This window comes from Zeugodacus cucurbitae, chromosome 3 (genome assembly GCF_028554725.1).
Source record: "Zeugodacus cucurbitae isolate PBARC_wt_2022May chromosome 3, idZeuCucr1.2, whole genome shotgun sequence".
Taxonomy (NCBI): domain Eukaryota; kingdom Metazoa; phylum Arthropoda; class Insecta; order Diptera; family Tephritidae; genus Zeugodacus; species Zeugodacus cucurbitae.
In genome coordinates, this window is record NC_071668.1 from 49,812,601 (window position 1) to 49,956,779 (window position 144,179).

General features: G+C 36.1%; 1 protein-coding gene across 1 annotated transcript; it reads right to left on the reverse strand.

Moving 5' to 3' along the window:
• Window positions 1-19,582: 19,582 nt before the first annotated feature.
• On the reverse strand, window positions 19,583-60,489 carry LOC105218479 (lachesin). The gene is made up of 8 exons (XM_054227408.1): window positions 60,300-60,489; window positions 59,056-59,174; window positions 44,785-44,970; window positions 40,583-40,778; window positions 38,242-38,373; window positions 29,146-29,265; window positions 28,692-28,865; window positions 19,583-20,159 (listed from the first exon to the last, which is right to left on the reverse strand). Exons 1-8 carry the CDS (start codon window positions 60,487-60,489, stop codon window positions 19,675-19,677), a joined length of 1,602 nt encoding a protein of 533 aa, XP_054083383.1. The 3' UTR covers window positions 19,583-19,674.
• Window positions 60,490-144,179: the final 83,690 nt, after the last annotated feature.

Genomic DNA, 144,179 nt, shown 5'->3' on the forward strand with positions numbered 1-144,179 from the left:
CGAAATCCGCAGTCACTGGCCCCAATTTGTGATCTTTGTGAAAAGATCTTGGCCCACATCCTCTGGCTGAATGGCTTCGTCAATAAGCAAAATATGAATTATTGGCCAGGCAGCGTACTCCATGACTCCATTGCATCCCGAAAAAATTAAGGTTTGTTGCGGTTTATGGGCCGGCGGCGTCATTGGGTCGAACATCTTCCGTTATGATCAAGACTGGTACCGCTCAATGATAACCGAATATTTTTGGCCCGAATTGGATGATATGGCCTTGGTAATTGGTGACTCCAACAGGGCGGCGCCACAAGACACACAGCGAATGTCACAATCGATTTATTGTGCAAGATGTGTGTAAAATTTGAACAAAATCGCCAAATTGTTCGAGAAATCATCCGTAAAAAGTTGAGTGTAGAGATAAACGCGTTGAAAGTTTTCAATTGTAATTGACGTGGTCTGATGGCCTCAACTTCCAAAGGGTGTATCTTTTAGAATGTTACTCGGATCGAGTTAAAATTTTTGGAGACAATTTTAAACATATACTATTTAATAAGTAAAATTGGAAGTTTTAAAATCCACCTTCCCTCTTAATGCAATTGCTTAATAAAGTAAAAAAATATGTAACTATAGTAAAGTAGAACTGAGAAAAAAGTATTTTGTACCCCTTATATACAATTAGGGCTTAAAAGTTTCAATAATGGAGTAGACCTTAGCCAAAACCATTTTATGCTTGGTTATACCCAGTTAGCAAGACAACATAAGCCAATTTGCATACATACATACATAGATATGCTTAAACGTAAGCGCTTCACACATACATATACATATATACATATTTACTTATACACAATCTAGCTCATAGACAGTAAAGCTGTTTTTGCCAGCTATATCCATCTACCCACGCACATACATACATACGCTTAACTACGCACATCCGGTTAGACCTCAATGGTCATGTATGTATGTGTGTGTGTGTGTACGTACGTAAATGTGCGTTCGCCATTGCTATAAGGTCTAGGTGTGGCTGGTTATACGCAGAACATCGTGCTGCTGCTGTTATTGTTGTCCATTGGCAAAATTTGCATGTGTAATTTGCGGCTGTTGTTTTGTTAATAATGCTCAAGTATAAAACAAAAAGCAGAAAAATATGAATAACGTCTGCTGCTGTGCGCACACCATGGATGTATGTATGTATGAATACACATGAATACAACACATTGCGTTGAATGCGTGCGGTACAGCGTTCGAATGCCAGCGAGCCACCAGGGCGTATACGCAATTTTGTTGCCAATTTGCTGTCGATTGTTTGCGGTTTTGTGTGCGTTTAATTGGCAATTACATGCATATTGCTGGCCGAAAATTCGAAATCAGATTTTCATACACCGTTTCGACTTGTCCTAAGTGGATTCGTACGAGCAAAGCTTTGGCAACTATTTACATATGTATATGGATTCACTTGCACGGTCTTAATGCATGCGAAAATCATCTTATTACTCGAATATAATTTATAGATAGAATAAAAATAGATTGCTGGAAAGCAGATAAGAAATTATAGCAAAAGTTGGCTGCGAAAGGGGATAAGGGATAATTGATTACTTAATATTAATTGGTAAATATTTGAAGATTTTTAATATGATATGTGGTAAAGAAAAAAATAAAATTATAGTTTAGAGAAACATAAGAAAAATGAAATGCGATTTTTTTTAAATGAATTGGAAAGTCTCTCTTTCTCACTCAGGGAGCATATTCATACATACATACATACAGCGGTACATCTTTGCTTATTCATTTTGTTCGAATTGCATAGAACATGCCTATTTTTTTCAGATTAATTAATCCTATTCTGAGCCTAGTAACCTTTAGTAATTTGTATTTCGAAGATTAGATGTTGTAAAAATAATGGAGTTGCGAGTTTCAATTGATGCTGAATTAATCGGAATGTGACTAATGTGATGGAGTCTTCAATATTATCAGAGATCTTGAGAGAATACTACAGAAGGTTAGAATAAAGTTACTACAATTTGGACAATTAGGTATACAGTGAAACCTCTCTTGGACGTACACTCACCCTCGAACGATTCTTGTCTGCTCTATAGAGGTGTCCGCCTAATAAGGTGTCCGTTAAGAGAGGTTTCTATGTATATGCTTTTTTGTGCTATACTAAAGAAATAAATAAGAAATGAAAAGAGGTGGGATAGAGAAAAAGGAAGCGTTTAAAAAACCTTGATTACGATCGCGATTAATAAAGCTCGTCATAATAATATTTTCACTTTCACGATAAGAACAAGCGAACATTTAATCCGAGTTCAGATAATGCAAAACTTGTTGCGATAGCTCGAAATTTGAAGGAGAGAGCGCAGGCGCCGAGTTTCAGATACTCGGATAACACATTTAGTGGTCTTGTTTCTTCATCCCGTTTCAACAGAAAACAAAGCAGAAAGCAGTGTTATAGCGTGGTGAACAGGCGTACGGAAATCCAATGGAAAGGGTTCAGCGGCTTGCTGCTTTGCATAATGGCAGCACTAAGAACCACCCCAACACTGGATCTTGAACTAATACTAAACCTGCCCCTCTAGATCTCTTTGCTGAAAACAGCGCAGCAAAATCGGCGTGTCGACTTAATTTAACTATATCGACAGGAGAATTTAACTACAAAAACTTCGGGAATCAGTGGGTAATGGCAGCTTGGTAGACATCGGCTACTTGACTCCATTTTTCAAATGGGAAAGAAGATTCAACGATGGCCACCATCCACCAGGTTACTCTAAAGTCAACATATGAGTAGCCAGTCAGGCCGCTATCAAGACAATATCCTCTTTCTGCAAATCGGTGAGACAGCGTACAAGTGAAGTGAAGATATTCACGTCTACTGGGTGCCAGGCCACAAGGGCATCGAGGGTAACGAGATTGTGGACAAGATTGCCAAAAGAGACGTAAAACTGTCATCTGAAAGCATGATCGGCGTAGGTAAACCCAAGCGTGCTGGAAGGACCTACCGGGATGCAAAACCGCAAAAGTTATGTTAAATCGGTAGATCAGAAGTACACAGAAATCATTTCACATCACATTTTGAAATACGTGTCAAGCGCAAGCATCATAAATGCACTCCATCTGGTATCGCAAAGAAGAAACTGGTCTATATGTGGCTTTCTGGCCTACCAGAACTAACCTATTTTTAAAATTTGTTTAATGGTTCAAATTGTCTTCCATTTCAGATAAATATGTAGCATATCAAGAATATTTTAGATAAATAACTAATACAAGTTAAATGAGTAGGAATTAGAGAAAATATAAAAATGAAGTGGAATATTAAAAACGAAATATAATAGCTTCAAACAAGTTGCATTGTCTGTATGTAATATCAAAAGAAAATTTGCAGATAATGAACAACACAAGTTTCTTCATTTCAATGGAGGAATCTTTAAAGGCTTCGGTGTGCTGTTAAATTATAATGAATCGTGGCTTTTGAAAACTATTTTTTTTTTAATAAATAATTGTGTTTTGTTAGATTTTGATATAAGTTGTAGTGCTGAATAAGTTTTCACTTGAAATATTTTTTTTCACTTGAAAGAAAAGTTATTTAATATTTATATATAAATATGGAATTTCATTAAAAACAGTTTTAAATATCGTTAGCTCTGTAATATTTATTTGTATCACCTCATTGTATTATCTTTATTATGTGCTTTATAAAAAATGTCAATAAATTCGAAACAAATTATATTCAAATAAATATCACACGCAGTTAAAGCGATTACAAACACTTTGAAAAGAAATTTCAAACGAATAAAAACTATTAAGGGAGACAATTGGAAATTGCAGCTGGGCATTTAAGCCGAAATAAAATGTTAGCGAGTACAGATTAATGCTGAAAAACGATTTAAAAATATTGCGACTAAAAATACGCGTTTGCACTGTTTTATATTTTGTTGTTTGTTTCTTTTAGAATACCAATTATATTTGTTTATAGCCTGTATACATATGTTTGTATGTTTGTCTTTGATTTTTTACTTAAATGCTATGCAAATGTTTGTGTATGAGTATGTACATATGTATCGGAAGACTTTATTTAATCTAATGATTTTAACATACATATGCATTTAATGATATTACTTTATATATGTATGCATTTATATGTGATGGCAACTTAATTTTTAACATTAAATATTAACTTATGCTAATATCGTACTTACTTATGTGTATGTGTATGTGTGTATATTTGCTCTTAAGTGCTAATACGTATAATTCTTTGTTTTTGTATTTCATATGCATTTCCGTGTTTTTGTCAAAGTCAGTTCACCTGCAATTGAAACAATCATTATTTATCATTAATATTAATTACTCCTTAGTTCATAATTTTAATAATATTTCGATTTTTTTTTGGCTTCACAGAGGCATATCAGAGAGCCAGCTAATTTAATTTAATTATATACGGGTATATAATGTCGGCATGCATAATGAATTAGTTATTGTTTATGTATATATCACTGCTAGCACTTTTTTGTATTCCTTCAGCTTTTTTTATGCATTTGTCCTTATCAGCCACCACACTGCGGTCTAGCACATGGCAAACACACACATACAATAACACAATGATTTATGCTTTTTTTCTGCAATTTTTTTTCTCTTTGTGCTCAGCGATCCATATAAATGTGTGTGTGCATGTGACATTGTGAGCTAATTAAAATCAGTTAATTAATTTAATTATATTTAATAATTTATATTATCCACCAATGAAGTGCATCAGCGTATGCTTGGCTAATATTTAATGCCGATGTAATAATACTTGGAATGTTTTTGAAATATTATTAAGCGAAATATGCTGGTTAATGTGGCGCAAGTTGTTCGCTCGGAAAAAGAAAATTTTTAATAAATAATTTTCAGAGATATTTGGATTACATTGTATGTGTATTCATTGAGGTGGTTCCCAAAAGATATTATGAAGCATTTTTTCTCATTGTCTTAGGAGCCACTTGATGGGATGCGAACACTAATCTTAGTTTTTATACTCTCGCAACAAATGTTGAGAGAGTATTATAGTTTTGTTCACATAACGGTTGTTTGTAACACCCAAAACTAAACGAGTTAGATATAGGGTTATATATACCAAAGTGATCAGGGTGAAGAGTGGAGTTCAAATCCGAATGTCTGTCTGTCCGTCCGTCCGTCCGTCTGTGCAAGCTGTAACTTGAGTAAAAATTAAGATATCTTGATGAAACTTGGCACACTTATTTCTTGGCACAATAGGAAGGTTGCTTTTAATTTTTTTGGGGAAGTGGGTGTGGCCCCGCCCCCCACTAAGTTTTTTGTACATATCTCGCAAACCAATAGAGCTATATAAACCAAACTTTCTGCAGTCGTTTCTTTTAGCCACTTCTTAATACAGTCCAAAAATGAAAGAAATCGGATGATAACCACGCCCACCTCCCATACAAAAGTTAGGTTGAAAATTACTAAAAGTGGGTTAACTCACTAACGAAAAACGTCAGAAACACTAAATTTCACATAAGAAATGGCAGGTGAAAGCTGCACTCAGATTTTTTCACAAAATGGAAAATGGGCGTGGCGTCGCCCACTTATGGGTCAAAAACCATATCTCAGGAACTACTAGACCGATTTCAATGAAACTTGGTTTGTTATAGTTTCCTTACATCCCAATGATATGTTGTGAAAATAAGCCAAATCGCTTTACAACCACGCCTACTATCTATATACCAGAACTTTGAAGACGATCTGAATCGTTTATTTTACAATATATAAAGTAAGTACTAGTGAAGATATCGGTGCAGAACTTTGCACAAATACTATGTTAATAGTGTGGCAGCCCCATTCTAAAAATCGCCGAAATCGGACCATAGGTTTTTAAGGCCCCATATATCGAACACGAGGACCTCGGTGCTTCTAACCTAATATTATGGTTTCCAACTTTCAATGGACTTTATACAATATAGAGAGCGGTTTAAAGTTTTCAATTGTCTCTTATTTAGCAAATATAAGAAATTGCCATAAGTGTATTGAAAAAACTAGTGGGATGTAATATATTTAATAAAATGATGAATATACGTGGACTAAAAAGGGTGTACTGAAGCTTTACCGTAGGCATAAACGTGACCCCTTTAGAATTATGTCGTTATTTGTGAAAAATATAAATCAATTTCGCTGTCATAAGTTAAATGTTTCGTTATTGCTGAAAAAATTTAATTCCCTTTACAACAAAAATCGTTCTAACGATATGTATATGTATATATAAATTTCGGAGGTGGTCAAATTTTCCATAGTAATTGCAATATCCTCTCAGCAGTTTCATATTTAAGGAGAATTGGCTCTACATATCTTAATGAATGCGGTCTGACAAATCTAAATGACTTTACCATAATAATTTATTCGGTTTTTGTCTTTTTCCTCAAAAATGTTCAATACTAACTATAACAAATTCTAAGCAGTAAAAATGCGCATAAAACTCAGGAAAAAAGAAATCAATTAAATTTTTTTTTTGCTTATTCGATAGTTTATACTTTCAAAAATATCCTGTGAAATCGGCGAGATCGTATCTTGAGTACTTTATGAATGACAGTGTTCTATAGAGCGACCGCTCGCAAGATATAAGCCGCTATAGCAAAACTTTAAACGCTTTTTTCTCGAAACGAGATCTTTTTGATTGGCTGAAAGTTGTCAATTTGGTATTAAAAAACAACACTTTTGCAACGCCACTTAGGTAATTTTTGATATTTTTCAAACATCGTAGAAATATACATGTATTTTAAACATAAACCTACCTTTGTTAAGGGATCGAATAATTCATGTACATTAAAATCGTAATCCTCTATTCTTTCACGGTCACTTAACAAATTTTCACGAATTTTTTCGATAAATTCAATCACCAAAGCTTGACCGCAGCGGCAGATCTGGCATAACAATAATGAAGACATTTCTTCTCTTCAAAGGTGTTTTTCCAATCAGTTACCCATAGTTTATGAAACGGAACAGAAAGTTCTTATTGTCAACAAGCAGAAGTAGCGTCTCATTAGTAACTTACTTGAGGCAACGACGCAAATCAAATAGCTGATTTGGTGTTACCAAGTAACGAAAAAAATATCAAACTTGTCAGACTGGTACTTCGCTACTCGGTAGAACGATAATTTGTTCATTTTACAAAAACAAAATGCTCATAAAAAACGAACGAATAACTACTAACGAATTAACAAAGCTGGTCTGAATATCCTTATTTAAGTTGCTTTGCTTCAGGAGACGCTAGCTCTTTGGATTACATTTAGTTTGAGATGTCAATAAAAAATAAGAAAATTATCCAAGGTAAGACACACTTAACCCTCTCATGCCCGAATTAAAATAGGCGGAGCTAGCAGCTTTTTTAGGACAGATATATATTAGTCTTAACTCAAATATGAAGTGATAAAAATTTCAAAGTCCTATGTTACCTGGGCCATTAGCTATGTGATGTTGCTTATAGGTACAAATTAAATTATTATAAATAAACTAAACACTTTTTTCACGAAATTTTTTTAGTAAATAACTCTCTTATCCTTACTTATTTATATAGTTCACTTTGTTTTAAAATAAAACTATTATTTTTATGTTTTTGAACCATTTTTGTATAACAACTTTTGTATAACTTTTTTCGCGAAACGATTTTTGCCAGTTTCTCTCTGCTAAGAACTCTTACTGAGTGAACACGTGCACAGCTCAAATCAGAAAAAGTAACTGTAAGCTTGCATAACACATAAGTCTACATAATTGAAAAAACCGCTGGTTAAAAAAATTTAAATAACGAGAATTAGGAGCCGATAAGTACAATGTTGCATATACGCAACATTGGGCATGAAAGGGTTAATATACTCTTGTTCAGTATTGTGCCGATTTCATATCCCATTTCTGTGGCTGAGATCTCTGTGATAATCTTTTTTACTTAATTTCCTTTATTCAGATCTTAAAAGTAGGACAATTTTGGTTTGTTCATTTCCTATACTACCGCAAAGTAACTGTATGGAATGCCCTGTGTTGGATGTGTTCCAAAACCTGGGTGTTACTTTTAACTTTTAAGAAAACTGCAAAATATGTTTCAAAAGGTATCGAAATGTCATCATTTTGAGAGAAGGGTGACACTTCTCTAAGAGTCGGAAGAACAAAATTCATTTTATGATTTTGATGAAAATTTGCCAAAAACTCAGTACATTATTAATACGGGTGATGAGTCATGCACATATTTTCTTATGTAATATACTATATATCACATTTAAAAAAAAATCAGTTACTTCAAATGGATTTTTACATAATCGAGCGTGGCATATGCGATGTAATAAAAATGTATTTCTATTTAAATTAATAACAAGCGATTGTTTCAAGTTAATACCAAAATCCTTCAAATGCTACAGTGATTAAAGTGTGCTGATGCCAAAATAAATGAATAAATACTATATACATATATATATATATATATATATAGATGAATGAGTGAATGAATGGAGCTTAATCAATTTTTGTGGATTTGCTGAAATTTTATTTTACGATGTACATTTAGTAATTTCGCGTACCACACACACATGAATCCACTTTGTATAAATACATTTTGTTAGCGCGCACAAACAAGCAGATTAAGTTTCCTATCTAGATATAAAAACCAACAACAGCAACACTAGCGCAACTGATGCGCACAAAAAGCCACTAAAGGATATCGAAGGACATGCGTATATGCGCGTGAACAAATGCGACGCTTCAAAGCTATACAGATGTATACGCTGACAAACGGATTGCAGATTACCGCAGACACACTAAAAACAGATGCAAGCATATCTGTATAAGCAAGTGAGTGTGTATGTGTGTGTGAGCGCTTAAATGATTGGACAAATACAACTGTAAGACAGCTGGCAGAGAGCGAGGGAGGGATTGCGTATGTGTTGTGATTTCAAGCATATTTGCATGTTTGTTGTGCGCTGAGAATGTTAGAGATAAGGACACAGCTGAACGACGAAAGATAGTGTGGCGAAAGCTATTGGAATAGTTTATTACGTAAAATTTTTCAAGCTCATTTTTCAATTACCCGAAAAATAGTAAACAAACAGAACACTGTGTACAAGTGGTAGTCGGGGGAAAAAGCACAAAGTGCGCAAAGTGAGCGGCAAGAAAGTGGCGACTCCAATGCGATTGCGAATGCATATATACTTGTATAGTATGTGTGTACGAGTGTGTCGAGGATTATGCATGAAATGCAATAATTTTTGGTTGACAAAAATAACAAACGAAAGGAATGACAAAGATGTAGAAAAAATAATATGAATGCATGAATGAAAAATAACAAATATTAAAACGATAAGCGTGAAATAAAGAAAATGAACAGTCCTATTTTAAATAACACCAAGATATATACTATATATGTATTAGCATTTCGCTAAAAAGTAGTCGTACTTTATACGTAAACAGAATTTCTCGAAGTTAGCCTTGGTTATCTTTTTCTTGTTGATAAAATTTTAATGTTTATTGAAGCTCCGAGGCTTGTTCCATGATGAAATGATTTTAACCTGATCTCTCAAGAATCCTCAGATTAAAAAACTAGGTATTCCTAATTGATATAAATAGTTGCTTCTTAAACTACACTTCACTCACATATTTTAGTAGGATATAAATTAGAATGAGGATCCTGAGACTGAATAACTCTCAAAATAAAACATACATTAGTATATTTTTGCATAATTTCCGAAGTCTATGAACGAAAAAGAAGTTTGTTATTTTGTGGCTCAATATTTTGTAGTAGTCCGACGTTAAATATTACCCCCTAATCCTAATCTACTTTATAAACAATAATATCGCAGTTACAATGCAAGCTTAAATCTATACTCGTATGTATGCATTCCACTGTAAACACAGATAACCAAACAGACATATAGACATGACAGACAAATGGAAGCATTCAAGCACGTCTGCTAAGATCCTCAATGCATTTTTATTCTATTCAAATATTTGTAAGTGCATGCGAAGAAGCGCTCTATTTGCGTTATATGTGATATGTATGTGAGCGTGTGTATAAGTGTAGATGCAGATATGGCGAGAATATCTGTTGACAGCCGTAAAATCGTGCAGCAACGTAATCGAGCACTGATGGCTGTAAGGGTATTTCGGAACGCATTTGTTTTGACCTTGTGTGTCCTTCAAGTTTGGCTGGAGGAGAGCAACTTCGTTTTCGGATTTGGATAATTTAAAAATTCAATGCTATGTCTTATGGCGCAAAATAACTTTTTTAGGTTAAAGCAAAAATTTAAGTCATCATAATCTAATTACAAGTATGTATAATGAGAAGGTACTTTCCATGATTAAAAAAATGCGTTTCATCAGCGTTTTATGTATTAAAATTGTAAAGCTTTGTATTCTCCTAAAATTTTCTCAAACAAATATTACGCATACGCACTGTCGTCGCAGTTACATAGTCAAATACGCGCACATTAGCATAAAAAGTAAATAAATAAATAAAATGTATTTTCATTTACCAATACTTACATACTTTCCGTCAATACGCAAGATGTATGTTTGTATGTTTATTTATCGTATATATGTACATATGTTTGTATTAGATATGCCGCATACCGCACCTCCGGTACGAAGTAGCACTCGCGACGATGAATTCCAAACTCCAACTTACCATGAGTAACAACCGAACACCACACACTTTGAGTACGTGTTGTTGTTGTTGCTGCCACACTTTAGTTGCTTCTCCGCTGTTATCATCGTCGCTTGCTGGTTGCCGCCGTCGATGTCCTACGCTTCAGCCATTCGCTCGCCATAGTCTCGTGGCTGTGAGCGTGGCGACGGACAACTCATTCGATATGAATTTGAACAAGGATAATGCGACGTAGAGGAGTGTAATCGTATTTGCCGCGTGTAACAGTCGCTGTGCGTTAAAGTTCATCCGGGGCGCTGCAGCGTTGGCGAATACCCATGGAGAACGCGGGGAGGGCACGACGCCGGTCGACGATTTTGGCGTTTTTTCGTAGACACCAGCATTGCGTGTTGGTAGTTGTGTGTGCACTGTAAGAAAGCGGAAACAACAAATTGTAAGAAGTAGAAGAAGTCATAGAAAAGTGAGTAAGAAAGTTGGAGAGCTAGCTGTTGGGATGCGTTTTTTGAATATATGTATGTGTTAGTTTGTATATTTATACATTCTTATAAATTTTGAAGTAAATATATGTCGCATTTGCCATTAGATGTTTTAGGTGCACACAGGGTTTCGTAAAATTATTCGAGGTTATTTTAATATATATTATGTTTAAAAAAAAGGTTTTTTAAACTATATTTTCTTTTCTAGTTTTCTATAAATTTATTTTTGTGTCTTTTTGCACTTGTGTTCATACATTATTGGACTTCAAGCATTTATAAATGATTAAACAATAGGAATTCGTAAATTGTCGAAGGTTAAGTATATCGAGTAATGCGATTTTAAGAGTGCTTAGTGAATAAAATGTTTTTAGATCTAGAAAAGAGGGAAGTACATATAGTGTCCTACACTGATGATGTGCTGTTTCGGTTAGAGGTACTAGTAGCACTAGTATTGTTCACAAGGAAACACAGGGTTCCGTATGTCACATAAAAATGGTAAAAACATGTTATTAATAGAAGAAAAAGAAAGGTATCTGGGATAAATAAAGCTGCTACAGCACTTTATACATGCAAAACAACATGGTGTTAGCCCAATTATGACGCAAGGTATATTGGTCTGGAGGCCAATAAAAGAAAAAAATGGCAGTAAGGCGTTTGGAAAGTATACTAAGAGCAGCAAGTATATGTATCAGTGGAGTTCTTAGAACAAGTCAGGAACCAAAAGTTATTATTTACTTAATGTCTATAGACTTATTTTGTAAACATATGGCAAAGTAAAGAAATGGCAAAGTAGGAACTAAAACTGAGGGAATCCTCACCACTAGTTACCTGTAATACTCTAGTATACTTAGTAAGTTCCCCTTCATAACTGATATTACGGATTTTCGTGATCCAGTAGAATTTAATTTTAATTCAGCTTCAGCTTTTATTGCCTTCCCCTCCAGAGAAGAGTGGAATAGGGTCCAAACTGAATAAAGTGGTGTATTTTTAACAAAACTAGATATCAGAATCGCCTTCCGACTACCAGATTGCTGTAGTGTACTTCAATCGGATGTTACTGCAATTGAAGAAGAGTTTCCAAGCGGCTTTAAAATCACTAAAATATCTTAGTGTTTCTTAGAGGTTGGTGAAGGAATGCTTTGAGCTGTAGAATTAGCTTCCTATTTTACTATGACAATTAGAATCATAATCACCTAATCTACAAATATGTCATAGAGTTGGCTTCGTCTCAGTGGAAGCTCAACAAGCAGACAAACGTGGCCTGAATGGACTATGGACTGTCAGTACCCTGATTGCGTTGGTAGGTCTCAAGTAGTTCTGAAATAAATTAGAGAGTTCTTTTATTCTTATATAATGCCATTCAATCCTTTATACTTGGTCATTTGGAGTGAGATATATCTCTACTTGGGGAAATATTAGGCAAAATCATTCGATTTGAAATCGACCGAGAGCTTAGACAATTCGAAAGAAACTATTTATTCGGTATACCTAGAGTGACCTTTACAACTTCTTCCGTCGGCAATTGGCAACACTACCAAAAATCTTCAATCTAGTGAATGAGAACTTATTGAAATGAGAGTTAGAGAGCGAAGTCGGATTTTGTTTTCGACAAGTTTGGTACTGGTACAATATTTTTTTCATTCTTTAGGAAAATGGTATCTTTATGTTGACGATGATATGAATACGACTTGTTTCGCTACTGGTCCACTTCTTTGTAGTGTCAAACATATTCATTCCTATTCTTAATATTATTATTTTAAGCATTAGGAGTGAATATTAGAAACTTGAACAAAGTATTAAGCAGAAAAGGTTGAAATGTACTTTTGAATATCTTGAAGCGGTGCAATATCGGTCTAATACAAAATAGTCATAACTCAGAGGTTTTCCTGACAAGTCAGTAAATATGATATGCAAAGCTTTCATTAAGATAAGAGAAAATAGTAATCAGATTAACCATTCATTCATATTGAGAAGCATCTCTCTCGTTAGCCATTACTTCAAATGAGCCGCTATATCTAAGCCCACCACTAATTGTTTGGATTATTTCCAATTGTCACTGTAAACCAGTGCCTGAATGTGTTTTGTAACCACCAGCAAGGGGAATGCGTGCAAAAAAGTTAAACATGATTTTATCACATTATGTTGCGAAAATGAAGTTTTTGTGCAAATTTCTGGAAAAATATTTTGTATTGCAAAGCTTTTTGTGTTTATTGCACTTGCTTATTATTAATGCTGTTTTATGTTGTTTTTCGCATTTACTAAATTCACTTAAAATTTTTGTTTTTTCGTATTGAATGTTTTTGTTTGGCATCCGCAAAGCGGAAAGTGTAGCCGTTTGAAGCAGTCAATTAAGGCGAAAGCGAGTTCCAGCGCTTACCCAGACCAAAGCGCGCTTGTACTGCTTTATTTCTTTATTTGTCGCATGCGTTTTTTTGCTGTGCGAACAACTGTTGTTATTGCAACATTGTTGCACTTTTTATGGAGCACTGTGCGCAGCAGCTGGGCGCCTCATTGCGTGAGTTTTTTCACCAACTGTGTGCCTTTTCGCTTTGACTTCGAGAAAAGCTACAATTCCTTTTTAGTCGCAGTTTTTCTGTGTTTTTCCGCTTGCGCTCTTTTGACAAATTCGCTTAACCAATATGGGTGCTACAATGTAATTAATTAAAACGATGAGCAACACTAAATCTCTGTTAAACCCGATTATTTCACTGGAACGCCAGTCAAGTCTGTGCGCACTTACACATGGAAGAAGTTATAATTAAGCAGTGTTTTTCAAGTGTAGCTGTAATTATAAAAGTGCTTATGTACACATACAGTTTTCTAATGATTTTTCTTTAATTACTTTTACGCGAAGTGATTTTGTGTAATCAATACCAAGAGATTCACCTTAGCATCTGGCTGCCTTTGTATGAGCGACTTGAGCAGAAACGTCTTGTTTCGGCGAGTTTTTCGGTAAATAAGCTTTTATAGCCTCAAAAGCTTGCATTTTAATGGAAATCAACAAAAAGGCGGTAATTGAAAGCTTAATTCAAATGCAAGATAGTTAGAATAAAACGAAATAATAACTCTGATTACCAATTTATATGAATGAAGTATGTATTAAGAAAAATTTTACATTAAGAGAACATTATTAAGAGTATTAAGATTAGTAGATAGAATAGATAAGAAAAATATATCAACCCAAACGACTACCCTCCTCCCGCCCGAAAAATTTCAACAGCAAAATTTGTTCTCGAAGATTTTAAAAGTAATGGTCTTAAGTTTCCTAGATGAGCAAAATGGGACATTAAACTTGATATCAGACAAAAAAAAAGAGCTACAAACTGAACCATTGAGAAGTTTTACTAGAAATATTATGCCTAGCATTTCCCTACGACTAGTGAATGTAGATTTATAAGTTTTAAATCACTAGCATGCGGAGGAAGATTCAATCTTGAATCCCAATGTAAGTGATTTAAAGCAAAAAGTAACAAGTAAGGAAGGGCTAAGTTCGGGTGTCACCGAATATTTTATACTCTCGAAATTTATTTATTTAAATATATTAATATAACAAACAATTTGACTCACATATTCGGTAAATATATGGTATACATTGAAAGTTTGAAAACCTTAATATTAAGTATATGAGAGATAGATGAAGTTATGACCCGATTTCACTCATTGTTGGCACTTAGACATATTATTAGAAGAAACATATTCCCACAAAATGTCTTCAAAATATCTGAGAAACTTAACTATAATATAATTTCAGTAAAAAATTTGTTAGAAGTACTGAGGTTCATATTCGATATATAGGGTCTTGAAAACTTATGGACCGATTTGGACGATTTTGAGAAGTGCGGTGCCACACTATAAATGCAGTATTTAAGCAAAGTTCTTTTCCGATAACTTTACTAGTACAAACATTTGGAAGCTAGGAAGATGTTATGAACCGAATTTCATTGAAATTGGTCGAGTAGTTTCGGAGATATGGCTTTTAACCCATAAGTGGGACCACGCCCATTTTAAATTTTGTATACCATTTTGTACCATCTTTATAATGAAATTTAAGGCTTCTGATGGTTTTCCTTACTGAATTAAAGCATTTTCGGTAGTTTTCAACATAACCTTTGTATGGGAGGTGGGCGTGGTTAAAATCCGATTTCCTCCAGTTTTGGTCTGTATAAGGCAGTACCTAAAAGAAACGACTCTAGAAAGTTTCCTTGATATAGCGTTAGTAGTTTACGAGATATGTACAAACAATTTAGTAGGGGGCGGGGCCACGACCACTTCCTCAAAATAATTACATCCACGTATGCCCCTTCATAGTGCTATCCTTCATATGAAATTTTACTTCAATAGCTTAATATATAATGTATGTATTAGTTATAGCTTTTTAATTGTTTTAGGTTATTACCATTTTGTGGGCGTGGCAGTGGTCCGATTACGCCCATCTCCGAAGTTAACCCTCTTATGGTTTCATCAAGATATCTCAATTTTTACATATCTCAGTCAGACATCCGGATTTGAACTTGTTAGATATAGGGTTATTTTTTATTTTGTGGACAAAACTATAATACTCTCGTAGCAACTTTGTTGCAAGAGTATAAAAAATGTTTTTGAACGGACTCTAGCTTACCAGAATGGGTATGGTAACTAGGATTCCATACCACAGAACCATAATAAAACAAGTAAGGAAAGGCTAAGTTCGGGTGCAACCGAACATTTTATACTCTCGCAATTTATTGAAGAAACTTACAAACATACAAAATTTACCCATAAATTCGGCATAAAGATTAATAGAATAACGAAAATCGTAATATATACTATATTAGGGCTGAGGTAATTCTTCCATTTTCACCAGCAGGGTACACTATATCCAATACTATACGCTCACTTAATTTTGCTAAGATATCTCACATATTAACCAATACATATTTGCGGAATAAAGCCCACTGTATTTTTAGGAGATGTTATGACCCGATTTTAATAATTTTTTTAACAGAAAACAATTTCCTCTGAATTAAATTATATTGTCTGAGAGATTTACCCAAATTTTCGGTTAAAATTTATCCTTAGGCGCTGAGTTCAACATGTTCGATATCTGGGGCCTTGAAAAGTTATAGTCCAATTTCGACATTTTTTTCACAAGTAAAGTCAGAGATGATATGTACTATTTGTGTAAAGTTTTATTCCACTATCTTCATTGGTTCCTTATACACATATGATAAAGCGAAGGAATCAGATGGAATTCAAATTTGAGTTATAAGGGAAGTAATCGTGGTTGTTAACCGAATTCGCCCATTTTTATCCGAGTTATCAGGGTGTAAAGAAAATATTATATACCGAATTTTAATGAAATCTGTCGAGTAGTTCCTCAGATATGGTTTTTGACCCATAAGTGGTCGATGCCACGCCCACTTTTCATTTTCTAAAAAAATCTGAGTGCAGCTTTCTTCTGTGAAATTTACTGTTTCTGTCGTTTTTCGTTAGTGAGTTAACCCACTTTCAGTAATTTTCAACCTAACATTTGTATGGGAGGTGGGCGTGGTTATTATCCGATTTCAACTATTTTAATGGTGTGTGGTGGAGTACGTAAGAGAACCGACTGCAGAAAGTTTGGTTTATATAGCTTTATTGGTTTGCGAGTTGTATATAAATAACCGATTTGTGGGCGGGGCCACGCCCACTTCCCCAAAAAAACTACACCCAAATATGCCCCTTCCTAGTGCGATCTCTTATTCCAAATTTTGCTTTTATAACTTTATTTATGGCTTAGTTATGACACTTTATGTGTTTTTGGTCTTCGCCATTTTGTGGGTGTGGCAATGGTCCGATTTCGCTCAAAGGCAACCCTTTCACTGCCCCAAGGACGATGTGTTCCAAGTTTCATTAAGATATCTTAATTTTTACTCAAGTTACAGCAACTTTGTTGCGAGAGTATAAAAAGATACATATAAAGGATACATACACATAGAGCTGATTATTAACTTCACAAATAAAGATAATTTATTGCTCGTGCTTGCCGAAGATAACACAAGCATGAGTTTTAACAAAATACGCGAAAGTTCTAACATTATTTACCTTGGTAAGGTTCGTTCTAGCTTATAAATGTTACTTTGTATAATTTAGTATTAGAGTTTTTATTTACTGGAACAATTGTTTTAGACCTAAGAATATACAATTCAACGTTCAATCAACGGATCGATAGCTAAGGAGGATGGAGCTTTATTTAGTAGAAAACGTTTAGAGTAAAAATTCTTAAATTATGGTTGAGATATTCTTTGGATAATTTAACTAGTAAAGGGTGATCCATTTCGAAGTTTCCTACTTTTTGAAAGAAGAACACGAAAAATTCAAATTTAGTGCGGAATTTTTATTATCATTTGAAAGAATATTCTTTGGCATTTATTTTTTAAAGAGTATCTCTTTCAAATGTGGCTACGTCACAGAAGGTTCATCCGTTGAGTCCAATTTTCAATGACTCGTTCAAGCATTGCGACTGGCGAATGACACGCGAGATGTTTTGCTTCAAGGCCAAAGTCAAACGGGATTGTCCGCTTAGACTTTAGACTTTACATATTCTAACAGGAAAAATACTAACGGTGTCTAATCACACGATCTTGTTGTCCAATCGACCAGCCAAAATCGTAAAATTATCTGTTCACAGACGTGTTCTCTCTATAAATCAATTGATATATGCGATGTGTGGGAAGTGACGCCGTCTTGTTGAAACCAAATGTAGCCGAAATCACGAACTTGAATTTCAGGCATCAAAAAGTCGGTTATCATGTCGGGATAACGATCGCCATTGATCGGCATCTTTTATGGACGGATGATTCCACCAACCCACAACAACACCAAATCGTTTTTGTTTTTTCTGGATGAAAAAAGCAGATTTTGAATCTCTTTAGGATGCTCTTCGTCCCAAATGCCGCAAATTTGCTTGCTTACATACCTATTGAGCCAGAAATGGGCACCATAGCTGTACAGAGTTTGGTCGAAAACGTTGTATCTTTTTGGAATTCTTTGACAGCGATACATGCATCGTTTGCAAATGCGCCAAATCGTTCCATACGTCAGTCCGAGTTGCTGTGAACGGCGCCTATTCGACTCTCCACGGTCTTCGTGACAGCTATTGCTGCTATATCTTCTTCTCTGCGTGCTGGATTTCGTAATAAAGTTGAACCATTTATAAACGTTGTTCAGTCGTAAGTATTTTCATGATGAAATGCCAAACCATACTGAACAAAAATGATACGACTCACACGTGATCTGCCAAATCAGGCTATTGAAAAAAGTACCTCTAATTGGATCTCCCGAGTTCAATTTAATTTAAGTTCATTTTAGTTAGAATTGATATTGTGTTCCGAACCCAATACATATTCAGTTATAACTAACTGTCGCACTTACAAAATTACTAGTTGCTCTATCAATATAATTTACCAACTATACTAATCAAACTTTCAAACTAATTTACACTGGTTTTGGCAAAGGACAAGCTACTGTTCTTTTTAGTATATTACCTATATATATAGTCATTTTTTTATTATCATGGATACCCGTAACCAAGAGAACAGGGAGTTCGAATACCGGTCCGGCCAAAATCCAAGGTTATAGAAACCTTTTTCCAACAGCAGTTGTTTTCGGCAGGAAATGTATAACCTGACAGGAAAATGATCATCCTAAAAAATCCTTAAGGCAATCCGGGACGAATCAGGATATTGGGTCCCTCGCCAGCACACCAGAAATATGAGGAGAACTTAAGCCATATTCTTGATAAGGATGGTAGTACCAAATTAAGTCTGAACTACGGACGAAAAGTATTGGTATCCAAGAAAGTCTTTTTAACAATAATTTTAACGTTTTTGGTGCCATTTAGTATTACGGATAGAATACTGGTTTCGTCCAACAGTTATTCACATAACTAACCGGTTTTTGAGTTTTGCACTCGAACACATTGGAAATTGAAACTGACTGCTGGAAAATTAACTTCATGTGGGCGTTGAAGTGCATAAGAGGTAAAGATGCTCCACTCTTGCTACTCTAATGCCACTTGGCTGCTGCTGCTGCAATACCATAGGGATGTTAGACAGCATCGTTGCAACATGTCTTGCGGTACATCACGACGAACAATGACTGTACTTGGTGAGGTTAGGTTTACAGGGTTGCATCGATGCTGTGTGCGCTGCGTCAAAATGCCGAATGGACCGTATGAATGCAGCGTGCATTCAGTTAGAAAGTCAGTCACCAAAGCAATGGCGCAACGGTGCAACGAAGCATTCAGCCACCAAATTACGTCAATGACGTTGTCGAGTGGTGCATGCAACATCATTCGGTTGCACACATGTACAATGCACTACACGAAGTAAGAAGATTTACAGACATCTTCGAGATTTCGAGTATGGCATGTTAAGCTTCACAACAGTGCGCTGAGTTCAAATACCCAAGTAGTTGTTAAATTGTGTAGTTTCATAAAAGCCACACACACACACACATGCACACCGTTACAAACCTGCACCGATTGGTGTGCATTTTAGCAGTTCAACGCTTGACTTGACGCTCACTTCGCAGTTGCTCTCTTGTTTACTGGGCCACTTACATTCGGCATGTGTCCAAGAGCCTGCATCCTCCACCCGCTAACGGTAAGTACATAACATATGTACATTTGAATGTAAGTATTGCTGCATTACAACAAATAACAAATTTTTTGAACTTACCTTCCGCTCCGTTTGTCAGGCCGCTATTCAAACTGTTCATGTTGCCGTTGCCGTTCCCATTACCATTGTTGTTGCTGTTGCTATTCGCATTACCGTTACCTAGGGCAACGCCTGTAGCATCGCCCAGCGCTCCATTGCTGCTGAGCGTGTTGGCACTGCCAAAGAAGGCACCGCCGGTGCCACTCAGACCGGCGTAGATGTCATTTTCCTGCATTTGATTTGTGACGTGATGGGTCTCCTTCGCGCGCACCACTTCGTTGAGTCCTTTGTTCTGGTGGTTCGTTGGCGGTTTGCGACGCGGCTTCGGTGTGGTGTACACGTAAGGTGTTGGCGTTGTTGTCGGTTTGGGCGGTAAACGCAGTTCTGCAACAAATAGCGTAAATTAAAATTATTTCTTATTTTCTTGCGTGGGCTATTTGGGTAATAATTTAGTATTTTTTCAGTTGTAATCACAGTGTTTTTAGTTGAAATATAGTATATGAATTTAAAATATAAAAAATCTTCGCTCCGCTGGTTGCGTAATAAGCGACCCACTTACATACATCTAAATACAGTGCTCTTTCGGCCTCAGGACACCAAAAACATCTCACTGTTTCAGAGCTATTTAGTGCCTAAGTTAGTTTTTATTCTATCTACATTACTACAATCAACTTGATCTTACCAATGACCGATATTTACTTTACGAAAAAAAAACTTGTTCTAATATAAAACCATCAAAGAGGTTGAAGTATTTTTGACGTTAACTAAAATCATATTTGAGAGAGAGAGAGACAGACAAGTCCTATCTTTCCCAATCTCTAGCTCGTATCCTCGTTTGCAGTTTTGTTAGTTAAACTTTAGCCCACATTGTCCTTATACATACATGGAATTCGCGGTACGCGTTTAAGTTAGGTAAGGTTACGTCAAGGGGTAGATCTCCACAACTGCAGAGAGTCTCACTTATACAGATTCGACAGTCCTTTGTGACACCTGGATACTCCTGACGGATCACTACATATGATTCGACAAATCGCTTGGACTTTATTATAAATTTCTTAAGTCGTCTAATGTCGATTACGGTCACTCCACTGTGTTCGCCGAAGATGTGCCGAGGTACTTCTAAGTTTGGCGAATGCTGGACTTTGAATGAGGATGTGCTTGGATGATTCCTTTTTGCCTTGTTTCAAATAGCTTTGGCAACTAGTCTCTGTCTTGATCCCTAACCTCACCGCGTGTGAAGTAATGAAGGGAATAAAGATCTCCTATTATGTGCTAAACTAACTCAACGCCGTCGTATATAATACGATATACGATATACGATATAAAAGACTTGTGCGAATATTTAATTTTGATAGATTGGTAAAAGTCTTAGAATTCATTATATTCAAAGTCCATTTATCTGATTTATGTAGCTGGACAAATTTTCCTTTCTTTGTTAAAGGGGAAGACACGTTTCCTTCTTTGATACTTCCCAGGCTTAGGATACCAAGAGCCCATATGAGTACATCAGCACAACCAGGAGCTCATTAAAGCAGGAAAACCGGAGAACTCACTATACTTCAATACGCATTTCATAAATATTTCGGAGAATGGTTCAAAACCCATTTGCAACTAGCGCTTTACCGCAAACTATAATTTCGCATTTCAAGCCAGTTCGCACAATTATTGGCAGACAGTTTTATTGCCCCGCAGCCGTAGGTACATATGAAGGTGCATAGGTAACTGTGAGATGTGAGCCTGACTTCTATGGTTCTTATTTCTTCCTTCCTTCCTTTCGTGCTTGCCTCAATGGTTGCGGTCGTTTTATTGCATTTCTGTGAGTCATGTGGTTTTTCGGCTTCAGTCATTTTGTGGAAATGTTATTTCCTGCGCGTTGGTGGCAGGTTAAAAAGCAATCGCACCGCAACTCTGCAAGGTCCCTTCCTCCGCAGGTGATTGCAGTTGCATTGCTTGAAGCGAAATCACCGCAAGCTGAGGAAATTTTCACCGTCACCAGCATTCTATTATTATTATATGGAATAAGAAGATTATTTTTACGTGCATACATATGCATTGGTGTCTGTGTGTGTACGTTCGCGATGGCGTTGAATTGACGGAGAACGATTTGAGCAACTGACAAATGTGAAAATTTCCGGTAGAGCTGTTAAGAAGTTGTTGGTGCAGACATCAACGTACTTTTTCAGGTACACACACACACATCCAGGTCTGACAACTTAAAGTTTGGTTTGATTTAAAAGTTAAGCGCTCCAAATTGAAATTGAATTATATTTTGGTGACGAATTATTAGGTGAGATTATTATCGGAAGAATTGTTCTTATTAAATATGGTTTAGTGGGATATTTATACGAGCATTAATAAGTGTATACACCCTGTACTTCTCCTTTACCAATAGTGGTGTTCTCTGACTGGTACTCTCTAATAGCTTCAAACCAAAAACAATTGGGTTCCGGAGTCAGGTCCTGTGTGTCATAGAAAAAAACATAACTGAAAGTTTTGTTTTTTGAAAAAAAAAAGTATTTAATCAATCCTCTACTTTTATGTTGTCGCCTTCCAATAGTCTCCATTGGATATTGCGCACTTATGCCAGCGCTTCTTCTAATTGTCGAAACACTTGTCAAACTTGGTTTTTGGGCTATTTATTTTTAGAAGTAGGCAGTAGTCACACGGAGTCATAATACAAAACAAAACAAAATAATTTTAAATTGAACAATAAATCTATATATGGGTGATTCTACGATAAGAGGTAACTTGTGCGGTAATCAGCTTAAAGTATTGTTTTTGTCCTTTATGTTGTTATTTTTTTAAATGAATCACATCATATTAATAAAGTGTATTAAATAACATTACAGCTTGCTGCATAATTAACGCAACTTTTTCTGATATTCCTTACAAAATCTAAAAAAGTCTCTCCCCTGGCCTGTCCCATTGCTACTTTTTATTTAACTTTCGGACAATACATATGTTTTTTGTATGAGATATAAAACTAAGTTCACTCGGAAGTAAAATAATTTAAAATAAGTATTGTTAAATAAAAAAAAAAAATTATTTTGTTTATTTCATATAATTATTTATATTAACTTTTGTCCCGATTTTTTTTATGTATCTGCCCTGCCAAATTTTGTTCCGTTGGTACGACATAAATTCAAAGACGGTTGCATTGAAAAAAGTGCTCATGGGTATATTTCAGCCTGAAGTTAATAATACTAATCTCGAAATCCGTTTGAGCGCTGTAGTTTTTAGTTATTGCGGCCCGATCGTGCGATGTACTGGATTCGAAAACTGATTTTGTCTCTCCCCTGTCAATTCATATAACGAATACTATTAATTTAATTTATTTGCCTTTATTGTCCTAAATTAATAATACTGTGACAATTCGCAATCCAACGCAGAATCGCTCTTACCAACAGATGCTAGTTTGGACTGAGTGGATATTTAAATGTTAAAGTCCTCTCTCGATGAACCAAAGCCAAACTACTCTACAAGTCCTTTATTATCCCGTTCTGCTTTATGATGCAGAAGCATGAACGATGTCAACATCCGATAAGACGGCACTAGGAGTTTTCGAGAAAAAGGTTTTGCGGAAGATTTATGGTCCTTTGAACATTGACATCGGCGAATACCGCAGATGATGGAACGATGAGCTATACGACAACACTGACATAGTTCAACGAATAAAAAGACAGAGGCTACGTTAGCTAGGTCATGTTGTTCGAATGACGAAAGCGCTTCAGCTTGGAAAGGGCAGAAGATATATATCACGTCTTTAAAAAGTCAGAAATGTTTTTGAAAGATCTTAAAATTTTAATATTTAATATTTGTTTCGTTTATTTTGGATAAAGAGTGAATTTATTGATTTGCTATTTTAATTTAAGGATTTCAAAAGATTTGTGACATCACATTTAAAAATTTAGGGCAATATCGTTTCCCGCTCTGCTGCGCTGCTAGGTGCTAGACGACTGGCTGCTCTGTACCACGCCGATCACGCAGCAGCATAATTAAGTATCTATTATTTCTTGACTAGTCATTCGTTATCTCTGTACTTTAATATTTAACTAAATGTTGATTTTATTAAAGATTATTCAATAAATATAAGAATAAATAGAACAACCTGTTTTTTTATTTTATGATAAATCCATAAAAAAAAAGTCCTTAAATTCGTGTGACGTAATTTATGGGGCCATCCTCTACATTAATATTTAGTTCATGGAACAAATGAAAACATAGATGAAAATACTTGAGCTAACAAAAATTACCGAACAAACTTTTTATTCACGGTCCAGAGATCAGCAATGGAATATTCTATATTCCTGATTAGTTTTGTCATAGAAAAGAGGTGATATGTATGATCACGACAGGGTTTCATATAACGGACCTCTTACCGCTGAATGAGATTCTAATTCTAGACTCTAGAGTCAAACACATATTTGTGAATAAATATTATATAGTATGCGAATTCTTACAGAATAAATTGAAAGGTCTCGACTTTCTCATAAGTTGTTGTTTAATGTTTAAGAGATACGTGTACCATTATAAACCTTATACTTCTTTATTGGTATAGACAGCGCTTACGCGATTATAGCTGAGTTAACAACAGCGTATCATTCGCATTAAGTGGCGCCAATTGGTGATACCAAGTGCAGCCAGGTCCTTCTCCATCTGGTCTTTCCAACGGATTGGAGGTCTTACCCTTCTTCTGCTACCACTAGCGGGTACTGCATCGAACACTTTCAAAGCTGAAGTGCTTTCGTCATATAGTCACTTTTATTCGCTGAACTAAGTCAATGTCGCCGTATAACTCGTACAGTTCACCATTCCCTCTTCTACGGTATTCAGCGTTGTCAATGAAGAATGGACCAAAAATATACCGCAAAACCTTTCTTCCGAAAACTCCTGGTGTCGTCTTATTGGACGTTGTCATCGCCCACGCTTCTGCGCCATACATCAGGGACTAATAAGCGACTTGTAGAGTTTGGTTTAAGAATGTCAAGTGAAGACTTTATTTTGTCGAAATTATATGTATACAACTTCAAAGTTATGAGTGTCAATAGTGACCTAAGAGCCAAGTCGCGAATGCGCTGACTGTTTGTTTGATGATGGGAGATATTTCGTCTTGTCCTCATTCACTACCAGACCCATACGCTTTGCTTCCCTATCCCGTCTGGAAAAAACAGAACTACCACCGCAATTGTTGATCCAATGATATCGATATCATCGGCGTACGCCAGGGATATTCAATTGGGAGTGACCAGGAACGATTCTGGGTAGCCAACAGACATCTGGAGACGAGCTAAAGTCAGAACGGACGAAAGAAGGTGGGTCCTTGTGACATTTACTACTGCGGCCATATGAAGGAGCGGTCATTGGTGTTGGATTTGTGGAGGCAGACCTCGGCGGATGAACGTCTAGCTACAATCCGCATTATGTGGGCCCTCCCTTTTTATGGGTTGGGCAAAGTAACCTTGGGTTCGAATATATACTTTCATACTTTCATATTTTCGTCCGACCATATCAAACAATATCAGGCAATCCATCGCCCTCCACGGCTTTGGGCTTTCTTCATAGTCAGGTCATCGCGTTCGCCATCACCTGGTCTTATGCTTTCACTGCTATTCAGCAGGTTGCAGAAATTCAGTACTGTTCATCAACCGCTAGATCACCTCTGAAGATCCTCCGGTCTTCAAACCTTCTGTAAATCGTCGCATCTTTTCGTAGAATTGTCAGACCAAAAACGTTTCTGACTCTTTCGTTTTTGGTCTGTACATGCGTCTCGCTTTCCTCTTCAACTCTAGGGCTATACCCCATCCGTCTCGTGTTGTGATCCTTCACACCTTCATGTGATCTAAAATAAATTGTACATAATTGTTGCCTCAGATTTAAGGAGGATAATGAATTCGTCTGGGAAAGAGTTGTCAGAGTTTATATATTTATAATATTTCGATTTGAGCTGTGCAAATATAAATCTACATGTGTTCTTCGCTGGGAGAAACCTTGTAGTAACTTGAAATGAATATCGCCTACTCAGATTAAATAGTTGTACGTTTGGTCGGTGAGTTCTATATATAATTATCTTTTCAGATAACTGCTGTAAGATACATTTTATTTACCGAATCTTAATTTTTAGGTATACTGACACCTCAAACAGTAACTACTCAGTTACGTTTTTCAGACGGTTCCGCCGTAAGAAATAACTTCTATGCTGTAATGCGACTGAAGAATTTCATCTTTAAAGTTCAGACAAATGCATTTTTGCACTGAAAATTGCGCGATTACAAATTACTACATAAAATTCATAGCCTTAAGCTTTGCCAGCAACTATTTAATGTACCGTTTGACATTGAAAATATCCGCTGCTGGAGAGCGCAGCAAGTGCTGCACGAAATGGCGCATTTTGTCTGTCATAAATAAATTCACGAATTGCAGCCAAAAGCTTTTATAATACTAACAATTCCACATTGCATTACCCACTTAAATCGTGGTGGTGAGAAAATAATTTTTCTTCAGAGCACGCACCCAATGGCACATGTACACAAGCGCATTCACACGCATCCAAGTCCACCTTCAAATATGCAACCGATGAGCTGCGCTTAGAAGCCAGAACAATGCCAACAGTCTAGGTTGGCCAAAGAGTAAAAAGCAAAGGAGCGAGCACACACATATATGCACACATAGTAGCTTTGAATTCAATTTACAGTTCTGTCACCCGCATGGCGAATAGTGAATGGAGAGAAATGGCAATAAAATCGAATGGACGCACATTCATTCGTTTAAATGAAATTTTATTACATCTAAAGAGACAACGGCGCTGTCGGTAAAACCGATTTTCGGTTAAAGAAGTCTTTTAAACCACTTTTTCGATGTGTGTGTGTGTGTGACTACATATGCTAGCTGGTTTGACGTTGTGTCGGTTCTTTGCAGGGGTTCTCAGCTTGCATATGTGTGCAATTGGCTTTGTGATTTTGTTTGTTTTTGTTTGGCGTGGTTTTTTGGTGTTTTTGTTTTCTATTTGCTGGCAATCGACAATCGACGAGTGAAATGAAAATCCCTTACGGCATTAGACACATTAAACTAATATACTATTTGAATACACATGCCATGTGTGTGCAGCAAATTTCATTGTTTTATGGCGGAAGATGAGGCTGAAGCTGAGGCCATGACGGCTGGCAGCGGATATGGCTGTAGATCTATTGTCGAACGGCTGTCGAAGAAGAAACTTTTCACCAAATTGTGCCATACTTCATTGTGGATGTATTACATCCGTGCGACGCACACACACATACATATCCTCCGATGCGAGCCAACAGTATCTAGAGCGATAGGTGAATCTCGATCCGATGCCGCTTGGAACAATAGCCAAAGCATCTGAATGGATTGGACCGCTGAGCTGTATGGCTTACATGCACACATATCAGTCGCTCTGAGTAGTTTATCTATGAGTTGTAGATGGGAGGCAACACAATGACACAAACCCCTTGGCTGGCTGCCGGTTTGTTTGATAGATATTGCCTCACCTACCCCACACTCATGCTACATACACTTAGCACCGCATCACTGTTCGCCATTCACTAAAATCCCCATTGATTTATCGCGCTCATATAATGGCAAAAGAAAGCATAATAGATAGGAGCACTCGTGGTTGTTGTAGTTGGTCGGTTGGCTTATTTGCCGCTCATATGATACCCTTCATTATGGTGCCACATACATGATTGCATATAAATGAATATACACTGTACCGACACATATGCATTTGGGTAGATTGGAAAAAAGTGCCGGCAAAGCAATTGCAATGTATAACGATCCAATCCATCCATCTAAGCTCTCAAACTCTCAACTTCCCACCTAAACTTGGATCAGACACTCGTGCATGTATCCCTGTAGGAAATATACAGTGCTATCTTGTAAGATTCCTCGCTTAAATTCCCTCTAAAGTAAACCAGTTTTTGTAAGCCTTGCAGTATCCTATAATTTTTTTGTAATTTACTGATGTTGCGGTCTTTTTGTAGTTCACTCGGGTTAAACAACTTTTGACAATAGTCTTTATAAGAGGAGTTTGTAATCAGAGGAGTATTCTAGACTAATTATTAACATGTTCTGCCAATATATAGTGGTTAAGATTGGCGGTATGGAAAACGACACTGCAATCAATCCAATAATGTCTTCACATCGGTCACGGATCTACAGCGACGGCATAGATTAATATAGGCTATGTCAGTAAGCATAACGTTCGGATGTTTTATTCTCTTTGTTCTTATTTCTTTTGTCATGATATGATGTGATGTGGTTATCTTGTAGAGGAGTTAGATCGATTCTTATTTCTTTTGTAATTAAGCGATGGAGTGGATCTGTGGTAGATGCTAGTTAGAGGTCTACTGGTTAGAATATATGGTGTTGTTGTTATTGTTGCGGCGTGAAATATTCCCAAAAATTTTGTTGAGGAATGCCGCTTTCTCTTTGTTGTCAAGTGAGAGTAGTAGAATTATTGTAGATATTGAAATTGGCAATTACGTGGTCTGTGAATCGAAGTAAATTCAAGAGTCTGCTGATATTCGGACATTATCGAAGTTGATATGAGCAGCGTTGATGATATCTACTCATAAATCTAAGACCCGGTACCTATCTGAACTACTAGTAGTTACTCCAACAGAGTTCTTATAAATCTTCGAGAAACACCTATTTTAAAAATATTTGAGTGATATCACTTATCAAGGAAATTATTTGTAGGAAACGCGCATATTTCAAAATGCTATTTAATAAAGCCAGAGATATAATGCACTTCCCAATAATACATACTAAATTAAAAAGAAAGAAACTGGTACGGAACGAGTGAAATTTTCCTCACAGGGATTGAATGGGTGATCCAAGCACTGTTTTATATTTTACACACTTAAAAAATACTGCACATACTACACTCATACATACCTTGTAGTCGTATTCGCGCTTCACTTTTGCCCAACGCATTGACGCTGGAACAAGTGTAGGCGCCAAAGTCGGCTTTTGTCAGATGACGTATTGTCAGGTTGAGATGCCACGTGTACAAGTTAATCATGGCCTCCGATATGTTGTACTTGTTGCTACTATGCAGCTTTAAGTTACCTATCCGAATAGTAGCATCATCAACATTGATAGTCGCGACGAAAAGATAAAACAAGTAAGGTAGAAAAAAGGGGAAAAGAATATAGAAGCAGAAAAAGACATTGAGTTGCATGAGAAATGACAGGCAATTACATCAATTACATTGACTTTAGTACTACAGTTGCTACGTTTTTATTGCAGAGCAGGCAGGACGCCATGAGGACGACGGACGAAACGGTATGAGACGAGCCGAGGCGAGACGTCACTGCCATTGCATTCTGTTTAAGTGCATATACATTACCTTCATTGCGATACCAGCCATTGAGCGGTTTCGGAAACACTTCTACAATGCATTCGAGTGTGACTTCACGTTCAACCGGGGCGCCCAACAGCTGATTGACAGCCTTAATTGACGGTGGAACTGTGAAAAGTTAAAGATTAGTTGATACAGTTAGTAAGCGATATAATCTGAAATATAATATTTACATTGCTATTTATTGTGTGCAATCAATGAAGTGGCTTCGTGTTTATAAATAATTGTAAATGTGTATTATTGTTTGCGAAACAATTTATTCGACGTGTATGGTGTGTTTCTAGGTTCGAGTTACCACATTGCCTGAGAGCAAATGAAGAAAGAAAAGCATAGCTGAAGCTCTTGATGTTTGACTAAGCTATCCCCAAATATTCCCGAACAGTATATAGAAAATAATGACTTAAATTTAAAATAAGTAAGCTCCCTAGAATAACGAAAACACTTTTCGACACCAAGCTATTCAAGAGATATTTAATTTTGAATATATCTGATATATTAAGCGCTATATACGGTAAAAGAAGCCCACCGGAAATTTGAAAATCCTTATATTAGGTTTGGTGAAGCTGGGGGGAAGTATTTATCCAATTTTATACATTTTTGGCAGATGTGCATTTTTAGCTTCTCAAAAACATTCGAAAGGTTTCGATAAAAAAATTCGATAGGCACTAAGACCCTCATATTCGATATCAGGGGCCTTGCTGAGCGATGCCATATATCCAATCTAGTATTGGTGCAAAGTTTTATTCCGATTCATTAGTTCTTGTTTCAGATGAATTATCGAATTGTGATATATAAGAAGTATTTGGGATTGTGAACCGATTTCGACCATTGTCTGCCTGTAGCATCATAAGTGTCAGGTTTATTCCAACTGGCCTCATGTACATCCCATTGATTATTCTGGCTGAGAGCTGTAGTGTGGTGGATTTCTCATTAGGCCATTCATAGAGAGATTTTAAGACTCTTGTACTTATTTTTTAACCATCCTTAACCTAACGCTTGTGCTTAAAAGATCGCGTTAAACATATGACCAATAGAGGTTTTGTGTCTACCAAAGGTTTATAAAGTTAGATGTTGCTGTAATTTTAAAAATAATGGAAAATATTTCTTCTCACGGAAATCTAGATGTGTGAACGATTTTTTGATCACAACTTTGTGTTTCAAAAATTTTCGTTTTTTCGAAAAAACACAGTTTTGAAAGCAATGGTTTTGTTATTCGATACGGACATCGCGTGCCTGAAGGTTCAACTCTATTACGGCGTGTTGGACCAAGGTGCATACCAATCATTAATAGATGATGTATAAGTTTCAGTATCTGGTGTCTCGTTATATTATATGTATTATCGTTATTTCCATCTTTCCAAATATTTACTTTACGTATATTTTATGAAATAAATAAAATGTAATCGTTATTACAACACTACGAAAAACGGTATCGAAGCTTTTGAGCATTACTTCCAATAAGACAATCAATAAATACTAAAATATTGACATTTTTATAACTCATACGTGACCTTAATTTAGGTATGTATAACCAAAAAGCATGTTTTTTATCGATAACACTCATGAAGTCAGCCATTTTGTTACCTCATTCGTCATTCGATTATCGAAGGGCAAACAGGAGACGTAAACATGCTTCAGACGGCACAATGATTAAATGTCTCTTGTCGTATTGTCAATACGGTCATTTTAGCATACCGTTACAAATGGTATACCGTGACCGCAGGGATGATTTGTACACACTCGACGAATATGTCATGACTTTAACACCATTTCAGCTGACACTGAACCGTACATACAGACATACATAAATATTCGTAAATATTTAGAGAGCGTTTTTTTATTTTTATCTACTCAGTATGAATAAATGGTGTTTTTGTTATTATTTGGAATCTAAAGAGCATTCCATTTCCTCCCATCACTGCCACTAAGTGTGGCTAACGATTTGACTGAAACGAGTATTTGCCCTTTTATTGTTGTTTACCCATTTTTATTGGGAATTTGCTATTTTAACATCTGTCTCCGGCAAGGACACGTCTGACTTATCCTATCTGTCGCTGCAGCTGCTCTTTAGCCAGTTTACGGCTGTTTGCTTCCCCCTACTCGTATAGGGTAATTCTATGCTATAAATAATGCGGATTAAAGCGCTTAGCCTCGCTGCCAGTCTTTTATAAAATCAACTACCGGGGTATATATATCCTTGTATGTATTGTAAATTTGTACGGATGTTTGTATGTTATACTTTTGGTACACCCGAATACAATGTGCTGCATTCGTTACAGTTTCACTTTTACTCTCGCAGTGTTGTAGTACATTTTTAATGTACCCCGATTAATTTAGTAGACTCAAACGGACTGACTGTATGAATGACCTCTTTTATGTTTACATCTTGCTGGGATTTTGTTTATTTAAGAGTTTACATGTGTAATATGGAATTGGAATCAGAAGATGAGGTCTTCGACTTCAAAAGTGGAATTATAATTTTTATAAATAATAACAGATCTATATATTTCGTTATTAGTTTTCATTAATGCTTTAGGTATTTATAGTTTTTACAACTTTTGATGTTCCATAATAATATTTTCCTTCATTAATGTGGTGTTTAATAATGCTAACATTATACTTACAAGGTTTTGTTGAAAAAGTCAGTAATTTAATTCGGCATAGTACTCGATTAACATATAATTGAGTAATTTACTAATTATCCAATTAGCATTACTGACAATTAGCATACTGTCAAAAAGTCAACTGGGTTAAGTGACAAGATCTTGTTATACTACTTCTTATGAAAGAGCGTAATAGCCTTTTCGCACACCCAAATATAGTTAGTACATTAGTTTTTGCTTTTCGCACAGCCAGCTACTCGATTAACGATCAGCTGCTATACGACTTTTTGTTACTATTCAGAAGAAGTTTGTAACGTTCAACAGCTGATGGCAATCAATAACCACAAACAATTTTTAAAATTGTGGACAACAACTCACATAGTTGCATTGCAATCCAACTCGACTTGTATTCGATTAAGAATTAATGGTAAATCGAGCTAAATCATCGCTTTCATCAAGCAAAGCCTCGTTAATTAATTAATTAACTTTTGTGAGAAAAGGTTTTAGTGTATGCTTATAAGTCAGCAGCTAAAGCAGACTCAATGGAAATACATATTTAGTGCACTATTTGAAAGGTAAGCAGGGCTGTGGTTGAATGGTGGTTAGAAAAATAGTGAAACTGTTAACAGTTTATACTTTTAGAATCTATTTTGAACAATTGTATTGTGCATATAATTTTTTATGAACGTCTTTAGCAACGTTAAGTTCTACAACTGACAACGTTTATATTCCAAAACAGTACTGCGAAGGAAATTTATGTCCTCACAAAGAATTTACTTAAATCAGTCTATTAGGAATATATGTCTGTATATACATATATTATTATATGCATCCACTTTGACAGACATATGCTTGTACGTATTTATGCATATTAATTTAAGAACAATGTGCTTGGTGACGTCCTTTACTGTCTCACTGGACAAGCTGCATATGTCTTTTACATTGAGTTGTCATATGTGTGTATATACTGTTGCATATTCTCTCGTACATATTCTCTTTTCATTTTGTTTGTGTGCAGCAAACAGCTTTGCTTTCTACATTGTCCGCTTAATTTTATTGCTAAAAATTTGTTGATGACCATTTCGTTGGGGTTTTGTCTGGTATTTTTCAACTGAACTGCAGCAAGGAAATAAAAATTTATATTTTAGCTGGCATTTCCGTGACTGTGCAACAAATGAATGCAGATTGAAGCTCTCCATTTTCTATGCAAATACTTAAGCGTGTTTATGCAACCAGGGTGACATGTGCAACATGTGAATGAAATCTGGCAATCAATCCTTGAGAAATTCAGCGTTGAAACAGAGAGTTTTAAAGGTTTGCCTGAAATATTCTCCCCCATAATGGAAAGCTTTAGAGCACTTCAAGATATAAATATGTTAAAAATAATAAATAAGTAATTTAATTCTCTTAAACGGTAGAATATTCCAATGATATGCAGGATATTGAAAAATGGTATGATTTAAATCCTTCTATGGGTCAATGGAATAGGTTTAAACTTCGAGGTTTAAAATATTTTGTTATTTAGAGTTACAGAAAGATATTCCACATTCTTCGTTGCTGTATAATACAGTCCGCAAATATTTTCAGGAATGTTGCACATATGACAGTTCTTCATCGGATATCGAGGCGGGTAGATCCGTCACGTAGACCCTTTTGTTGTCAGCAAAATTCTGTAAAGATGTTAACCCAAGCCCATCTGATGAGCAATTTCGTTTAGAATGCTCAACGGTTGTTTTACGCGGTTAATTGATATCGAACTGACTTTGGGGATTTGATTCAGCTCTCGAAAAAACAATTGAATTATGTATGACACAATTAAATAAAAACTATGTTTTGACAGCTGACTGATTTTATAATTTTGATAGCCGTTGTTATATTACTTTTAATGAGTTTTGCCTAAAGTTCGTCAAGAATGAATGGAAAACCTTACAAATTTTTTAAATATTTACATATTCATATACATATGTGCTTGTATATATATCTACAGTTATACTTACAAACCCACACATTTAATTAAAGTGAATGCATAATGTATAAATACCAAGTGAGTTACGTCCTACCATTGGACATAAGTCCAAATGCATGTCACAACAGTGGCGAATGCAACTGATGTTTCCGTCTGACAAAAGTGCAAACAACATTGTTAGCCAACAATATGGAGACAAAGGCAGGGACAATAATATGTGAAGTGCACAATGTGTGGCCGGCGTGTTAATTCAGACTTTACATGCTGCTCACAGTTTTGTGAGGGGGACATAGTATATACAGACATATTTTCAACTAAATATATATAGTATATAGCTGGTGAAATATAGGCTCTATGCTTATTTACTGAGTTGAGCTTACCACATTAACGCAGCCATGCCTTAAGTATATGTAAATATGTAAATAAGTAAATAAGAGGGGATGCACATTGATATGTAGGTATATGGAGTTAATGGCATATTTGTTATATAATTACTTTTATTGACATTAAGAATTCTATATAATATTAACTAGTTCTTAAAACTGTGTTAGTCGCCTGAAACAAGCATCTTTTTATCTTGAAGATCTTACAATACGCTACAGAGTTATATACCTTAATTCGAAAATGTAGTTCCCAGTCCATTTGATGCTATACGACAGATTTAAAGACCCTCTTTTTCATAATTGTTATACCCCTTACAGTTTATTGGGCTTCACAGTCATGTAAATTTATCAGATTACCTAGTTCCTCCTATTACTTTTCATAGCGTTCATAAAGTTAAAATATTGAGTCATGGTAGTCAATAATCTATCTGAAAATGCATTATGTGATTATCTAGTTTGAGTAATAATTGATACATAGGGATGAATAAACTTGAAGTTATGTGATTAGCGAGACATGCATCGGGATGGATAAAGCTGGTCGTTCTCATTATAGTCCGGAACCAAAATAGACCAGAACGTCCATCCTTTAATAATTTAAAAAGTGTTTTCCATTATTACCACAGCAACAAAATACAGGTGGTTTTTACCACAGCTCATTTATTTTATGAAAATGGACAGTTAATAGTTATAACACATATGAACGTCGATCTGCGTAAACCTGTAGCACCCTTGGCCAACCATGGATAATTGAATGTGTTCTCTTTCCAGTTCTTAAGGGTGGAACTAAAAATAACGTGGGATATGATTTAGTAACCTCAAAACTCAAAATGTCAAATTTTGACAATGTGTCCTCAAAGGGTGACAGACATGCCAAAATGGGTTAATGGGATGCTCTAGTTTGAGGAAAAACTTAAGTCAATATTGTGAAATCGAGTTGCTTAGATAATATGAAATTAAAATATAAATACACGAAATTGACCACCTTGTATAATAATTATACCGTTGAATTAGACTTGTTAGCTCTAGAAGAGATCTTCAATCAAATTCAAAGCTAGGGCTAGAATAATCTACAAAGTTTTGAACTTGTTGAATTGCCGAGTTCACACCAAATTTGTAGCAGACCATTCCCTTTTGTTTAGGCATCACATAAGCGAACACACCATTTGGCTTTCCAGAGTATCAAAACAACTACCCAACAATCAAATTTAAACTTTCGTGAAAGTAAAACGAAAATTTTTCACGAAGTTTACACTGAACACATGCATATGAATATGTATATAATATATATACGTATATATATGTTATAAATATTTATTTACATACAGACGTACAAAGAAACCCCTTCAATTTTGCATACTAAACTATTTTAAAACACATTTCTAGATTTATTTGTCGGTCGAGGTCATTACCCGTTGGCTGCTGTGCAGAAAAGAAAAGCAGAAATGTGCTTTGTCCCAACCGCTTTTATCCTGGCTATTCGGGAAGAGGGTGGGCAAAAAGTAGGAAAAAAACTTTGAGGCCAACATATAACTGGTTGATGTGGTCGGTTTGTACATATCTACGAGTATTTATGTAGGTATTTGCGGATTCATGCAAAACATACACACAGACTGGACTGTACTCATCTGCCTGTATGTGGGGGTGCAACCATAGACAAAACCGCAAAGTTGTTTTGTTAATTTTATGAATGCCCGAGTTAAAGCTGACTTTAAGCATCGTAACAATTTCAAACAAATTGTATTCTTGCGCGTTGTTGTTATTATGATCAAATGATTACTTGACAGTTGTACGGCGTGTATGTGTATTATATATTAAAAGTTGATTCGTGCTAATTTGTATGTACTTATTTATTTTAATGAATATTGTTTGAAGTAAATTTTTTTCATGGTTCTTCTACAAGAGTTAGGATTCTATCAACATAACCAGAGAACATTGGTTGATTGTTTTTGCAAATAAAGCTATTAAAGTAAAATTAGATATAAGGTTTCAGTATGGAGTGGTATCTTTGTGTGTAATTTTTTTATAGGAGGGCGTGGTTTTGCCCCTTAATAGATTTTTCGCATATATTTCGTAAGATACTACAACTATATCAATCAGACTTACTAGAGACATTTTGTTCCAGCACTTTATTATATGGTGTTAAAATGAGCGAAATCGAAATCGAAATCTGCCATTTAAAGGAAGCCTAAAAGTGCTTTAAATTACTAACGAAATTGCTAATTTTTATAGAAAAGATGGTACGTTAAGGCTGTACTCATATTGGTATAAGCATTTAAAAATTGGCTTGGCGTCGTCTACCTTTGGGTCAAAAACCATGTCTCAGGAACTGTTTGATCGATTTTAGTCAAGTTTAGATTTTAGCATTTTATTGATATATTTCCATATATTGCAACTTTGAACTCTCACTGATTCGTTTACTGAACAATATATAAATCAAGAATCAATCAATATATCGGAACAAAACTTCATACAAACATTGCATTAGTGGCGTGGCAGTGGTCGTCTAAAAACTATTAAAACCGGATTATAACTTTTCACGCCATTTTTTTTACCGAAAATATAGACAGATCTGTCAGATATTCTAAAAAGATCTCCTCCGAGTTTTCCTTATTATAATGTGTCTCTCTGTTACAAATGGGTAAAATTGGGTAATTACTTCCCCTCTGTCCCATATACCTAAAATATAAGAATTTACAAAATTAAAGAGATTTTTATACCTAATGCCGAATTATATGTGAGGAAAATAAAGTGAACGTGTAATATTGGATTGGATATGATGCAGTTGGGTGGCAAAAATATTCCAGGATTAACTATATCTTTATACATAAAATTCTTCTGTATGTGTGCATGTCACTGTCGATTTGATTGAAATTTGTTTGTGTTTCTTCAGCTGGATTCGAGAATGGTTTGTAGTCATCATTCTGTCCAATTTAAATAGTGCATTTAATTAAATTAAAATTTATATATTCTAAGGTGTTTTATATTTGCCAAAAATAGATGTTGCCATTGTTATTGTAGACAAACCGCCTAAAAGTATATACAATTGTTTTGGAAACATTTTTTTGCGAAATGTTTTATAACTGGATGTTGCTTCAGTCGGTGTACCAATCTTTAATCCATTTATATATTAATTCCAGTTTGTCCCAACAAAAGAAATACTTTGGTTAGTATCCTAATAGCTTGAAATATCATGCATGGCAACGTCTGTCGGGTTTCTTATTCCAGTGGACTTTATGTCGAAGACAAGTTCAAATTGTGTGTTGTCTTAACATGAATTCGTGGAAACTGATTACTCAAGCTAGACCTTTTCCTATCCTCAATACTTTGAGTTTTGCAAATTGCGAGAGTATAAAATCATTCCTTGTATTACAAAATTCTTTGTGCAATAACATTAAAAATAAATAAAATAAAATTAATTAATTGAATTAGAAAGTTTTCTTAATTTTTTATTCAGGTAAGTGGCGTTAATATCTTTCTACTTTGTCTGCTGTCAAAGTTCTAATTCTACCAAAACTAGAAGTTTATTGGAGGTTTAGTCTGCTGATCTAATTAGAATGATTTTGCATCACTAATGCAGATAAAAGACGGTAACAGCTATCTTCGATTCCGTTATGCGCATTCCTAAGGAATGAAATAGTATGATATTATATATTTTCGATGCGGTTGCCAGCGGTCTTTGTATTGAATGCTATACTTCAATTTAATTAACCCAACTAATATATAAACATGTTTTTGTCAGAGTAAAGCTTGCCGCCTTGAACTCTTCCCAATGCAATTAACGAAAACTGCTTAAATATATGGGTCATGGCTTTACTGCCAATATCATTTCGCCCCTAAGCCATTTTTAATGATTTTTTTTCTAGTTTTCGATTCTCTTTCATACGTTTATTTTGTTTATTATTTATTTTCTTTGGCTTCCGATTGTCGAAAAAAGCTGTAACGTGGCCTTCAAGTGCCGGATTTAATTGAAAACGAAACTCAATTTCAACTACAAATAAATACGAAGACAAATGGGCATGTGTACTTAAACTAGGATAAATGCATTTCACTTACAATATAACTGTACAAATGTAATTGCAATTGTTTTGTTTGTGTTATTGCTGTTGTTGTTATTGGTTATTTTGGTACTTACAATTGATATGCACGTCGAAGCGCTTACTCACGGACGGCGGTACACCATTAGAGGCAATACACAAATAGCCGCCCATATCAGTGCGATGCACATTCGTCAGCACGAGCCGCTCCCCCTCTACTGTTTTGACCACTGCAATGAGAAAAAACGAGAGTTTAGTAATGCAAGAATGTGTAACCAACTCATATATTAGTTTATAATAGATGCTAGAAACTAAATTAGAGCATGTGCATTGGAGACATTTGGAAATGTGGTTCAAGTGCGGTGCTCTTTACAAAATGGCAACCGTGGAATGGAAAAGGGTAAAGAAACTGAAAAAAATTGCTCATTAAAGGGAGGACAAAATATATGTGGTGACCTAATTAATTAACTTTCCGATTGTGTCTATCACATTACGCTAACCTGACAATCTGTGGTTCTATATATATTATGGATGTACAGGGTGATACATCCAGTGGTTACTTGTTGGAAATTTGAAACAGTAGCTCTTGGTGTATGATTGGTTTATTTAATAGAACGAGCATACTTTTGCTTTTAGAATATACTTTCATTCTTGTAGTAAGTTCTATTAAGTACCCTGGAAATCTTCCTGGCACACTCAAAGCCCTTATACTGTGAGAGTTCTTAAATATTATCAGGAAATCACTTGTGAGCACTTCCCATGTACTAAGTGAAGTTAGATATCTAGAATTTTGAGACTGCCAAAGGTGTTAGATTAGATTAAGATATTGAGGTTAAGCGTCACGACAAGAAGGCTTTATCTCTTTGTGAATACATTATATGACCACTGTTTACGCTATCGCAGGGCAATCAAGGAGTAGATGCTCTGGTGTCTCCGCTTCTAGGTTACATATTGTAAATATATCTCCTTAATCTACAGTGGGTAGTATATAGTGAACTATTTGTCTTAGTTTGTTTCTTAGCAGCGCGATAAATGTTTCAAGTTATCTATAAGGGCATTTCGACCAACTGAAATAAATGGTTCCGGCGGCGGCCTTTTTGCCAGTTGTTCCGCAATTTCGTCAAGGTTTGCTTTGAGGTAGTGGAGAAATTAAATATTTTATAACGGTATTTCACTCTCTTGAAGCTTTTGTATATACATTGTTCTTGATAAATAGGTTCATCTTAATTTCTTTTCGGTCAAGACTTTTTAAACCCACTGATTCAAGATATGGTGTTGTGTAGTTTTTCAGCAAGGAATGGTTGTCATTGTCAATAACTTTTACCAACAAACACTACATGGACCACCCTTTATGCCTAATTTAACTTTTCTTTCCGGCTCACGTACGAGTGGGGGCAATATAATGTGACTTTTGTATACTGTACGATATATATACAAAAAGCTTAAAACAACAACTATAGAAATAGGGAAACATATGAATTTGTTTGTGTTTAAGCGACACTCCTCAATCCTTTTCCATTCCCTTGAACTTCATATATTCCATCGAGAAAAAAATAATACATACATATACACATGTAAACATAAGAGGACAAGTAAAGAAAAAATTGTACTCATAGCAGACATAAGTGTGGGGACAGTGGCTTTGCTAAACAGTCATTATGTGGCATGCCAAACACTTGCGTTTGTCTACAAAAGACACACACACATAGCAATTCTTAACACGAACACATTTCACATTCAACATACAAAAAACAATAACAACATATCACCCGGGACATGTGCACACAATGAACGTCCTCAACACCTAATCGCTGGCCCTAGCACAGTTATGTGTGTGTGTGTTTGAGTTTCTCCAACCTTTTCAAAGCGGGCTAAGCACTCTCAGGCAAAGTTGAAGTGTTTGAGTGGATTGTTGCCCCACCTTTGTCCCGCATAAGTTGCACTCTCGCGCTCAATTAGGGCGGCAGCGGGTAAATGAGTATCGTTTTACTTACCATTTAATCGCAGCGTGCAAAGGAAAGGGGCGAATATGAAAGCAATTTGTGTGTGGATGATGGGGTAAAATACTTAAAGATCTTATGGGGCTTTAAGGGAATTTGTCTGTTGTTGTTGTATTATGTTTGGTATTCGTGGTTATAATGAGGTAAAATATCTAAGTCTTCCGATATTGTAATTTGAATTTTAAAAGAAAAAATTGACTATTCAACTTCGGATCTGTAGATGTGACTTGACATTTACTATTTTGTGACAAAAATATTACACAGGTCACTTTTTCGTCAATTTTTCTTGAAAACCACGTGTCTAAAAATCATCCATTATATAAATGGGTATTTGTCTGCATCTATATCTATTATAATTCATAAAAAATCAATCTACTCGACGAAAATGATTTAAAGTTTTTACTATTATTTCAACGGTTGTACACCCGCAAAGAATTACCTTGTTTCTCTCTTGTCTCCGTTCGCAGGACTATATCTTTGGCGCCCTCACGTCGCCATTGCACTGTCGGTTCTGGGACGCCTGTGGCACTACAGATGAGCACAATTGTGCCACCTTCATTGCTGATGCCCTCCTCGAGGTTTTGTTCCGGGTGATTTAGAATATCCGGCGGCACTACAACATCCAAATAGCCAGACTTCAGGTGTTGGTGATGGTTGCAAGTGCAAGGTTTTGTGCAAAGTATGAACGAATGTGGAATAAAGTAAAATAAATACAGATAAACATATAAGTATACTAAGCATTACAGGGTTGGTGCAGTTGAAGAAATAAATTAAAATATCTATTAATAATTTCATATAAGTATATGAGATTTATACTTTATAAATTTTATTGAACAGGTAATATTATTTCTATTATTCTATGATGAATATAGTATATTATGCAGTTCTGAACGTTTTATAATCGATAGAAGGCTTTTTTATGCCTTCATCTTGAACAAAATAATTATGGAGCTCAACCAATTCATACATAATTAGAAATTTTGTTTAATTTTAGATTGTTAGTGTACTGTCATTATGCCGGTCGGCCTTGGCTGTTTGCGTTGAAATAATGATGGTTTATAACTCTATTTGGAGAAAAGAAAAGTCAGTTTTCATTGAGGTAATCTAACTTTCTGTTCTGGAAACGAGTTATCTCGACAATAGCAGAATATAGAGAAAGTGATGTTAGACGAGTGGACTTCACTGTATCCTACTTTAGCGACATGCGGAGTCTCTTGGTATGCAGGACATACATATATTAAAACTGGTCTAGTCGGAATAAGTTATCAGTTTCCAAAGTTAACTTGAACTCTTTATCTGCAATGGACGGTGACTTCATGAAGCACTACATTTGTGAGGGTAGAATGAGGTTGTAATGACTGTACTTTAAGTTACGTTACGTAAGTATTTTTGTGTGATGTAAAATCTGGATATATATAATATATCGGAATAAGATTGGACGATCGAGAAAACCTCGGGCGGAATATATCGGAAAATACGAACTAGGTATTCTGTTACTCAGAAAACTTGGCATAACAAAAAACATCCGCTAATAGTACATAGTAAAGTCGTTTTGCTGCCCAATCTTCCAAAATATAATGGCTTAGCAATAATGCAGACAATAATAATATGTTTGTAATAATATATCTAAATTATATGTCTAAACGAAAACTCGGCTCAGCGATCTTTTTTATACTCTCGCAACGTGACCACTGTCACGTCTACAAAATGGGGATAACCGAAAAAATATAAGGATAGGGCAAATCGGTTCACAACAATGCCTACTTTCCATATACCCGAATTTTGAAGTCGATCTGAATCGTTTACTTTACAATATATAGAGTAAGCACTAGTGAAGATATCGGAACAGAACTTTGCATAAATACAGCATTTACAGAGTGGCTTCACCCTTCTAAAAATCGCCGAAATTGGACCATAAGTTTTCAAAGCCCCATATATCGAACATGTGGTCCTCAGAACTTCGAATTATTTTTTTACCGAAAATATAAGTAAATCTCTCAGATATTTTGAAGAAATTCAGAGAGAATATGTGTCCGTGTCAAAAATTTGTGAAACCGGGTCATAACTTCCGCTAGCTCCCATATACCTAATATAAGAGTTTTCAAACTTTCAATGGACTTTATACCATATATGTAGGAACAATTCAGTTTTTTATTAATGTTTTCTTATTATATTACATTTTACACTTTTAATTGTAGATTAAATTAGTTTTAATAATTTTAATTTAAGTTTTTAGTTACAGTAGGTTGTAAAATAATCTTTAGTTTTTTAACGAGGTCTATCTTACGCTATGGTTATACTGAGACTGAATTCGTTTTCTTTTTCAGTTCTTCTTTTGTCGTCCGTGTTAGTGTCCGTATCGGCGTCTCGTCAAGTTCGGTCAGTCTGTAATAGTTAGTATCAGTATTTCTGTCCGCTTCTATGTTCCCTGCCTACATATATATGGCGAATATGTGAGTCAAATTGTTTGTTATATTAATAAAATTAAATGAATAAATTGCAAGAGTATAAAATGTTTGGTGACACCTGAACTTAGCCCTTCCTTTCTTCTTTTGAATAAATTTTTTGCATTACAATTTGTAAACCAGTAGCAAGCCGTCTTAGACAATAATAGAGACGAATAAAGAAATATAAGCAACTGTCAATCACTTTTAAAAACGATTTTCGACTGAAATCTTCTTTTGTCATTTGAATTCGTTAGATTGTTGCAATAATTTGTTTAACTTCAATTTCATTGAATCAAATCTAATTTAAAGCAACCGCATAGCTGACATACTCAAACCTATTTCGATTGAAACCAATGCAGTCTCAAATCGTTTAAGTTATGAGATTAATTGCATAAAAACTTTTAAACATCATAATTTTCTTGCATTTCAGCTAATAAATGAGCACCCAAACTCCCTTATCTGATTAGTGTGCTCTTTGAAAGCAAATTTACGATTACAAATTACTAATACGTCGATAATTTATTTCCACATGAAAATTTCAATTATTATTTTATTACGCCACAAACCCATGGCAAAGGCAAATTTATGTATTTGCGGCAGTAAAAAATTCATTTCTAATACATAGTAAACAAACATTTGCCCCCATATCAATAGATAATTGAATTCTCCGTGCTCTCACAAGCAAATATTCATGTGAACTGCACGGAAGTGTGCACACAAATGCACACTCATACTTATTGATTGGAATAATCCAAAGCATTGATGAGTGGCCGAGCAGTTGGAATGAGAAAAATATTCATGAAGCAGCCATAATGTGGGGCTAAGAGAAGCGTTATTATTAAAGCATGCTTTTAGGCGAGTGTTTGTGGGGATGTTTGTAGAGGCCAAATACGTAGCTGATACATACATATGTATGTGGTGCGTAGAAGAACCATATAAATGTGCAAATGTTTGCAAATGTGTTGCTCTGCTGTCATTTCACCCTTTATCTACAGTTTAGCGTATGCTTTGAGCTATTAGATAACTCATGTATGGTTTCAACGCCTGCCATTCAGCTGCTGTGGGTATGTATGTAGGTGTATATCTGTATTAACAGGCTATGTTTGTATGTGGATACTATACTATTTTATGTGTGCTTCCATGTGCTGTACATATTTACTTATATGTAATGTACTCATATATGCGCATATTGTGTAAGTGTCTATTATATGCTCATCTATAAGTCCAAATGACCGCAAAATATTATCACTAACTGCATTATTATTTCAGTCAGCATGGCTTAGGCATGGCTTCCGAGACCGATTACAGAAGAATAAACGTACAAATATGCGATAGGGTTGACCGGATGCAACATTTGCAATTGCATAGTCATGCTCTTATGCTAAATATATTTATATATTCGTATGTGTGTGCATTGGGATCTTTAAGGATTATTATAAACATATCATATTAATGTATTTTTATGGATTAGTTGAGTATTTGTCGATAGCGACACATGCCACGCTTGCATTTTTTGCTCCGCACAAATATTGTTGCTCATACGCCATAGTGTCCCTGACAGCCCATAAGGCTTAAGGTGTATAACAGCATTCGGACACCTAGCAATCGTTTAAGTGGACATGAGCTACTTAGTGGCGTATATTGGAGCTTTACGTATAACAAATGGAAGAATCTTCAAGGCATCTTCGGTGAAAAGAATGCTGTGAAGCTGCACATGTTGGTTGGAGTGTGAATTTCGTTGGAGTTTATGCTTTTGTTTACCAGCTAAGCTTAAATAACATTGGCTGGTGTAACAAAATGTTAAAGTTCAGTGGATAAGGCAAAGGTAGCTTGCACTTTAAATTACAGGTCACAGTACGAATTATGCGCACTACACACTCACATGAGCATATAGAATATAAAGCTATATAAAAACGTGTGTGGGATTGCCAGCAGCGGGCAGATGAGCATATGTTCCACTATATACACTCACGTATGTGTGACTTAACGGCTTAAGTTACTCAACTCCGCACCCGAAGCGACACACTGTCTCAGCCTCTGACTTAGTTGCCACGGTTGGTTCTGCAGCGTCCGGCAGTGTTCTGCCACCCACTAAGTACTTCATTCCGCACAAAGTAATACCTTTATTATCTACTTGGTTCACTACCGGTCAGTTGCGCTTAGTTAAGGTGTAGGTTTAGTTGAGTTTACTTACCAGACTCTTCATGGGATCTGTGTTCACCTGGCACATGTAGCTGCCCGAATCGTTGAGTTGTACGTGGGATATGTGAAGTTTCCAGGTGTTGTGACCATTGTGTGTCACTGATAATCTGGGATTAAGTGACACCATATGGGTGTGAATACCGAGTATTGCTTTCGAGTCGGATTTAATCCATGCAACCTGAAAAGTATACATAAGTTTATAGAAAATACAAACATATAAGCAAACAAATAAATATATATCAATGCTGTTAAGTATGTACACGCGCTCAAAATACGCTTAACTTATACAAAATGGACGCAAAGCACACAGAAATGGGTATACAAGTGTGTGTATTGCGGAAAAGGTTGTCCTTATACACACACACACACAAACACACATACAGAGATGTTCCTGTGTGGTCATAAGTGCGTTTAGAAGTAGTGGAATGTATAAATGAAAACAAAAGACCACATAAGAGTGACCACAAAGATACAACAATCGGTAAATGTATATGCTTGTAGGAATGTGTGTGTGTTTGGTTTGAGTATTAGGGTGGTATAAAATTCATCTGAGAAAATGTAAGCTAGCTCTAATGTTTACACACGTATCACTGCCGTCGCTAACTTAAAGATTAACACATACAGAATTTAAAGATTTTAATTAGTTTTTTTGATTAAATATAAATTTTATTATTTAAATCTTTCTCTCTCAGCGTTAGAAAAACGGCTCTAGTATCAACGTATGCTAAGCCGATTTAAATGAGTTTTTAGTGGATTGTTCACTGCATTACTGTCATAAAAGAGATGCAAAGCTGCAAAATGCAAACATTTTTTAACTATATAAATTGATAGATGAATGATAGGAATAGCCACATAATGCGTATCATAACCTTTTCGCACAGCCAAATTAATTTAATACATTAAGATTATATTAGGTTGGACTTTTTGTTTTTTTAATTTCGCGGCTATGTATAAAGCGCTACAGAGCTCGTATCTGGCACTACTATACATCTTTAAAACGTCTTGACATAACCAACAAAACGACGCAAAGCATGGTTAGTTCGAATATTGCTTTCAACAGTTATAGACGTGTAAACATGGAGTTCACTAACTCAAATCCGCTAGAGAAAAATTCGTGAGATTAATGGTGTTTTGGGGGATGGTACTCTATCACTTCGAACTGCGTAGGAATGGTTTCGACGATTCAGAGCGGGTGAAAACGACACCATGGATAAGCCAGCCGGCGGAAGACCTGTGACGACGAATACCGATCAAATCACATGGGAAACATCGAGTTAGACCGGGTGGCGCATGATTTGAACCAAAAACACCTTCTGGACCGAATCAACGCCAGCGATATGCTGCTGCAACGGAACGAACTCGACCCATTTTTGAAGCGGATGGTGACTGGCGGCGAAAAATGGATCACATACGACAATATCAAGCGAAAACGATCGTGGTAGAAGGCCGGAGAACCGTACCAAACAGTGGCCAAGCCGGAATTGACGGCCGAAGAGATTTTGCTGTGTGTTTCGTGGGATTGGAAGGGAATCATCCACTATGAGCTGCTACCATATGGCCAGACGCTTAATTATACCATCTACTGCGAACAGCTGAACCGCTTGAAGCAGGCAATCGACCAGAAGTGTCCAGAATTGGCCAACAGGAAGCGTGTTTTGTTCCACGAGGACAACGACAGACCACACACTCCGTTGATGACTCGTCAGAAGCTACGGGAGCTCGGATGGGAGGTTTTATCGAATCCACCATATAGCTCGGGCATGAACTCAAAAGAGGCTTGTGAAAAGTGGCTGTCCGAGTTCTTCGCAAATAAGGAAGGGGGCTTCTACGAGGGGGTATTATGAAGTTGCCTATGTCTAGATGGAAATAGATTATCGAAAGAAACGGCGCATATTTGAACTAAATCCGATCGCTGTAACACTTTTTATAAAGCATTGAATAATGAGTAAAAAAGCAAAAATATAAAAATATATAAAAGCTATATCATGAAAACTGAGCTGATAGAGACAAACTGATTACAGATTTGATTCATCGCGCCCAAATTAACTAGAATCAGTTGATAAATTCAAAGAAGCAAATTTTTAATTTTGTCGGGCTGTGTAATCTTCACATTTATAAATACTGTTTAGTGGACTTGCTACGTGTTTAAAAAATATTATCTTACGTTGATGAGATGCAAGAGGTGTATAAGATAGGCAACAAATTCAAGAGGCTCAAGCAGATTTGCAGTTGATTAGCTGATTTAGAGCAACCTGCTTAGAAATCTTATTTCAATTAAATAAGCAATTGATTACAATATGTATTTGAAGCTAAAAGTTTTAGATATGCTCCAAACTGCCATCAGCTTTTATTTCTGAATTATTTTAAATTGTTTAGGTTTATAAACTATTAAATATTGGCGAAATTTCAACACATGAGGAGTGTCTTTTCAAAACGGGATATTTTTACCGCATAAAAATATAGCTTGCTTTATTTCAAAACAAATGAGGATATTTACAAATTAATTATTTCTAGTGCATGTTAGAATTTTCAAAACGGGATACGGTCATTTTTTTAATAGCTAGGTTTTTAATAATGCCAAAAAACCGAGAGAACGAAAATCGTAAGAGAATAAATTTGATATTTTTGTTATAATTGGAGTACCTACGTTTCGATATCGTTTTTTATTTTTCACTTATGCAGACGATAATTCTCTGTGTATGAGTTTTAAGATACCTTGCTCACATACATTTTTAATCAAAGCCATTCCATTGACTTTGCCATAGAAAAGCTTTGTATAACCGAAAGACGAAGATTGAATAAGAAATGTGAAACACAACGGGTTCTACATGTTCGATATACGGGGTCTTGAAAAGTTATAGTCCGATTTCGACCATTTTTCCATAGGAAATGCCACACCTCAAATACAGTATTTGTGTAGAGTTTTATCCCTCTATATTCATTAGTTCCTAATGTATATAATATAAAGTGAACGAATCAAATGGAATACAAAAGTGACTTATATGGGAAGTATGCGTGGTTGTGAATCGATTTCGGCTATTTTTCATCCATGTTATCAGGGTGTCAAGAAAATATTATATACCGAATTTCATTGAGTAGTTCTTGAGATATGGTTTTGATCCGTATGTGGGCGACGCCACAGTGAGACAGCCCAATAGTAACCTGGTAAAAAATGGTTTTTGACGTGTAGTCCAATTTGGATGAAATTTTCACAGTATATTAACAGATATATGAGTAACAATTCCCTGAAATTTCAGCCTCATAACTTCATTACTTTTTGGTCTAGAGCAAGTCAAAGACTTATACCAAATGACAGCTTGAAATCTCAGCTTTAATTTAATGTAGAGGACATATAGCAAAAGTTTGCAAAAGCACAATAGAATAGTAATAAATTACATTTGTTTTTTTTTTAGTTATTCAGAATTATGCTTTAAAGATCATTTATGTTTTAATAAAAATATTCTTGTTTACATAAATTTTATTTACGTTATTAATTTGATAGATAATTTTGTTGAAGGGCATTGACTTTGGGTTAGATAGTTGCATAATTTTAATTTAAATTGATAGTGCAAGATATTGTTATTATCTAAGTTGTGTTATGATCACTATCTAATGTATTTAGTTTAATTGTTATATTGTAGTGCCGCTTGTCGCCTGGCAGGAAAATAGAAAATAGCCTCTTGCATTATAATTATTTTTGTTGTCCAAAGCTCATATTTCTACGAATGAAGATGTAATGCACTATTTGCAAATATCATCGGATCCTTATATTAATTCATTTAGAATGAGAAACAAATTGAAAAAATTAGAATACCATGATGATGTTAAAAAATTATTGATTGAATGAAAAAAAATATTGTTTTTTTTATTGCATTTCATTGGGAGGTGGTCGTATTAGTGGCCGTGTTATTGTAATTTTTGCATGAAACATTTTAAATGATATAAATTTCAGTAATATAGAATTTGAAGGTTGTATTTAATATATTTTAGAAAATATGGCACTTTTTATGTTGAGGTAGTATGGGTGATGGGGTTAAAAGTGGGCCAAAGTTCAATTTTTATTTCAAATAATGTTTGTAACTATATAACATTCATGTATACCAAAATTGAAAGTTATACCTAAAGTATTACGGACAATACGGCATTTTACAAAATAATACAATTTTAATTTTTTTTTTTTAAACTGGAATTGTCTCAAAAATAACCTGTGCAAAATTTCAGAGCTCTACAATGACTCCTTGTATTTGATGCCGGCGTTGTCTCACTGTGCGCCACTCCCATTTTCCATTTATTTTAAAGTATGAGTGCAGCTTCCTTCTGCCATTTCTTCTGAATATGTTTATTGCCAAAAAAACGTCATAATTACAACGTAGTACAAAACAAAAGGAGATATTTACACATAAGTACACAACGAAAGGGGATATTATTAAAACTTCGTGTCAAAAGGGGATTTCTGTTTTTTTTTTAAATCGTGTAGCTCTAAATGGCAAGGTTCTATTTTAACAAATTATGTAGTTAGAACAATGTAATAACATAGTTCCTCAACATAAAAACTATTTTCAGTAGGTCTATAAATATTTTCATTAGAACGTTTTATGAAAAAAATGTTAAGATGTAGATATCTCCCTTTGAAATGTCAATCCTCACATGTGTTACGAAGAACGTTTTGTTATAAATTGGTTTGACTTTAACTTTATGCATAGTATCTGAGTTAAATGATCATTACTGTCATCAATTTTATCATAATAAATATATATCTTTATACTAAATGTAATTTCTATACCTACTAGAATACCCATCTCATAAATTTAAATCTCTCTTGGACGTTATTTCGTACAGTTATTTAGTATCCTGCAAGGTAACAAAGGTTTCATGATAGGAAATCATGAGGAACGTTCCTATATACAAATCATAAGAAACGTAATGGTAAAACTCATTTGTGAATTATTTTAAAATAAGACTGTTATTTTACACAAGGAATCGAAAGTCATAGCCAGTTGTGACTATTTATATGCAGGCTGCTTCTTAGAAGTATAGAATTTCCTAGAGTGAAAGTTGTCAAGCAAAGGAGTCAGTGTTACAGTCGGGTGATACTGACAAATGATTTGCGGTATTTTGGCTCCGTCAGTATCCATCGTTTGATTTCTGTATATTGCCAGAAGTGATACAGTAAGTGGAACCATGTATTTATTGGAACGGACTTTTGGTGATTGAATCATATTAAGAAATAAGATTGTCAATTGACCTCTCAGGTCATGTGATTTATTAGTTTGGGGGAAATACTGATCAATCTGTGAGATATATTATTAAACTTCATAGATAACTTTTTCGTGCTCTCCCTATATACCTTATACCTCATTTAATGATTTTCACACTGTCATTTCACTTTATGCGTGCGATATTTTAATGAAATATATTTGAAGTTTTTGGCTGTTCCTAAACATAGCTCGTGTTTAACGTTATAGTAACTTTTATGGAAATGGATTATGGGGACCACCCCATTCTCGATTTAAAAAAATCTATTTTTTTATTTTTAATTTAATTCGAACCTATAACTATTCAAGAATGGTCCTTTAAAATTTCAAGTGAAAGTTTTAAAAACTCTTGAAGATATAGCCGATTTATGGTGGGAGCGTCAGGTGACGGCGAGAGCGCCTCAAAACTTTAAACGCATTTTTCTCGAAACAGTGTTTTTACGACTGGCTCATGAGGTTGCTCAAAACCCATTAATCCAAATTTTAATACGTTATTCTATACATGTACAGCTATGGTATGAACCACGATAAATCAAATCGGTAAAGATCTTCTTTACTTTTCAACTTGATTTGTGGCTGAAAAAAAGGCGATTTTCAAAAAAAAAATTTTAATTTGATAATTTATGTGCTAAATTAATAATCATAGTTCATACCAGAGCCAAACATGTAGTCCTTCTAATCCCGTTGGAATTTTTGGTTTCAGATGTTCCAGTGAGCAGAAATCACATGCGCTGCCGAAAAGAAGGGCGTTTGTTTGATCACAAAATGCAAAAATATGCAAAGTTACAAACCTAAAAAATAATTAATGTTCATGCAGAGAAGTGCCGAATCGAACAAACCAGAGAGGAGGAGAGTAATTTCTTCTAATATTGTCTGTATAAAATTATTTTGAGCTGCTTAAATGGACAGCGACTTAGGAAATTTTTGTAGAAGTTCAAAATTATAAATTTTAGAAAGAAAAACTATGTTTCATTTAAAATATTATTCGATAAGTCATTTTATTCGGCTTAAAAATTATTTGTAAAATTTGTATCAATCAAATGCCGTTATATTTCCGTTCTATATATCGAAATTTAGAATTACGTAGTTAGTGTAATATCTAATGCAATTGATTACTACTACAAAGTTACTAAATATTATCTCTCTAAATATTATTAATAGGGGTTTAGAATTATTTAACACACTTACACATTATATCAGAACCTGCAAGAGAAACGCCCACTTTGAAGCTCACTTAAGTTCAAGCGAAGATATTATGGCTTATTACATTAGAGAGGCTCATAAACATAGAAATATGCCACATAACTGCACTTGTGTAGTTTGCAATTACTCTAAGTATGTACATATATGTATCATTAAGGTATTTAATATAAGCATACATATTGGTATGTGGTTAAAGGGTTCACAAGTAAAACCAAGTAAGTACACTTTATATAGTAGGTGTTTGACTATTACTACAGAGTACTTGAATTTGAATATCGGCTTAGTTAGCTCTCTCGAGATCCAGTAAACTGTCATAACCTTCTTAAGAATTTTATAATAATTTATGATATTTGGTACATATATTCTTTGGTCCCCTTGAGGAGGTTGGTATTGAAAATGGGCGAAATCGATTCACTTCCATGCCCACAAAATGGCGAAAACCTATAAAGTGTCATAACTAAGCCATTAAGAAAGTTCTAAAATTTGGTACAAAGGATTACTAGGAAGGGGCATATTTGGATGTAATTTTTGTGGGGAAGTGGGCGTGGCCCCGCCCGCAGATAGGTTTTTTTGTATACATTTCACAAACTAATAAGGCTATATGAACCAAACTTTCGTCGTCGTTTCTCTTAGATACACCATCTCCCATACAAAGGTTAGGTTGAACATTACTAAAAGTGAGTTAACTTACTAACGAAAAACTTTTGAATCACTAAATTTTACTTATATACTATATGTATATAATGATTTTTGGTATATTATATACATATATATGTTATATTATTATATTGGACTTTATGTCGAATATATGGATCAAATCTTTTTCTATCATAAAATTTTTTTCTAATAAGCCGCTCTTTTCCATTAATATTAGTAAGTCCGTTGTATCGTATTACCCGTTTTAAATATGAATATATACATACATAGCTATTTATCTCCGCAGCCATATATTCATTTATTTGCGCACACAAAACATATTTATGCTGACATATAAATTAGAAGAAGCATCGCCTGGAGTCGAATAAATAACTCCATTAAATCAACAGCTTAAAAGAGCATAAGGTTACATTGCCACCGAAAATTGTTCGGGTATAACTTGCATGTATATATACGACCTAACGACCTAAACAAGCTTATCCAAAATTGCTGCTTGGTGAGATTTCTTCGTGTGTGTCAACTAATTTGCATAACTCAACGCTGATTTCAGTTTAGAGATTCTTGACTTGAATATTGAATACGTTGGAAATTCGGAGATTTTGAATATCTCACAAGATGGTTCGTAATTGTTTGAAGTCTCACTTCACGAATTTATAAGGTGTAATAAGCTTACTTCCAGAACACTACTCTGAGTCACTGTTTCTACTCCTTGCTTCAGTAATTGTGGTTATGTGAATTAGTAGATGTATTCATTAGCAGATGCTTACACAACTACATATGTACGAGCAAATGTAAATATACACAAAATATAATTGCACATGTGTGTCTGTATGCACATTAAGAGGTATTATTTTACATAAACACACACATAAACAACGGTATAAGCTACGGTGAATATCCTTTTCACTCGATGTTCTGGTGCATTAAATGATTAAATTTATAGTTTTATTTACAATAGTATTACGCAGCTGTCAGAAAGTGTTTTATAGGTCACTTTGCAACTATATATTGCACAAATCTTCTTACGGCATAAACAACTGCAGCAATAAAAAATAAATTTGTAATTCAAGTTGATTTGTGTAAATGTTTTGTCCGTTTGTGTGCGAATCTTAAGTTGCAAGGACAATTAAGAAAACGGATATAAGCATTCAATTTAAGGCATTTATAAGTACAAAAGTCAACCACAACTGAGTAATATTTCATGTTTGAAAATAAAATAATTTGCTAAATGCTGTTGACGAAGTCCCATTACATCATACGTTCGTATAATTGCTTTCACCACAAAATCCGTATTTTAAAAATTATAGCTTTTAATTAAAGAAAGGCAGTTTTTGTATGTGTGCTTTTAATTGATTATATTTAACTTAATAGTTTCAGTTTGCATAAATCAAAACGTGTGAGTAGTTATTTGCATTTGTGTGTTTCTTTATTTATTATTTATCTGACTATTTGCAATGAGGAAATTTATTGGAATTTATTAAGAAATAGTTCTCGGATTTCAATATTAAATACCTAAAATATTCTTCTTCTTCTTGACTGGCGTAGACACCGCTTACGCGGTTATAGCCGAGTCCAAAACAGCGCGCCACGTATCCCTCCTTCTGGCAGTTTGGTGCCAATTGGTTATACCAAGCGAAGCCAAGTCCCTCTCCACCTGGCCCTTCCATCGGAGTGGAGGTCTCCCTCTTCCTCGGCTTCCTCCGGCGGGTGCTGCATCGAATACTTTCAGAGCTGGAGCACTTTCATCCATTCGAACAACATGACCTAGCCAGCGTAGCCGCTGTTTTTTTATTCGCTGGACTATGTCTATGTCGTCGAATAACACATACAGCTCATCGTTCCATCGTCTGCGGTATTCGCCGTTGCCATTGTTTAAGGGACCATAAATCTTCCGCAAAACCTTTCTCTCGAAAACTCCTAGTGCCATCTCATCGGATGTTGACATTGTCCACGCTTCTGCACCGTAAAGTAGGACGGGAATGATGAGGGACTTGTAGAGTTTGGTTTTTGTTCGTCGAGGGAGGACTTTACTTTTCAATTGCCTACTTAGTCCATAGTAGCACCTGTTGGCAAGAGTGATTCTGCGTTGGATTTCCAGGCTGACATTGTTATTGCTGTTAATGCTGGTTCCCAGATAGACGAAATTATCTACAACTTCAAAGTTGTGACTGTCAACAGTGACGTGGGTGCCAAGACGCGAATGCGCTGACTGTTTGTTTGATGACAGGAGATATTTCGTCTTGTCCTCGTTCACCACCAGACCCATACGCTTCGCTTCCTTATCCAGTCTGGAAAAAGCAGAACTAACGGCGCGGGTGTTGTTTCCAATGATATCGATATCATCGGCGTACGCCAGTAGCTGTACACTCTTGTAGAAGATTGTACCTTCTCTATTTAGTTCTGCAGCTCTTATAATTTTTTCCAGCATCAAGTAAAAGAAGTCGCACGATAGTGCGTCACCTTGTCTGAAACCTCGTCTGGTATCGAACGGCTCGGAGAGGTCCTTCCCCATCCTGACGGAGCTTTTGGTGTTGCTCAACGTCAGCTTACACAGTCGTATTAGTTTTGCGGTGATACCAAATTCAGACATCGCGGCATAACGGCAACTCCTTTTCGTGCTGTCGAAAGCAGTTTTAAAATCGACAAAAAGGTGATGTGTGTCGATCATATTTTCACGGGTCTTTTCCAAGATTTGGCGCATGGTGAATATCTGGTCGGTTGTTGATTTTCCAGGTCTACAGCCACACTGATAAGGTCCAATCAGTTTGTTGACGGTGGGCTTTAGTCTTTCACACAATGCGCTCGATTGTGTGTTTCTTTATTTATTATTTATCTGACTATTTGCAATGAGGAAATTTATTGGAATTTATTAAGAAATAGTTCTCGGATTTCAATATTAAATGCCTAAAATATTGTTTATGTGAAATTGATGAATATACAAATCTACATATATACTAGCAGACCCGGCCACACGTTGTTGTGGCTAAGGTATACATTAAATTAAGTTGGTCCAATCTTGGCTTCGGCGACGATATTGATTACTCGAGGTCGATTTATGTTACGCAGCTTGATGACTACTCACACTACTTTTAGTTGCAAAGTGGGTGGTGATAGTACAGGCAATTTTAAATAGTTTGGGATAATTGACTACATCATCCTGGTTTGTAGCTGTATCAACTCTCATGGACCGAAATTCTAAATTGTCGCATTAAGATCATCATTATCTTTGTTTTTTTTTTACCACCAATATAGGTCATTCAATCAGTCATTTATGGTTATCATATTGAGGTTTCATGTCAGCAAAACTTCTCTTTCAAGTCAATGAAGTGACAGAAATCTGTTGGAAATGCTATTAATCCATCGAGGTGTCAACTGCGACCCTACCATTTCCAACTGCTTCTACAATCGCAATTTGATATTGTTGCAAAAACACTCATATGTTAGTTGTTAATTGGCGATTCTTTATGTGTCGCCACAAATTAAATGACTTTAGGCATGCGATTAGCCCGTCAGTAACAGTTGATTCAGGAATAATTGGAAGAGTCTGGCGTAAATCACCTGTTAACAGGCTCCACCAAAAACGTTTATCGACAATCAAGATCTTTTAAAGTCCTGTGCAGTACCTCCAGCGACTTCTTGAATATTTGGGAAATCTTCGTTATAGCGCTATTTTTGGCGATTTTGCCGACTGGTGTTTCGTTCATTTGCAATTTAGGAGTAATTTCAAGGCCGAATGTGCCGTTTGTTTGCCTACTAACAGGTGCCTATCCCCGTTAACCTTGGAAACCTTGGAACCTTGGTGAAAATGAGTGTAATTGGTTCTGGAATTACATCAGCCCTCATATACTATATATGATAATTTTCTATTCGACTTTATGCCGAATATATAGGTCATATTGTGTGTTATCTTTATAAAATTACATCAATAAATTGCGAGAGTGTAAAATGTTCGGTTGGACGTGAACTTAGCCTTTCCTTATTTGTTACAAATTGTTTTGGGCTATCGACACAACCTTATACAATTGAACAATTACAAAACTATTTTAAGAAAAAAACAATGACAACCTTCAAAATTTTATTTTTTTGTTTTCTCTTTTTATATTTTTCTTGTCAACTCGAATAAAATTCTCTTATTGATATCTTCCTCGCAATTTTTCCATATTTACTCACTTTCTAATCTTTTTCTGGCCTTCCACGAATATTTCAAGACTAAAATTAGCCAGATCTGTTTGAACTTCAACAACCAATAACTTCCCGATTTTAGAAAATTTTTAATTTTCTTCGCGGAAAGTTAAAAAAAAATAGGGGTGGACCACCCTTAACATTTAGGAGGATGAAAAATATATGTTGTCCGATTCTCCACCCTAGCCGATATGCACGCTAAGATTCACGAAAATCGGTCGAGCGGTTTCAGAGGAGTTCAATAACGTACACCGTGACACGAGAATTTTATATATTAGATATAATAGAAAGTCGTGTTAGTTCAACTATTTATAACTAAAGAATGGCTGAACCGATTTGGCATAAATTTGGTTTGCAGGTAGCTTAGGGCCGGAGCGTGAATAAATTGTGGAATAAAAAACGCAATTGACATTCCATATAAAACACAAATTTATTGTTCAAAACATTTGAGTAGGCTTTCTTTTCATAAAAATGAAAACAAAACTCAAAAACGAAAAAGTTATCAGTCACAACATCAATTTGATGAAAAATAAACAAATGACAAAAATAAACACTTATGACGGCCTCTTTAACATATAAACGGCCTCTTTAACATATATTTCCACAGTACATATATACATTTTAAGTTAAAATTATTATATGAACATGAGTTACAGCGTTCTGAATCGCCCCGCCTCGAAAAATTGCGAATTTTGAGCTTTTTTAGTTTTTTCATATAAAATAATAAAAACGTTGGTAATTTTTGATTGATAACAACGTACATCCCTCGGCTGGGTATTGGATCAAATTTAATTTTTATGGGAGATTGAGTCATAAGTAAGAAACGATATTTTTTTCCAAAATTGTGCCATTTTTTAGAAATTCAAATTTTTGAATTATTTTTCGAAATTCGTAGTCTTATATTTCGAATTTCGAGGCAAACTTCGAGAAACGGAGAGCATACTTTTTTAACTTAAGAAAATTTATATTTGGTCCAATACCCAGAAAACATTTTGTCATATAATGTAATAGAGCGTTCCATGCGTTTACATGTGCTGAGCGTACCCTACAAATTTCCTTAGGTCAAGCCGTTTTTGAGATACGATGGATGTTTAAAAAACAGTCATACTAACATCGATTTTGAATTTGTAGATACAGGGCCAGATTCACCATAGGGGCATTGCAACCTCTCGAAGATGCCGAACATACATTTTTATAAATATACTTCATGTGCAAGATGGAGGATCAACTTGCTCGACTTCAAGAGATCAATGCAGCAATGAAACGCATGCCAAATGATGACTACAAAGTCGTGATCAGAGCGGATAACCTACCGTCTGAAACACACGAACGCACATTTAATGCTCCAACAATAGATGAAGTTGCCATCTTGATTGTTGGTGAAAACTTTGAAACACGGGGTATTGTGCTTACACGTCGCGATACTGGACTATTGCAACAAATATCTGAAACCCATTGTTCATATGACACATTGCAATACATGCTGATTTTTTGGCAAGTAGAATATGGATATTATTTTAATATTAAAATGAAGAATCCATTGAATGGTGAGTATAATTATGCTAAAAGTGTGGGTTAAAATACATCATTAAAATACTTGAATATTCAAGATTATCAAAACAAAAAGAGTAAATTTTTTTCAACAAAACAATTGTAGGGAACAAGTATCAATATTAACAATTTAATTAATTTTAACAACTTTTTGTATATGAACTAAGGTCTATGGATATTAAGTAGTTTTTTGCTATTGTAGCGTTTTTAATGCGCAAGTGGATTCTATAAAGATAGCAGCGTATCTATTGCTTCGAAGCGTAGCATATCTGCTAGCATAGCGGTGATATCAGCAATGAGTTCACTGACTACGCGCTCGAGACTGGTAAAAAAATGTTTACCCTCACTTTCAGTCGGTGCCAATTAGATCTTTACAATTAGACAAGTTCACAGTAAAAGAAAAGTAGGACACTACTTATCCTCTTGTGTAAGCGCTGGTCAGTTGCAAGATCCTTCTGATCCACGGAAATTTGTACGAAGCCTAGGGAGCTCTTCGCCCTCCGTAATACTTTCGTAGTTGTAGGAAGCCTGGAAGAAGAGAAGGGTGAATTATCTGAACACTTCCTTATGGAATGCTTCGCGTATACGAGATTGAGACTTGAAATAGAAAAATGTATGCAGATTCATAGTATGTTCACGTAGTCTAAATATCTAATTAGGGTTTCTTCTGACTTCCCAAAGGTCTGTTTTATTGTCTAAGCGAAAACATCTGGAATGCTTTGTTCACATGAATTGTACAATATGGCCGATTATTTGCTATTGAAAGTAGGTGATGCATCATTATAGTTTTAAATTTTTTGATACGGTGATGTATATATAGCTAACTGTTAGCCTTAAGTTGCGGAGCTATCAGCTGATGATTGGGCATGAGTAGAAATAAACACACTTATTTCTTAGCGTTTCTAATTCAATTTTCTTCCAATAAAAACTCTTAAAATATTCTTTAGACGCGTATTACATTCTTCCTTTTAATTTCATCAATACACTACAAATTCAAGCACAATTATATCCGAGTTTATGTAGCAACGGTACGTGCGCATCCAACTTCTATTACGTCTATGGCGCTCTAAAGACTGCGCTAAGGTCAGTTACTTTCGTTGCTTCACTTACTTATATCTTCGTGCATGCATAAATATTACCACCCTCCGAACGGTTGAGGACGTGCTCTGCACTTGAGAGTGCAAAATAATTTATTGCAACGCTGGCCCCTGAGCAGACCAACGGACATACATACATACATGCAACACTTAAGCTCAAAGAATGTGTATGGATGTGTGCTGGCGCTGAGCAGCAGCCGGCCCACACTTCTGATGCAAACATACATAAATATGTATATAGTATAGCCTCTTATCTGCTAGTGCCTTATACCGTTATACTTATAAAGATGTGTGTGTATAGCGAATGCAGCTACTTACCCGATACTGGCCCAAGTTGTTGACCACGCACGTGAATGAGACATCGCGCCCTTGCGGCACTGAAAAGTTGGTCAATTGCGCCAAGAACTCCGGCTCCGGCTCATCTGGTTGATTATGGCCTGCAAATGGAAGTGATGACAGCCCGTTTGGTTAGTTGCTTGGTTGAATGGATTGCGAACGTGAGAATTATATGGAATATTGTGTGTTAAATGCATTCAAATGTGCATGTATGTGTGCGAATGTTAGTACGAGTAAGTGCATGCGTTTCGTAGCGTCAAGTGAAAATGGTGGGTTAAGTGCGCAAAGCACATGTGTGGCACAAATAAATTTGCTGACAACACAGGATGATAAACTACAACAACAATGGCTGCATAATTCTCATATCTAATGCACTTTGCAAGCGCTCAATTACGCTGCATTCAAGCGTTGGAGCTCTACAGTGGAAATATTTCGTATTAAATGTTCTTGCTCAACTACGGAGAACACTTTTATCTTTATATTTTTAGAGCGTTTCGGTAAGAAGATGAAGCATCCTTTTTGTACATCTCAAGGAAATTGTGAGAAGGTAATTGCTCCACAGACAGGTGAAGTATCGATGAACTAGTAGAAATTGTTGCCTTCACTTACTTTTGTGAAAACTATGAAGGTTTGTAAACTAAAGAACATATACAAGAGTCTCATTACCTTTCTTCTTAATCCTAAAAGCCTAATAACTCCGATTCATTCCAAATTTCGATATGTATTATAATTAATGGTTACAAACAACATTTATTCTACGAGTTTTTTTAAAAAATATTCTTTAGACTTTATAGGGTGTTTTATTGGTTGGTCCTTTAAGGAACCACTAGGTCCTCATTTATAGCATGCATTTAGCGCTTCCAAAATAAGGCACTAAGAAGTATAGTTAATGCTCCTTGGTATGTTAGATCTGCTGACCTTCACCGTGATTTTGCTGTGGATTCAGTAGTAAACGAAATAACCAAACTTGCAAAGTCACGAAATGAGGCTAAGACAGCATGTAAATGAAGAGCATCCAGACTCATCGAAACTGCTGAACCAGAAAACCAACTGAGACGTAAGAGATTGAGTCTGAGACGTTCCGACTTAGCAAGGCTACTGTAGCAGCAAATTAATTTCTCTAACATTTGGTTTTTAATTATTTTTTAATTTATTAGAATTGAATTGTTGTTAGTATTTAATCATTGTTGTATTATTAGTACTTATATGTAAATTATTGTTATCACATTCTGGATCTTCTTCAATAGAATCAAATAGAACCAAATTACTTCGAATCGGCGGAATGATGACATTTGGATCAGCGATGCTGTCGTCGCCAGAGAAATCAGTTTCACAGTCACTATTCGACCAATCAAAATCATTAACGAACTCTTCGGGATCTTCCAGATTAATTAAACGATGACCCCTCTGTGGCATTCTGGATTATTTTTACAAATCACTTTAGTATAATTATACATCTTCAAGTAACTAAATCTTAAATCTAGCTTTCAAAATACCTATCAGGATAGGCAGGAAATCTGTTGGAAATTTATTAAAACGGCTGTAATTTAGTGGTAAGAGGTTCTTCCACATTCTCCATATATCTGATCACAGTAAGAGATGCTTAGTATTTCTAAATATTTCAGAGTATGATAATTTGACAATATATCTTAAAAAATGAATATGCGCGATTGGATATCTCTTATAAGCAATTAATTGTATTTCTATAATGCTAGGATTATATATATCTTGTGGTAATGCAGTTATGTGTCAAATAAGCTCAACCAGAGAGGTGGAAATTATTATATTTCATTACTATCTTTATATTATTATATTATATTTGAAGAAGGTTTGAGCTGATGGTGTTTACGATATCACATATTTCTTCTATTTTATCTACCAAACTATAGTTTAATTAAGATCATACGTTCAAATCTGCTGAGATAACGTTCATTTTGGCCCATTCAAGGTGCGCGTCACTATCTATATGATGGATATATGTACATTTGATTGATTATTCAAAATTAAATAACTTAATGTTATAAAATATGAATAGAAAAAAGAAGCCTATACGCGTTTGCTTCAAGTTGGTACATTAGGTACATTGTTGTATTTTCCTTTAAAAACAAATAGTAGTTTTGCGGGCAATATTCGAAAAAAGTAGTAGTAAATAGATGGCGTTAGTCACTTGTATCTTGCGTTATGATGAAAAAGCTCGGTGACTGTCACACGAGTTTACGCAAAATATCTTGGAATTGCAAGAAAACCGAGAAATTTCTTAAATGGATGGTTACTGTTGATGAATAGTGGTTCAGTAACGAAAACGGTTGTAGTCGAAACGCGGTGAGCCGACTCAAACGATGGCCAAGTAAGAATTGACCGCCGGGAATGGCTATGTCGGCTGTGAAGGCTGTGTCTTTGGATGATTTGGCAAAGAATAATTTACTATGACCAAATTTAATTGGAACGTGTATTGCCAACAATGAGGCGAACTGAAGGAAAGATTGCCCAGAAGCAGTCAGCTTTTGGCAAAAGGAGAAAAATTGTATTCCATTAGGACAGCGCCAGATCACACATATTGATATTGACTCCATAGAATCTTCGGGAAGCTATTTTGCATCCGAGCAATAAGGATATAGCTCCAAGTAAGTACTACCTGTTCCTGTCCATAGCGAAGGACGTTGTTTGTGAAAAATGCGCCTCAAAAAAGAAAAAAAATTTCAACTGGCTGTCGAGCAAAGCGACATAAAGAAATCAATTCATCCTTCAATTTAATGAAAAAATAAAGGATTTATTTTTCCTAGACCTTTTTATTATTATTACGAGGAATGATATGCAATTTTTGTTAGCTTTGTTTTAAAAGAAGAACATAAGAATTCATATTTTGAACTTTAAAGGAATAAAAAAATACAAAGAACTAGTTGTAATCCACTAATTATAACCTAAATGTAATGTAAACACTTAAATAGAATATTGAAAAAGAAAATGTGCCTCAAATATTTGCCTACAATTTTCAAATGAAAATTTCAAAGCGCGTAAATATGTATTTGAGTGTATGTGAGTACGTATGTAATTGCTTGCGTTTTCCATTTTGCGCGCGTAAGCATATAAAAGGCCACACATGGCTGCGATAGTGTTAACATTTCGTAATGAATGAATGCATGCATTTAGGTATATGAGTATGTGTGTGTGTGTGTGCGTGAGTGTACTTTTTGACTCCTACCTTGTGCAAACACGAGCGTACCACTGCCGCTTCCGTTCCGGTAGCCGATTGTGATGAGTAGTAGAAAAACATTACTCCACAAAGTGCCTACGCAGCAACATTTAAACTGACCCATAATGGTGAGACGGTGGCGCGGCCAATGCGCTTATGGCCAGCGAGTAGTAGTAGTGCAATGAGCGTTAGCTTGAGAGGCGAAGAGGCGCGCGAAAGTGGGAAAAGTTGCGCGTTTTATGCTAACTGTAATTGCGCACATATGTATGCGTACGCATGCGTGTGTGCGTGTGAGTATATATGGATATACGTTGAAGCTGGCTGACACAGCACACAGAGGGTGTAGGCAACTAATGCCACTTCGCTGCCTCACTATACAGCTGATTTTACTTTTTTTTTGAACTTTTTTCTTTCTTTATTTGCTGAGCCTTGCAGCTGTGGTGGTTAGAGTTGCACGAGCCGCCTGAATTCAGCGAGTTGCAGGTGTCCAAGCGTAAGCTCTTTTTATTTTGTTGTACGCATTTGTTGTTGTTATTGTGCTGTATGCCGTTGTTGTTGTTGCATGCGCTTATCGTAGCTTTATTTGCATTTTCTATTGCTACTTATATAGCATTACACTCTTTTGTAAGCCAGTCTTTGTTGTTGCAGCTTTCGATTTTGTTTCGTTTACTTATGGTTGTTTGTTGCTGTTGTTGTTGTACTTCCTTTACTTTCTTGTTTCTTTGGCAACTTGGCGTTTTTGTTGTTTGTTTGCTGGCGTTTTTATAGCCGATGGCGTTTTTGTTGTAGCTTTTGTTGTGCTTGTTGTTGTTGTAGTAGAGGGACTACTGCCTGCTATGCAATTGCACATTAACTGCAGCAATCCAAACTTCTGCCATAAAAACCGAAATAAGTTCTGCAAAGACATTCAGAGAGAGAGAGAAAGAGAGGGAAAGAGACAGAGAGTGAGAGAGTGTGGCAAACAAAACACTTACTTTTATATCGTTTTTACAGTTATTTTCACATTTTCTACATTTACTCTCTTCATTTTAAATCTGCTACTAATACTCTACTGTAATTTCTTTTGCGGTTGTTGTTTGAAATAAAAAGTTTTAATTCTGCTTTTTTATAAATTGTTATTAAAAAAATATTTCTCTTTTTCAAATTAACTTGTATTTGTGCTAAGCACCCACTTCCTCTATTATTGCGGCTAAAATGTTTCAATTGAGTTGCAGCTGCGTCACCGCTCCACGTGGTTGTTGCATGCAACAGGAAGAGCACAAGGCTTTTACTTTGAAACTTCTTCCTTTACTGTCACCCCCTCTAACTTTTTTCTTTGCCCACAATATTTTCGCTTTTGATACTCATATAATTTTCTAATACATTTTTTTACGCGCATAATTTCCTTTTGCATGCCATTGCAGCAGCCACGCAACAGGAAGCAAATTTATTTTTTTTATATTTCTTTTTAAAACTTTTTCATACTCGGTGTTTTATCTGCATACTTTGTGTGCGAGGGTTAGCAAAGACGTAAATGCGGAAGCTGAAAATGTATACTGATTTGTTTGTTGGCATGTATCGCGCAGCGCTGCACTCAATTTAGTTTGTATATATACATATATAGTTAATTATATCATGCATACTAATTTATATATACAAATTATATTGCTCCTAGTACACTGTCGAGAGAGAGTCGCCACCAGTTTAAAAACTCACTTCAATGGATGCAAATTATTTTATATATGTATATATAATAAAGTCTCAATAACTAGTGGACTCAAACGGCTCGACCGATCTGACATAAATTTGGTTTGGTAGGGTAACTTGGATCGGGGCAGGATATATATATATTTTATTCCATTCCATTAAATGTTTACGTTTCTTATACGCTGTTCCTTTAACTGTCTTATTCAGTTGCATATATCGAAATGTTGATCTCGATTGAAGAAAACTAAGCTACAGTCCAAAGAAATTCCAGTTAATGATCGAGTATGGCCTTTGACATTCTGGCAAATAGATAATAAGAATGTTGATATGCCATTTTTTGCAGGATCGTATTTAAAACAAAAAAAAAAAAAAGAAAAAAATCGGCGAAGTCATCCTAGGCGTTTCCTAATAAATCACCTCCTTTGGTTCCAATCGTACTTTTTTATACTCTCGCAACAAAAGTTGCTAAAGAGAGTATTATAGTTTTGTTCACATAACGGTCGTTTGTTATAAAGCTAAACGAGTTAGATATAGGGTTATATACATACATATACTCGTATAAATGATAAGGATGACGAGACGAGGCAAAATTCGAATGTCTGTCTATCCGCCCCTTCGTCCGTCCGTCTGTCCGTGCAACGGATAACTTCAGTAAAAGTTAAGATATCTTGACGAAACTTGGTACATATATTCCTTGGCAGCCTGATTATTGAAAATGGGCGAAATGGGAACATTGCCACGCTCACAAAATGTCGAAAACCAAAAACTTATAAAGTGTCATATCCAAGCCATAAATAAAGTTATAAGAATAAAATTTGATATAAAGGATCGCCCTAGTAAGGGGTATATGTGGATGTAATTTTTTTCCCCAAATGGGTATTTTGTATATATCTCGCAAACAAATAAAGCTATATAAACAAAAATTTCTGGAGTCGGTTGCCTTACGTACCTCAAGACACACCATGAAAATATTTGAAATCGGATAATAACCACACCCACCTCCCATACAAAGGATCGGTTGAAAATTACTAAAAGTGCGTTAACTCTCTAACGAAAAACATCAGAAGCACTAAATTTTACAAAAGAAATAGCAGAAAGAAACTGCACTCAGATTTTTTACAAAATGGAAAATGGGCGTGGCGTTGCCCACTTATGGGTCAAAAAATCATACCTCAGGAAATACTCGAGCGATTTCAATGAAATTCAGTATATAATATTTTCTTGACAGCCTGATGAGATGATGAAATCAGTTCACAACCACGAAAACTTCCCATATAACTCTATTTTTAATTCCATCTCATTCCTTCATTTTATAATATAAAATAAAACTTTACACAAATACTGTATATGATCTGTGGCATCACTTGTGAAAAAAATTGTCGAAATCGGACTATAAATTTTCAATGCCCCGGATATCGAATATGAAGAACTCAGTGCCTTAGGGTAATTTTTCACCGAAAATATAGGTAAATCTCTCAGATATCTAAATTTAATTCAAAGGAAATCTTTTACTTCTAAAGGTGTCTCTGTACCAGAAATGGTTTATATCGGGTCATAACTTCCTCTAACTCTCATATACCTCATTATAGGGTTAGAACTTAGCCTTTCCTTAATTGTTGTTTTTATTTTTGTTTATTTCCTAGAAGGAAATCGGGAACTCTCTTGATGGAAGATTATGTAATTAATGAACATTATTTATACATTGATCCAACATTACTTGCCCTTTAATTGAAGCTAAAGCATAATGACATAATACCTACTTCTGCCAGTTTCATATTAATCTCCGGAAATAAATACAAATGTTTGATTTATTCAAACAATTTTAAATATTCTATTCTCTATAATTATTATTGCTAAATAGTTATCAACTCACAGTTCTGAACTAGACTCATTAATAAAAAAATAAAAATTCAAACCATTATTAGAAGATAATCGGACATACTTTCATGCTACAAATTAATTCTGATTGTTTGTCCGCGGAATAGGCGCCTAAACTACTGAACCGATTTTAATGAAATTTTGCACACGCCTTCAGTTTGGTCCAACTTAAAAGATAGGATAGTTTATATATCAAATTTTAGTCGCAATGGATGGACATCCGTCTGTCCAGTTGGTCATTCGGTCAAGCGAAAATTTGAATTGAAATCTTGATATCTTAATAAAATTTCGTACACGTTAGAATTAGCAATATGAGATTGTATTGTAGATAGGCAAATCCGGGCAAATGCAAAAAAAATAAAAAAAAAAGTTAAAAAAAATAAGACTTTTGCAAAAGATATTCATAGCACGGAAGGACATTAGGATTTACAAATTATTAGGTAAGTAGACGTGGTCACAGCTCAACATGCGTCTGTGCGGGTCAAGCAATAATTTGATCTGGATGCCCTAATATAACTTAGCTCACACTTTAACCTTGATACAATGAGAAGGTTGGCATTCCTGATGGCCAAAATCGAACTTCTGCAAAAACTAAAAAATAGTAGTTAAACAAAACGGGAAATAACAAAGCAACAATTTAAACTATAAAATTCTGAACACGTGATCTAGGTACGGAAGGGCATATGTGGTTAATTGTTTGGTAAATTGGCGAGAGAAAAGCAAAGGGAACGTTTTGGTATATTTATCGCAAACCACTTAATCGGAAAACTTGAAAAGTAGTGAAAGTTGTAGAGTCTTATCAAGATAGTAGAGAAATACTTCACCACAAAATAGACAATGGACGTAACACTTCCCACTACCTAATGTACCAAAATACATAGATAATAAAGAATCACTAAAAAACTTGATTTTTTTAAATCATCCTAATAAAAAAATTAACTCAATGAAATCAATAAAATCAAAAATTTGCTTATTTGTTGCCTCAAATGAGGAAAAAAGTTCACTGCCGGGTCAACTAGTAATATAATAAATCTAATTACGTAGCTATAGAGCTGAATGTAAGTAAGCTCATAATAAGACCACTGATCGTCGTAAAACCTTTTCTGTGGATCTAAAGCACAGTGACATCAGAAGAATACACTGTATAACGAAATCGATTGGAGGTTTATAAGATCGGATGGGAAGTATATTACCCGCTTTAGGAACTCTATGTTATTATAAAATGTAAAATTGTTAAACAAATTATTTAAAAACATATGAACTGAACTGAAAATGTCTTTTTTAATTCAGAAAGTCTTACTTTAGAGAGATTTTATCTAAACGATCGCAATAAAATTTCAATGGTTATGTTCGTTGAACAAAGTTCGGTTCTTCGCAAACCGCTTATTTGCCTCCTTTTGCTTTTGTGAGTTCTTCCCAAAGACTTTTCATACCCTTCAGAGAAGTTAAAAGAAACTTTAAGTTTCAAGACTTTAGGTTTTTCATTCATGTGAATTTATAAGAAATTATATATTCCTCTCTACCGACCAATGCAGATGTATGTATATTTTCACACCCATATAAATCGGCTTGCGAAGTCAGAATATCCCATGAGTGCAGAAAAAACAAAGAAAACTTTCCATTCAGCATACGATAGCACCGATAGCAGTCAGAAGACCGAATAAATAGACAAACGTACACCCAGTCAATCGGTCGAGCGATTCGGTTGAATTGTTGGTTCGCAAGCAATCTGCTCTGTATCTGCGCAAAAAGCGGTAGTCGCGAGATATGCGCATGCAACCGAATATCACACAAAGAAAATGCACATAGCAAAATGTAGACGAGCGAGTGAACGCCAATGAACGAGGAGGCAAGCGGTGCACAATGCTGCGACTGAACGACTGCATACACAAGATAAAAGCACACACACACATGCGCGTCACAAGCAATGCTCCGCAAAGGCAAAAGCTGACGACGGCGAGAGGAAACCGTGTGAGGCGAAAAAAAAAAATAACGTAGAACGGTGGGCAGAACACCGTACGCCGTGTGGAAGGACGGCGGCAATACAAGAGCTGTAGAAATAAACGACAACAGTTCAAGTGTTGCGGATATGATTCGATTTCGCTGCAGTGGCAAAGGGAAAATGCAACAGCAGCAACAAACACAATTTACGCTGTTAGCAAATGCGAGTGTGTGGGTGGGCGACGGGTGCTCGGCTTGTTTGGCAGGCGGAAAAGCCTTATCGCAGCTACGCTCTGGCAAATATTGCCATACAACTCTATACAAGTGTGTGTAAGGTGTATATATGTATGTGCGCTTTCATATTGAACGAACGCACTCGTTGCTGTTGTCGAATGAATATTCACTATTTTCGGTTGGTGCAAAAATTTTTTGATTGACATGCTTTTGATTTTCATAAGTGGTTTGAACACATAGCTTTCGTATAAATGTTTGTGAGAGTGTATGAGTGCAAGCATGCATGCCCACAGCATAAATATATCTAAATAGATACGAATGTGTTTGCATGGCTTTGTACATATACATATGTAAGTATGTATATACATTCTAGCATATGCTGCCATTGACTAGCTGGTTAGGTTGTCCGAAAATATTCGATAACAAACGCAAAAACAAGAAACAGGAAAGCTAGAATTTAGTGAGTGTTTGTGTGTTTGGAAATAGAGTTGTCAATTCAATTACAAAGTCGAGACACACACATCGCTCTTCATTGCGTTAGCTGTTTGGTTCGAAATTGAAATATTTTCAATGACTAGAAATTGGCGCGCATCGAATAGTTTGCCCTTGCTATGATTTTGTAAAAAATGAGACAGATCGTTGGGTAGATTTGCACCAGGAAGTAGTAAATTGTTTTCGTTTGGTCGAAAAAACCGCTTTTTATGATAAATTGTTATTCAAGAAAAATTGGAAATTTTATGTTGAAGAAATATTTAAAATTTACTCAATATTTTTTGGTTAAGATATATTAACGTAATAATTATGTTTTTTATATAATTATAGTTAGTACGCAAGTAATGCAGATTATTCTTGAGAATGCTCAGTATTAAGTGTTATATTTGCAATTTTTGAACTTCTTAAAATTTTAAAAATATCCGGTTATTTCAATTTTAAAAATTAAACAATACTTTTACATTGGGTTTTACTATGCACACTGTGGCGTATACGCAATTATTTTATTTGATTGTTAAGCAAAAAAACTGTTTCACAATGAATTCAAATTAAGTTATAAAATTAAATAGTAAAGAAAACGATTTCGCTGTCACTACGTATAAGTAACAGTTCGCATGCTTTTCATTAAAATGGTGTACAATGAGAGCTCCCACAACTGGACACTGACGGTTCCACGATTTTTGTCCGCTGGACGAATTAAAATTTTACTAAAATTTAAACATATAGTTCTCCTTAAAAAATTTAAAGTTCTTGATAGTTCTAGAAATTCCATATATATTTTGCTTTCATACGACTCGGGATTTTTTTGGAGGATGGGATCATGTGTAGAAGTTCACGCAAGTGAGGAAAGTTGTTGATTGTCATTCACGTGGGAGTGGCCAGAAACGATTCTTCTCCAAATGGTTTAAGCAGCTCACGACTTCCGGTTTTAGACCAAGTATCCTCTGGGTAGCCAACAGACATCCGTTTGAAGGCGAAGCCCACTTATGCGGTTGTGCGTAGGGCTTGGGACCCACCACATAAAAACGAAGTACCAATGAAAAATCTACGAAAGCCTCGGATGAGACACGCTCCTTTTGATGACGACCCCTGCAAACGTTTTAAGGATAATGATATAAGGGCATGCACCTGGAATGTCCGGACCCTTAATTGGGAAGGTGCCTCTGCCCAGCTGGTTGATGTCCTCATACGACTCAAGGCTGACATCACCGCCATCCAAGAAGTGCGATGGACGGGACAAGGACGGAAGAAGGTGGGTCCTTGTGACATCTAACGGGTGATTTTTTTGAGGTTAGGATTTTCATGCATTAGTATTTGACAGATCACGTGGGATTTCAGACATGGTGTCAAAGAGAAAGATGCTCAGTATGCTTTGACATTTCATCATGAATAGACTTACTAGCGAGCAACGCTTGCAAATCATTGAATTTTATTACCAAAATCAGTGTTCGGTTCGAAATGTGTTTCGCGCTTTACGTCCGATTTATGGTCTACATAATCGACCAAGTGAGCAAACAATTAATGCGATTGTGACCAAGTTTCGCACTCAGTTTACTTTATTGGACATTAAACCAACCACACGAATGCGTACAGTGCGTACAGAAGAGAATATTGCGTCTGTTTCTGAGAGTGTGGCTGAAGACCGTGAAATGTCGATTCGTCGCCGTTCGCAGCAATTGGGTTTGTGTTATTCGACCACATGGAAGATTTTACGCAAAGATCTTGGTGTAAAACCGTATAAAATACAGCTCGTGCAAGAACTGAAGCCGAACGATCTGCCACAACGTCGAATTTTCAGTGAATGGGCCCTAGAAAAGTTGGCAGAAAATCCGCTTTTTTATCGACAAATTTTGTTCAGCGATGAGGCTCATTTCTGGTTGAATGGCTACGTAAATAAGCAAAATTGCCGCATTTGGGGTGAAGAGCAACCAGAAGCCGTTCAAGAACTGCCCATGCATCCCGAAAAATGCACTGTTTGGTGTGGTTTGTACGCTGGTGGAATCATTGGACCGTATTTTTTCAAAGATGCTGTTGGACGCAACGTTACGGTGAATGGCGATCGCTATCGTTCGATGCTAACAAACTTTTTGTTGCCAAAAATGGAAGAACTGAACTTGGTTGACATGTGGTTTCAACAAGATGGCGCTACATGCCACACAGCTCGCGATTCTATGGCCATTTTGAGGGAAAACTTCGGAGAACAATTCATCTCAAGAAATGGACCCGTAAGTTGGCCACCAAGATCATGCGATTTAACGCCTTTAGACTATTTTTTGTGGGGCTACGTCAAGTCTAAAGTCTACAGAAATAAGCCAGCAACTATTCCAGCTTTGGAAGACAACATTTCCGAAGAAATTCGGGCTATTCCGGCCGAAATGCTCGAAAAAGTTGCCCAAAATTGGACTTTCCGAATGGACCACCTAAGACGCAGCCGCGGTCAACATTTAAATGAAATTATCTTCAAAAAGTAAATGTCATGAACCAATCTAACGTTTCAAATAAAGAACCGATGAGATTTTGCAAATTTTATGCGTTTTTTTTTTTTTTTAAGTTATCAAGCTCTTAAAAAATCACCCTTTACTACAGCGGCCATATAAAGGAGCGCAAATTTGGTGTTGGATTTGTGGTGGGAGAGAGACTCCGTCGCAGAGTCCTGGCATTCACCCCGGTGGATGAACGTCTTGCCACAATCCGCATCAAAGCGAGGTTCTTCAACATATCGCTGATTTGCGCCCACGCCCCAACGGAAGAGAAGGACGATGTGACCAAAGATGCTTTCGATGAGCGCCTAGAACGCACCTATGAGCGCTGCCCCCGCCACGATGTAAAAGTCGTGCTTGGCGATTTTAACGCCAGGGTTGGTAAAGAAGGTGTCTTTGGCACAACAGTCGGAAAATTCAGCCTCCATGACGAAACATCGCCAAACGGCCTGAGGCTGATCGACTTCGCTGGATTGGACCTTATCAGTGTGGCTTTAGACCTAAAAAATCGACAACTGACCAGATATTCACCATGCGCCAAATTTTGGAGAAGACCCGTGAAAAGAGGATCGACACACACCACCTTTTTGTCGATTTTAAAGCTGCTTTCGACAGCACGAAAAGGAGTTGCCTTTACGCCGCGATGTCTGAATTTGGTATCCCCGCAAAACTAATACGGCTGTGTAAATTGACGTTGAGCAACACCAAAACCTCCGTCATGATTGGGAAGGACCTTTCCGAGCCGTTCGATACCAAACGAGGTTTCAGACAAGGTGACTCATTGTCGTGCGACTTCTTTAACCTGATGCTGGAAAAAATTATAAGAGCTGCAGAGCTAAACCGAGAAGGTACAATCTTCTACAAGAGTGTACAGCTCCTGGCGTACGCCGATGATATTGATATCATCGGAAGCAACAACCGCGCCGTTTGTTTTGCTTTTTCCCGCATGGATAAGGAGGCGAAGCGAATGGGTTTGGAGGTGAATGAGGGCAAGACGAAATATCTCCTGTCATCAAACAAACAGTCGGCGCATTCGCGTCTTGGCTCCCACGTCACTGTTGACAGTCATAACTTCGAGGTCGTAGATAATTTCGTATACCTGGGAACCAGCATCAACAACACGAACAATGTCAGCCTCGAAATCCAGCGCAGAATAACTCTTGCCAACAGGTGCTACTTTGGACTGAGTAGGCAATTGAACAGTAAAGTCCTCTCTCGACGAACCAAAATCAAGCTCTACAAGTCGCTTATCATTCCCGTCCTGCTTTACGGTGCAGAAGCTTGGACGATGTCAACATCAGATGAGACGACACTAGGAGTTTTCGAGAGGAAAATTTTGCGTAAGATTTATGGTCCTCAGAACATTGGCAACGGCGAATACCGCAGACGATGGAACGATGAGCTGTACGAGTTATACGACGACATTGACATAGTTCAGCGAATAAAAAGACAGCGGCTACGCTGGCTAGGTCATGTTGTCCGAATGGACGAAAACACTCCAGCCCTGAAAGTGTTCGATGCAGTACCCGCCGGAGGAAGCCGAGGAAGGGGAAGGCCTCCACTCCGTTGGAGGGACCAGGTGGAGAGCGACCTGGTTACACTTGGGATCTTCAACTGGCGCCGAACTGCGAAGGAGAGAGAGAGGTGGCGCACTATCGTTGATTCGGCTATAACCGGCTAAACGGTTGCAACGCCAATCACATGCATACATACATACGACTCGGGACAAGGCAAATGGGAGACTTTTCTTTGGCGCTAAGAGCAGCCCACATCATTGGAGATCCACCGCCATGTTTGCGCTTATAGTAAGTATAACAATGGTGCCGTAGATCCCTCCAATTATTATGATCCATCAAAATTTAATGTTTTCTCATCACAAAATATCAAATTTTGAAACTCTACTTCTAAGAATTTATATTTTTCGTAAAAGGATGCATGCGTTTTTATAGCGGTCTTGTAAGCGCGATTTAGACACTTTGGATTTATATTTAACATTTAAGTCTTCTTACAAAACTTGTTGTAGACGTTCTCTTGGCACTTATAGACCAAATTCCGCAATTCCGCTTTAATTTGGAGCAACTCATCATGTCCTGAGTTGCCAGCTTGCGAATATGCCATTTGCTACGTTCATTTATCGAAGATTTTGGTCCAGTACGCTTATGTTTTTTGTATTCCTCGGGGTTTCTAAAAAGTTTCGTATGGTTTTTCGATGCACATTGCTTCAGCAGTATTTACATAAATTTTTAAACCGTCTTTGTTCATAATCTCAACCTTGATATGTTCCTCAGACAAAATTCGGTTCCAAGGGACATTTTTAGCTCAAATTAGTTAGTTAGTTGTTGTTTTAATAATTATATAATTATTTTTCAATTATTGATTACATCCTCGTTATGTGCTTTTATAATTCCAGTAGTCGAGATGTTGACACCGCGACAGCCATAAAACAAATAAATCGTTTTGCACATATACCTATTTGCTATGAAGCGACCCGATCTGCATAGTGGACTAATACTAACTATAATATGAGCATGGTGTTGTCGTCGATTTTTTGTGCGGCAAACAGAAATAAAGCATTAATAAATATAACTGCATACTCAGAATTAAGCTATTGTGTTTTTCTTTTGAGAATTACAAAAAAACTTTGCACAAATATTAATTTTTCTGAGGTATATTATCCTATGAAGTCGTACTAAAATATACAGCGTCCAAAATGTCAAATGGTTTCTTGATTGAAATGTCTTCTTCTTTTGTCAAAATATCTGTGGTAATATTACATATGTAGTGATATATTCTGTATTATAAGCAAAGGGCTGACAAACGGATGTTCTATTAGCAGGTAGGAAGATCAACTTTATGTTAGTTTGCCTAAAATCTTGAGAGTGGGTTTTTATAATAATGAAACTTTTCTCTTCTGAGATACCAATCTAACAAAAATTCTTTTCAAATTTAAGTAACGTGATTTAATACTTAGATATGTCATATACATTAAAAATTTTAGAAATCTAGTTGACTACTATGGCGTATACGTAATTATTTAAATTGACTTGAAAGTTGAGCTTGCCGTTCCAAATACACTTTGGATGACTGATATAGACCTAGTTTGGTTTATTCTTTTACAGCTCTAATTTCTAATAAAATATATAATAGTTTTATTTTGACACGGCGTATACGTAACACTTGATATCTTCGTGGAAGTTACATACAATTTCGTCACTTCATATTATGTTGCGTTAAATGCAAACGTCCACTAAAAGGCAAGTTTATTACTATAAAACATACATATGTATATTATGCTAACCGATTTAGTAATCATAATTTATCTATGCGTAATTAAATGAATTCATTTCGTTAAGAGATTACAGCACTCTAAACATTATAGTTCAGAAGTTACCTAGAGGCCAAAATCCCGAACAAATATGATTTAAAACTCACCAAATTATATTCTACGCAAATATCGGTTTCAACAAAATCCGATATGCAAAATTGAAAAAAAAAAATTACTCTAAGATCTCATAATCGTGCAAACAGCACTACTCTAACCAACTCAGTCGAAATCCACATATGAACGCATTCACATAAAATAATTCTAATATAATTTTGTAATCTCTTTATTCCCTTAATGCTTTCCCATAATGCCGCTTCACATTGGTAACCTCTCTATCCGCAATCAAACCGGAAACAGTTCGAACTTTCAGCTGTGAACAATGGCTATGTGTTTGACTTTTACAATTTCAATAGCCCACCAGCGCTGCAACAACAACACATTACACATATATATATATATACATATATATATGTATATGCACATATATGCCCAATCACTGCACTCTCATCCGTCTATGTGGCATATTGAGTAGTTCAATTTGCTGGTTGAAAAGCAAAAATCTATAAGCTGAAGTTGTCAATGCTCTAGACATTGGAAGCCAATTGAGGTGCGATTATGAGTGCGATGTACGTTCCACCATTTCCGGTGGAGATAAAACGCAGCAGGTGCGAACACATACAAATACTCACACATTCGCTGCTCGGTAGATGAAGTTTGAAGTTTTGAAGCAGCCACGCTGCTGCACTGTGCTCATGAGTTCGTGTGTTATTAGTGTTTGCATGAGTGTGTGCGTGCTTGCATGTGTTTTGCATATTCTCCTGGTGACATCGAACTTGCACTTGTGTGCCAATGCCTCCATTGCATGCCACATAAGCGAACATATGTACGAAGCCATATACATTCCACATGCGAGGAGCTGCTCACATACGAAGATGTGTCTCAGACATGAGGACAGTATTATCAGCAATCGCATTGTTGCCGTTTAACAGCGCTTTGCTTTGCTGCATTCGCTTTGAACAGATGGCAATAAATTGATTTGTCGTTTGACAAGTTTGCACGTCGCAAACCGCAAGCGACTGATTGTCGGAGAAAGGCAAAGGCAAGCCATTTTAGAATAAATGTGTGTGTTTGTTGTACCTTCAGTTGTTGTTGTTTTGTTGGATGGTGTGCACTTCAATTATGTGCCGTTAATATTAGTGGTGAAATATCAGATTTTTTATACAAATTATTTAAAATTAATACTGGCTGTTTATTGACTAACAGCCGGTTTCACGAAACAAATTTAAGTGAAAAATAATTAATTTCAGTTCCACCATTTGACTTAATTTTTATTTAAATGGTCACGCTTTGCCATTTAAATATTATTTAAATACTGTCATATGTAACCATGGTTACGCTTTTCTATCAGCTGAATTCCCATTTGTTTACCATTTTGACAAAGAAATACAATTTATTTGTTTACATAAATCAGCTGTTATTCTTACTAACATCCCTGCCTTTTAATTTTTTTGATGCCAAATGTCAATAATGGTGAAACGCAAGAAATTTAAGTGCAAAGTTAAATAAAAATTAAAATTAAAATTAAATGGAACTTAATTTTCAATTAAAAACTTTCGTGAAACCGGCTGTAAAAGTGAAAGTAATTGTATCTAAATGGGAAATTGTTATTTTTTTACTTCTTGCCGTCTTTAATATCGTACCGATTAACTCACTGCAGGCGGAATGGGTCACTGTGATCTGATTGATTATCTTTTAGATCTAGTAATCACTGTAACCAAATTATCAGCATGGCATCAGTTTAATACAATCATAATTTCTCTATATTTTCCAAGCAATGTGTTTAACTATTCTAAGAAATGCTCACAGTTAAAATATCATAAATTAAAATAATTTAATTAGCAATATTTGTTGTCATGGCGTATACGTAATATTTTAAATAATTGTCCAGTAGGGTGGCGGATTCATAATATTTTTTTTGTTGCAATGACAGAATACATATCTGGGTACGGTGCTGATACGAATTGGTCAGATACGCAGTTCCGATGTCAATTCCCAATTGGAGCTTTCTATATCTAAATAAATCTTATAAAAAAGGAAATAATATGAGCGCACTTATGTAGTGAAGATTTAGTCATTAATTGCTTTAAGGACTCGGGTTCACATTCTCGTCTAAATAAAAAAAATCTAAAGATGGACCTTCAGTTGACTATGGACGCAGCGAATGGCTGGAGGAGAGTCTACATATTTTAAGGATTTTTCAGGATCAGGTACCTTCTAAACCTCCCCAACTGAACAAACTAATATTATATAAAGAGAATTCGCAACGTCATAGTATTGATTGACATGGCGTATACGTAACCCAACCCATACTGAGAAGATTCTATAATTTCACCAACAATTATAATACAGTAGTGAAAAAGTTAAGAGCTAATATAAGATCTGGTTTATAGAAGAATCTTATACTGCCCATCTATGCGTACAATTATTAAAACAAAAAAACATGCGCTTCAGTTCCATTATTTTCTGATCAAAACAGTAGAAATCATACAGACACTTTATTAAACAAACAAACAGCGCAAAAAATATATACAGTCAGTTATTCAAAAGGCCATTGTGAACACCCTCATTATACCATAAGTATATTACTTACGAACTTATGTATTCATTCAGTGACAGTAATCGCATGGATTACATTACATTAATTGCTAATATTTACACAATTTTATTCACACCAATCATAAAGGCAAACAATCCAACAATTGACACACACATATATACACTCAAAGTTACACAAACTTGTTAGCCATCGATTAATAATGTATAGTATATATGTATATGTACAATTGTACAAACAAATGCTTACAAACAAAATACCACAACAACATTAACCGAGAGCCACTCGGCGCGCTATAAGCAAAAGATTAATGCGATACTTTGGCTATTTATTTCAGCTAATAAAGTAAACAGGCAATGAATGCCGCAAAGAAGGATGTAAGAAGGCAGCTGCGCAGAGCGCTGAGATAGGCGGAGTTCTACAGGCAGCAATCGAGACAGCTGCAAAAGCTGAAAGCTTAATGGTATCGCAGAGGTAAATAAAAGAAGAAATTATAGACAAACAATGTTAATAGACAGGAGCGGGATAAGACCAAACTTGCTTAATTCGAAATGAGGGGAGAGAAAACATTTATCAATGGAAATAATACTAAATACCAGCACTCTATTTTGTAGTGAACTTCATATATGGCGTAAGATACATTTCACGAAACTCTTTTCGGGTTTGTTCTACATGGCTTTTCATATTTTAGCGACTATCTAAATGATATCGAAAGAACTGTCTATAAAAATTGATTTGTGTTTATATGAACTATTACTTTATATTTAGCGTCAATGTCAGGCCCAACAAGTTTTAAATTGATGTAGTAAGATTGGACACTTTTTATTTCGGAAACACATAAAGCTGAGGAACCCCCAATACTTGGAAATACAAATATCGTATATAAATAATTGTTTATTTAGGTATTAAATCGGTAAGGATTTACATATGATTGGCCATACACATACATACATAGTCTAAGCCTTTTGTACTCGCGCTAAAACCTCCTGCGATCTATAATTTGATCCAACACATTTGGAAATGTTAGGTTAAGAGTCTGATCCTAGCGATAAGAGACACGACCGATATTACTCGGGCAGCGAGGAGAGCCGGTCCATTATCATGTAAAAAAATCTGAAAACGATAAAGAAATATAATTTTTTTTTTAATTTTTAAGGATCCTCCACATACATTTCTGATCCAAACTCTCACGCGATGTTTGGCCACAACAGTCGATGATAGATATACCTCAAATAACGTATGAATCTTCTGGAAGTTAGGATTAGAATGGTATAGGAATTGAGTGTTGTGTCAGAAAACAGTTAAAAAATTATCATTTTGAGACATCTGCAGTAGAACTCAGAGGAACTTGCGTTCATATCACACATTGGATACAAGCGGAAATAACTTGTCAGAAATTAATTTAAGTTTCCAAATTCCAACTTTGAATTTTCAATTTAATTCAAATTCATTTGTAGGTACAAATTTATTCCATTGCCCGCACGCTGAACAAATACTTCGTGACCACTAGGTGCATTCGTTTGTGGAGCACAATTTCACTAAATTTATATTATATCTCTGTGGAAACCGTAACGGCCATCATATATAAGTATATATGAGCGTAATGGCTGCCGTACAAATCGGTATTTATTATGCTTATGAATGTAAACTGTAAATTTTATGTGAAAACTTTCCGCATGTTTTTATAACTTTTCACCAGCAAGAGAGGAAAAAATAGAAAATAACAACAACAAACATATATAAAAGCGAAAACTTTTCATGCACCAAGCACTTATAACCACTCATCCATATAGTACCACATTTACACTGTTCAACACAATTACATGCGCACAAACAAATTACCAAATCATTTAAACAAAGGAACTTTGCGGCAAAAAACGAGAATAAAACTACAAAAAAATGCTGGGAAATATGTAAAAAATCCGCCAGCAGGCGAGAATTCGGCAGAATTTTTCTAAAAAAAAAAATATTTTACATACTTTACAAAGCAACACTCACACATACAAGCACACATGTTTGGAGCGCGCAACAAGGGTGTTATGTAGTTTGACGTACAATTTATTGCAGGCCACAATGTTGTGCAACCATGGAAAGCTGTTATTGGCACGGCGCGCGGACTTCGTCTTTGCGCGCATGCGAGCGCTCGCTACCTTAGGACGGCGGCATCGTTAAGAGACAAAACAAACAAACGAGTGTCAACAAATCGATGGCTATTAATGAGTGCTAACAAATTTGTCTGAATAAAAAATATGTTGTAAAAAAATTAAATTAATGCAGCGAACTCAATTTATTGGCACTGCTTTAAATTTAAATTTTTTTGGTATTGTAAGCGTAAGCATTATTCCGTTTCAAGCTGAAAAAACTCGAGCTCATATGTGCTCCGGTGGCTATGGTGATAAGGAAATACGTACTCGATGATTCATTAACTGTTTGTGTATATGAAGTGCTTTTACAACATCCAAATCCACTGAGTGCAATTTAGCAGAGATAATGCCCATTGCCTCTCACAGGGAACTACATTACTACTTTTTATAGTGAGACTCAATACGATAAATTCAATATTATCAGAGTTACACAAATCCAAAAGCAAACCCCATTCCAAATTGTCGGTGCTGACCTATTGTGTCTTACAAATGATTTCTGCCATATTAAGGATCGCCATCGACGGATTTCTTGGTTTCTTGAAAGGCAAGTGAAATTTTAGATATCAAAAGGTGGATATTATACTAATTGACTTGTTGTTCTACTTGTTGCTGCTGTAGCATTAGGAGAATACCTTTTTGTATTTTTTTTTTGTCTATTTTTAAATATGATGCTGAGTTGATAGAGTCCGGCCCGAAAAATATCCTAATCTATTCCCATTACCTTGAACTGATATTCGTGTCGATGTGTTGAAAACCATCACTGTTAATATATGTGTTTAAAAAATTTAACTGTATATCTCTCTAGAAAATACATTATCTGTATTTTTCTTTGTTTGCTTCCAAGATATCAGAGCTTGATAATGTATATATTTATATTTATATGTATGTGGATGATTACTTTAATCTTTAATAGGTGTTTAATTCATACCGAACTTCTTACTTGACTAACTTCCCATACTTTTCCGGGTAATCACATTAGGATAATAACATAGGTAATTACAATAGCAAATATTCAACTTCACTTTTACACATACATACATACGCATATTTAAAATAATAGTGCTGAATAATTAGATATCACTTAGTGATTTAAAATAATGAAATGAATGGTTTCCGCAAAATAATTGCATGCAAAGCCAGAGCGGAAATGAGTTGTGGAGCAATTAAGTGAATAAGGATAAGTGCAGCAGGAAGTAGGTAGTGAGAACGACAACACTACCCCACTTCGGGCAACCACTAACAAATGCACACAGACAAATTTCGAAAACACGGAGATTATACTCGTAGAACTCACAACCATCGCATCATGAACTTTGTAACAGTTCAAGTCGAATTTGGCGTTGGCATGCACCTTTGTTGAACTAAAAATTAAATAGACACAAATAATTGTGGCAACAACAAGCACAAACAACAACCGAGGTAATACACGGAGTCTATGGCAACAGCAATGGTGTGAAATCAAGTAAATAAATATATATAAAAGTCAACATACAATGTGTGCAGTCAACCAACAATGTAGCCGCAATTGACCTTTGGGGATTTTCGCCACACGATAGTGCAACAGTACTCGCTACCGCGTTCGACAATGGGCACATATACACATACAAGTTATACTATATCTGTGCATTGAGATTGTTCACATTAGTGTGTTCGGTCCAGTGAAGTATTATCCTTAAGTTAACTATAACGCATATTGTCTCGGGGTCCAAAAATGATCAAAAGATCAGTAAACATTCGAAAAAGTATTTTTTTGTGGTTTTTAGATCCCTATCATTCTGTTGGTCCCAGAGATCTTCCATTTGCTTACGTTGGTTTCAACAATTCAAAGTAAATATGAACTTAATGTACGCTCAGATCGGCTCTAGCGAAAATGAAATTTTATGCGTAGAATTGAAGAGGAGCATCACCAAGCCATATCTTGCAACGCTAGATTAGTCTGGAATTGGTAAGTTCCAATATCTACCTCCTCATGTATTAATTTTTACTGACTTATGTTCAATTGTCCAAAGTTAGACTTGATAAGCCTTACTTACTCTACAAGATATAAGGAAATTTCCTCTTAGTATTCAGTAAAATACTTTAGATCCACTTCAAGTATATTTCTGTTCATGTGATCTTGAAACACTAAGCATTGTAGTATGATTAGTATAGTAGACTCATAAAAAAAGTATCATGATATTTGGAGAGATAACTTACGAGTTTATAACGTGAGTAAAAACAAGTCTTCCGGTATGAAAATTACAAAATGAGTGATTTCGTGGAACGAATTTGAATTTATTTAAGTTTTTGTTTTCTAGTGGCAGTAAATATTCCTCAAATAATTTTTGGAAATGCTGTCGAGTTGCCAATCTCTGGTTGTATAAATAGCAGGGTACGTTCCGGTGATGAAGACCTGACTATGATATATGCGGACCTTTTTTTTATCTTTGGTATCGGATTATAGGTAGGCGCACGACATCCAACGCTAAGAGCGATGCTCATGAGATCCTTTTAGAACAAGAACTTAAAAAAATCAACAATTTGATAATTGCCTCAATACCGATCTCCTATTTATCCAGTCAAATCAAAGAAAATAGAACTACTCTAATAAAACCTTAAGTCAGGAATTAAGGAAAATCGGAACCGATTCAAAATTTTACAAAAATTCAATTGTGAGTATTATGAATGGAGACAATCTCTTGAGTGGATCGATAACGAAAAAGGAAAATATAAGACGCCGTTCTTTTGGTCTCTACAGTATCTAACAAACAAAGGGAACTGGAGGCATAATGCAATCAATTATTCTATATAAATAAATGTATGACTGAGTTGCCAATAAGCTAAATCTTCATAATCTTAAAAAAGTGACAAGTACAAAAATGTTTTGGACCCATGAGAGACTCCTTTTTTGCTTTCAAATCTCTCATTTAGTCATTTAAAACACGTTACCTCATGTGGTATCGACCCGGTCTAATATTGATAAATATTTGCTCGACATTTCCACACATCAGTGCAAGTAAACAATTTTGCGGGCTCAAGTAAAGAAAATGCTGAAGGCAAAGGCGAAGACGAATATGCAATAATAATGACTTTCGGTCAAGTTTATTTATGTAATTCCTCACGAACTGACAGTACCCGTTTACTGCTTTTCATTTCATGCAGTAACTCTTCCGCTCCTCGGTGCTACACTAAAAATACCTCAGACATTTTGCACGATTTATTTACCAACATGTACCCTCGAAGGATATCTGTGCTCTGCTCAGTGGAAGACCGCACTGAGTAAAGAAGTGAAATAGCTATCACAAGCAGTGGATTTCCTGGCCTTTCACAAGGATATCGGTAAGAAAAAAACTAAGAATCAACAGTCCGTTGTACAGTGTTGCCTTGGCTTTCACTCAATGCAATTTCGCTGGAAATTCTATGGATTGCCTTGCTTCTGCCGCTGCTATAGCCATGTTTTCTAGCGCTGCGTCCCCCAAATGGAGTGTTGTGCCAAGAGAACTTGCATTAAATTGTGGCTATTGCCGAGTTAGTTTGATATTTCTTTCCATTGTTGCTTTTGTTATAATTTTCTGTTGCATTTTATTTGTATTTTTATACTGAAAACATTTTTGTGTAGATTTTATTTTCGATTTTCGTTACATTAGTTGATTTCTACTAGCCTTTGGCCTTCAAGTTGTACCTTCATTGTATTGCATGTCAGTATGTGTTTGTAAATCCTTACTAAGGAGTAGAGTAGGGTAGTGTATATATATAATATAAATACTCACATGTTTAAATTGTTATGTTTTTGTTGTAAGGAAATAAAAGTGAAAGTAGATTAGTGTTATTGCAGTCGGGTTCATTCTGAATTTTCTTCTTTGTTGGTATTGGCTTAGGCTATATAGAATTTCAAATTCACTTAATTACGATAATAAGTAGATTTAGTAAGCTGAGGCAATTGCTATGTTTCGAAAGAACCGGAGAAAAAGAAAAGTACGGTCAGATGACTGGCTACATTCCAAAAATCGTATATTGAAAATTTTAGTAAACATTTGGTTTCAACAAGACAGTCAATCAATGGATTTATTGAAAGAACCTCTCGGTGAGCAGATAATTTCACGTTTTCGGCCGGTCGATCGGTCGTGGGATATCACACCGTTAGGCCTTTTCCTAAAGGGATATGTAAAGTCTAAAGTGTATGCGGACAATCTTGGTTCGATTCAGGCTTTGAAGCAAAACATGACGGGTACCATTCGCCAGTTACCAGTCGAAATGTTTTTTTGTAAATGGATCACCTTTTAAGGTGATTTTTAAGTATTTTTGAAATAAATATTATAGAAATTGTTAGTGTCTATTAATTATTATCTCGACTTTTAAGATTATGTGAATAGTTCATGATGAAATCATGAAATAAATTGGAAGTTTTTATGTAGTATTTAAAAAAAATCAAAATAAAAATAATAAAAAATAAAGAATTATTCTGAACTCCGATTCTGATTCTTTAGATCGATCTTCTTTCTTATTTAAATGTGCTCGCCACAACAATGGCGACTTCGTAAATTGGTCGGAGCGGGTTTGTATTTAGAAGTCAAGTTTTAAGGTTAAGGTACTATCGCAAAACTATCGGAGAATTTTTAACTAAAACAATAATAAATTTTCTTGCAACGGCAACATTAATAAATAGGTCTTTTGACACTTTACCCAACACCCAACATTAAAATCTTTCTAGAAAGAACTGAGTACGATGAATAAGTCTGATCGGCCTTCCTCGACAGGTATGTAGTTTTAAACAATACACTGCATGTCTAGCAAGAATGTATCAGGCCTTAGCGGCGAAACCATTTAGCATTATTCATTTGTCTGATAACAATAAGACGCATTCCACAAATAAGAGGAGGATAAGTTCAATTCCATATCTAGCAAAGGTAAGCCGAAAACTCAAACTGAAAAAGTTTCACTTAAAAAGGCCACAGGTAGCAAAATAAAAAAAACAATTCAGACCAGATGATGAAGGCAAACGAATAAACTTGAGATGGAAAAAACTAATTGTCTTACAAATGATTTAACCGCAAATCAGCCAGCTTTTATCTTGCAAAGCAAACAACATGGACGCAATTATACCTTTTCACGGCTGAACACAAGTGCCTATCTTGCACCGTGAGCGATTTTAATATTCGCAAAACTTTTAAGCTGCATGCAATGGAAAGAAAAAGTTAAAATAAAAACAAATAATTTTAAGTTACCGCAGCCACACAGACTTTGATTCCATTTGCGGCAACGCAGGCTGCGGCAAAGGTGTAACCCGCCGTAAAGGAGGCAAATCGGAATATACGACTGTGCTACCAAACAACTAAAGCCACTAAAACTTTAAATGCAGTTTAAATGAATCATTTGTACGGCCGCTTGAAAGGTTTAAACTCTACTGCACCCTCTTCATGTGTCTCTCCTGTGAGCAGCTTGCTGTCCGAAGTTTTTGTTCACGCCGAGTTGGCGCGTCAGGCATTGTGTCCAGGCGGTCGTTGGAAAGCGGTGCAATTGGTGGCCGATGGCGCGTGGGGAAAATGTCTGACAATGCGCTTAAAATGCCATTTCCTTGTGTCTTTCTTGGGTTTTTTGCGAATGAGAGCGCTCTTGTGGCTTGAACCACAACGGGCAGTCTAACGGCCACAGCGAATGGATTGACTACTCTCTCTCCTCTTGCTGGAGCTGGTTTCGTACACATTTCTTATTATTCACATTAGTGTTGGTGACGCGTGCCATTGAGATCGCCAGCGCTTGGTCTTAGATTCCACACTGGCAACGTCCTTTGAAAGATGCGCGCGGTTCTGTCGCCACGTACTGTGCGCGGTGTAGGGAGTGCCATGACTAAAAGTGCGAATTCCAAGCGACTGACTACTGGAGCGCATTCGAATTGTCTTACATTTCTTACATTAAATGAAAACAATTGCACAAGATGGCGTTTACTTATTGCGCAACAACACAATGCCTGTGCGATGAGGTTGGTTATGGCGGTACAGCTTCTCGGTGCCAACAAAGATAATGGCCAAGTACCAATGTGAACTGAAAAGAAGCGCAGCAGCAACAATGACTTCACAGCGTAATTAAATTTTATGCATTTTAATAATAAAAACAATTCCAACAAATTTGCAACGCCCAGCGTTGGCGCACGGCATGCTCCACCACAATGGGGGTAATAATCGTGGGGCAACAAGTGCACAATCGCAACATGCTACAATAGCAGCAAATTTTGCAAATATGCAACATGAAATGTGTAGCAATTCGGTGTTTTCTAAAGTGTTATGTTCTGTGGGCTGGCGTACTTTCCATTGGCGGAGTTGCAGCTGTTGTTGGTGGGGACTTCAGTGATTCAATTTGTTGGAAAAGCGAAACAAAAAGTTTGAATCGTATACATTTTAGGCCACTGCATTTAAAAGACTTGCCGCTGTCTGCTATTGGCACAACCGTGGGTTCAAATCTCGGTCGAGCTAAGTTTATGTATTGTAGAAAAGATAATTCAAAGTTCCCAATGCATTCATTCGAAAGATGTCGAGACTAGTATAAAATTATCAAGAACATAGGTCGCTATGGAGGAATACACACTAAGTGTACACGAGAAAAGTATGTCTAAAAATAATCGGATTTCTACGTTCTTAGAAAGTTTAAAACATAATTTATTTTATTTTTCAGCATAATTTTAAGTTTTAGCATTAACAGCAATAATAATGTCAGCCTTGAAATCTTGTCAACAGGTGCTACAATAGACCGAGTAGGCAATTGAAAAGTAAAGTCCTCTCTCGACGAACAAAAACCAAACTCTACAAGTCCCCAGTCATCCCATTCTGCTTCATGGACGATGTCAACATCCGTTGAGACAGCACTCGGAGTTTTCGAGAGAAAGGTTTTGAGGAAGATTTATGGTCTTTTGGACATTGGCAACGGCGAATACTCCAGACGGTGGAACGTTGAGCTGTACGAGTTATACGATGACATTGACATAATTCAGCGAATAAAAATACAGCGGCTACGATGGCTAGGTCATGTTCCGCATGAATGAAAACCCTCCAGCTTTGAAAGTGGAAGCTTTGATGAGGAAGACCAGGTGGAGAGACCAGGTAGAGAAGGTCTTGGCGCCAAACTGTCAAAAGGAAGAACAAATTGCGCACTGTTGTAACTCGTCTATAACCGCGTAAGTGGTGGCTACGCCAGTTAAGAAAAATGTTATATTTTGTTTCCAGTTCCGAAAAATAGTTTCCAAGTAGGAACTTTTCACTTTCGAGTACGTAGAAGTACTAGTGAAGTACTGTAAAGCTTATGTCACTGCGTAAAACCACATAAAATATTTTGGGTCCAAGTAACTGGAGCAGGCCCTGATATATGGACGGATTTTAAATTTGCATAACAGCTGATATAGTGGGATGGAGTTATACAGTGTTTGTCAGAGATGCTGATGGCACTCACTAAAAAACCATTGTCGCTACTTTAAATTGATACACATTTCTTTGCACTCTTATGAAATTTTATTAAATTTATTTAGAAAATATCTCGCAAATTTTTATGATAGCCATTACAACTCTGACTTCGATTTTAATTACGATATTCGTAAAATACACTTTTAATTTTTATCGTAACTAGAATGAAACACTGTGGTTCGCGGCATTGGGTGCGTTATGGCATTGGCATGCAACTAAATGGTGCACAATGCCGGAAAGTGTAAAATTCCAATGCCATGAGCATGAAAATTGCTAAAAGCAAGAATTTTCACAATGAGCACAAGTATGACCATATGTATGTGTGTACTTTCGATGTGTGCGCAGTTTACATTTTCACGGTTGCACATATTTTTCTTAATTTGTAATTTTTTCATTATTATGTGGTGTGTGTGTATGTGTTCTTACACACATACATACATATATTAATATACTGCTATCAAATCTACAGCACAAAGTTGAAATTAGTAGATATTCAAATGGGGAAACTGATATTAGAGAAATAAAATTGCGAATGACCCTCACTAACCAGGCTTTATCGCACATTCGCATTAATTTGGGTTACAGAGAGCATAAATGTGTGAAATGCAGATAGCAAGTGGAATGCTAATGAAAAAATAGTGGATAGGGTGGATGTTTAGAGCGGGAATTTGTTGCATTTATAAGCGAAATAAAGTGAGAAATATTTTAGTTTGAGCTAAAACCGGTTGTTATATGTATATCTAGCCTAACTATGTTTGGATCTTTAAGGGGTAAATTTTCATCCGAACAATAGCTTCGGAGATGCAGCCTTTGGAAGATGTGCGTTCCAAGTCAGGAACGCGTTTTTCTCGGAACCGTGTTTTCAAAGTCGGTTGTAAAATTTTCTGGAAAACTACTCAACCGATCTTGATGATATTTTGCACAGGTGTTCGAGATACAGTTTACTCGTGCTTGAACGAAGGATTTTTTTTCAATTACAACTCTTTTAAAAACACAAAATGTCAAGCAAATTTGGCCAAAATTTTTATTTTTTTGAAAAAATATCTGCCAAAATTTCAATTTTTACTTTTTATACTCTCGCAACCTGTTGCACAGAGTATCATAGTTTTGTTCACATAACGGTTGTTTGTGTCACCAAGAAATAAAAGAGTAAAGGAGTTGAAATCCGGATGTCTGTCCGTCCGTCCGTGCAAGCTGTAACTTGAGTAAAAATTGAGATATCTTAATGAAACTTGGAACACATGTTCCTTGGGACCGTGAGAGGGCTACTTTCGAAAATGGGCAAAAGGTCCACTGCCACGCCCACAAAATGGCGAAATCCAAAAACACATAAAGTGTCATAACTAAGCCATAAATAAAGTTATAATAGTAAAATTTGGAATAAAGGATCGCACCAGGAAGGGCCATATTTGGATGTAATTTTTTTGAGGAAGTGGGCGTGATCCCGCCCCCAAATCGGTTATTTATATATATCTCGCAAACCAATGAAGCTATATAAACCAAACTTTCTGCAGTCGTTTTTTTTAGCCACTTGTTAATACAGTCCAAAAATGAAAGAAATCGGATAATAACCACGCCCACCTCCCATACAAAGGTTAGGTTGAAAATTACTAAAAGTGGGTTAACTCACTAAGGAAGAACGTCAGAAACACTAAATTTCACATAAGAAATGGCAGATGGAAGCTGCACTCAGATTTTTTTACAAAATGGAAAATGGGCGTGGCGTCGCCCACTTATGGGTCAAAAACCATATCTCAGGAACTACTCGACCGATTTCAATGAAACTTGGTTTGTAATAGTTTCCTTACCTCCCAATAATATGTTGTGAAAATTGGCCAAATCGCTTCACAACCACGCCTACTTCCTATATACCAGAACTGAGAAGATGATCTGAATCGTTTACTTTACAATATATAAAGTAAACACTAGTGAAGATATCGGTGCAAAACTTTGCACAAATACTGTATTTATAGTGTGGCAGCCATATATCGAACATGAGGACCTCGGTGCTTCTAACCTAATATTAGGGTTTCCAACTTTCAATGGACTTTATACAATATAAATGACGAATATGTAGGTCAAATTGTGTATTATATAATATTAATTATGTTAAATAAATAAATTGCGAGAGTATAAAATGTTCGGTTACACCCGAACTTAGCCCTTCCTTACTTGTTTGTCTTTCCTTCGTTCAATCACGAGTTTATGGTCTTACCTAAAACACTTATTTTTGTTTTTTTCATTTTGGATGATCCTGTCAGGAGTTATGTCGACAAGGCGGACGCCCTATTTTCCGAGGGGTCACCGCAAATGACGTCGCAAAGGAGGAGTTTAACTTTTTTCTTGAAAATTTCAGAAGTTCTTCTTTAAATTATGTGGTGAGAATCTTTGGTAAAATAGATATGTTTGTTATTTCACGGCAATTGGGACTCAGAAAAAAGAGGGATCTCTCTCCAGTTTTCCAGTCGGAGCTGACCAGGCAGAAGAGCTGAGTCGATAAGGGCATTTCCGACTATATGCCATTTAACCTTTCCTTGCCTTTTAGAATGTATAATTGGATATTGGTAATTTTAACAGAAATTAAGACGTTTCCTAATAATTACACGGGTCAATACAAAATTTGACCATAACTTTAAAGCAGTAAATTTCCATTGTTTAGGTCTTAATTAGACGAAAAAAAAAATATATGCCATGAAAAAGTTTGCTTTTTTATTTAGGACACCGTTTTAACGATATTTTTTAAAATATGTGGTTTTAATTTTTAATTGAAAATGAAATCACTTAAAGTAACATTTTAATTAGTTTTACTATCAAAATAACTTACAAAAAAGTAAAAAGTAACTTAAAAGTGCACACTTTTACTTTTTCTTTTATGTTCATTGGTACTATCTCTTAATTAACCCCAAATATAGTATTATTACTATAACTTTTCCAAAAGCAAACTTTATACGAAAAAAAGGTAATTTCTTATCGTTTTTGTTCATAATTAGTCAGAAAATCATAAAATAAACTTTAGGACAAAGAAAAAAAAATTTTATAGAGTCGTGTTATATATTCCGTTAATAATTTTTTTGCCTAGACAACTTTTTGGAACGTTTTATTCCGTTTATGTTTCATAAAATATCGTAATGTAACTACCTATAATTTTTGAATATATAAGTAATATTCAAAAAAAGCGAAGACAAACTAGTTTTTAGGATGCTAAAGGTAAAGTCAGATAGATCAAATGTGCTGGAATGAGAATTAAAACCATGATATATTCGGCGGAATGGTTCGTTTAACTTAAAATTTGTTCTAGAAGATTTTAAAAGTATTAGTCTAATCAGCCTAGATGAACGAAATGGGGCATTAAATGAGACGACATCCTTGAATCATAATAGATAACTGCGTCATTTCATTGACTAAAATTGTGATCATGTAAAGTTCTCACACGGTTTATATAATTGTTCACGAGAATTAAGAGTAAATAAAATATATATAATGTCCGAAATTAAAATGAGAGGAATGCAAACATATCTTAAATTAAATAATGTACAGTAAAACCGGTCTAAGCTGGATACGTGCGTTTCGGCACTTTTTGTCCAAGATTCGTAGTGTCCTTGTTATAAAGAAATTTAAATTAAATGTTATGTCTCAAGCGGAAAGATTCTAACCACCCATTGCTTGCTTTAAAGTTCTCTATTTGTAACTCAGTAGTCAATAGTTTAGTATTTTCTCGAATTATTGGGTTGCTGATAGAAATATTCTTAGACTTGCAACCATTTCACTCCCTCATTTATATTTTCAAAAGCAGTTGTACGTGTTTTGCGTTCCGTATCAGCGTTGATATACTCTCGCAACATGTTGCACAGAGTATTATAGTTTTGTTCACATAACGGTTTTTTGTATCACCCAGAAATAAAAGAGTTAGATATGGGGTTAGGTATATATAAATGATCAGGATGACGAGTGAAGTTGAAATCCGGATGTCTGTCCGTCCGTCTGTGTTTTCGTCTGTCCGTGTAAGCGATAACTTGAGAAAAAATTAAGATATCTTAATGAAACTTGAAATACATATTCCTTGGCACCCTAAGGAGGTTGCTTTCAAAAATGAGCAAAATGCTACGCCCACAAAATGGCGAAAAACACATAAAGTGTCATAACTGAGCTATAAATAAAGTTATGAAAGTAATCGGAAAATCGGAGTAAAAATCGGATAATAACCACACCCACCTCCCAAAAAGGTTAGGTTGAAAATTACTAAAAGTGCGTTAACGCACTAACGAAAAACTTCAGAAACAAGCTGCACTCAGATTTTTTTACAAAATGGACAATGGGCATTGCGTCGCCCATTTATGGGTCAAAAACCATATCTCCGAAACTACTCGACCAATTTCAGTGAAATTCGGTTCATAATATCTTCCTAGCTTCCCAATGATATGTTGTGAAAATAATCCAAATCGGTTCACAATCACGCCTACTATCCACATACCAGAATATATAAAGAAAGCACTAGTGAAGATATCGGAACAGAACTTAGCAAAAATATTGCATTTATAGAGTGGCATCTTCTAAAAATCGTCGAAATCGGTCCATAAGTTTTGAAGACTCTATATATCGAATATGAGGACTTCATTAATTCTAATAAGTTTTTACCGAAAATATAGGTAAGCCCCTCAGATATTTTGAATTCAGAGGGGATATGTTTCTTCTAATAATAAGTCTCCGTGCCAAAAATGAGTGAAATCGGGACATAACTTCCTTAACTCCCATATACATACCCAGTATTTGGGTTTCCAACTTTCAATGGACTCTATACCATATATATGCCGAATATGTGGGTCAAATTGTTTGTTATATTAAAAAAATTAAATAAATAAATTGCGTAGTATAAAATGTTCGGTGACTCCCGAACTTAGCCCTTCCTTACTTGTTATTTTTAATATTAGCGATTTTTGATTTGGAAACTCCAAATTTTTTTGCCAACTTCCTCATTGATTGGCTTTTATTGGCCGCTTCATTCAATATCTCACTTTTCAGAGACGTTTATATTTCTTCATTTAACATTAATTCTCATAAATTCTTTAATTGCTGTGTAAAATTCTATATATTGGACTGAATAAACATTGTATTAATTCTTACCGAATTGAGTGCGTTTTCTCTTTAAAGAAGGTGACATAAGGTTACAGTGAACAATAAGGTGAGAATATTGTACATGGCAGTGAATATATGGATATTTTGTACTATAGTATGCTATATATTTATCATATTTTGATAAAATATATAAAGGATTTAATTATTAAATAAATGTCTTCGTATCAGTGAAATTTAATAGCCACTATCTTCGTTCATGTCATTAAAAAAGTTGCTCAAACCAGTTGACAGCAAGTCAATGCGAATTTAAATGAATAATCAAAATAGGGGATGTCATAAAAGGCTAAAAATTTCATTAATAAAAAATGTACACCACTGTCAGTATGACAATATGAGTCATATTTTTTCTGGCCTTACCCACATTCACATGTATAATAACTGTTGAAATAAAAAACGAAAAAATAACTGTAATATAAATACAGCAAGCTTAAAGAGTGTTACTAGTCTGGCAATCGTTGAATAAATAAATTCCACCAAATGCCGTGACCAATAATTTATTTAAAATTAAAAAAATAAGCGAAAATTTTTTCCGAAACGAAATATTTCATAAAAATTAACTACATATGGCTTATCGTGTTATATTTATGTATACATATATATATTTATTGCGAGTACCTTTTCGGCTTTTTCTGCATATGCAAGGCTACACAAATGATACCAAACATGCGAGTCTGTGCAAATATGTGCAGTGCAAATGCAGATTTTCATGTAGTTTAAAATATTAATATTACATATGGACTATCTCGCAGGATGTTGGTGGCGCCCTGGTGTGGTCATACATCATTGCCAGCAGGAAAAAAGTTGAAACGGATGTTCGATTAAAGTGACACTGACAGCGGCAGTAGCGGTGGCAGTGATAGTGGTGATAGTAGTGGTAACATTGTCGTTGGCATGCGACCTCAACCACTACTAAATAACCAAACGATGTGGTGTGCGCATATAGGTGTGTGTTTGTGTTTGTGCATTGGCTCCAATTTATGCGTTTGACCACAAAACCGAAGGCAACCAAAATAATGCAGAAAAACAATAAATTTAAACTACTGTTTTATATAAATACATATATGAGAGCGCGTATGTAAGCTTACATACATAAACATTTATTTGTGGAGATATTTAAATATGCATCACATGTTTTCGCATTAATAAATTGTTAGTTTGTCTATATGTCAAAATAAAATAAATAAATTGTATGTTATCAGTGGCAATATGAAATTTATAGCAGCAGCGAAACTTATAAAAAAATATTGAATTTTATCAAATTTCAGGCGCCTAACTTACAACAGTCATCAAATATGCATCTATATGGAAATTTAATACTTCACCAATCAGCTGACAAGCTCTTTTCCACTAACTCGTTTTGTAATTTTCGCTTTTCCGAATAATTTACAAGCTCTAACCTTAAATGTAGGACAATTTGCTTTTTTGTTTAAAAACTGTGGCCTATTTTTAGGCGTCATATGAGATTCTAACGATGTCGCACACCATTTTAAATATTAAACTGTGTCATTCAAATCAGTTTTTCAGATTGTATTCTAATTTTGATCAAGTACAGCCCGTGATCAGTTTACTTTTGTTGAAATATACCCCAAGTTTCCTCACCAGATTTTAAGAAAATGGGCAAAATTTAATAAGTTTAGATTGTTTCTAGAAGGTAATTAACTAAAAAGGTTCGGTCTCACTGATTTAAACCTCTTCTAATCTTCACCTCAGTACCTTCAGTTTATCTCCGTTTTCTCTGTGCAATTTAAACAAAATTTATTAATTGTGTAAAACATTTTATGAAATTATATATTCGCCATTTTAATCCACTATATTTTGCCATCTTTCGGATAAGATATTCATTCCACGCTCATACTATATTTGGTCCAAGTGGTTTTTGGCGTCCTGAATTGGGGAGAAGGTTCTCCCATCCAAAGAAATCGGAACAAGTAATAGTCCTAAGCTCCCAAATCTGGAGAGTATAGTGGATGTGTTCAAGCTGCAAAAGCGTTTGACGAGTCATTAAACTTGTAAGAGGTCTCGTATTATCCTGGTGGAAACTACACTTTTTCTACTGATCAATTCAGGCCTCTTCTGTTTGAGTGCATCACTCAATATGTCTAGTTGTTTACAATACACTTCAGAATTAATAGTGGTATTGTCAAAATCGTGGTAAAGGTCAAAATATACTCAATAACATTGAAATTTTACACAAAAAAGTCAACACAACTTTTTTTGGTGGCTATCAGCTTTATCAGAGAAAGTGGAAAGCTGGTTTATTTTTTTTAGACAAATCTCTTGCGCTTTATATTATGTTCCCACAGACACGAATCCGCGAGGTTTAGGCTATTCAGTAGTTTAACTCACTAAACCGCTGAATTTAACAAGATTTCGCCATACAAACATGGCACATCATAATCACTTCACTTCACTTAAATCCCCCTGTGCGGCTCTGCTTGCTCTGCAAAGCTGCTTTTCACTGCAAACTGTAAAAAAATGTCACAGTTTCGGTCAACAGTTGCGAAGAGTGTTTATTTACAGCTAGTAGGTGCTGTTGGCTGCTGGCTTTCAGAAGAAGAAGAGTATCAACCGAATTATATTTTTAAAATTTATCAATATAATATTGAATAAATTACTTGGGAAGATATTTTAAACTAAAGCCAATGAATGACAATAAACAATTATTTAATTTTTATAATATCGGATAATTTTGGTTTTCATTTAACAGCAGAAACCTTCCTAGCTAACACAGAAACATTCCTACATATATGAGACAAAAACAGCTGATTTATAAATCTCCAACGGTAGTGAGAACAGGGTAGTTTTGTGAAGCGTTTAAATGTAATCTAATCATTTCAAATTTTCTTTCGGAATGTGATATTACATTATTGTAGACAACCCATTTTTCGGCACCAATAACAAGGCCCTAAAAAATGAATCATTCTTTGACGCTTTATAAGAAAATCATTGTCGTTAATGCGACGAAGCTAATTTCGTTCTGTAAGAACACGAGAAGAACCCATATGTCAAGCATAGAAATGAAACCTAGACGGTTTATGTGCTTGTGAGTGATCGCGTTAGACAAATTGGATCTTTCAGCAATCTCTCGATTATTTTATCCACATCGGCTTAGGGATGCAAACGATGTATCGATGTTTTTGAAAATCGAGGTTTTGGTCAAAAAGCATCGATGTTTGACATCGATGATTCGAATCTTAAAACATCGATGCATTGATTACCTTCAACGATGTTTTATGTCGATGTTTTGTATTCAAATTTTGTTTTATTTTGAACTGTTTCATAAAATATGCAAACAATAGCGCTAAGTCAATGGAATCTTCGGATGAGGGTGATGCAGAACACCCGTTTGATACTTGGAGCTTAACTTTCGGTCCATCAACATATGAAATGTAAATTGTCAAATTTAACTACAATTACAACAACGGAATGTTGAAGAGCAAATGTATCTAGGACGTAGGATCGGCTGTTGCTTCTTTCAATCAGAATCCAATAGATATATGGTTGATTTGAAAAGTGTGTTACTGTTTCCGTTGTTGCCACTTCAGTTCTAAAGCCGGAGCAACTGTCACGCAGAAGAAAAATCGAAATACCACTTCTCAGTGAAAAAACTTTCCGAGTTGTTATTTTATAGAAAAAAAAGTTTTAATAGACAACTAAGTATAAATAAAATGTAACAACTTAAGACGTATTTATCATCATTTATTTATGCATTTGAAACTAGATTTTTATACTAACTATTTAAATACGTTAAAAAAGTTCAAAAATACATCGATGTTTTAATGGACGATATTTTTGATATAGATGTCGTTTGAAGAAACATCGATACATCGAACCATTGCATCCCTACATCGGCTTCAAGATGCCTTCCAGGGCGTGATGAATCCTCAAGATCGAAATTTTCCAAACTAATTTTGGCATTAGGTTTCGGTCAAGACATCTTCTCCGTACATATCACACAATTTTCGCTTTTTTTGAAAAGTATTTTTACCATTTTGATAGTAAAAAATGGTGAAAATTCTGTTTACGATCTTCTACCTTCGATAGGGCATCAAACACCAAGCTTTAAAGCTCCTATATGTACCAACTGTTTAAATATATGTATAACGGTTAAGCGGTGAAGTGTGAAGTTGGCTGCGAAAAAATTGCTGTTGTGATCAAACGAAAAGACTTAGTGAACGACCCAATAGATACCAGTTCTATTAAAATATCCTCCTAGAAGTGGCTTACCGAGAGACGAAAAACAATTCTGTTCTCTCGTTCTTCGTGAAATTTTGAAAAACATAGCTTGAGTTGGCACTTTTATGTAGTGTTCTTAATCCTGATTGTGAATTCACAACCTTCTAATACTTAAAAGAACCGCAAAAGTTTAGCAAAAATATTTTCAAGTTGCTATTCGCTAAATTGTATTTTATTAGCTGCTGCATTCCGTCAACTAATAAAAATAATAAAATTTTAAACTGTTGCATTTTATAATATTTCCGTTCTTTGAACGGAGCCAAAGAAAACGGTGATGGTAAGAATTTGCAAACTTTTGACTGACATGGCAATATGTTTGTGCTTTTGTTAACACTTGCAGTTTTCTACAAAATTGCACATATGTGCACACTCACACACTCATAAACTCACATACAATCTGCCACTAAAAACATAGCATCACGTAATTCTCGCATATGCATGTTGGTGTGTATGTGTGTGTACAAATCAGTGAATGCTTGAAATGCAAACCCGTGCGTAGGTATGTGTGTGTGTGTGTGAGTGCATAACATAAACGTTTCTGCTGCTGCCTGCTGATGTGGAAAAGTCGTTTTCAAACCAGAAACAACAAATACGACTTGAACAATGTCAGTCAACAACTGCTGCTGCTGCTGCCGCCTGAGAATGCAGGCCAATGTACGCAGTTTCCTTTACTCGCCACCACCCCAAGCACACCCGCTCTCAGCCACTTCCCATCATGCATTCAATGTGGTGCTAAAAAACAACAGCTTACGATTTGTTAGCGGGTGCCATTGTTTGTGTGTATGTGGGTGCATATATGTAAATCGAATTAAGGAAACAATAACAAAGCAGAACTTTAACAACAATTTGTATTTGCAAAGGCCTGTTCAAGAGGGAGCCTTACAAGAAAAATTTCACAAAAATGTTTTCGGATTCGAGAAAGCTGTGAGGAAGTTAATGGTAATTGTTGTGAAGTACCTCGAACTGAAGCTCTTTAATCTTATATATTTGTAAAGAGTCAATAATATAAAATAGCTATGGTACAACTTTCTTGCTGTAAATAGGCCTATTCTATACTATGAAAGTTGTTGTGATTGACCAATTTAGAATATCTCAAATAATACCGACATCTTTCGTTTGCTTAACAGACCAAGTTAATTTTAACAACAATAACATGATCATGAGATTCTACTGTAGCGCAATACCTTGTTACCGATAATACAAGCTATATCTGAATTGAGATCACCGTGCTATTTTATACCAAAATAGATTTTTAAAAAAGAAAATCTGAGCCACATATATTTCTCTTTTATTTTAAAATGCTTCATGGAAAAAGAGTTCGGTTTGACTAGTGAAGTAATCTTCATAACATGAAATTAGTACTAGTTCATAGAGTATAATAGTAAGAAACCATCTTGTAGTTCAACAGTTGTAAGGCTTGTATATATATATTCGTTGACAATTTCAGGCTTGATAATGTTAAATAACTTAACGGAAATCGATACTTGTATACTTGAAGAGCACTTATCAATATAAAAGAGTTGAAATAATAATTACTTTTTCAACACTTGGATGTTTGCCCAAACTTATTTTTTCGGGAGATGGAACTATAAGTAAAATATGTGTATTCTCCGATGTTCGAAGTTAGCGAACCAAATCCAAATATTTGGATTCGAAGTTCGAAAAAGGACCTAAAAAATAAACTTAAATACAGGATATAGTTACTAAAAAAATTTAATTATGAAAATAAATCTCCATTCCCTATTATTTCAATGGTGAATACCACCTTTCGATCAAGCTTATGTTACAGATGCTATAAAGGGTCAAAGTTGGATGTTCGAAAGAAATATTTCATTTTTAAAAATACAGGTCCAATTTAAAGAAAAAGAGACGATTTTGCATTATAGTGTAATTTTGTAATTTGTAATGGTTCGTAGATATAAAAAATATTCTAAAGTCAAGGTACCTCTAAAAACGTCAATAAGTTTTATCCTCATACTATAGCCACAAACGTTGTTTATATCATATCTGATTTGGTCCAAATATTTAGTCATGTGAAGCTGTCAAGTTATTTTTGTTCCGTATTCCTTGGCATTTCATCATGGTAACAACGTTTACAAATTGTTCAATCCCGCTTCGATTCAGACCTTAGAGCAAAACATCACGCATGCCATTCGCCAATTACCAGTCGAAATGCTCGAAGGAGTCTTGGATGGACCATCTGAGACGAAGCCACAGCCAACATTTGAAAGAGATAATCTTTGAAAAACAAAATACTAAAGAATGTTCTTCAGAATGATAATTCCCCACTAAACTTGAATTTTCTGTGCGTGGGAACCTCGCATGAATGACCCTTTAGTTCGAAACATTTTGGATAAGCCTTTCCTAATGGGTGTGGGATAATGAATATATTCGTACCAACAATTACATGAGTAACAGTTGTGAGCGGGTACAATACAAGACTGATTGTTTTCTACATAAAATCATACATATATGCGTGGCTTCATACTGCCCTTCTCTTTAAATTCTCTAGCAAAACTCCATTTCCATTTCGCCAACATTTTGACATATGCGTTAACTCTTGTATAAAATTCCGACATGTACATGTATATATGTAGGTATATAGTATACATATATATGTATATAGGGCTCTATTTGTTTTTGCATGCGTGTTATTATTATTATTGCTTACAGTTGCTGTTATTAAAATTTTTTGAAGTTTTTTTATTTTTTCAGCATTCAATTGCAATTTGTTGCGGACACTTTTTTAATTTCGTTAACTTTCTTGACGTGCTGAATGCAGAATCACGTAGTTTTATATATTTATATTTTCATGCAACATAAGCAAATATCAATGCAAATATTTACATTCATGTGTTGTCCTCTATTTATATGCATGTTATCATTTATTTATTTAACTTTTTTGATTAAATCACATTCATGATATTTGTGAGCACATTTTTCGCGGATATAGGTGACCAACTTTAACACCGAACATGGGAAGCAAATACTGTGGTCAGTTAAAAAGTTACACAAATACGTGCGTTTTTCTTGACAGCTTGGAATTTTTGAAAACAGAGTTTATCTATTCAAGAGTGAAACTTATATGCTTTTGGTTTTTGTTAATTAAATTTTTTCAGTCCTTTCACTGTTATTACTATGCCAGGTTTCAGATCAAGCAGCTCTTGGTTGTGTGATAATCACTAAACTATTTTAATACTTGTATATACAGAAACAACTGAACGGATCTAGTGATATGTGAGGGCTAGAAGTAATATATTTTGTCAACATTTAAATAGTTTGCTAACTCTCATCGGACTCACACATTATTATATTCCCGCAACATGTTACACTGAACGGTTAACTAACTTAAAACTAAACGAGTTAAATATAGAGAGAAATATACCAAAGCTGTCAGGGGACGAGAAGTGTTGACATTCGGATGTCTCTCCTTCCGTCTGCCTGTTCATACAAGCGATAGGTTAGGTAAGGTTAGTCTGGTTGGACAATAAGCCACACATAGACCAGTTTTGGTCCTGTGCGATACCAGATGGAGTGCCGTCAAGTAGTCAATCTTATAGGATGTCTGCGCTTGACGCGAATTTCAGAAGGTTCTGTGGTGTTACCAACGATACCTTTTCCAGATTCTCGTACTGTGAGGCCTCAAAATGTTGGATCCATTGCCTTGACAATGCTGGATAAGCGCAAACAAGATGCTCCATTGTTTCTGTTATACCTTGCTCTAGACATTTTCTGCAGTCATCTCGACCTGTCAGCCCCATCTTACAGGCGTGTGCTGCTACCAGAAAATGACCTTTCAGAATTCTAACCATGCTTCTACATTTCTTTCCATCGAGCGACAGTAGGTATTTTGAGTATTTCTGGACTACTGTTTTACACATTCTCCTGTCTAAATAACCGTATAGACACTGCATGGGTTTGCCAATGTTGGTCTGGATGTTTCCGTATGCCAGTTGTACAACATTTTTGGCAATCTCGTCTACAATCTGGTTGCCCTCAATGTCTTTGTGGCCTGACACCCAGTGGAATTGTAGCCACTTGTCCATGGTAATCAAAACACTTTTGGCCGAGATGCAAAACGATGTTATTGCCTCCATTGCTTCTTGACTGTCTACGTAGATACAAACTCTAGAGTAGCCGGCTGTTGTATTGGAGGCTTGCTCTGAGGCTTGTATACACCCGCGCTTGAAATATAATGCAGTAACTCGGTAGTTTGAAAGGCTGCCCTACGCCTAACTCCGAAGAGTATATCCCCGCGCCTAATTCGTCCTTCATTTTCGAGCAATCCTATAGATGTTTAGTGTGTTGCGATGCCATACCTTTATGGTAGCCATTTTTTTCTATGTGTACACGGAACCTTCTTTTCCCATTGACACTTTCCCCCCGAGCTATGCCCAAAGGTTCTATGTAGATGTTAATTCTCCACTGCGAAATTGGACCTTTGCCACACCCACAACATGGTGTTAACTGAAAAACTATAAAGTACTATAACTATGTCATAAATAAGATTATTGAAAAAAGGAATTGGTACGGATGATTACAACATGGAGAGGCATATTTTCATAAAATTTTGTTGGATAAGTAGGCGTGACTCCGCACTACTAAAGTACTACTTATAATCACGCCTCCTGCCAATAATGGTTATATTGAAAATAAGTAAATGTGATTTAAATTGATGATTAACAAAGAAAATAATTAATCCTTCCGTACTTATCTTTAGTTACAAAATCGTCGGAAATTTATCTCGTCTTTGACATCGAAAACAATCATAGTTTTAAGATCTTATTTATTATTGAATATCTCTTCCCACGGAAAGTCAAATTCTCTTTTGACGCACTCTATTCTATTCACGAATTCTATTATCGTGTCCTATATTATTATGTGGCAGCGCGGATGATGAAAAGTGTCTTCCAAAAAATAAAAGTATAATACGTCTCTTTTGCAACGATAGCGGTACTGTATAAAACTATTTATCATTTGATTTTGGTGTTTTCTGAGTGTGTATGGCACGATATAAAGCATGGATCCAATGAAAAATCACCAATTTAACGAAATATATACGGGGGCTGCTATATATATTTCTGGCCTAGGGAACACTAAGTGTTGACAGGTGCAATCTGACATTTCCAATGGAAAGTTTGACATTTTTTAGCATAACATCACTCAGAACATTTTGTCATTTAATCGTGAATTATTTTATTTACAGGGGGAATTAAAAAATTCATCTCGGCCAAAAAATGGAATTAACTCGTGAACATTTTCGTGCGATAATTTTTCACAACTTTCGACGTGGATTATCGCGACAAGAGTGCATCGATGAACTAAAATCTTTGTATGGCTATGAAGCACCATCCTATAGCACTGTGAAAAACTGGTACAACGAATTCAATCATGGCCGACGCTCGCTCAAAGACGAATTCCGTGAAGGTCGTCCAAAAACAGCCGTTGTGCCGTACCGTCATGTAACATACCTTCAGATAGAGGCATGCCTATGCATTTCTCCCACCAGCATACATTCGATATTGCATGAACACCTGACCGTAAAAAAGGTTTGTTCTCGTTGCATCCCGCACAATTTGACAATCGCTCCAAAAAAGGCTCGTGTGGATTGGGGTAAAGAAAGAAAAATACGATCGCAGTGCTTCAAAAGACGTTTATAAGATCGTCACAGGTGACGAATCGTGGATCTATGCGTACGAGCCCGAAACAAAACAGCAATCGACCGTGTGGGTCTTCCAAGACGAGCCAAATCCAACGAAAGTTGTTCGTGTGGAAGCACTTCGAAGCAAATGGTCGCCTGTTTTTTCGACAAAACTGGTCATGTGGCGACTGTTCCGCTTGAGCAACGTAGGACGGTCAATTCTGAGTGGTACACCACCATTTGTTTGTCTGAAGTCTTCGGAGAAATTCGAAAAACGAACAAGAGAAGATGAATCATTGTGCACCATGACAATGCGAGCTCTCACACATCGGCTCAAACCAGCGCCTTTTTGACCGGTCGAATTGATGGGTCATCCACCGTACAGCCCTGACTTGGCACCCAATGACTTCTTTTTATTCCCACACATCAAGAAAATAATGCGTGGTCAACGATTTTCGTCGCCAGAAGATGCTGTTGAAGCATTCAAAAACCATGTTTTGGAGGTGTCTCAGTCGGAGTGGAAAAAGTGCTTCGAACATTGGTTTGAGCGTATGCAAAAGTGTATAAATCTTGATGGAGAATATTTTGAAAAACAATAAAACCATTGTCTTTGATAAATATTCCTTTTTTCATTATTAGGCCAGAAATATATATAGCAGCCCTCGTATACAGTAGTTTTCCGAAATAACGAATATTCGTTTTAACGAAAACCGCTTATAACGAACAAGCAAATTTGTTACATTGAATACCTTAAATAACGAACATCGGGGATTTGTAAGTACAGTAGTTTTCCGAAATAACGAACACATTAATTGTCAGGCCTGTTCCCTATATCGAATTTTTCGTTAATTCAAGTACTCACTTAGAGGTATTTTTATCAATAAAAATGAGTTAAATATCCGTAAATTGTAGTTTAATAAAATGTTTTATTAATTATTTGTTAAAAAATGAAAAACCATAACAAAACAATTCAAATCCAATAAATTTTTCCAAAATGGACCAATTCTGACACTCATACTTCTATTTGGTGCTGATAAATAATTTTAAGCTTTTTTATAAAATTCAACATTTCTTTTGTTCCAGTTTTATTTTAAATTCTGGTTCGATGTTATTTGATTTTTTCCTGACAATGAATGTGTTCGTTATTTCGGAAAACTACTGTATTTTATTTTATAAAATTGGAGTTGCACCCATAGGTTGTTTACCAGTGCCGTAAATAAATTTTAAAGCGTATAACTGTATCCGATACCCACACGGGCAAAATTTTGAGTTGGCTTTGGTCATTGCCTTTGGCCATTAGCCAACGCCGCTGCTTCTGGTTTCGCGGATCGTTTCACTTTACTCATTCATTCATTTAATCATTTCGAATTAACAATATTTTGGTTGGAAGTAATTCGCTCAAATTGAGATTTGTTGTGCTACAGTAATTTCACAGTCGAGCGTTTTATTTGCGGCTACGCGAATGCCTGCTGAATATTTGATTGAAAACTACGAATGTACGAGCAATGAAATGTTTAATGAAATATTACGGTTGGAGGCAGGCGCTGCATAGTGGGAAATGGATGGAGTGTTGCTAGTGGGGCGGAAGTGGTTAAAGAATGTACATAAATATTTTAAATGTAATTCATTTACCGTTCTTTGAACATTTTTGTCGGGAAAGTGTAATTAAATACACATAAACATACACTTACAAATACACAAACACTTTTACATTAACATATATATTGTTTATACTATATACATATATACTCGTTTAGTGCCTACATTTGATTCGAAGTATTAATTTATTTAAAGAGAAAATGACGGTTAAATGCACGTTTTTAGTGAATTTGATTTTAATTTACTAATTTACAGTGAACTCGAGCTATTAAATGACGTGAATAATATTTTGCTCATTGGCAATTCGGACTTCCAGTTCCGTTGTGCATTCATGGAATTTCATAACTATTTAAATGAAAAAGATTTTAAATACATTTTGTTGTTGTTGACCGAATTTTTTGGAATACGTAGAGTTTGTGCTTTTGATTGGTGTAAGAATCTATAATTTTAATATTCATGGTAACAAATATGCTATTTATGGTATTTATCCTTTGCTACAATATAGAAAATGTAAGCTCCACTTTAATTTGTTAGGCACTAGAAATAGAAAATTACCAGAATTTATTTCATTTATAAAATATTTTCCTCTTTGCTTCTTTTGCGATTGGTTATGGGTTTTGGCACAAACTTCCAGAATAACCAGTAGGTTGCGAATTTATTTAAGAAGAACAGAGACTTCCAAAGACATCATTAAGCTGTTAAATTATTAAGTTGATCGATTTTAATTTAACCTAATTCGATAGCAATTCCTCGGTTTAAAAGCAGCAAAGCCACAGGCGCCGACGTGTTATCGGACGAGCTATTCAAACACGGCATTGATAGTGCGCATGAATCAGCTCCTCTGCCAAATATGCCCGGAAGAACGACTAGATGCGGATTGTGCTCTGCCCTTTTAACATGAAAGCTGATCCCGCAACCTGCGCCGACTACCGCGAGATCAGTCTTCTGAATGCCGCGTACAAGGTCTTATAGATCGTACTATTTGAAAGACTGAAGCTCATTGTCAACAAGCTGATTGGACCGCAACAGCGTGGCTGCCAACCTGGTAAATCAACCCTTGACCAGATATTCACGATACGCTAACTCCAGCAAAAGTCCCAAGAAAAACAGCTTGACACGCACCATCTTCATGTAGATTTCAATGCTGCTTTCAATAGCACAAAAACGTATCGCCTTTATGCCGCAATGTCTCAGAATAGGGAAGAACCTCTGCGAGCTGTTCTACCAAATGAGGTTTTAGACAAAGCGACCCAGTTATAACTCCGAGGTAGAGGTAGACTTCCTCTATCTAAGATCCAACATAAACACCAACAATGACATCAGCTACTAAATAAGTTGGAGAATTACTCCTGCTTCGTGGGCTCAGTAGGCTATCGAAAAGTAGAGACTTCGCTCGCAAAACCAAACTAAAGCTCTATAAGACACCTATCATACCCGTCCTGATGTATGGTGCGGAAGCATGGACCATGATGCGCAACGATGAGGAGCGTTCAGGAGATCAGTTCTTCGAAGGATTTTTAGCCCCCAAGCGAAGAACAGTACCGCATTCGATGAAATGACGAGCTGTTCCGCGATATGGATTCTACGTTTTAAGCTTTTTTCAATATTTTTGCCAAATTCCCTTTATTGGAAAATAGTGTAACCCTAATATACTCTACTGGTTGGTATGCCCTACATATTACCATTTCTCCTTCTTTGTCTCAAAATAAATGTCCACCATCTACACTGCCCCAAAGTAATTTCGTGGTAAGATCTTGGATATAAGTTACTTTAGCACACAATAGTTTAAACAAGATATAATCACCTGAATAGTGTTATGTAGTTTATTGTGACTATGTGCTGTCGGGAATCTAAGGTTTCATTGCCTTAATGGAAATGATAAATGCAATAATATTATAATAAGATTGCATCAGTACTTGGTAAGAAACTATCTTATTCTTTTTGAGAATAACATAGATAATAAAGGAAAATTATGAAGAGTATTGCTAGAAGCGAAAACATGCGGCGGGAAGGTTACGAATTGTCAGTATTGTAACAAATATATCGAGTTATTTCGATTTCCTTTCCTCCACGATAAAAAAAAAATAATAAAACACCAATTCAACAATTTGGGTTCCGTGCCAAACATGGCACTGTGGAGCGAGTAAATATAATTACTAATGAAATCAGGAAAATATTCGAGCACAGAGACTGTTCAGCTATTTTTTTAGAAGTGGCTTAGGCGTTCGATTAGGTCTGGCATGAAAGCCTTTTATGGAAAATTAAAAACGTTTTACCTTACGAATTGAGAATAGAGAAAAGAGTGCAGTAACGAGTGCAGCTATACCTGCGATTGCAGCGCAAACAACAACATGTAAAATGAGCGGCTCATATTGCAGGCAGAACAACGGAAATGTTAGCAAGTGGTAAACAACACCAGTAGTCCACATCGTGGCAATTGCCGAATCAGAATTCGTGCGGCACTCCACGCGACGCTTTGGCTAGTAGATTTTGGTAGGTGTTAGGTATTCAGGTGCAGACACTAAAAGTTAGTTGTAATAACTCGATTGGCGTGAACGTAGTAGAGAAATAAATATAATTTAACAATTTAATATTTCGTTTTAATTTACTTAGATAAGAAGGCAATTAGATAAATTGCAAAATGCAGTGTCAGTGTAAGAAGTGGTAAAATTTACTTATTGAGAAAGTCTTTTAGTGAGTGCGTTTAGTGTATTTTTACCAATTTTTGTATACTCTCGCATCAAAAGTTGCTAACAGAGTATTATAGTTTTGTTCACATAACGGTTGTTTTTAAGTCATAAAACTAAACGAGTTAGATAAAGGGTTATATATATCAAAATTATCAGGGTGACGAGACGAGTCAAAATCCGAATGTCTGTCTGTCCGTCCGTCCGTCCGTGCAACGGATAACTTGAGTAAAAATTGAGATATCTTAATGAAACTTGGAAAACATGTTTCTTGGGACCGTGAGAGGATTGCTTTCGATAATGGGCACGCCCACAAAATGGCGAAAACCGAAAACACATAAAGTGTCATAACTTAGCCAAAAATAAAGTTATGAAAGTAAAATTTGGTACATAGGATCGTCCTAGCAAGGGGCATATTTGGATGTATTTTTTTTGGGAAATTGAGGGTGCCCCACCTTCAAATAGGATTTTTGTATATATCTCGAAAACCAATATAAATCAAACTTTCTGCAGTTGTTTCTTTCAGCCACTTCTTAATACAGTCGAAAAATTAAAGAAACCGGATAATAACCACGACCACCCCCCATACAAAGGTTAGGTTGAAAATTACTAAAAAGGAGTTAACTGACTAATGGAAAACGTTAGAAACATTAAATTTGACAGAGAAATAGTAGAAAGAAGCTGCACTCAGATTTTTTTACAAAATTGAAAATGGGTCCACTTATGGGTCAAAACCATATCTCAGGAAGTACTCGACAGATTTCAATGAAATTTGGTATATAAGATTTTCATGTCATTAGTTTTAGCCATTGTTCGTGCGGCCATATTGTTAGAAGGATGACGTACGGCTCATTGAAGACTATAGTTATAGTTAAATCTTCAAACTGTTGAAGAGTCTACATGTAATATTGCAAAAGATTGAAGATATCATATGGGACGAATGTACAATGGTTCATAAACGTGCATTGGAAGCACTTAACCGAACAGTAAAAGATCTACACAACATCTACATCTACATCTACCACCAACTATTCAATTGAAATTTTAAACTCCTTGGATGTGCTTGGCTTGCCACCGTACAACTTACAACTAAAGATAGGCTCCGTAGTAATCATGCTTCGAAGTTCTCATTTAGAGGATCTCGATAATCCCTACCAATATAACGTTTGAGTTTAAACGACTTCAATTTCCGATATGAACAAATGACAAGACCAATCCTTGAAAGTTAATTACAAGACGAAAAATGTCGTCTATCACTGGAGAGTCCAACTTATGATCAATAATAAATAAGAAATTAAGAATAATTAAAATACTTTATTTTTTCTAATCTTCTAATAAAAAAATGAACTCAATAAAACCAAAAATCTGCTAATTTATTGCCTATAAGGCGGAAGAAACAACTCCGCTGGGTCAGCTAGTATTTTATACTTTTAGGCGATCTATGTAAATTTCTTTTTTTATCATAACCAACAGTGCGTGCTTACCGATTTCTACAAGTGGTTAAAGTTATTACATGTAGTTATTTACATTTGTTCTTAAAATATACTTTAAGTTGTCGGCTACTCGGGACCTCTTTAAGTCCACTCACACTTTATTAAAGGTAAAACCAAATATATGCTCGCACTTATAGCCCACACAAACATTATATGTATGCATATTTACATATGCACGTATATATCCAGCACACAGTTACACTCACAATGAAGTGTTGGCTAAATGCACATAACTTCTGAAAAAACATATTTGCCATGGCAGTCGAGTAGTGCTGCCAGCAAAAGTCTAACACAAAAAGCAACAACAACAACCACAACCAACATTGTATCGCATTGAAGCCCACAAAAACATTTCACTTGTAATTAAGCAACACTTACGACTAGCACGTACTTGGCTGAATAATTGATGTGTGTGCGCATACAGGCATGCCTATCGATACACACGTATGTGCTTGCGTATGTGTTGTTATGCAAATATAGGTGGTTGCATCAACACTACTACTACGTTGTTGTGGGTGTTGACATACAAATAAACTCGTTTGTTGAAACATTATCTTCTTCAAGCGATTGTGTTGGGCGTCTGAGTCTGAGTATGCGGGCATGAATTCTTCTTTAATAATGTTGATCTGTCGCTTTTTGCCTTCCATTTAACAGCAGTTACTATATGTCACTTTCGTCACCGACAACAACAACAGCAACAGCAACAATTGAACAACATGGCAAAACAGCAACTCATTCAATTTGTTCAACATGCGAAAGAAGCCACCGATAGCAACGCCTTCTTATTCCCCTAACGGTGTGCGTGTACATACATAGCGGTCTTTAGTAGTGAGTTTGTATGTGTGCAAAGTGCTTGGAGTACGTGTCGTATGAGTGTTTGCGGTTTTGGTGGCTTCGAAACAAAATAGCAGAAAAAAAACTTAAACTAACACACTCTAGCTTCTGCAGTAATTTAACAGGTGCAAGCATGCTTGTATTTTTGTACGTATGCAGAGCAAATGTGGTGATATGCATGCATTTACTAAATAAATAAATAATAGCTAAAAAAATGTTATAGGTTGCCTCAAATATATAAATTAATGTATAGTTTTAGGCGCTTCGTACTATAAGTAGAGAGTGTTATAATTTGCTCTCTCATTTGAAAAACTTTTAATTCTGTACGGTAAAATCAATGAGCATTGTACTAAATTATAATTGCCGTTCCGTAGTAAGCCTCCAATATCTAAATATTTTCTTTCGCTTGAATTGGATTCATCCATAGGTGGGATTAATCCACGGATGTAGTTTGCTCTTATTGTCATTATGCCCTCTATCCAAAATAAGGGATCAACACTTCGTTAGATGAAGCATTCTCACACTATTATGTTTCCGCCCCCATGATTAATTTTCTTTGTGATGTTTCTAAATTCAAATTCTTTGTCTTTGTCGATAATTTTTTTACAATCATTTCCAAAATTATTAATTTAAACTTCGTCTCTGAAGATATATTTTCTCAATTTTCACCTCCAGTGGGACAGCACCAATTTTTATATTCTTCGACAAGAACTTTCCTCTTCTGTATATCGGTCTTACCCCTTCTTTGCTGCTATTATATTGGCAACAATGAAGCTGATGGATACTCGTTTATGGATTTGCTTTAATAACAAATTTGGGTAACTAATCATGTGACCAGGATTTGGTGGACTTCAATACGCACCTTTTTTCACTGTGCAATTAGCATGTTTCGGGTTTCAGTAAATAAAGAAAATATTGCTCGTTACCTCATGTGGGTAGTGCTCATTATTTTAACCATTTTTGTTTTTCAAATTTATTGTGATGTTAGCTCAAGTCTTGTGCAAACAATTTTTAAATCAATTCTGATGAACGATTAAACCCTTTAATGTTTGATGAGATTTAGAGCCATTTAATGAATCCTCTATTTTAATGAAGCTAAATACAGGATGCAATGGAACTAGATCAAAAAGGAGAAGCAAGGTGGTGAAATATACTGTTGAAGTTTAAGACTTTTTCACTTAATACACTGACACCGATTTGTAACAACTCATTGTACCACAATCTGTGTCTACTACCATGCAATCCATAAAACTTATACAGTTCCATAAGCAATATTGGATTAAATCACAGTTTGGCATTTATTACAACTTTATTAATTTATTCAATTTAACCTTTAACTACTGAGGTGAAATATTTGGGCGTAGTTACTGAGGTAATTACCCCTTTATAACCTATAAATAATTTTTGTCAACGAAAATTTTTTTTAAATTTATTTGTTTTTAATTGTAATAATAAAACACATTTTAAAATGAATAAAGTAATAAATTTAAAGAAATCGAACTTCTAGTTTAACAAAACAAGGACTTTATTTCATAGCCACTTTTCTTAAAACTAGAAAAACAAACTACGAGGTGTAAAATTTACCACCACCTCAGTAGTTAAAGGTTAATTGAGAAAGGTTCTTGTGCGAACTTCATTGAGTCAAAACATTTAAGTACTTCCATAAACCGAATATATTTTGAATTCCGAATATATATTTACACTTCGAAAACCACGTCAACGCCGTATAATATTTGTAGTTGGCTTTGGTGTTTCTTTATACGTGAAAAATTTGTGGTTAGACACTTCAGAAAACAGTAAAAAGAGACTGAAAATCAAAAATTACAAATACATATATGCACGTATTTCTATAAAACGCGTTAGGTGTGCGCATATAGTATATAAATATGAATGGAGTTTTCTACACACGAATAACACTGCAACAATTTAGAGAAGCAATAGCGTGTGCAACACAAATACGAGCATACACCGTTAGCCACTTCACTTTGCCAAGTGCTAAGCAAAGTTAGTAGCCATTTGAAGTGCATACCGACACACGTGCAATTGTGTACTTTGCCCATTCATTTAAAAGTTTTACGAAAAATAATAGTTGCTGCCACTAGCATGAACATTTGTTCATCAAACCTGTAGGAAATCGGAGGTGATTAAAGATAGTTTAGTTTTAACTGCTTGAAATATATTAAAAAACTGAAAAGCTTACCCATCATTTTATGACTTATTGGAAATGTTTTGAATAGAGAGACCGTATGGCTTCACGTACCTACAGCATAACAAATGCTAAGTGATTTCCTATTAGCATTTATTTATTTGTTATCCCATAATATTTGTTGCATTGTTATGACGCGAAGTCTATAAATGTTTAGCAGTTTTGCAAATTTTCAGACATAAATAAATATTCCAACAAGTTTCAATTACTATACTATGTGGTCAGCATGTGTATGTCTAGAGGTAAACTCAATTCACCATAATGATTCTTATCGGTTTCTAAAACTCAACACAGCAATTAAAACTTTTCCAAATATTTATCTTCACAAAAGATAATCGCAAAACTCGTTAAAGAATTAATAATCAATTAGGTTGCTTTCTGTAAAAATCATAGAATACTCAACGTAAAATGGCCTCAAATAAACAGATCGCAAGGTGCACAGATTTCGTTAGGGATTGTTTCATGACAATTTGGCGACTCTGTCGATGATTTATTATACACCAATATTGGTTGAACAGAGCTATGCCTCATCTGGTTTAAAGCATTTTTTAATTCTTATGACTATATTCAATTTTATCTTGTATTACGTTCACCTAACAGAGAACAGATATTTATGTGTTGGGTGTGGGATGTGTATTTATGAATTATTATATGTTATGAATGAAAAGAGTTAGAAATCAACTAACTTGCGATCGGCGTCGATGTGACGGGTCTTGAATTGTTGAGTTGCAATGGACGTAATGGGTGGTATAATAACAAATCTAACTAAGTCTGTGTTTCATATTTTGGTTCAGCATTCGAATCAAGCTTAATCTAGTTCATTAAAGTCAGGCTTACTTTTTAAGCAAATTAACTCAGCTTCATGGCATACACAAATTTAACACTAATACTTTCTCATGGAAAACATTCGTTTTTTTAATTCACTCTACTTTCTCAACAGAGTAAAGCCTTTGGTACCATATTAAAATTAGAATACTTTAGTCAACAAGTCAAATAAATATATCCACATAGTTCAACAGAGCAACTCTGGTCAAATGTGAGTTGAAGCAACATTTTTGCAAAACATTTTTAAATAATATTGTCAACACCGAACAACAACCAGTCGAAATATGCAATAACAACAAGTAATTGCTGCAGGCAAAGCCAGTGGTGTGAAAATTATGAAAGCTGTTGAATTTTCGGGAAACATGCGCTGCAACAACCATATGTCTCCAGTGTCCCTTGGGAATGAAAAAAAATGTATTGAAATAAAAAAAGCGAAATGAAGAAAGAAACATTTCAAATTCTCTCTTACAGCTTATGAAAATGCATATAAAAGCAACAACAAGTAAAATAATATTGCCTCAATAAGAGACAGTCTCCATCACGAAATTCGCAACTTGCCAACTCTTGTCGCAGAGGAGACGCCACTGCAAACCACAGGCGTAAATGTGCACATGACGAGTAAATGCATATTATGCACTACTAAAGTATGCAAACGTACATATAAAATCACAAATATATAATGTGCATATAATAAAGTCATGAGTTAAGCTATCTGCCCTGTAGGAAATATAATTGCCACAGCTTCGATTGTAAGTAAAAATTGATCAATATGATCTAACCATTGTGGGTAAGTTATGAAAGCTACGAAATTGTTATCTGATCTCTTCACACTTCAGTTTACTCAAAATACTTTGTCACAAAAGACAATCTATGTTAATCTTGTCCGTTATAAAACCAGCGAAACTGTATTGTAAGTTTTGGTGTTTTTTTTACTGAAAATATGATAGGTAAACTTCGTTGGATTTTGACTCCACCAGATTTATTTAATTTATTGAATTCTGATTTTGCAATAAAGAAGAACAACGCATAAAAATTCACATCTTTCAAGTTAACGAGCTCTCTTGCTAAGTATACTTATTTCCAAAAAGATATTAGAAAAAGTTCCAGAAAAGCTTTGAGGCTATTTTTCAGTTAGGATAGGATTCAGAAGCCATTTCACAAGCTCAAAGGTATATACATATACATATATATCTTTAAATATATGGCATTGATCAAGTGTCTTCGAAAGTTGATTATGACGCAAATATAGTTCTTGACGAGCCAGCTCGAAAAAAACGGAAAATTGTTTCTAATGAACTCTTATATACCAATTATTATGAACGGTATTTCAATAGGACGCTACAAAAGTAGACCGATAAAGACAGCAAACGACGCCGTATTTTTTCCCGCTCTTTTGACATTTCTCTTCAGTAAGGTTTGTAATACGTGGAAACACGGTCCAACAACGAGTCAAAATTATTAAAATTTACTACCGAAAGATCTCGGCCTACATTATTAAAAGATGAAATTGACGCAAAAATTGAAGCCGCTTGACCACCAGAATCATCGTATGTTCGTGAATAGGGCTGAACAACAACTTGAAAATGATCCGGACTTTCATCGAAAAACGATCTACAGCGATGAGACTCATTTTCGACCGAATTGCTTCGTCAATAAGCAAAATAAGCGTTATTGGTCAGGCAGTAATCTACACGTACTCCATGAGTCACCATTGAATCCTGAAAAAATTACGGTTTGGTGCGGTTTGTGAGCGGAAGCGTCATTGGGCCGTAGTTCTTTCGTGATGATCCAGACAAACATGTTACTGTAAATGGGAATCGTTACCGCTCCATGATAACCAAATCTTTTTGGCCCAAATTGGATGATATGGACTTGATAAATATGTGGTTTCAATAGGACGGCGTAATTAGTCTCACAGCGAATGTCATAATTGATTTATTGAAAACCATGTTTGGTGAACGTATAATCTCACGAAATGGCACAGTCAATTGGCCGCTTCGGTAGTGCGATTTGACGCCGTTAGATTATTTCTTTTGATTTTTGCGTCAAAATTTTTATACAGTATTTATCTGCTATGCATTTGCCTTAACTTATGAGTTTGGACCTTCACTATATTTATACGCAGTAAGTTGTAGTAGAAAATCGTGGAAATCCTATATGAATTATTATTGTTAGTTCATGATGGTGAGAATATCAAAACCGCATAGAATATCAAATTAATTAAGCTTGGCAGCAACACATACCGTTAGTTGGGATCGGAGCTAATAGTTTCTCTTTTCCAGATTTTATAACTCTCTTCAAGCAAGATTATTACTTTAAAATTCAATCAATTGCTATCGATATTCATCGATTTCTTGCCAGGCAACTATATACATATGTATAGGAGTAACATCGCACAGCATGTTGTATGCACATATCCTGTGTCTGTTAGTGGCATCATTATGTCGTTTGTCGTCTGTCGAAATGACAGAAAAAAAAGAAAATATAATGTTTGTCGCGTTTTTTGCGAAGACATTTTTGCTGCTGGAAAATTGTCGCTTGGCATTATTGCCAACACGCAGAAGTGGTGTGTTTGCGGGGAACGCATCTATGTACGCATGCATAATGTATAACAACAAAGTGCTATAAAAAAAGGAATACTTACATTTATACATATATACTTACATTATAAATGTATATATATCTACTACTACTATGTTTGTCTATATCTATGTATGTGGATGTGCGTAATGGAAAAGTGTGTGAGGAAAATGTGGTGAAAAACTATCGTTTCCGGTCGCCGATGCCTTGCTGCTCACAAACTACTCATTGTACCTCTCTCTCCTGTCCTCTTCACTCCTCCACACAACTCAGCTATGCTCAGCTCTGAGCACTTTAAAGCCTGTTGTTGGCGTTGCTTTATGCGCATCGCTGCACGTTTACATAACACAACGCTACAAGTCTTATTTTGTCGTTACTTTTGTGCACTCAAGGAAAATGTGTGTGCATTCAGTGATTTTGCACATTTTATATTTCATATTTTTGCGCATTAACTCTTTTTTATTTGTATAACTAATTAGACTGTGTAGCGGAAACGGAAAACGGAAAGTGCAGTTGAAGATGTTAGCACATATAATTAATCATCATTGTCGGTATGTCAAGGACTGCGCGTTTTAATTGTCGACTGCATATAAATTATAAATTATTGTAATCGCACCTTTGTGCTCTTCAAAAAAATATAAAAGTACTTATAAGCGATTTTATCGATTAATTCGCCATGACAGGTTTGTGGTTAAGTTGGAAAAGGTTGGACAGTTAATATTTGAGAAATCTATTGCGGTGCAGAAGGTGGAACGGTGATCTGACATTAATCTGACTACCACAATCTGCATTTCGTTGACACAGTACACCGCTACGAAAGAGAGAGAGAGAGAGAGAGAGAGAGAAGTTTAAAGCTCTTGCACTATTTTCACCTTGCAGTGGATAGTTTGTGGATAGTTTTATTTACTGTTTCACTATTGTATTATAACCTGAAGCTATACGTTTTCTTATCCCAACGATCTAAAAGAAAGCAGTAAGATTTACAGCTCTCCTTTAGAAAGAAAGCTTCGTGCAAACTTTAATAGCCATATAGTTGTAAGCATTTAACCCCATCAGAACAGGGTTTTGACATTACCCCAGAAAACCCCGCCATATTGGGTAATAATTTTTAAAATTCATCGGATGAGTTTGAAACTCGCTACTTGGAGGTTTTAGGGGTCACGGATTACGAATCCGGTGTCGGGTTTTCAAAATTCAAAATCAGATGCTTTTTTTTTGAAGAATTCAGCGCAATCGCTTTAATCTCGTTAGTGGGAGGTTTTCGGGGTCGCTTATTACGAATCCGATGTCTGTTTTTCTAAATTCAAAATGGCGGATGAAATATGGTGAATATTTAAAATGTATCCCCCATATTGAATTTTTAATGAGTAACGTAAAATACCATGTTGATCTTTAAAAATCGTTACTCGCCAATTAATGTACCATCGAAAGACTGATCAAAATATTAAGTATTTGTTTAGCCTCTTGCTTAAGATTGGTCGTGTTGGTAAGACACGGGGCTTATAGTACTATTCGTTTTTGAGGAAGATATCTCAGTTAAAGTCAATCTGTTTGCAGTTAATTTCTTTGTGCTAGAGGGTCTCTTCTCAAGAGCAACAATCGTAAGTTAACATTTCCATTTTCTGTTGATTTTAGAATGATAAGGAAATAGCTTCAAGAAATTATCTCCAAGTATTCAGCAAAAATAAAAACACTCAAGATGTTTTGCGAAGCCATTCAGCTTTTATAATATACGGTGCTCCAAGCAAAATCGATACTGAGTAGAAAACAATTTAACGCTCAAGCGTATTATTTTTGGAGGTGAAAGTATCTCGCAGCGTTTACATAACATTGAATCAGCTAAAGGCATACGTAAATATATGTACTATGCAATTAAACATGTCTGCACGGCGCTCTCAGCTCATAAAATGTAAGCGAAGAGAAGTGATTTATAAGACGAACAAAAAAATTAAAAGCCTTGCAAAATATTTTCTTTGGCGCTAAGAGCCCCCAAGAAGACGACAAACTTGACACAAGTTAATGGAGCATTTAAGTGTAGCGAGCACACACCCCAACTTTCATACAAAAAGTCAACAAGCATAAAAAAGCCATACGAGTATATGAATACGAGAGCATAATAGCGTGCGGAAAATTTCATGTCTCCCCTTACGCTCGTCTTTTATTTGAAATCAATATTCGGCAAAGATTTACCCAAATATTTGTCACACTTTGCGGTAGCGAACTTTGCCAAAATTCGAAATCGCGTGTGGTTTTGTTTACATTTTACGGCGTATTAAATACATTAACGGTGTGTTATTGTTACTTACAAGTGCTATATGTACATATTGTACATACATATATATTTGTGTGTATATACATTGGGGTGTTGCTTGTTGAAGTAGGAGTATTTACTTGGTATATATGTGAATAGAATGAGGAGAGATTCACTGAAGCTCTGTACTTCGCACTTCCGCATTTTTGTCGTATAGCTTTTGAGACCTAGGATCCAAAAGATGATTGAGTACAAGTATTTTGATATTAGATATATGTTTATGCATGTATACAAATTGAATGTTCCAACACTTTAAAATCGTTTTCTATTCGAACCATTCAGATAGAGCGTGGAACACCAATTTTACTATTGATTGAGGCGTCACAGTTCAAAGTTATTTAATAATATGTAAAATAAACCGAAATAGGAAATCTACAAATCGGAAGCCCATGAAAAGGTTGTAGCGCTCTGTATAACGGGAGCCCTAAAAACCATCCCAACGGCGGCTCTTGAACAAATACTACATTTGCCAACTATAAAAAACTGCGCGGCAAATTCGGTGGGACGACTGCTGGCCGATGGTGAATTTTCATATAGATCCCTCGGACACATCTCGGTTGTTAACGATTATTTGATTCCATTCTTCAACTGGGAAAGAATGTTTAAGGTAAACACGGAAAGGGATGGTTTGCGTAAGGACACTGCAACTACATTTAACACCTTAAAAATCTATACTGTTCGGGGTTAGGTATAAAATAACCTTTCAAACTACCTGATTACTGCAGAAAGACGCGAAGCCTCTAACACACCAACTCGATACTCTAAAATTTACGCATACAACGACAGTCAAGCAGCAATCGAAGCAATAAGTGACGGTCTAGGTACTCAACTCGACGGGAACTTTATGATAAACAAAGTTTTAAATAAGCTTTGAAAAGCACTCTAATGATAATTAGTAACCCTTAACCGTTGATTATATGACGGCCGACAATCCAAATCCGATCCACCGTGCGATTCTCACCTGTTATACAAGCTTTGGAACGAATTCAGGGGCACTATGAAGAATTTGAAGCGCCCTTGCCTGCTAGTTACAGGGTTGCCAACGTACTATGAGCTAATATTACATTACTTTTTATTTACTCCCTGCTAAGTACCATAAAAATTCTATCACTTCAAACAAAGCACACCGAATATACTTTTTCATAACTCGAATTTACTTATTTAGTTATTTGCTGGAAAGCAATTTCCCAACGCAGCTGTGCACAATCCACTTGCTGTGACTTTTAATAAACAGAAATGAATGCAGCGCGACGAACTGCAGTACATATATGTGTATGTCTGTGTGTATAAGAGAGCAATCCTGCCTTAGCGCCATTGGAGTATATGCACTTTGGCTGTGTGACATTTGGTACTTACGACGACACTTGGAACTTGGCACTTAGCACTTTTCACTTGCAACTTGAATTTTCGAAGTTGTGCCAGGAAATAATCAAAAAGAAAAAAGAATTTAAGGAATGTCAATAAACTAGACTAGAGATTCCAGGATTGCAGAAAGTATTACACTGGCGCTACAACATGAAAAGAACAGTTAACTGAGAGTGTATTTATACCAACACAAAGAAGAGTAAAGAAGACAAGAACAACAACAAAAAATCAGAACGATTTGATGACACATAAAAAGCGCAAGAAACACAGAACCGATATACGCACACAGAAAGGCGAAGACAACACGAGACAAGCTAAGACAAGTGGAAGGACAGTTAGTCAGTCAGACAGTGAGTCGGGAATGACGAATAAACAAAAGGCGGCAGAACTGGCATTACAGGAGAAATTACTTGACAGTCATGAAAACAAAAGTTGGAGGTTTCCGGCGGAGATTTTGCGATTTGTGTGTGTGTGTTTGTGCTGTGAGTGAGTGTGCGTGTTATAGAAAGTTTGTGGCAAGTGTTGAATTTGAAATGTGACAATGTTATTATTGTTGTTGTTGTTACTTTGACGGCAACCGCATTATGCAGGGATAAATATATGTAAATATATACGTATTAACAGCAAGTATGTAACGATTTGTACAATTTATACTTGCAAATCTAAATGCTGCCACACACTGACACACACACTCATACAAATATCTATGTACATGGATGAAATTTTCAAGGATATCTGTGGTAAATCTTAAAACGTCGTTTGTAAAATACTTTCACTTTGCATAAACACACTGACTTGCAAGTGTCACACCTAACAGCTGTTGTTGTTGTTGTTGCTCTTCTTCACACTTTTCATACGGCAAGAGTAGACGACACATGACAAGCGCTTTGCACCCAAAACGAAAGTTGCAAAGCTAAAATTAAGCGAAAGGTTAATGTCTGTCAAAACAATGATTGTCATATACCAGCTACAATAATAACAATAACAATTAAAGCGAAAATCCCAACACACGCATGGTACGAGTGGAGCAGTGGCTGCTTCAAGCGTCTAAGCCGTCTCCAACGTGGCGGCTAAGACAATGATTTTTAAGCATTGCTATGGAAAATATTTTGGTTAACTGTTATTGCAAGTAACTCAATGCTTGGCAACTCGTTTGCCGACTTGCCTGCTGACTGTGCGGTAAGACGAAAAACGTTAAATCCGCGGTCGACATGCCACATTCGGAGTGACTGAAATTTTCTACTTAATTTTAGTATGTTCCGAAGGAAATGTGCGCCCTGCAAGAAAAAATCTTCGAAAAAAATTTTGTTGAGAACTTGAAACTCTTCGGACGCGAACGTACTTAGCGATTCTATGTTCAGAGAATGATGAAAATACCACAATTCAATTCCCCTTCCCATAGGGTAAAACTATTATTCCCTCTCGCTTCGTCAAATATTTTCGGGTTATCCTAGATAAAAAACTAAGCTGGAGAGAACACATTGCGTGCAGGGCTTTCAAAGCTCTCCGAGTATGGAACTTTTGCAGAAGAGCCATTGTCTCAAAGTGGGATCTTCGGCTCCAAATGGTGCTGGCTATACATAAGTGTGATCCGAACGATACTAACATATGATGTAGTGTGTGTAACACTAGTTTGGTGGAAAGCACTAATAACCTATGAAAACTATGTCAACAATCTTATATATCCTGCCTATATAAATCCAGCCTATACACATCCAATCTTGGTCAACTGGACCCAAACTCCGCATGAATTATGACATGGTATCATACTAGATATTGTTCAAGAACTCGGAATAGATTGGTCTAGTGACAGGGTAACTGAGACCGTTGGGGAGCTAAATGCAAATCCAATAATACAATTATCGATAATACCAATGGTGAAATATATATTCACTGACGGATCGAAACGTGATACAGGTACAGCAGTAGGATTCTGGGTACCTGTTCATATAGGTATAGAAGGAAATGAAAATACGGATCAGGGGCAGCTGGGAATGCAGTTCTCTTAAACTGTCCTAGACCTTTCAGATCACTTAAGCGCGCCTAAAGCAATGTATGCGAGCAGAACATCTCAGGACATGGAACATGTTGAGAATAGACATACCAAAAAACTTCATATTTTTAGCAAAAGAGAACTAAGCTGTATCACAGGGGTTACTCTAAGATAATGCCGAGACGCTAGAGCATTATCTTTGCGAGATATGTAGTTTCACTTTTCGAGTCATACCGAAAATAATCCACACTAGAACAATGATACGTCTGGCGAAATGGGTACTCATCTTCTAAATCATTTAAATTTATTACATATTCAACTTTTTTCCTACAGGATATTACCACTTCACTTCTTTACATTCTTACAAAAACTTGTACACATACTTTTGTGTGAGTGTGTAAAATGCAGACAATGTGATTTATGATACTACCCGTCAGAACTTGGCAACATTTTAATGTCGACAACGAAAATGGATTTTCTAAAGGGATTTCAAGCTTCACACTTTCATTTCGGTGTTTATTTGGAATTCATGTGCTAATATACACACATAATTATGTATGCATACTTATGGAAAACGCTCACACAAACACACATGCACTAATTAACTTTCACTAAAGTGGGAAAAATTTAAGTAGGCTTTAAAAGTGAAGCTTGCAAAGTTATGATGCTCTTAAGAATAGTAAAGTAAGATTAATCATTATTACAGAGCTTTAATTTTCATTATTGTGATTTCGGTATATTAGTAACTCAGAATATGAAAATACTAATTTTATAATGAGTTCTTAAGTTTATTATAAAATAATTTAGATGCTTTTAAGAGGAAATCCATTCTGGTATCAACGGCCATTAAATTGGATCCGTCATAGATAAAGGTTTTTTAAACAAGAAATCTATCTAAATAAATGGTTATTCCAACATATTGTAGATACCGAGATATAGCATACTTTACAACACATTGATCTTTCGAAGAGCAAGAACAGGATTGAATGAAATATGGTCGTTAATTTCCAAAAGAACAGAATTGATGCTAAATACAAATACAAATACAAAAGTGCTTATATGGTAACAAGCATGGGGATCTTTAGCCAAGTGATAGGAAGCTCCATTGTTCGCTCTCTTCTACTAAAATCGTAAATGTGCATTTTCAAAAATCATATTGCAATTTGCGGTATTTATCAATAGATGCCATAATTATGCTTATATAAATAGTTTTATTATACGATATTATTATTTTATTACTCACCATTTATCTGGTTGTAATGTTTGAGGTGTTGTTGAGGACTTGTCTCTCCCACTTTTTCATTTTTTCTCATAATCACTTTATATAGATTTATATATATTTGAAAGCTACTTTTTATGAAATTTTCCACAACTTAAGCACAGATTTTCTGCATATATTCGGTTTCAGCTAATTAATATTTATTAATTTTTTTGCAACTCTTAAATTGTTTTATTTTAACCTTTGATTTGATTAGATAACCTAGCAAGATGAGAGTAACAAGTTTGTATCTTTTCTAGAATGGGGGCGATAAATACCGCATAGTTCAGAGTGAAACTACCTATAGTAAAGAAAATATAACAGCCGTATCTGAGAGTGTACGTCAACTGGCGCCGTTCGCAGCAACTCGGACTGATTATGGAATGACTTAGCACATTTTACGTCGAGATCTTAAACTGAAAGCGTACACACTACAGCTTGTGCAAGAACTGAACCCACTCGACCTTCCCAAGCGATATCGCTTCGCTCTTTAATAGTTTTGAGCCGGTCGATTGGCTACCAAGATCGTGTGAGACCGTTAGACTTTTATCTGTGGGAATATGAAAAGCCTAATGTCTATGCGGACAATCGCACTTCGATTGAGGCTTTGGAACAAAACATCACGCGTGTCATTCGCTAGTTACCGGTCGAAATGGTCGAACGAGTCATCGAAAATTGGACTCAGTGAATGGATCATCTGCGACTTAGCCGCGGCCAACATTTGAAAGAGATAAATGCTCAAGAAAGTTTTTTCGAGTGATAATAAACATTTCCGATTAAATTTGAATTTTCTGTGTTTTTTCTTTAAAAAGTTGAGAACTTCGAAATGAATCACCCTTTATTTAATTCATATATTTTTTAAATGGGTGTCTATTAGTAGAATTAATTTACTTGTCAATTGAATGAAAAACGAAAGCACAAACGATCAGGAATCTACTACAACGAAATTCGGGTAATTATATGTATTTGTCGAAGCTTCTTTTTCGCTGTCTTAATATAGCGTACAGAGTCCGGAGGCTCCAGAGACACAGTTGATTAACTAAATTATTATTGTCGGTAAAAGTGTATGGAGGGCCAATTATGTCTAATTAATGGATTTTCTCGACTACACCTTAAATATTTTTCTGCTACTTACTTCGATAGTATATAAATTCCAGACATACTTAGAAAAAACCAGCATTGTATGGACGTGTGCATGCGCGTTTATAATGACAGACATAAGCATAGTTTCGCTTAAATGACGGCGCGCCTTCAACATCGACTAACGATGACGACATCGAGGCGTGCTTCAGTTCATAATGTAATTCAATTAAGTGGCGACTTGTTGATAAGACACAGCAGCTCGTTTGGAGCGCAACAGCTGTTGTGTAAAACACTTATCCACAAAGTGTGAATGTGCAAAAGCACGAACACTGTGCGTTGCCAACCGCTGTCTGGCAAAATGACTCCCCTAGGTCGTCTTCCGCCCGCTGAGTACTTACAAAAACACAAAACATGCCGCTTCCGTAAACGGCACGACGATTACGGCACGCAGCCCAAAGTCGGGGGGCTGGCTGTCAGCCTACATGAGAGCTTCGCGCCGCCAATACGTGCCAAGCATAGATTTCGTTTGCCGATAGCGCGCTCATCGTCATCATCGCCGCCGTCGTTGTCGTTATGTTGCTGTTGTTGTCACTGTTGCTTTCATCCAGCCACAATTCCTTTGTTTTGCCAACGATTTACGTATACGAATATTTATTCAGTAGTCTCACATTTTTTCCATGCCCCCCATTTGGCCAGACCATTTGACGTTTGGCGGCGGTGTGTGTGCCAAAATTTGCGTCGTCAAAAGTGGGAAAAAAGTCAACAGAACGTAAAAAGGGAGCTCACGAACTCACGATGATTCGTGATGGCAGGCGTGTATTTTGCATAATTTGCTTTTTAAACGACTTTCTCACCAGCTTAATCGCTTTGTTTATGGTCTCAGCTGCCTGTTGCCGGTTGCCGGTCGTTGGTGCTTGTTGCTTGTTGTCTACTGCTTAGCGCTTGCTTAGTGTGGCATCCCCGAGGGCTGGTATAATTTTTAATGAATACATTATTTCAAAAGTTTTGCATAATTGGGTTTTATATCATTTACCCTTTAAAGGCGTACTAACTAGCTATCACAAAACCCAAATCTCTTCCTTCATTCGGGTTGTCAGTTAAATGGACGTCGCATGTTGGAATGTTGCCTACTGTGTGTCACTGATATCCTGACTGGTGTTTTATGCCTTTTAAATTTGGCGTAAAATCCTTTTTCATAAAAATTAATTTTTAATTGTTTTATAATTATAAATTTAAACTTGATTTGCATGTATAACAAGTATTCTCGAAAACAATTATAATAATTGGGACATAAAATAAAGTATAAATTTGAGAGAGATAGCTTGGAGAATTGACTTAAGTCAACACTGTTAGAATCTTTCAGAGGAATATAGAGAGGAAGATACTAAATGAAAACTGATCAGGGAACTGTTAACGGCACCTCAAATCCGACTCTATAGTAAAAAGTGAATAGATGTTGGCTCAATTACAGTCAGTTTTGTTTTGTAACCGTCTGATTCTGGTGCTACGGAGAAACAATGTTTTTTTTGTCTAGAAAGTGTGTTCCTTCAGCCCGTGCAGACCCTTTTATTCATTCGTTCGTCATTCCAACATCGTCAAGAACTTCAAGATCGTGTCAATTACTCGCCTAGCAAATTCCGAAGCATTTTTGTATGTTCCTAAAGAGACGATCATACAGTTCTCGTTTAAAAGTCAATTACGTACAGAGGGTCAGATTTCAAATTAAGCAGATTATTCAGAATTTAGCTATCCAAATTGGTTGAACAAAGAGTTACATTCTTTAGCGATAGTTCATAAAATGCGGTTGAAACAAAAGATAATGGCTCTCGGAAATTGCATAAAGCCCATAGGGAATTCGTTATTACATTTATGCATCTTCACCACTTGGTTACCCTGAATATCACAGTAGAAGTGGTGCATGGACTATACTAATTTTCCACCACGATGTTGGAATGTCTGCCGATCCTCTAGCTATACAAATTATTTCGCTGACGGTACATTACAGACTGCTTCAGCATTGAATAGACCAAAACTAAGAATCAGCGCCAACTAGCGAAACATAGAAACGTCATTGTAGGTGTATCCGCTCCGGAGATAAGGTGAAAATGGCAAAACCTCCCCAAGTACCTAAACTGTGCCAATTTTAACTAGAGACCGATGTATCATCATTCTAACCGCTGTTACAATTACCGTGTATATGCTAACTTTAAACGGGGGAACACCCCCTTTATCATATACTCCCCACACGCTTTAGAGACACGTACCAATGCCCATTGGCTATAAATAAACATAATTAATTTAACACTTGGCGCTTCATTACCAATCTTTGTAACTTTTCTCACGACCGACTCGCATCCATGAACTTTGTGTTGTCGGCTTTGTTGTTACTGTTGGCGCCATCATCGTTTTTGAGTCTTTGCCAATTGTGAAAATATCACACCAACACATACGTACAGGTCCACATATACATTAACATTCAGATTTATAATCAGGCAAATCGTTGGAGAAAGCTTTATACGAAGTACATGCGAGTGTGACTGTGTGCGTGTGTATGTACGTTTGTATGCTTTGGCAAGGCTTAAAATAAACGACGAGTAGCCCCACCATTCTCATTCATGCCAAGAACTTATTGAAATTTGTATTTTATTGTAACCACGGCGCAGGACGCTCAGTAACCCATCGCCATGGCAATCAACCAGTAGCCCACCAGATACCCACTTCACCGCTGCGCACTCAATTGAGCGCTACAAACCAGTGTGGAGAAAGTATATGCATATATATTTATACAAGTATGTAGCGAAGGGCAGACACTTGTGTCTTCTCAACTCCAACTGAAGCCCGCTGAAGTATCTCTACACACTTGTACGAGGAGTATACCCACTTGCGTGTAAGTGTGTGTGTGTGCGTTTGCATGTAAGTGCCCAGACTACTCATAGCAATTAAGATGTTAATTGGAAATGTGTTTAAGGATTATGTCGAGTAAGGTTTTAAGTTTGTTGGTTGTCGGTTTTCGACTGTTGGTCCTTGCTCGTTGGTTTGTTACGTTCAGATCGCTTGTGAACACTCGCAACGTGCGGTTCGGGCGAGGGCAGTGAGTTCATGTGGACCTGTGAGTGCATTAAATATCCTTGTAGTACATGAGCGCTTAATTATATTAGAAGTTATGAAATGAAATTCAGACTGGCGTGCTGTCGCATCGGATGTTGCAAATGCGTGATTGTTGCGCAAGTAGGTTCGTGCTGTTTTTGTGGTGGATTTAATAGTGTAAATTGGAAAAGTTCCAATTTTGTGGTCACTTTGAGTGTCGGTGAGATACTTATTACTTGCGTGTTGTCAGAAAAGATTTACATAACTGCTTTCATTGAGTTAGTTAAATTTGGAAGAGTTAAGATTTTTTATGTGAAATGTTATACAAAATCTTTAATTTTGGTCGCATCTTCAATTAGTGGTTAGTTAGAGCATTTCCAAATACGTAGATTTCACTAAACTTCGGATTTACGCATAAGATTACCTCCATCTGAAAATTGCAAGTTTTTTACTAATGTCGGATGCATTGGTCTAATTTTTAAATAATTGAGCTCAAAAGAATTGCAATAAGATAATGCTCGTCTTGATATAAGGGCAACTCTTTCATATTCCTTTAAAAGGTATGCCTCAAAATCAATACATTTGGTAGATTTTTAAGCTCTGCTCCCTGAGATGTAGTTTACTTACATATTCCGGACGTCCACATTCACTTAAGAAGGCATAAGTTCGAAGATACGAAATTGCTAAGTTACCGATAATATTATATATCGATTATTGCCTAGTTTGAAGTGAAGGCCAAGTCGCGAATATGCTGGCTGTTTATTTGATGGCAGGATATATTTCATCTTATCCCAAACGATTCTCTTACTTATCCAATCTGGAAAAAGCAGAACTAACAGCTGTTGAGCCCGACTGTTGTATCCAATGATATCGATATCATCGGCGATCCTGATGGAGCTTTTGGTGTTGCTTAACTTAGACTTACATAGCCGTATAAGTTTTGCGGGGATACCAAATTCATACGTAGCGGCATAGAGGCAGCTCCTTTTTGTGCTGTCGAAAGCTTTAAAATCGACAAAGAGATGATGTATGTCGATCCCCTTTTCCCCGAGTCTTTTCCCAGTGAAAATCTGGTGAATTGTAGATTTTCCAGATCTAAAGCCACACTGTTAAGGTCCAATCAGTTTGTTGACGGTGGGCTTTCGTCTTTCACACAGTACGCGCCATAGAACCTTATAGGCGATATTGAGAAGGCTTATCCCACGGTAATTAGCGCAAATTGTGGGATCTCCCTGTTTGGGGATTGAGCAAAGTACACTTAGGTTCCAATCGTCATGCATGCTTTAATCCGACTATATTCTAGGACGAAGCTCTCAACTCTTCACCGCCGTATTTAAATAGCTCGGCCGGTAATCCATCGTCGCCCTCGCTTTGGTGTTCTTCAATGGGGTAATTGCTATTCGAATTTCTTTTACAGCATCACCCCTGTAGGCCAGCTCTTCATACTCACGCATTTCGGCCTCTTTCTTTTTTTGTCTGCACATTCGTCTCACTTCCCTATTTCAGCTCTCGATATCTATTCGATCCCGTTCGTTTAGTAGTCGGTCGCAACATTGCGAAGGAGGCAGCCTGTTTTCTCTCTCAGCTGTTCTTTTCATATTCCTGTCATTCTAACCAGTATAATTTCATAGCTCCAGCAACTAAAATTGTCGACAACCCTCACAAACCAAGGCCCATCTATCTGGCAATGCTAGGGGCATTTAATTTAGATTTTTGCTAATTAAGTTATCCACACGTTTTTGTGGCTAAGGTATACAATAAATTAGTAATTTTTCAATACAGAGAAACAATTCTTACGCATAAAGACGAAAACCTTATAACTGGTAAATTTTAAAATGATATACATTATTGTAGATCTTTATTAAGCGTAAATTATCATAATTAGTTAAACTTTGAATTTTTTTTATCGTATATAAAAGTATGTACCAAATGAGCAAATTTTATAGTTGGCTCAAACTTGGCTTCGATGACGATATTCATTAACTTCTTGACAGCCAGTCTTGTTATATTGAAAAGTCGGGGTTGATTTATGTTACGCATCATGTTGACAACTCACACTACTTTTAATTGCAGGTCAGTGGGGATAGTCCAGGTAAATTTTAAATAGTCTGTGGGATAATTGACTACGTCATCCTGGTTTGTAGCTGTGTCAACTCTCCTGGAACGAAATTCTAAATTGTTAATGTAAATGTATGATCATCGAGATCTTTGTTTTTTTTCCACCAATATAGGTAATTCAATCAGTCATTAATGGTTATCTTATTGTGGTTTAATTGGAGTGACAGAAATCTGTTGTAAATGTTGGAAATGCGACCCTACCATTTTCAACTGCTTCTACAATCGCAATTTGTATTGCTGCAAAAACACTCGTATGTTGGTTGTTAATTGGCGATTCTTTATGTGTCGCCACAAATTAGATGATTTTAGGCATGCGAAGAGTTCGTCAGCAACAGTTAATCCATGAATAATTGGAAGAGTCTGGCGTAAATCACCCGCCAACAGAATCATCGTTCCACCAAAAACGTTTTGGTTGTCGCGTAAATCTTTTAAAGTTGTGCCTCCAGCGACTTCTTGAATCTCTGGAAAATCTTGGGTATAGGGCTTTTTGCGATTTTGAGGACTGGTGTTTCGTTGATTTACAATTTAGGAGTAATTGCAAGGCCGAATGTGCAGTTTATTTGCCTACTAATGGGTTCCAAGTTGCCCCTATTCCCGTTAACCTTGGTGGTGAAAATTAGTGAAATTGTGTAAGTCAAAATTACATCAATAAATTGCGAGAGTATAAAATGTTCGGTTGCACCCGAACTTAGCCTTTCTTATTTGTTACAAATGGTTTTGGGCTATCGACACAACCTTATAAAATTGAACAATGACAAAAATATTTTAAAAAAGCAACAATGACAACCTTCAAATTATATTTATTTTTTGTTTTCTTGTTTTCTAATATTGTTGTCAACTCGAATAAAATTATCTGATTATTATCTTCCTCTCAATTTTCCATATTTACTTACTTTCTAACCTTTTCCTGGTTTTTCATGAATATTTCAAGACTAAAATTAGCCAGATCGGTTTGTCCGTCCTCGGCTTTTTGCGAGACTAACGAACAGCAATTCATTTTATGCATACATATCTATAGATTACAAATTGTTTGAATGGAAGATTAGAAAAGTATAGATTTTCGACTCTTTCAGGGAATTTTGTCGGTTTGGCGGTTTTCCACCTTGTCATTAAATATATTTTGGATATTTTGAAACTTAATCTCAAATTATTTAGTCAGAGCTAACCTGAAATTTAGTTAAGCTTCTTTCCACTTTCTCCTAATTTCCATTAGCTTTCGTTGCTCTTGAAAGTAACTTAAATTCTTGAAACTCATATTTTTCTCAACATTTTGCCAATACACGTACATTTTGTTTTTCAATAACCTCACTTCGATGCAATTTCAATACTGCAAGAACAGCTAAACTTACTCTGCATCGCCGCCAGCGCCGCTTTGAAGTGCAAGACGAGGGCAACAGTACTTCATGGGAAATGTTTCTTGACGCAGATTTTATCGTATTGTTGCTTTTGAGTGACGTGAGTTGATATTTTCGCATTCTCCTTGTTTTTTGTTTTACTATATTTTGTATCTACTGTTTTGTAGTGAAATTTTGTGAAATTTCCGATGAAGAATTTCATCAGCTCTACTCGTTTGCTATTTGGTTTCTTTGAAATGCATGCTACCCTTCGTTTCTTTTGCGTAAAGGACACTTAACTAACTGTAGGAAAGCACGGAAGGAATTTCTTATATTTCAAGTGGCAGTTGCAACAGCAGTGAAATATTTGAAAGTTGCTTTGCTCCAAAAAATATGCATTGCAAATATCAAAAACAAGTGGAAATTCCAAAATCAAACTCGAAATCACCAAATTCAACGAAAGTAAAAACGAACTGTATAAATTGTAATTTCTAAGCTGTCTTATTATTATTATTATTATTGTTGTTGTTTCGCAACTCAAACGAGCACAAAAACAACTATTACTTCACTCTCCATAAACTATTCATGCTGCAACGGTACTTGTCTTTGCTGACGCAACGGCATCCTGTTGTCTCGGTTTCGAATTTGAATTTTCGTAATTCTTGACAGTAGAAACTTTTATGCCCCAAGGCACTGTCGTAACTAGTGGCAACAACTTATGTATGTAGGTAGCTTGTTAGAGGCCTAAGAACTAGGCACATGTACAAAATGTGGAATGAGCAGCTCATTAAGTTTTATACACCGTTATTCTTATAAAAAAAAGCTTCAGTAATTATATTTTGAACTTCATTAAAAAACTTAAATAACAAATCTTGTTAGCCCACGATAATGACACATAATTTAAGGAACAATATTAAATATGACAATTAATTTGACATTTATTAAAAGTTACATATAAAACGGGACTCGTTGTTTGGGTAGGCAGCGGGTCGATCGATTTCTGGCATTGGTAAGCATATAAATACGTTTCGTTTATTGAGAAATATTTGTAATCATTCCTATAATAAATGAATACAAATATGTATGATACTTCAGGACATGTATATCAACATCTTCAAAAACTTTTGACAATTGGATTCTTTATACCCATGAAATTTTTAATATTACAATTATCGTTTGAACACACTCCGTATGCATACATATATAATTGGATAGAGCAGTTGACCCATAAAATTGCCAGGCATATCTTCTACGGAAGACGAAATTCAACTATATCAAACCTAACCTTGGAAAAAAGGAAAATAATTTTACATAATATTAGAATATATATTTTCATGTTTAATATTAATCTCATTTTAACTTTGATAATTATTTTGAAAAAGCCTCTTTTTGAGTCAATACCAGAATAAGAAAATCTTAAATTTCTTTTGTGGCTTCAAACAATTCGAAACGAATTAGACCGTAGCGATTTTTGATAAGAGTCTAGTGCAAGAACAATATATAGCAAAGATTAAACTAAAACGTATTGATATAGTCCATAAGGAATCTGTTTCTGTTTATTTCCTTGGATTCCGCAGAGCTGCCGCTGTCAAAAGAAAATATATTTGTGCTTATCATGGATGTTTTAAGGTCCCACTATTCTCACTGAATACTTTACGCCCTATAAGTGTTTGTGTTATTGGTAAAATAAGACCTTTTGAAAAGACGTATCAAGAAATGTTTTAGTTAGTTTATCTGACATGATGACTTGGCTCGGTTATTCCAGAGAAAACACTTAATAAAAGTTTCCTACAAACTCTCTTTCCCTACCAAAACTGCATACCTTTCTCTCTATTTTGTTTTTTGTATCATCCTTAAAGACTTCATAGTATCTGATATCTCTCTTTCCGTCTACCAAACTCATCTAGCATTTTCCACAGACAGTCAGGCGGCATTGTTAGCTTTGGCGTCGCTAAAGATTAATTCGAGCGCAGTCAACAACTGCAGGAAGGCTTTGAGCTCAATAGCATAAAAGCCATACCTGTCCATAATATGGGTTCCCGGTCACAGGAACATTTTCGGAAACAAAAAGGCAGACGAGTTGGCAAAGATAAGAGCTTCTCAGAACGAATTCGTAGCGGAGCAAATACCATGCTCGTCAGGCACTATTAAACGAGAACTTCACACCCCGTATGAACAAATTGCTCAGGAAAACTGTAAATCGATAACAAGCTTCGCAATTTATTGAAGAAATTAAACCAATACATATATGCGGAATAAAGCTCACCGCATTTTTGAAAAACCTATAATTAGGTATATGGAAATGTTAAAACCCGATTTTAATAATTTTTGGAACAGAGACACACTATTAGAAGAAAAATTTCCTCTGAATTAAATTGAGATATTTGAGAGATTTATCCATATTTTCGGTTAAAATTTATCCTTAGGCGCTGAGTTCAACATGTTCGATATCTGGGGCCTTGAAAAGTTATGGTCCGTTTTCGACAATTTTTTCACAAGTGAAGCCAGAGATGACATGCACTAATTGTGTAAAGTTTTATTCCGTTATCTTCATTGGTTCCTTATGTTTACATTATAAAGTGAAGGAATAAGATGGATTTCAAAATTGAGTTATAAGGAAAGTAGTAGTGGTTGTAAACCGATTTCGCCCATTTTTTGTCCGTGTTATCAGGGTGTCAAGAAAATATTATATACCAAATTTCATTCGAATCGGTCGAGTAGTTCCTGAGATATGGTTTTTGTCCTATAAGTGGGCGATGCCACGCCTATTTTCCACTTTGTAAAAAAATCTGAGTACAGCTCCCTTCTGCTATTCCTTCTGCAAAATTTAGTGTTTCTGACGTTTTTCGTTAGTTAGTTAACCCACTTTTAGTAATTTTCAACCTAACCTTTGTATGGGAGGTGGGCGTGGTTATTATCCGATTTCAACTATTTTCATGGTGTGTGGTGGGGTATGTAAGAGACCCGACTGCAGAAATTTTGGTTTATATATCTTTATTAGTTTGCGAGATAAATACAAATAACCGATTTGTGGGCGGGGCCACGCCCACTTCCCAAAAAAATTACATTCAAATATGCCCCCTCCTAGTGCGATCCTTTATTCCAAATTTTACTTTTATATCTTCATTTATGGCTTAGTTATGACACTTTATGTGTTTTTGGCTTTCGCCATTTTGTGGGCGTGGCAATGGTCCGATGCCGCCCATTTTCGAACTTGATCTTCTTATGGTGCCAAGGAATATTTGTGCCAAGTTTCGTCAAGATATCTTAATTTTTACTCAAGTTATTTTTACTCAGTTTTTAATATAAAGTTTTACCAATAACTGAACATATTTCCACGCCTTTGAGTCTTGCAAATTACGAGAGTATACACAATTTGCTACAACTTTGCTTCCGCCGTTTTCCAATAGATGTCGCTAGAGTCAAACACTGGTCTATTAAATCGTTTTATAACGATATTGGACATTTGTATCAACATTAACTAATCAAAATATTTGTAGAGATCTGTTTGCATCCCAAACTTATTCTCAACTGAAAATGTCACGTTTTGAGCCGAATTCTCGACATTTGCGGGAAATTTCGCTTTTCTTTTTTAATTCCAAGAAAAGTGCGGCTGAGGCTCATCGAATGCTTTCGGAGACAGCCTCAGCGTCCTAAGTGAAAACAAGCCTTAAATTTTACAAAACAAACGGCGGAAGCAATGTTGTAGTCCTAATACATTCGAATTGAACTGAATATCTAAGCTTGAATTGAATACTGTGTGAAATATATTTCAAAACAAAACATATACATACTATATGTTTGCCTTATCTAGTTAGCTCCACGCCAATAATTACCCTTCTACAAATTAAGGAGTTAAACTTACTTTTATGAGCCACTTTAAACTAAGACCCAGCCACTCAAAGCATTAAGCCTAAATTAAGCAGAAACCCATAAAACCCCCTTTTTAGCAACACTATTTAGCCAAGGGGAAAAACATAAAACTCGGTCACAGCCACACAAAGCAAATAAGTAGTGCAAGTATTTAATGTCCTGTAGGTAACAACATCGGCAATGAACGCAACGCGTTAGCCTGTGTAAATGTCTTAAATATTCTTCATCAAAGCCGTCAAGTTTATGAGCCCTAAAATGGATTAAATCAATTTGCATGCGAATTATTAGACGAAACACACAAAATATCAAATCAGACATTGGGCGCGCAAACTTCGAATGAGCAGAGCACTTCAGCAACTTAACATCATTATGGAGAGATTTTTTGCTTTTTGCTGCTAGAAGAAAGTGGGATTCTCATTGCAGGGATTAAGCAGCAGCATAAGCGGATAAAATAGAGCCGGAAACAAATTATGACAACGAAGCGACATAAAACTACTAAACTACAATACTTCAAGTGTTGTAGATATAACGGTATACAAACACTCGTACATTGGAAGGCAAGCAAAGAAATTGAGCCAATGAATACGAGAACGAAAGTGGAACGGCAGTCTGCAAGAGCGAAGACGACACGGCGTGGAAGACGAAGGCGAAGACGAATAAGTAGGAGCAAGTGCAATAATAATGGCAACATAAACTTAAGACGAGTCGTGCTTACAATATTCCGTACAACGGTACTTATGTATACGATATCTATGTACATAGCGTGTAATGGCTGCGGTAGCTTAAAAGAGAAAGTAGTTGTAAGGCAAAGGATGCGACGGCCAGCCATCGGGTTTGTGGTAAACTGATGAACTAGCACATAGAACAGTGTCTTGAAACAGTGTGTTTGATTTGGAAACAAATCCACAGATCTGTGCTTCATTCCAATTTCCTAACTAACTGAAAATTTTTTAGATGCAACGGCAAGTCAGTTTCCTTAATCGGCCAAAAACTCAGAAAGTTGAGGTTCATGGAAACCCTGAACCTAATTGAATAGGCCGTTTGGATTTCATATTAAGAAGATTGAAAATCACTTCATAGAAGTTTAGAAATATGCAATATCATTTCATATTTTATTTATCAGTATTATTTAGCCACGACGGGGGTAGGGAAAAAGTTGTAATAACCTCGTCCAAAAAATTATTTTGTTGCATTTGTTTTATCCATATATCTAGGATCGAAAAAATTCAACTCGAACTGTACCAAAAGCAGGCACAGGGAGATTGTGAATAAACACATTTTACAGAATTTCAGTTCTGTTTTCGGTAGTGTTTAACTACTCTATGTTGTATAAATATTACTAAAAGTCTAGAAGCGTTACTTGATCAATGAAGAATGATAACTAGAAGTAGAAAACCTTAACAGGCACAAGCGACCAAAGTAGTTTTAGAGTATAATATTGCAGAAGATTATTTCAATGCTCTCACCTTGATTAGAAATTTTTCATATAGTACTGTGTTTTGTGTTGAAAAATAGTGTTTCTATATCAAAGTATACTCCTAGGATGAATGGTCCAAGCAATAAAATTCCGCTTAATATCATATAAAATCATATTTCATTGAAAATTTAACTATAGTTGGTGAAATAAGAAGAAAGTATTCATGATTTTCTTGTTAAAGTCTTCTACTTTTCTTGTATTAGTCTTTAAGAGTGTTATTTACAAATTCGGACATTTCTTCTACCGAAGGATACCTCTATCTGGGTATCCATCTGATTGATGATGAGATTTATAGACATTCATTACAAATGGTGTCGTTATGTATTTCAATATCAATTCCGAATAAGGCAAAGTACATTCACCAAAGAAATTTCTGTTATGTTACACATTGTAGTTCGTTGCCAAAGAACTATTGGTATTATGTAAAGATCTCTAATTTGAGAGAAAGCTGAAGAACCAATAAAGGAACAAAATGATGCCAAACAAAACGGATCATAGTTCTCTAGTTGAAGAAATGTTTGTTCCAGTTAAATTGGCTTATTGGTACAATACTTTACTGTTACATTCTATTAGTGGCTATTACACTATTTTTCAAACACTATGACCTATGAATATATTAAATTAAATAATTATAAATATCGACTTTAATACCATGTAGCCTAGCCGTTTTAGATCTAGGTATTTTTTGTGCGTATGTCGTTTCCTCGTTGGTAATTTGAAAATGTACGGGAGGAAAGTAATCGGACAAATGAAATTATCTAAAGCTTGGGAGTCTAACTAATCTAATTTTGAAACGTCGACGAACTGCTTTTACTCCTTTATCTAAAGCCATTGTTAGAACAACAAAGTTTTATAACTCAAAGATGTTTTCAGTATAAAATATTTATTTTTTTACCCAAAAACATTCTCATTAGCAAGTGCATTGGTAGAATAACTGGAACCCAGAAAATCGTTCCTCAAGGAATCCTACTTCGTATGAATGACATTTCCAACAACTTATTTGGATTTTTAAATAATAACACTACATTTTATATATATCAGTTTATAGTTTCCTAAGCGATATTTTGGACAAAAAAAAAGGAGTTCAAATGTGTTGAATTCTTTCACCAATAACCCTTATAAGGATTGTCCAACTGGATTTAGTGCGGATGTGTTGTAGAGTAAATGGGTATTTAGATTTATCCAACCCTAGCGAACATTTTTTTAATAAAAAATAATTAAACAATTATTGTTGCATTCCTCTAGACTTAGACACTGTATCGGGCCAATACCGACAAATCCACGTCTACAAACGCAACAGCATAGAAACTTCATAAATGTAAACGCAAATGAATTAAAAACAAATCCATTTGAAACTATGAGCAAAGTATAAAGTGTAGTTTGAAGAAACTTTTGCCAAAAACTTTCTTTGCCCAGCGCACACAAGCGCTGCGGAGGGCGTGCTCGGAAGTAATGCAGGAGTGAAAGTTGCCTTTGGCGGCCAAAACAGGCGGGCAACAGTGCCGCAAAAGGATACAAGGATTGCAACAAAAAGTGTGAAGTGACGACACACCGATAGCGACGCGACCGAACTGCTTGCCGGCGCACGGCGAGCGCGCGTGCATGAGGAGAAAGTCTTAACTTTTGCAGAGATGAGCATAAACCAAGCTGAGGCGATGGCTACATAAAATATTAATTACCTGTATGTAGTTGGTGGTGTTGCTGGCGGTGGTGTGCTGGCTGCCACACACAACACGCGCGGCGCTGCTGGAAAGGGGGTTAGGTGTTTGCAGGAAATTTGCTGGCAAGTGTTTTTTACTATTACTTCTCTCACTTTTTTGTTATTTCTTATTTTTTGCTTTTGCAAGTCAAATCAGCTAGCTGAAAATATTTCGCTTTAATTTTGCACCACTTTCGCCTAAGTTGCAAGCAGATAGCTACGTGAAAATGATACTGCTGATTTCTATTTGCTGTTTTATGCCTTTTGCCGCGCACTTTCTAATGCCACGCTACACTTTCGCCAAGTTTTGTGCAACACGTGCCGTGTCGTGCTGTGCCGTGCCGTGTTATGCTGTGCTATGCCATGCAGTGGTGTAAGTGTGCAGTGATTGCAACTAACAAGCAGCAGGTGATAAGCGTGGAAGGCAAAATAGAAGATATTCGCAAGCAGTTTTCGCGCTCTTCCCGCTTTTATGTATGTGTGAATCTGTATCTAAAATGTATGCGTGAGTGTTGCTATGATTTTTTGCATTTCATTTACGTCGACAAGTCTCACTTTACTTCGCACGCGTTTTGCTTGCAGCGTTGCAAAACAATCACACATACATACTTACATGTGTTTGCTTTTGTATTTGTTGTACATATACACACATAAGCTTTCGTGTGTATATTTTTTTCAAGTACACGTATTTGCTAATAATTACTTGCAACACATTAACAGCGCACTACTTGCGCGTGCAGTCGCGAACGCTAATGCCTGCAGGCGTTTAGTTACACTCACACACTCGCACTCGCATGCGGCAAGTTTTGCAGCGCGCAAGAACACACTTTAGCACTTAAGTATGTGCGCACTTACATTCACTTATCGGCAAGTGCAAGTGCAGCGTCGCACACACACTTTCACGGCGTGTAAACAGACGCGTTTATTTGCAATGTACTTCCTACTTTGCACTTCAGACGCACACTTACATAGAATTTGTTGCGCTAACACTTATTCGCTTTGCATATTTCTAGGCTTTTTGCCCACTCATTTCTTTTCTATGCGCGCAGAGTTAGAGTTGCAGGTTTATTTTTCTATTTTTCTATTTTCACATTTATTTATGCTTAAAGTTGTTTATTTCACACGTTCACGTTTTTGTTTTTCATAAAATTTATGTTGGCATTTTTTTCACACTCCGCTATGTTTTTGTAAATCGTCACTGTTGGTGGTTTTTATTTGCCGCGCCGCTGCTGCTGCAGGCACTCGGTGCTGTTTTGTGCCTAGCAAATAGCGAAATAATTGGAAAACACAGCAAGCTGGCGAGCGAGCAAAGAAATAGTGTGCGTGCATACATTTGTACGTGTGTATGTGTGTGACTAAGCGGCGTGAAAATAGTTTGCAAATAAAAAAAACAAACAAACAAATAAACAGCTAAAACCAACGAAAAAGCGCCCAAAACAGTCAAAGCAAAGCGGGCAGCAGCTAACAAACAGCCAAACAGCTTGTGGCGGCGCCACACAGTGCGCGGAAGCGGTTGAGGTTCTCGCTCGTTAAAAATGGCACAAACGCCGTTCACCGAAATTGAGGCTGGCACTGCCGTTTCAATCCCATGTTTTTATCTATTTGTTTGTCGTTGTTAGTTACTGCTATTGTTGTTGTAAATATTTGTTTAACTGTTTTGTAGCGTGCGGGCGATTTTCGAGCACGTCACTTTCGCGTATGAAAGTGCGAGTTTTGTGTTGCGTCTATTTACATACGGCGCGTACACCTCAATAGGGGTGCACCCTTGATACAGGGTAAGTAAGCAAATATTTTGATTTTGTTATTTGATTTGAAATTGGAATACAAGGACGTAATTATTTGTGGATTTTATAGGAATACACAAAGCATCTACACAAAAAGTATTACCTAAAATTTAATTCAAGGAGCAGAGTTCAGTATTAATTATTGTATGATATTTAATATCTGTGAAAACAATCAAATATTTGTACCTGAATAAGAAATGTCTAACACAATAGACATCATTAATAATAAAAAACTTTTCGATTAGACTGATCTGGGTTCCTACCCAGAGCGGGATTGCATCGGGAATTAAAAGATCGATATATTTTGATCTTTTCAACGTATTTTAATAGTTCCTATAAAAGGGTAATTTTCGAAGCAGAAGCATATATAAATAAAATATAGTAGTTAGTACGTCATAAGTTGATACATTTTATCTCACTTAGGGGGGGCCGAGCTCAGGCTACCACCGGGGTCACAGGTGGCGAATAGTGAACGGCCTATGTAATAGGTTAGCTGCGAATAGTAATACGCAGCCCCCGACCAAGAGCTACGGGAGAAGAGGGCTTGGCCTAAAAAGCCTCACGCGCCCAATGAACCTCCGGTGAAGAGGCGAACAGATGCCGCCTCTAACTAAGCATCCACAACCCCCACCAGGGCTGCATCGAGGGAAAACCTACCCATGAGAGGGAGGCAAATGAGCACCGAGGGATCAGACCAGCGATTCGAGCATATTAATGTGCTTAGACGCCGACGAAAACACTGGGCAAACGCCCATCAGAATCGAGACCAGTAAGATTCTGATTACGGTATACTGGAACAACGGAATGGATTAGTTTGACAAAGGGCTGGTGAGAGCAGCATTCTGCCACTTCAGTAGGTAAGAGTGAAATCTTACCGAAATGGCTGGCAGGCTAATGCTGTACTCCTCTCCGTCTCGTTAAAACCTTGGCAGGTCTTCAAGTACGATCGATGCACGTCGCCATTAATTTGGCCGTACAGGTTCAGTTGAGACAAACTCCTGATTTGTGCCCGAACCTGGCTCTGAACACAAGCTCCCATAAGGACTTGTGTCAACCCTCGCGTGGCCTCCCTGCTTGCATAGATAACCACGGGGTTCATATAGGGCAACTGTTACAAACGTGCGGAGATAGCGGCTTGAAGCGGAAACCCTTTAAACATAAAATAAGTACACCAAACCAACAAAAACCACAACAAAAAGAACAACATGGAACACAACAAAACAAAGACGGTCAATAAGAGGAATACTGCGCTCTTTTTCGAAGGGCTAGTAGGGTACTTAGGTCCCCTATACTATCGGTCACCCCAAAACAACCAGACAAAGCTGGAGAAACGACAGTCGAAAGAGAAAGGGATATTTTGTCTACACCAGCCAGATCCGCATAACAAATAGATGTGGAGAGCACTCCAACCAAAACAAGAGTATATAACACAAATGAGACGGGCAGTAGAGGAATCTCTAGAAAAGTGCAAGGGCATAGTGAAAATAATGAAGATGGCAATGGCAAAGCAAAAGAATGTCAGCATGGACGTGAAGAACGGAACGGCTCAGCTTGACGAACTCTTTGATGTAATCAAGAGTTACCGCAGAAATTGGCTCATCGCAGAAAAAGACCACAAACGAGGACTTTCAAGTAAGCGCGCCACGAACGCAGAGCAACTCATCTCTAAGCGACGCGCAACAAGCCCTGCAGAACCTCGAGCAACAGTGCGACCGCGACACGAAGAGGAGGGCCAATGGAAAAAAGTCGAGCCTAAAACAACGCTGCAAATGCGAAAACAAACAATAGAGTCAAGAGGCAGTCAGAAGCCGTGATCATAAAGCCAGCAGAAGGAAGTAGCTACGCCGAGATCCTTAAGAATATCCGTAGCACGGTAAACCTAAAAGAAGCCGAGGTCAAGATAAGAGGTATCCGCAAGACAAGAACCGGGGCGCTACAATTAGAACTGGAGAAGGGACAGACCGCAAAACCCAGCTTCTGCGAGGCGCTAAAGACCACGCTACAAGAATCTGCAACGGTGGCAGACCTTAAACCAAAGGCTACCATAGAAGTTAGAGACCTCGACCTACGACCTAATAATCGTAAGCGAGCTCAACAATATTGAAGACACAGCTAGATCTATAGAAGGCCACTTAATAATCGCCGGGGACCTAAATTCGAAGGCTATAGAGTGGGGTATGCCAAACACAGACTCGAGAGGCAAGCGCATTCTGGAAATGGCCGCGCGACTTGATCTTACTGTACTAAATACAGGAAACGCAACCACGTTTAGAAGACCGGGATGCGAAGAAACCACACCAGACATCACCCTATCATCAGAACGCATAGCAGGCTCAATAAAGAGATGGAGAGTCCTAGAAGATTATATTGGCAGCGATCATCAGTACATCTCTTTTACGATCGATACCGCAAATAATGTCAACCAACACAGAAAAAACACCGGCACTCGAAAATGGAACGTTTTGAAATTAAACCCTTCGAAATTGATTTCGGAATTAGACGAGCAGAACCCACCTAGCAGCTCTCCCAAAAACTCAAAGAAAATTGTTGAGCACACAATGCTAAATATTACACGAGCTTGTCGCAAATCGATGCCCAAAGCCTCACACAGCAAACACAAAACAGCAGTCTACTGGTGGACAGAAAATATCGCACTCCTTAGACGCACATGTCTTCGCCTGCGCAGAGCGTATACGAGATCTAGACGCAGAGGAGCTGCACCGGAAGAAGCCGAACAATATCAAGCAGCGAAAAAAGAGCTTAAGTACGCCATCGTTGCAAGTAAGAAGGAAAAATGGGAGGAATTAAGAGACGATATTAACAAAAACCCTTGGAGACTCGGGTATAAATTAGTAATGAAGAAACTCGGCGCTCGTGCAAAGCCACCTGACTTAAGCGCTGCCAAAATGGATCACATTGTAAGGGTACTCTTCCCTACATACGAAAAGAGGGTCAGTGAACCAGAACGAGCTACAAGGCAACTAGAGATTCCTAAATTTACTCCTGAAGAGCTGCAATTAGCCGCGGGCAAGCTCAAGAGTAACAAATCGCCCGGCCCAGATGGGATCCCAGCAGAAGTACTTTAAAAAATCGCCGCAGAACGACCGCTAGTCTTCCTGAATATGTACAACGCCTGCCTTGTAGATGGAAAATTCCCCGAAGTGTGGAAGAAACAACGGCTTGTCCTAATCAGTAAGGGAAAAGGTGATCCTAGCTTACCATCAGCATACCGCCCACTATGCATGCTCGACACAGCTGGAAAGCTGTATGAAAGATTACTTAAACCAAGACTCCAAGCGGCTATCAGGGATGCTGGCAGACAACACGGTTTTAGACCCGGTAGGTCAACTTTAGGAGCAATCAAAAGCGTCATCGATAGCGTAGAAGCCGCACAGCGTAGATGCCATAAATATAAACGAATAGTTCTGCTGGCGACCTTAGATGCCCGAAATGCCTTTAACAGTGCGAGATAGGTGGATATGATCGACGCTCTAGAGAAGAACTTTAGGATCCCCGAATACCTCAACACGGTTTTGCGGAGCTACCTCAGTAACAGGAAACTGTTATACCAGAGAAGAGAGGGAACACGTCAAATAGCGGTCACGTCAGGAGCAGCACAAGGATCCATTGTAGGCCCAGACCTGTGGAATATTAGCTATGACGACATACGCAAACTAGAAATGCCAGACGAAACTTATTTTATTGGCTATGCAGACGATATCGCGGCAGTCATTACAGCGCGAGACACAGAAGAAGCCCGAAGAAAGCTGAATCAAGTCATGATTAGGACGCAAGCATGGCTTGATTCACACAATCTCCAGCTCGCCTCAGAAAAAACAGAGCTACTACTGCTAACAAACAAGCATATACCTCTAGAAGTTAGTATGCAAACGACTACGGATATTCTAAGGACACAAAAAACAGTGAACTACCTGGGTGTAAGACTGGACCCCAGATTAACCTTCTGGGCACAAATCCAGCACGCCGCAGGAAAGGCAGCAAAATAACTTCCCAACTTTGCAGATTAATGGCGAACATTGGGGGGCCCACCCAAGAAAAGAGAAAGCTCCTAATGTCAACCACTATTAGCGTTTTACTATACGGAGCAGAGATTTGGGCTGATGTGCTAAAAAGGGAGAATCGGCATAAAGTATTGGCCAGAGTGCACCGGACTGCAGCTCTAAGAGTCGCATCTGCTTACCGAACAGTGTCAGGAGAAGCAATATTAGTTATAAGCGGTAATGTCCCAATTGACCTCCTAGCTTACGAAAGAAAAAAGATATGGGAACTAAAGAAAGTATGTCCAAACAATAAGAGTGCGATTGAAGAAGCAAAGAAAGATACAGCATCAGCATGGCAACGAAGGTGGGAAAATGATAGCCGCGGCAAATAGACGGCCAGACTTATAAGGGATCTGAACTTATGGACAAGCCGTAATTTTGGAGAAGTCGACTACTACACAACACAGCTGCTATCCGGTCACGGGTACTTCAAAAAGTACCTCCACAGAATGGGAAAAGTCGAAGAGCCGTCCTGCCTATACAACGACGCGACAGAAGACGACGCTGAACACACATTTTTTAAATGTGTGCACCGGCAACGGGAACTGTTGAAACTTTTTTTGGAATAAAAAATAATAAATAAAAAGTTTTTTCACTGTGTTCTGCGTGATAGTAGCTCTGGCTTTAGAAAACAGTCATTATCTCGGCACTGATGCGGCCACAATGGGTAAATATTAAGAAGTCTGCGGAAACATGCCTTTCATGTCAACCCACATTCTGAATGATAGGAGTAACAGCTGATCCAAGAAACATTTGCTATTCAACCTTCTGTCGTTGTAATTGTAGATGAGCTTACACTTCATATTTTGGTGGGTCAAATGTTTATGATGGCTCCAAATATCATATGAGAGTTGCGCGCTCCGAGATTATTTTATTGTCACTCAAAACTATAAACAAGTGTTTCTCAAAACTGTGTTTTCACAGACCGTTGTCAAGATTTCTCGAGAACTACTTGACTGATTTCTATTAAAATTGAACACGTCTTCGAGATACAATTTACAAGGACGCGGATGAATGATTTGTGAATTACAACTATTTAAAAACCAAAAATATTGCGAATTTTCGGTAAATTTGTTTCACCAAAACCTCTGCTCAAAATCAAATTTTAATTTTTTTATGGTAATGATCCTGCTGGGAGTTATAGTGTCAATGCCTACGCCCATTTTCCCAAGAATGGCATAGTTTTTATTATTTTTCTTCAACAATTTCAGTAAACCTTCACTGTAACTTTAAGACAATAAAATGTTTGCACCTTATATTACATATTGTATTACACATTTTCTGAAAATATGCAATTGGTATCGTCTTCGAATACAAAAACTCGAAGATTGACGAGGCTATCGTACAACTACTATAAATTTACTAGGCTAGTATTACATACGGAATAAATTAGTTGAGATATTTTTATTGCACTTTTGAGGAACTTGATCGTTATGATTCCTATCATGCCCGAATTAAAATGGGCGTACAGATATATATTAGTCTCAACTCAAATTTAAAGTGATAAAAATTTCAAAGTCATACATATATATTCTGGTTCATTACATGATGTTGCTTATAGGCACAAATTAAATTATTATAAATAAACTAAACACTTTTGCCATGGAATTTTTTTTAAATAACTCTCTTATCTTTACTTATTTATATAGTTCACTTTGTTTTAAAATAGAACAATTATTTTTATGTTTCTTTAAACTTTTTGTATAACCACTTTAGTATAACTTTTTTCGCGAAACCCATTTTGACAATTCCACTCTATAGGCAACATTGGGCTTGAAAGGGTTAAGGACTTAATTTTCTTTAATGGACTTAATGCTAAAAACATTTATATTTTTAATAATTGGGTTGCACAAGAGCATTAAAAGACGTTAGCTAGGGCAGTTGAGCTGTTCTAAAAAATCTCTATTAAGAAGACCAGATATTTTTCCGAAGCGGAATTATCAAAAATAAAGTTAATTACGGATTCGAGAAATGATATTTCTTTGAATTTAGGCTGCGATTTTTGGTTCCAAAATGCTAGCACACAGCCAGTTATTCATAGATCTACCGATGTCTTCTGCAGATATAATTAGTTGGAAGTTATAGAAGTAGGTCTAGTTGCATATATTCATTTATAGTCCCAACTTTCCACAGGACGTCGTTCTTCTAAGGAATAGACTCAGCTAACTGTTCCTTTATGAAATATCATAAAAATACTACTTACGGTAAGAATAATATTATTTCTCAGTTAAACTTCATCCGCAACATAGTTTCAATCACCCTGTATGTTTAGTGCTCGGTAAGCGGCGCTCTTTGTTTGGCATTGTCTCCACGGTGCGAGTACGTCTGTTTCGTAGTTTTGTGTTTGGCAAAAACCGCACACAGAATAAATTCCAATTTTATGGCAAATGCAGTAAATTTTCAGTGAGCAACAAGCAAACGCTGAGGCGGCGAACGAGTCAGCGGGTGAGTAGGGGCTGTGTGTTTATGCGCAAAAAGTGGCAAAGCGGCAAAGTGGAAAGCGACGGATGATGAAGATGATGGTGATGTTGATGGCGGCGGCGGCGGTGACGGTGGCGGCATTAGAGTCGTGCGACGTTGAGCCGGCTGGAATGCAAACTTGTAAACTGGTAGTGCCAAAGTGAAGACAACAACAGCAACAATATTTGCACAAAAAAAACATAAAACGCCAAAAAAGTGGAGGGGAAAACACACAACTGAAAACAAAAAGTGCAAAAAATCGCTTAGCCACATACCAACGCCAAGCAACAGCAAAGACATGCGAGCATAAGCGCATTTGTAATGGCTGTGTAGCGGCAACCCTTGCTCGTATTGGTGTGGGAAGAAGATATGAATTGTAAGGAAGACGCGTTGTATAAATATGTACTAGTAGCTTGCAAATTTCGGAGACTCTACGTCCCGTTTTGTGGTACTTTCCGAACTAAGTTGCACATACATATGTACACACACACACAGTTGTAACCGCTTTTTCACACCAACGGCGTTGCTAGTTGCTCAGGCGGCGAAATGAGC

Bases quoted from the DNA above. Each gene is read 5' to 3' on its own strand.
- LOC105218479 (XM_054227408.1), bottom strand. From the start codon at position 60,489: ATGCCACAGAGGGGTCATCGTTTAATTAATCTGGAAGATCCCGAAGAG. The intron at 59,175-60,299 runs GTGATAACAATA...TTCCATTTGCAG, and splicing joins TATTGAAGAAGATCCAGAAT to GCCATAATCAACCAGATGAG. The intron at 40,779-44,784 runs GTAAGTAAACTC...CAACACCTGAAG, and splicing joins CAGATCCCATGAAGAGTCTG to TCTGGCTATTTGGATGTTGT.